Source organism: Microcaecilia unicolor, chromosome 4 (genome assembly GCF_901765095.1).
Source record: "Microcaecilia unicolor chromosome 4, aMicUni1.1, whole genome shotgun sequence".
Lineage (NCBI taxonomy): Eukaryota > Metazoa > Chordata > Amphibia > Gymnophiona > Siphonopidae > Microcaecilia > Microcaecilia unicolor.
The window spans coordinates 40,322,001-40,442,612 of NC_044034.1; the positions used below are offsets into that span (position 1 = coordinate 40,322,001).

Here is a 120,612-nt window from a genome sequence, read left to right on the forward strand (position 1 = left end):
AGGCAGTCTATTGGGGATGCTGCCATTTGTCCTTAATTATACTTCCTCATAGTGTTAGAATCACCTTAAAACTCACAATCCCGCCCAGGGAAAAGTGACACAGGAAGGCATGGTCCAGGAAGTATAAAGACTCAAGACACAGCTAGGTTAAGAAGGCCCAGAGGGGAAACAATGGCACCCAACTGCATATGTCTCCATCACATATCTTTGAACTGCAACTGTGACAGTCAAGTAGGTCAAGTTCAACGTGGGACCTTGCAGACCTGTATCTTTGACCCGGCCAGATGCAGTCCAGCCTATGTTATTTGCTAAAGACTGTACTAGTAACTCTGGGGATTCAGACTAGAGTCAAGCAGTGTGTGCTGTTTTGCTGAGAGACAGTAGTGCACACCGTGGCCCTACAGGAGCAGCCCACGGGAGGACAGTCTCACATCTAAGGTCTAGTTTTTTGTTTACTTTCTCCCCTACCTGTGAATTGAACAGGACCCCCTACCTGACACCTTTAATAAATATTATTTCTGTTCACCATAATCTGCTGTATGGCTCCATTTTATCCAGGCTCTGTGCCTGACCTCATTCACGCTACCACAATGACCTTGCATTTCTCGAGTCAAACTATACAGATGAAATGAGTAACATATAGGGCTGTCACAAAGTGTCAAGGTAGAGAATAAGTCAGCTCTCCGAGTAGTCAAGCATAGAGATTAAAGCACCAGACTGTGAACAGATCTTTTAAGTGGTGTGATCAGAGCTTTTTTTGAGGGGGTACTTGGGGGTACTGAGTACTGGCATTTTTTCCATTGATTGCTAAAATTGACCTATGGACCTCAGGTTTTAATGAATGAGCTCAGGCTCTACACAACAATTCTGCCTTGTCATAGATTCTGTGACTGGTGTCAGGGGGCCTGGCCGTTGTGGGGTGGATCCCTCAGTGATCTCCCCACCCCTGAAGGGTGACCTAGTACTGGCACCTTTTTTGCTAGAAAAAAACACACTGGGTGTGAAACACATGGAACTCTCTCCTGATGCTTCTGTCCACACCAAAATAATAGTGCAACAAAGGCTTTCACCCCTTGATACAGTTAGAATTATTCTGGATGTGGGACCTTCCTACTTTGTCTTGTGCACTTGATGGTTTAACCCTAGTCTCCAGAGCCCATGGTATGCAGTGAACCCAGGGGTGTGCCGGTAAATTTTTAACAACAGGCTCTTTCTCCGGACATAGCTAGCTCTGCAGTTGGAAGGGCCAGGGGTGGCCGGGGGGGGGGGGGGGGGGGGAGCAACACTTGCCTCTCTCTCCTCCCTCCCTTAGTGCGGGCACGCTAGGCATACCTTTGCTGGCAGCCAATAAATGGACTGCCACCAATCCCAACGTCTTGCTCTGAGCAGCATGCTGAAACTTCTCACACATGCTGGAGAATGGAGAAGTCCCAGCCTGCTGCCCAGAGCTGGAAACAAGGAGCGGGGAGCAACAGTAGTCTATTTACTTGGCTGGCAGAGCTCAGCATCCCCACCAGCAAAGTAAAAGATAATTCAGCAGGGGTCCCAAGCCCACATTTTGGGAGCCAGTTGTTAAAGTAGCCATGGAGGGCCCTACTTTAACAACCGGCTCCCAAAATTCTTAAAAACTTAACAACCGGCTCTTGCGAGCCTGTGAGAGCCTGCTCCAGCACACCACTGAGTGAACCCCTCATTCTGTAACAGGTCACCTATAAGTAAGTGTAAATGAGAAGGAAAAAAGAGACTCGCAGAGCTCCTAGATTTTAAATTATCTTTTGGAGCTTAAACGGATGCGATGCTATCCTCTGTTCATCATTGGCCCCCAAAAAACCTTCTCTATGTGGTGTGATGATCAGTGATCGATTATGAAAAATCACTCTCATGTGTACTAGCCTTGAATTCTGTGTGCATCTACAGAGTCTATAGCTATTCACATCTGCAGGATCCTATTTTCTTATAGATGTGACCTGCAAGGCATTGCCAACCATACAGTTGAAAGAACACTTATCTTTCACACTGGGGAAGTTCAGATCGTTTCTCTCTGCCGCTCCAAGCCAGCGGTGGCCAGTGTTTTGTAAAACTGCTTCAGGGTCTTGGTAGCGCAAATATATTCGAAACGTTCTGTCTCAGCTCGCCTGAGCTCTGATTATTGGATATCCAGACCTAATTTAGGGCCCTGTTTCCTAGGCTGCGTTATAGGCGCATTAGCGTCTTTAACGCGTGTTAACCATGTACGCGAGTTAACTGTGCATACGCCTACAATATCTCTATAGTCACCTACATGGGTAGCGTGCACGCTAATTGTAGGCACATTAAAAATGCTAACGCATCTTAGTAAACAATGGGGCCATTAGTCTGTCATTGTCAATGGCTTAAAGAACACCGACTGCTACAGGCTGAATATTACCCTCTATGTCTTTAACCTTTAACCTCAATCCAGATATCCATTGAGCAACACCTCCAGTCAACAGTGATGCAGATCCATATGTACATGCATCTGATGGGATTGGCAGTGTTAGCACAGTTTTGTTTTGTTTTTTCCTTTTGTTCTACTAGGGTCTTTTATGCACTATTTGGTTGCTTCTTTGGGGAGCAACATTTTTCATTAGCCTTGCATTAGAAATCTGTTGGTTGAGCATTAGCTCATGGTTCTACTGCAAGGTTACTGTATCAGCCCCTGTGTCAGTGTAGGAGCATCGCAAGCCACAACTGCGTCCTGTGTGTGACATGCCCCCAAGTGCTGCTGTTGCACTCCTTCCCTGCCCACTTTCATGATGTCAACAATGGAAGCCAATGGATGAAGCATGATTTTGGTGCCCCGGGCTTTCCTTCTGCCCTATTTGACCATACCAGATACACATACATGGGCGTAGATTGGGGGGGGGGCGAGGGGGGGCATTGCCCCCAAATGACTTAGTCACGTAGTCTTCTTACCCGAAGTCGCAGTGGCGAACTGGCGGGCGGCGGGGCGCCAGTAGTAAAAGCAGCAAGCAGGCAGGCTCGACTCCGTCCTTCGCTTCCCTGCCCTCTCTGTGTCCCACCTTCCTATGATGTCATTTCCTTTCGGTCGGGCAGGACGCTGAGAAGGCAGGGAAGCGAAGGACGCAGTCGAGGCGAGCCTGCCTGCTTTCTGCGACTAGAGAAAGAAGGAAGCCGTTTGGAAAATCTCTGTTTTCACTCCCCCGCGCATCCGTCGCCATTCACTCAAAACAAAGCAAGCAAGCCTGTGAGCTGCTGCCTGCATCCACGTTGTCGTTCTTTATTGTTGGTCCATCTTTAACAAGTCTAGCACTGTTTTTGTTGGGTAGGCAGTGCCTTACAAGGTGGTAGTGTTTTTAGTGCACATTAAACGCTAGAGATGCCCACAGAAATATATGGGTTTCTCTAGCATTTAGCACATGTTTATTTTTAGTGCATGCTATAAAAGATAGCACACCTTTTTAAAAAGCCCACATAGCTAGCTATGGCCCTGTGCCAGAGCAAAAGTTGTTTATAAAGGGCCAATGTTTTTCACACCAGAGATTGTGTCTGCTCTTTTGACACCTGATATGGCATAATCTTATAATTGGAATCTCATCTATAGCTTGCATATCATCTCTGCTGGTCTCATCCAGGGGCGTAGCCAGACTTCAACAGTAGAGGGGTCCAGAGCCGAGGTGATTGGGCACATTTTAGCCCCCCCAGTGCTGCTGCCCCCTCCCCCATTGCCGACAACTCCCCCCTGCCTGCCCGCCATTGCCGACACCTCCAACAACTTTGACCCCCCCCCCCCGCCGATGACCCTCTCGACCCCCCACCCACCGTCGCTGTCGCCTACCTTTGCTGGCGGGGGACCCCAACCCCCACCAGCCAAAGTCTTCTTCCTTCGTTTGGTTTCTGACTGAGTCTGACGTCCTGTACGTACAACGTGCAGGACGTCAGACTCACAGAAACAGAACGAAACCCTGCAGATCGCAAGGCTTCGTTCTGTTTCTGTGAGTCTGACGTCCTGCACGTTATATGTGCAGGATGTCAGACTCAGTCAGAAACCAAACAAAGGAAGAAGACTTCGGCTAGCGCCTGGCGGGGGTTGGGGTCCCCCGCCAGCAAAGGTAGCAGGCGGCAGGTTGGCGGCGGGAGGGGGGGTTGAGAGGGTCACCGACAGGGGGGTCCAGGGCCAAATCTATGGGGGCCCAGGCCCCCGTGGCCCCATAGCAGCTACACCCCTGGTCTCATCGAATTCTCATTTTTCTTACTTTTACAGTTTTACTTTCTCTCTCATTCCCATACTTCAAATACTCATAATTGCACTTTTTTACATAACAGAATTTATTCTAACTGTAGTGAAAGAATTTTAGATTTCTGTTTCTTCAAAGCTTGCAGAGGTTTGGAGCATAGATTAAATGAAGCAGCCTGGTTACTAAAGCATAGATAAGCATGTTTGAGCTGACATCTGTTGGAGCTGCTCATTGCAGTTTCTTCCAGATGCTGGTGGCTTCAGGAGTATGACTCTGCATATCCTAAAATGGCTAATGAGCCTAAATTCATATTATAATGAAGTTGATGTTTTACATGTGTTAGAGCAGAGGCCAACCTAATACTTGTGTATAAGAGGCTTATTTGATCTTCTTAAAATAAGCCGGGCCTCAGCTTTTCTTTTTATAGGCAACATGCAATTATCTGAATTCACTCATGTTGATGCATAATTTTCCCAACAAAAGTTTGTCTAAGTCCCCCTGAATCTGGATGAATCAGGCACTGTTTAGTAAAAGAAAGAAAGCCCATGCAATGCACCATGAACCACAATCCCTGAGAGCACAAGACATGTTATAAAGCCACACCAAGCGATGTTTCAGCCGTACAGTGTGTGAAATCCAGAGAAATATTACTTTACCCTGGCTCTCAGCCTGCCATTTGTTTTATGGTTTATTATTTCCATGGGTCGTCAGAGCTGACAAGAGACAATAACATGTTCTGTATGCCGCAAATTTGTTTAGTGGCAATTTAACCCTTGTATATTTAAAATAAATACAATAGAAATAATATGTTCCTTTTCTTTATAGCATCCAGAGGCAAACACTGTAATCCTAAGGAGCTTAGACGAGATTGGGTGGCAAAGCCGGTGGCGGGAGACAGAGATGGTGCTGGGCAGACTTATACGGTCTGTGCCAGAGCCGGTGGTGGGAGGCGGGACTGGTGGTTTGGAGGCGGGGATAGTGCTGGGCAGACTTATACGGTCTGTGCCCGGAAAAGGACAGGTACAAATCAAGGTAAGGTATACACAAAAAGTGAGTTTATCTTGTTGGGCAGACTGGATGGACCGTGCAGGTCTTTTTCTGCTGTCATCTACTATGTTACTATATATCATTGACCCTACCGTTATTATTGCAGCAAAATGTATTTGACAGTGGCTTTGAAGAAAAAAATGTACTACATGAAAGTAGAGAGGCAGGATCACTCATAGGTCAAATAACACATCAGCAGGGTGTGCCTTTAACATTCATGCATAGCGAATTATATGAGGTCGGTATGGGCTCCCTCCCGCATAGTCATGCGGTAAGAGTTCTCTTACCAATAGCCATGTGTGCTGGGGGCTTTTTTACCTGCTGTGATAAAAAGATCCCTGGCGCATGGGGAAAATGGCCCCCACCACTAGACCAGGACCCTTTTTCCCACAGCTTGGAAAAGGACCCCTATCTGAGCTGAGTCCAGTGTGGAGCAAGTTACTTTGTAAAAATAATATATTAAAGTTACTTTCCTGCTTATTTTTGAAGGAGAAGGCCGGCCATCTTCCAACACAAATCAGGAGATGGCCGGCCTTAGGAGAAGGCCAGCCAAATCGGTATAATCGAAAGCCGATTTTGCCCGGCTTCAACTGCTTTCTGTCGCAGGGCCGGCCAAAGTTCAAGGGGGCGTGTCAGCAGTGTACTGGAGGCGGGACAGGGGCGTGGTTAACAAATGGCTGGCCTCGGCCGATAATGGAAAAAAGAAGGCCGGCCCTGACGAGCGTTTGGCCGACTTTACTTGGTCCCTTTTTGTTCACGACCAAGCCTTGGAAAGGTGCTCGAACTGACCAGATGACCACCGGAGGGAATCAGGTATCACCTCCCCTTACTCCCCCAGTGGTCACCAACCCCCTTCCACCCCCAAAAAATATATAAATCCATTTTTTTGCCAGCCTCTATGCCAGCCTCAAATGTCATACCCAGCTCCATCACAGCAGTATGCAGGTCCCTAGAGCAGTTTTTAGTGGGTGCAGTGCACTTTAGGCAGGCAGACCCAGGCCCATCCCCCCTACCTGTTACACTTGTGGTTGTAAATGTGAGCCCTCCAAACCCCCCCCCCCCCCCCAAAAAAAAAAACCCACTGTACCCACATGTAGGTGCCCCCCTTCACCCCTTAGGGCTATGGTAGTGTTGTACAGTTGTGGGGAGTGTGTTTTGGGGGGATTTGGGGGGCTCAGCACCCAAGGTAAGGGAGCTATGCAGCTGGGAGCAATTTGTGATGTCCACTGCAGTGCCCCTTAGGGTGCCCGGGTGGTGTCCTGGCATGTGAGGGGGACCAGTGCACTACAAATGCTGGCTCCTCCCGTGACCAAATGGCTTGGATTTGGCTGGGTTTGAGATGGCCGCCATTAGTTTCCATTATCGGTGAAAACCAATGGCGGTCATCTCTAATGCCGGCAATCTCTAAGGGCGGCCCAAATGTTGAGATTTGGCTGGCCCCGACCGTATTATCGAAACGAAAGATGGCCGGCCATCTTGTTTTGATAATACAGTCGGGTATGCCACTTGGGGCCGTCATTGCAGATGGCCACCCTTATAGATGGCCGGCCCCGTTCGATTATGCCCCTCCATGTTACTGCAAGGAAAAAGTAATATATCACAGTTACTAGATACTTGTTTAATGAAAGTAATGTTACTTTTAGTTACTTTTTAATTCTTGGATATAAGCAGTTGATTCAATATTACATAAATTTAATCCTAACGATTGGAAATCCATCCATTATCAGAGAAAGCATCTAAACAGAAAATATTAAAGTCCTCAAATATAGGGATCCAATACAAATAAGGGGGGAAAACGTGAAAATAGTTGGCTGAATGCCTGCATATCTTCTAGGACAAAGTTCGTGATGAGGTCATCAATATGAGTCTGCAAAATTTGAACATGATTTTATTTCTTTGCTAGCATTGACACTACTTCATAACTCTCAGGTTTGTGGCTTAACTTGCACTCAACTGAACCTATTGTTATATTTTTTGCTTAGTAAATCAAAAACGTTGACATAAACAGAAATGCTTAAACGTTGAACACCTAGTCATCTTTATCACCTAATGCTGCACACTTGAACAATTTCATTCGAAACTGGAAGCAGCCCAAAAAGGAGCCTCTTCACACAAAGAAAATCAGATGGGTGTCATTAAAAAGTAACTATATAACGTAACTAAGCATTATCCACCTGATTCTATATATATATCGTGCCTAGAGTTACACTCACAAATCAGCACACGTAGCCAATTTGAACGCATAAGTTAATTGAGTAATGAGCCAATCAGCGCCGATAATTGGATGTTAACAAGCAATTATCGGCACTAATTTACATGCACTACTCGCTAAAATATATTCTATAACCCCGCGCATAGACACCATGGCCATTTTTTTCCCCTATGCAGGAGTGCTGTGTGATATGTACTTGTGAGTGTTGCAGACTTTTGTTTATTAGGGGATAGTATTATAATTTTGCACTTCATCTCGTCTTTCTCTCAAGTGAACCTCTTCCCTGAAGAAGGAAATCGAAACCTGACCATGTTGGCGGTGGCTCTCCCCTGGTGAAAATCGCTGCCAGTTTAGTGCTACTTATTCTCAATTCCATTATTGGCTTTAGAAGTATGAAGGCTAAAGATATAATTAAGATGCAAAGCAAATTTCTAAAAAAATAAAAACAAAAAATATATACAAAAAAGTAATAACAAAATATACTAAGTGGATCTATGACAATTTGCGCCACACCATTATCATAAATGGATTCAATTCCCATATGGTGTGTGAGGCAGGATACTCTGATGATCACCTTTAGAAAAAAACCTATATGTATGTGAATTAACACTGTAATGTAGCTTTGGATATGACAAGCATTGTTTATGGATAAGAGCACTTTACTGATGAGTGTTTGGGACACTAGATTTGATTTTAAAGTTAAGCATGGGCATTTACATAAGGTTTTCATTGGCATAATTGCCTGAGCTTAAATTCTAGGCATATTCTGTAAACCGGGCCTAAATTTGGGAGCAGTTTATAGAATACACCTAAGTGTCTTTTCAATTAACACCAATTTTTTCAGCACCAAATATAGAATCTAGTCCTATATTGCTCATTATTGAAAAATGTAATATATTACAGTTATTTCATTACATTTCCACAAAAGTAATTGTAACAGTTACTCATTGCTTTTAAATGTAATATATTGCCAGTAATATGTTACTTAAATTATTATTACCCAACACTTGATAGGTCCCAATTCTGCCACACTGCCTTGTGTTTGGTGCACACTTTTCCTGGTCCCCAGCTAAATGCCGCTGCATGCATACATCCAGAAATTCTTTGCTATCAATATTGTGCTGTTATAAATTCAGATGACACTGTCCTATTTTGGTTCATGTGCTCTGCCATAGACCCAGAGTAGTCCGGCATATCCTCCCATGTGAGCTTAGTTAGAGAATAGGCACTCCATGACTTCCTGAAAGTTGTTCAACAATGGGTCCTGACCTATATCTGATAATTTCAAGTTGAAGTTTCAAGATGGGTCTTATCCATCCTGAAAAGCCGAAGTGTGTTGAGTGTGGCCTACTCATGCTACACCTTGAGTCCCCACCCATGCCTTGGGACCATATATTGATCTGATGGTTAACTTTCTGTAAAACCCTGTTTCGTAACTTGGATCCCTCCCAGAGCATCTTGGGAACAATGACAGACCAAATCAGCTGGGAATGTGGTAAACCAGTTGTCAACTCAGCCAAGTCCTTCTTAGCATTTATGATCAATTGCTTACAGGATATATGCCCTAGGTTGTCCCCAATATTATTGCTTCCAGGTGCAGTTTGTAGGTCAGATGCTCTTGGATGAGTGGGATTAGCTGGTGCCAGCACATTCCTCCCTTCCCCATCATTGGAGTCACACTTGCTTTGCTGCCATGCTGAGATGGGGACCTTGGAGGTATTGTGCTGCCCTTCTGCATGTCCAACAGATGAAGGAGTATCCCATGACCCAGGATGTCCTTTGCCATCAGGGCAAGCCTACAGAGACATGAGTGGATTATGCAATCAGCTAATATCCTTGAAAATGCTGCTGACTGCCATCTCCCTCAGTTTTGAATAATTCTAGTAGTCATTCTGGTCTGTTCTGCAGCTGTTGCAGTACCATATGGAAGAAGTATGTCCTGAAGTAGAAAGGGTTAAGGTATGACACAGTGAGGGTTCACTTGAAGAATATGGCAAATTGATATCTTGTTAGGGGAATCAAATCTTAGGTTGTGCAAATTGGCCATGAACCGTCTGAAAGTGTGGACTGCATGTAGGATTATGATTTGGCTGTTTCCCATCTGGATGGTTTTTGAACGTCTGATCAATTCTAGCTAATGGTGCCTTGATAGTGACAGTACATTGGCCAATTTCAAACCACCAGAGGTTGCATCTTTCTTGGACTGACAGACAAACACTCCCACCCTCAGAAGAAGAAGCTCTGAATGATATGGAGGGGCATAATCGAACGAAAACGTCTATGTCCATGGGCGTTTATCTCCAAGAACGGGTCCATGAAGGGGCGGACCGAACCGTATTTTTGCAAAAAATAGACGTCCATGTTTTATTCGACAATTTGTGAGCTGGGCGTTTTTGTTTTTCAGCGATAATGGAAAATGAAAGCGCCCAGCTCAAAAACGAATAAATCCAAGGCATTTGTTCGTGGGAGGGGCCAGGATTCGTAGTGCACTGGTCCCCCTCACATGCCAGGACACCAACCCGGGCACCCTAGGGGGCACTTTTACAAAAACAAAGAAAAAGGTAAAAGAGCTCCCAGGTGCATAGCACCCTTCCCTTGTGTGTTGAGCCCCCCAAATCCCCCTCAAAACCCACTGCCCACAAGTCTACACCATTATTATAGCCCTAAGGGGTGAAGGGGGGCACCTACATGTGGGTACAGTGGGTTTGGGGGGGTTGGACGACTAATAAGCATTAAGCAGCACAATTGTAACAGGTAGGGGGGGATGGGCCTGGGTCCACCTGCCTGAAGTCCACTGCACCCCCTAACAGCTGCTCCAGGGACCTGCATACTGCTGCCAGGGAGGTGGGTATGACATTTGATGGTGAAAATAAAAAGTTGTGAAACATCATTTTTTGTGGTGGGAGGGGGTTAGTGACCACTGGGGGAGTCAGGGGAGGTCATCCCCGATTCCCTCCGATGGTCATCTGGTCATTTAGAGCACTTTTTTGGGACCTGTTCATGTGAAAAAAGGGTCCAACAAAAGTGTCCTAAATGTTCGCTAAAAACGCCTTTATTTTTTCGATTATCGCCCTAACGCGTACATCTCTCCTCGGCCGATAACCACACCCCAGTTCCACCTTTGCCACACCTCTGACATGCCCCCATCAACTTTGTCTGCATCCGCGACGGAGTGCAGTTGAAAAAGTCCAAAATCGGCTTTCGATTATACCGATTTATTCGTTTTTGTGAGATAAACGTCTATCTCCCGATTTGGGTCGAAATCTAGGCGTTTTTCTCTTTCGATTATAAGGTGGACAGTCTTTGTCATGGTTCTGCATTGACAACTAATAAATAAACTGAGTACCCTTGATATGGGTCCTAAACTGGCTGACTGGATTAAGAACTAGTTGAGTGGAAGGTGACAGAGGGTAGTGGTAATAAATGTGGCTCATTCTGAGGAAAGGGATGTTACCAGTGGTATGCCTCAAGGTTTGGTTCTTCGGCTGGTTCTTTTTAACATTTTTGTAAGTGATATTACTGAAGGGCTGTCTGGTAAGGTTTGCCTCTTTGTGGATGATACCAAAATCTGCAATATGGTTTGGATAACATGAAGAGGGACCTAGGGAAACTTGAAGAGTCTTCCAGAATTTGGCAGCTAAAATTTAATGCTAAAAAATGTGGGTCATGCATGTGAGCTGCAAAAACCCAAGGGAACAGTATAGTTTAGGGGGTGAAGAAATTTTCTGCATTAAAGAGGAGAAGGACTTCTCCTCTTTATACTTCAGGACTTCAGTTTGATCATATGTGATGATTTTAAGGTGGCCAAACAAGTAAACAAGGTGATGGTGAAAGCTAGAAGGATGTATGGGTGCATAGGGAGAGGAATGGCCAGCAGGAAAAAGGAGATGATAATTTCTGGTGAGACTTCATTTAGAGTATTGTATTGCGTGCAATTCTGGGGATCACACCTTCGAAAAGATACGAATAGGATGGAGTCAGTTAGGGTGGCTTCTAAAATGGTCAGTGGTATATGTCATAAAATGTATAGGGACAGACTGAAAGATCTCAATATATATACTTTGGAAGAAAGGCAGGAGAGAGGAAGGAGATGTGATAGAGACGTTCAAATGCCTCCATGGTATAAATGCACAGGAAATGAAAAAAAGCTTTGGAATGAAAGGGCATAGGATGAAGGTGAAAGGGGACAGACTTAGAAGTAATCTGAGGATATACTTCATCACAAAAAGGTGGTGAATTAATGGAATGGCCTCCCAGTGGAATGGGTGGAGACGAAAACTGTATCTGATTTCAAGAAAGCTTGGGTCAAGTACATTGGATCTCTAAGGGAGAGAAAAGTAAAGTAAATGGCATGGATGTGCAGACTGGATAGGCTATAATGGTCTTTATCTGTCTCATTTGTCTGTTTCTATGTTTTCAATATTTGTTGTCATATTTTTATTCAGTGATGCATACACTTGATAAAGACTCCTTTATCTCATCAGACTGCACGAGGTTGGCCTGAATGGCACAGCTTCTCTTCTTTTGAATTAACCCCCTTACTTTCCTATTAAACTTTGTAGTTCAAATCTCCCTATTCTCCTTATTCTGCCCTGTCAGTCTCTATTTCAACCTCTCTAGCTGGATTGTAATATGCTCAGATAACTTTGTTTGATGGAGAGGATAGTAAATTTCTAATAAACTTGGAAGCTTGCATATGTAAGCTAAAGAATCCCATATTGTAACTGTGCCAGGGTTGGGTTTGTCACCAGCTTTCACCTATCATGTGCTCTGGGTTTGCTACAGACCCAGCCTTTCAGGAGTGTCCTGACCATGAAACAGTTGGTAGGTTTACTCCACAACCCAATACAGCAAAGAAAGTGAAGCCAACCATGTGACGAGTCACAGCGGCACAGGATAACCTTTGATACCACACTCTAATCATGCATTATGCAAGCCAAGTCTCTGGGATCAGACCTGGCTGCCAGCCCTTTGCCATTAGGAATTGGGTCACCTCATAGTATGCCAACTATGTCTCCCAGATTGCTGAAATGAGCCCTCACCAGATGAGGTCACTCATGGCAGGGTTCCAAGCTGCCATAACTCATCAGGAATTGTGTCAGCTTCTTCCAGCCTCAGGGCCAGCTGTAAAAATTGAACCACTTAAAGCTTGAAAGGGCATTGGCAACACTGTTCTGGAGTCTGGGTACTTAGGTTGTGATATTAAGCTGTAAACAGCCCAATGCAAAAAGTCTTAGCAGCTCTGCAACCTTGGGATCATTTACAGGCAGGGTATTTACTACTGCCAGCACTGTTTCATTATCTGATAAGTAGAGGAGTGTGGTAGCCATGTTAGTCCACTCTTAAGGTTATCAATAGAAATCAAACAAAATAAAACATGGGAAAAAAAATAAGATGATACCTTTTTTATTGGACATAACTTAATACATTTCTTGATTAGCTTTCGAAGGTTGCCCTTCTTCATCAGATCGGAAATAAGCAAATGTGCTAGCTGACAGTGTATATAAGTGAAAACATTCAAGCATTACTATGACAGTCTGACGAAGAAGGGCAACCTTCGAAAGCTAATCAAGAAATGTATTAAGTTATGTCCAATAAAAAAGGTATCATCTTATTTTCTTTTCCATGTTTTATTTTGTTTGATTGTCTGATAAGAAAGCCACCCTTATGTTCTCCAATTTAAGACCTCAAATGTAGAGTGCCACTTAGGAGCAGCATACCATACACTTTGGAAGTAGGTACCAAAGCCAAAGGCCCATTGACGCCTGAGTAAATAAATCTAAATCCTTATTGGGAACTGAATTGTACTTCCACAAGGAGGTTCCATTGAACTCATGGAGAAATATTTTGCCATATTTCTAAATGGTATTTGATGTCCCTAGTTACCCTAATGTGGTAATGCTTACTGGTTGGTTATACTCACAATTGCCACTGACAAGCAGCACAGGAAATTCTTACTTTATAAGTATAACCCTGCATGTGAAACTCAGGGAACCAGTCAATGATGTAAACTAGTACAATGTTAATTTTTTTAGCTGACGTGGCTACTAAAATCCTTAGTTTTTAATTTGTTAGATTAACCTGTAGCAGTCTGGTCAACATAAGATTAGTATCAATCTCAATGCATAGGAATGATATGGTTTCTGAGTGTCATATAGAGAACTTTTGTGCATGAAAGAGGAGATGGACTTGGGTGTGATCTTCTGTGATGATCTTAAGGTGGCCAAACAGGTAGAAAACACGATGGTGACAGCTAGAAGGATGCTTGGATACATATGGAGAGGAATGGCTAGTAGGAAAAAAGAGGTGATGATGCCCCTGTACAGAGCTGCCGAGAGACACAGTCGGGCCCAGGGCAGGACCCCTGCCACCTCGCTGCCCCCCTGGTCTGCTCCCCACCCCACCTGGGCCACCACTGCCACCCCCACCTTGGCCACCGCCACTACCCCCCCCCCCCCACCTGGGTCACTGCTGCCATCCCCCCTGGGCCACCAAACCAAGCCCCCCATATTTTTGAGCTGATGCCCCCACCCGCCTTCTTATCTTCCTGAAATGGGCTGTGTCGGCAATGCCACGTGCCAGGCACTAGTACAGCTTTGTAAACAGGGAATATATTTCCTAATCTTTTTGAAGATCGTGTGTTTGGCAAAGGACATCTTGTATAGGACCCTGGCATAGGATTCTGAAGCCCATACAGAAGCCCTCCCCCAAGTACATTGATGTCCTAGAACATAGAATCGCAAGAACAAGAAGGGGTCCTAATAAAGCTGTGCTTTGGAGCATCTTATTCTGGTATTTGGACTGATCTCTTGGAGTTGGAGATGGGGGCAAGGACTCTAAGGCAATGTGTGTGTGGATCTGGACTGTAGCTGCTGTTTGTTATGAATGTGCCCTGCACATTGGTTGAAAGAGTGGATCACTATGCGCTTAGAACAAATATACTTGTATCTGTAATTCTTGAATGAAATGAAGCAAATTGGTGATTCCCTTGGCTAAATCCATGCTGGCTCTGTCCCATTAAACCACGTTTGTCTATGTGTTCTGTAATTTTTTTCTTTATAATAGTTTCCATTATTTTGCCTAGCACTGAAGTCAGGCTTACCAGACTGTAATGTCCTGGATCACCACAGAACCCTTTAAAAAAAATTGATGTTATATTGGCCACCCTCCAATCTTCAGGTACTATGGACAAATTTAATTACAGGTTATAGATCACTAACGGCAGAAGATACGGCTAACACAGGTGTTTTTCTACCTACATCGCGGCTGTCTTTTCTGACAGGCACGCTTGGTTACAAAGATTTTTCCTATCAAATTTTGGAGGCATTGGATATATAAAACCACTTACAAAATTCACAATCAAACTCTGACCCCTGAGGCAGGCATTTTTTAACGCCGAAACACAGCCCGTGTCGGGTCATTCATCAATAAAATACTCCTGTTGTCTCATTCTTGGAGGCTCAGTGTTGCTTTTTTTGTTTGTATACTTTTTATGTATGCTGTTCACCCTCTCTGTTTGGTTTCTACTCTTAAATTTGCCAAGTTCTTTTATTTCCTCCACATTGATGCCCTTGAAAACCATTTCTGGTACTGGTAGATCTTTTACATCTTCTTCCATAAAGACCGAAGCAAAGAATTCATTCAGTCTCTCTATGCATAGGCGCCCCGTATAAGAGGCTTGGGGAGGCTAAGCCTCCCCAGCCCAATCTTGATCATGTGGGCTACTGCGGCCTCGTGGAAGGCGCTGGGCCTGGCATTGCTGGTGCCGGGGCTGGAGAGCGTCACTTGGCTCCTGCTGTTCGTACTGTGGGGGCGGCAAGAGCGGCGCTTGGCATCCGAAGTGCTCTTCTTCCCGGCGCCACCCACGTGCACCGAAGCGCTGCTGCGGCCAAGCCGGCCCCTGCGCTGCACCTGCGGCCTGCCGCACGCCGAGAGCTCGCTGAGCCGCCTCATGCTGCGCCTGTTGTCAGCCCGCCGCAGCCTCGAGCTCTGCATCTTCTCCTTCTCCAACCCACAGCTGGTGCGGACCGTGCTGCTGCTGCACCGGCGGGGCGTGCGGGTCCGCCTCATCGCCGACTCTGATTGCATGGCGGTGAAAGGCTCGCAGGTCAGAGTGTTGCGGAAAGCAGGTATCGCAGTGCGGCATGACCAGCACACGGGGTACATGCATCACAAATTTGCAGTGGTTGACAAAACTGTTCTCATCACGGGCTCTCTTAATTGGACAACACAGGCTATCCAGACCAACAAGGAGAACATCCTGATCTTGGAAGATGTTACAGTGGGCCAGCATGATCAGACAAAGGTAGAAAAGATCATTTTATTTTCATTATAGTGTTTGGAATATGTCCACTTTGAGAATCAGGTGCTCAACATTCAAAGTTTATATTTATTTACTGATTTATGGCATTTTATCCCACATTAAACATGAATTAGGGTATTTTGTGGCTCTACATGATAATTGTAATATTATGATCCCTTGTTTCATATTGTTGACAGTCTGCATTTTCCGTATGGGTGGTATATCGGTGTATTAGGTCTACCCAGTGTAATATTTATGGTACAGTAAGGTTCTGAGTGTGTTTTTGCACAAAGTTGTGCATAGTGTTTTGCAGTTGAGCGATTGTGGTTAGTATATGCTTTGAGCAACCACTTTATTCTTTGACATATGATACATATCTAATATCTAATAAAAGGTATTAATTGTGACTTTTATTTTTATTTATTTTTTTCTGTGTGTTTTTAGAGAATTATGGATTTAAGCTCCACCCCTGGTGCCACCCCTAACCCCGCCCCCTTTAGCCTCCCCAAACAGTTGGGCCACCGACCGCCTTTGTCTCTATGGCCAAAGTAGGAACACCAGGCACTTACAAAATTGTCCAGTGAGGCTTCTATAGTTACACGTCATGCAGACAAAGGTGGTGCAAAGTTGTTTTGAATACAACGGATTATTTCCATGAGGTACATAGACAACTTGCAGATGAATCCACGTATTGAAAATTGGAGGACAATCCCACATATGATCTGTTGTTACAAGTTCAAAAACTGACTACAGAAGCTAAGAAAATGGGTTTTCTTACAGAAGGTGAAAGTTTTTAGTGCATCTTACTCCCAAGATTGATTCTCCTGTACGTCCAATTGTTTCATCGAGGGATTTTCTATTAGAAAGAATCTGCAAATACATAGATAGTTTTCTCCGTCGTTTGGTAGTACAAATTTTGTCTTATTTAAAAGATACAGTACTACGCATTTTTTTGCTGTGTAGACTCAAATCACTAATTGTGAAGATGTTACCATTATAGCTACTATGGATGTTCAATCTTTGTACACATCTATTCCTCAAAACGAAGCTATAGACAGTATAACAGAGGTCTTACATGATCGTCCAAGTCCCTGGAAAGTTCTTATAGAGTTTCTGGTTGCATTAATGAATATTGCCATAAATAATAATCATTTTATTTTTGATGACCGCACTGCATTGCATCCTTTCATACAGTCACCTTGACCCCACACCCAAGAAATCCAGATTCGATAAACAGTGAAAATATTGGTAAAAATAGGTGTTACCATGACAAATATAGTGCACAAATGCATTGTCTGTTATATGAAGTATGCCTTGACACTGTTCTGTCGTGTGCAAGTGCCATCAGCCCCTTACCACCACTTAGCAAAAGGGGCCCTAAAAGACTTATATACTGTATATCTATTGAAGGTTACACTGTTTTATTTTCTTGTCACTTTACTTTTTTGCATTTGATATATATTTAGAGACTCAGGCTCCATGCCTGGCCATGCCCACTGTAGCCTCCCCAAACAGCTGAGCCACCAACTGCCTAGGTATTTATACATAGTTTTACCCACAAGCTTTATTACCCTATGTGAATTAATCCTCTCAAAATGTGTGAAAATGCCCTCATCGACCTGTCTGCTTATCCCTATTTGCTTGTAGGAAGCTGAAGGACCCATCCCCTCTTCTGTAAACTGTGACAAAGTTCAATCAGCCGATGGGCTGGGAGCCCTAGGGATATCATGGAATCTTTGGAGTGTGAGGTGAGTGAATCAGGGACCAGGGGTCCATTGGGCTACCAAGTACATATTTTAGGTCAGAGGGTCTGCTGGCTTAAGAATCACCAGGGGGGCATTTTGAGGGTTAGGAGTGCTAGGAGGGGAAGATTGGGGAGTCAGGTCTACACTAATATCAACTGCAAGTCATGCACAAGATTTCTAGTTGACACTAAGACAGATCAATGCATGTGTGCATCTGGCACACTCCACCTTTTAGTGCATATCTTTTGCATTGGGCTTATGTAGATACTATTGGGTTACTGCACTGGGGGGCTAAATTTTGCATTAGGATAGCATAGGATAGGAAGATATGCACGAAATGATAGCACGTGGTTCTAACGCAAGCTTACCATTATCTTAACACAAACATGTTTCAAGAGATAAGCCGGAGGTCTGTTTTAACAGCTTTTCAAGCCAATTAGCTCCTTAATAAGTGAATGAAACGAGGGGACCTTTGACCCAGCCTGCCTTCCATGAAGGGCGGAAGACGAGAGAGAGAAGGCTTAGAAAACTTAAGCACTGTGAAGACTGGCATCAGATCCCATGCATTCCATGAGCTAGCTCTCTCTCTCTCTCTCCTCCTTCCTTGGCTTTCCTCCCCTTGATCGTTAAGGAAAGTAAAGAAAACAAGATGTGGAGCTCCCTTCAGAGTGAAGAACCCGAAGCAACCATGGCTAGTAAGAGCTTCAGTTCACGCAGACTGTTTGCTGTGGTCTTGGTGGCAGCCACGTTTCTTCTTCTGGGATTCATCATAGGTATGCACTGTTTTGAATGCATTTTTTTTTTTTTGCTTCCTGTCTTTATACGCTCTCAGACCCCCTAACTTTGCTGCAGTTTTTATTTTCTTTTGCCTGAAGTGTAACTCGTTCAAAAACTGTCACAATTCTCATTCTGTATCCTATATACTATATAAATAGGGGCATATCACAGCTAATTGCATTATATTTTTAGAGCTCAGCTTTCTTTGGAGAAGCAAGAGAGCTGTAACAGTAATTTGAGAGACAAATTAATATTTCAAGCATTCTAAGTGATGTGACATAATGCTTAAGCCTTCTCTTGAATGGGGTTCTGGGCATTTCATAGCAGTAAACAACTGTCTCCTACAAGCTCTGGACACCCTTTTAGTTCCTGCCAAGATCAGCTTTCTGTAATTAGAGCACACACCCTGACAGAAAGTTTCAAACTGCTCTTTTCCTGTGTGCTACTGCTACGCATGTTCTTTGGCTTGTATGTATGCAGTATGAAACCTTCCAGCAAATTGCAACATTCAGCTCACTTGTCTGTGGGCAAGTAACCAAATAGCAGGGCAATTCAAAATGTGCAAGCCCTGCTCTAGCTTTTTAGCTTTTGCATACAATCAGAACAGGTAACAGCAGTGGCGTACCAAGGGGGTGGGGGCGGTCCGCCCCAGGTGTCGGCGAGTGGGGGGGGGTGCTCCGTCGTTTCCTGCCACGACCCTGCGTTTTTTAAATCCATTCAGCGAGCGACGCAGGCAGCGCCTCGTGTCTGCCCTGCTGTGTGCTGTCAAAAAAGAAAATCGCTTCGCCGGCGTCGGGCCTTCTCTCGCTATGTCCCGCCCTCGAGGAAATAGGAAGTTACCTCAAAAGTGGGTGGGACATAGCGAGAGAAGGCCCGACGCCGGCGAAGCGATTTTCTTTTTTGACAGCACACAGCAGGGCAGACACGAGGCGCTGCCTGCGTCGCTGCACGGATTTTTAAAAAAAACGCAGGATGGTGGCAGGAGAAGAGGGCTCTGTCGCTCTCCACGGGGGGGGGGGGGCTCAGAGGGGAGAAGGGAATTGGGGAGGGGTGAGGGGAGCTCAGAGGGGTTCGCAGAAGGGAGAAGGAAACTGGGGAGGGGTGGGGGAGCTCAGAGGGGTTCGCAGAGGGTTGAAGGGAACTGGGGAGGGGTGGGGGGAAATCTTTTATTGGACTAATTTTAATACATTTTGACTTAACTTTCAGAGAACAAAAACCCCCTTCCTCAGGTCAGGATAAGATACTGTAACAGCACTATACTGTACTGACCTGAGGAAGGAGATTTTGGCCTCTGGAAGCTAAATGTATTAGTCCAGTAAAATTGTATTATTTTATTTTCTGTATTTGTTTTATTTCTATTTGTTAATTTGTAAAGTGGTGATTGGTATTTGTTAGTTTTTTCAAATTTACATCTGCTGTCTTTATATTTAGCACAGTACTAGGGGACATTTTCTGTTTCTGTGGTGTTGCATTGTATGCAGAGTCTGGCATCGGGGGTTCAGTTTAATTTTTGTCTAAATAGAAAGTTTATGATTACTTATTCTATAGTGGATTAGGGTGTATCTGTGTTTGTGAAAAAGACATGGCTTTCGGTTGGCATTGACTGTGCAGGATCGACGATCTGTACTAATCTGGCTGTTTTCGTTTTACAATAGGTGAATTGATGTTCTAGTGCTCACTGTAGTGTTTAAGATGCTTTCCTTTTCCTTGTGTGACTCGTAGAATTGACTGCTTATGGTATGGTAGAATTGCTCTATAGGTCCTGAGTGTTTTGTATTCTCGGTATGCCTAGTACTGGATTTGGGGTGGGGGGTGTTAAAAAATGACCAGCCCCGGGTGTCAACTACCCTAGGTACGCCACTGGGTAACAGGTTTAGTAGCTGAATTCCCCAGTAACAAGTTAAACTTGCAGTACTGTAATCTTTCTTGTTTGTTGAATCAGAGCAGCAGAAGTGTGTTAACGTTAACTTTTTATATCTGGTTTTTTAAGTGCGAAAACAAAAAGGAGCAATCTGGCACATAGGAGCCTCACATTTCAGCTCTCGAAACCGCCATGCAATAAAAAATCAATAATCTTCTCAATCAGATCATTGTAATTTACACTTTATCTATATTCTTAAGTGTCAGTGGCAAAAACAACCAGATTAAGAAGTCTTATGCAATTAAATTGTACAAGAAATGAAAGAGCATTAAAATCTACCCAGGAAACACATTGTTCTCCGGTCATGTGGATTTGGGGAGGAAAACTTTTATCTACAGCATTGTCTTCAGTTGCCCACAAATAATTTATTCTTCTTCTATACCAATTCCAAAAAGTACAACTAAATTATTGTTACAAGATACGGATCACACTGATTTTGTAACTGTAACTTCTGAACAAGTCATTTGCCATTTCTAGCTTAAATAATACACATTACCCATTGGACTCTTGTTCGATCTCAGTCTTTAAAACAATGACTGAGATAGCATCAATAATAACTTAGGGTCGCTTTTACTAAGCTACTGCAAAAAAATGGGCTTCCTGCACACTAAGCCAAGGCAGTAAAATAACCTTAAAGAAATATAATGGCTCTCCAACCGTCTACTGGCTCAAAAATAATAAACCCCTCAAACAGTAGACGTGGAGGGGCATAATTGAAAGGGACGCCCAAGTTTTGTTGAGGATGTCCTCCCAAAACGTCCTGATGGAGGGGCGGGGAAACCCGTATTATCGATACAAGATGGACGTCCATCTTTCGTTTCGATAATACGGTCGGGGACGCCCAAATCTTGAAATTTAGGTCGTCCTCAAAGATGGTCATCCCTAGACCTGGTCGTTTCTGATTTTCGGTGATAATGGAAACCAAGGCGCCCATCTCAGAAACGACCAAATGCAAGCCCTTTGGTCATGGGAGGAGCCAGCATTTCTAGTGCACTGGTCCCCCTGATATGCCAGGACACCCTAGGGGGCACTGCAGTGGACTTCATAAAATGATCCCAGGAACATAGCTCCCTTATCTTGTGTGCTGAGCCCCCCCCCACCAAATCCCCCTAAAACCTACTACCCACAACTGTACACCACTACCATAGCCCTTACAGATGAAGGGGGCAGGACCGTGCAGGTCTTTTTCTGCCATCATCTACTATATTACTATGTTATGTTACTATGTTATGTTACCTAGATCCGGGTACAGTGGGTTTGTGGTAGGTTTTGGAGGGCTTGCTGTTTCCTCCACAAACGTAACAGGTAGGGAGGGGCATGGGCCTGGGTCCGCCTGCCTGAAGTGCACTGCACGCTCTAAAACTGCTCCAGGTACCTGCATACTGCTGTGATGGACCTGAGTATGACATCTGAGGCTGGCATAGAGGCTGGCAAAAAATATTTTAGAAGATGTTTTTGAGGGTGGGAGGGGGTTAGTGACCATTGGGGGAGAAAGCGGAAGTCATCCCCAATTCTCTCCGGTGATCATCTGGTCATTTCGGGCACCTTTTTGTTGCTTGATCATAAGAAAAACAGGACTAGGTAAAGTCATCCAAATGCTCATCAGGGACGCCCTTTTTTTTCCATTATGGGTTGAGGACGTCCATGTGTTAGGCACGCCCAAGTCCTGCCATCGCTACGCCTCCGATATGCCCCCTTGAGCTTTGGCTGTCCCTGCGACAGAAAGCAGTTGTGGATGTCCAAAATCAGCTCTCGATTATACCGATTTGGACGACCCTGGGAGAAGGACGCCCATCTTCCGATTTGTGTCGAAAGATGGGCGTCCTTCTCTTTCGAAAATGAGTCTGATTGTGTTCACTCTGAAACTATTCAAAAGGGGGGAAAAGTCTCATTTGTCACTGGAACATGATATTGATTGGGAGGCGAGGATAGGGGAGGGCAGACTTATACGGTCTGTACCAGAGCCGCTGATGGGAGGCGGGACTGGTGGTTGGGAGGCGGGAAATACTGCTGGGCAGACTTATATGGTCTGTGCCCTGAAAGGGACAGGTACAAATTCAAGGTAAGGTATACACATATGAGTTTGTCTTGGGCAGACTGGATGGACCATGCAGGTCTTTTTCTGTCGTCATCTACTATGTTACTATGTTACAAATGAATAGGTGGATTCCCTTCCCTGGACACCCGAGTTCGGGTTTGGGGAAATGAAAACGATGACTATGTCTTATAAATACAGAGGCATGAACTCTTGATAATAGGTTTCCATGCATTATCTTCCTTATCCCTCTGACGTCTAGAATATCCAGAGTTTCCTGTAGACTTGCATCAGTTGCATCAGTGACGTAGCCACAGATGGGCCTCGGTGGATCGGGGCCCACCTACTTTGGACTCAGGCCCACCCAAAATTGTGATACTCTTGCTGTGGCTGGTGGGGATCCCCAAACCTTGCCAGCTGAAATTTACTCTCTTTGGGAAGACCTTGCTCTTCCAAATGCCAGCCAGCAGCACTTGCCTTGAGCTGAGGCTGAGACTGACCCTTCTGCAAATGCCCAGTTTTCGCACACGCAGAAGCACTGAGCATGCACGGCCTGCCGTCAACAGCAGCATTAGTTTGAGGCAAATGCTGCTGGCTGCCGTTTGGAAGAGTGCATGCTGCTTGAGGAGGAGGAGGAGGAGGAAATCTTTAGGGTTTGTGAGCAGGGAGGAGTGGAAAGAGGAGCAGAGGGGGACTCACAATGTTTCAGCCTTAACAGCCTTGATGCAGAAAAGGCTTTCAATAAAGTTCACTGTTTGCTGTTCTCTCTCAGGTTGGGATTCGGGGATGGTTTTTGGATGTGATCGCTACTTTATATGCTAATCCACAAGTCCCAACTTATAGTTAATGGGACCCGCACCTGTCATTTTCCATAGGGCAGGGAACATGACAGGGTTGCCCACTGAACCCACTGTTATTTGTATTGTACTTAGAACCCTTGCTGGGGAGAATTAGTTCTGATCGTGCCATTCCTGGAGTGCGGGCCTCGGCTCACGAACTCAAGACCCATTTCTATTGTTAATTGACCCTCAGGCTTCCTTGGAGTGGCTCTTGTCCTTAATAGGGGACTTTGAGTGAGTTTCCGGTTTCACCCTGAATCTCACTAAATCTAGGGCTCTTCCAGTGCTACCTGAGGTGCAAACTGACTGGAGGGGAGCCTTTCCTTTCACTTGGAAAGATAGAGGAGTGTGGTAGCCGTGTTAGTCCACTCTTAAGGTTATCAATAGAAATCAAACAAAATAAAACATGGAAAAGAAAATAAGATGATACCTTTTTTATTGGACATAACTTAATACATTTCTTGATTAGCTTTCACCCATCCTGTTAGAATATCAATGATATGCTTTGATGTCCCCATGCATACCTCCGACCCACCCCCATCCTCCCACCCTGTCAGACTATCATAGCAATGCTTGAATGTTTTCACTTATATACACTGTCAGCTAGTACATTTGCTTATTTCCAATCTGACGAAGAAGGGCAACCTTCGAAAGCCAATCAAGAAATGTATTAAGTTATGTCCAATAAAAAAGGTATCATCTTATTTTCTTTTCCATGTTTTATTTTGTTTGATTTCTATAGATTCTACATGGAATGTTGCTATTCCACTAGCAACATTCCATGTAGAAGTCAGCCCTTGTAGATCACCAATGTGGCCGCGCAGGCTTCTGCTTCTGTGAGTCTGTACGTGCAGGACGTCAGACTCACAGAAACAGAAGCCTGCGCAGCCTTCTACATGGAATGTTGCTAGTGGAATAGCAACATTCCATGTAGAATCTCCAATAGTAGCAACATTCCACGTAGAATCTCCAATGGTATCTATTTTACTGTCATAGTAATGCTTGAATGTTTTCACTTATATACACTGTCAGCTAGCACATTTGCTTATTTCCGATCTGAGGAAGAAGGGCGACCTTCGAAAGCTAATCAAGAAATGTATTAAGTTATGTCCAATAAAAAAGGTATCATCTTATTTTCTTTTCCATGTTTTATTTTGTTTGATTTCTATTGATAACTTGGAAAGATAAAATGCTGAAAAACTTGGGAGTGTATTTGCCTTTAGACCTTAATACATTATATCACCACAACATCCAGCGCTTATTAGACAACACTTCTCGTCGATTATACTAGTGGAAAGTCTACCCCTTATCATTGTGGGACCCATATCACTTTTGTTTAATATGATGTTTGCTCCCAGGTCGCTCTGTTTGTTTCAGCTATTGCCTTTATATCTGCCTTTGTGATGAGAAATTACTTAATTGGTATGTGCAGAGCTTCCTCTGGATAGAAACCTCATGTCTCCTTGGCGGTGCTGCATAGGTCAAGAGAACATGGAGGCATGGGGTTGTTGAGCATAGGCTATTTATCTATAGCCAATGGTATGCATCATATGAACGATTGATATCGTGGTACAGCTCATTTTTCGGTCACTAGCTTGGAGACTGAATTGCTACCACAGATACATTTCAGTCTTCTTCTGCATGCTACTCGCCCCTTGCCTTCAGGAGTCTTTAAACACCATCATATCTTTGCCACAGGTAGAAAGATCTGGCTTTGGCTCTGTAAGCACCATGATTTTTCTTCCAATGTTACTCCTTATTTATCCATATGTTCTAATCCTTCATTTCTTCCAGGTCAGGGTTCTACTGTGTTTGAGTCCTGGGTCGTTAAAGGGTTGAAATATGTGTTGCAGGCAGTGACTGAGGAAGGGGAAATGAAATCCTTTCACATTCTACAGCAGGAATATGGTTTATTACCATCGGATTACTACGGATATTTACAGCTTCATCATTATGTTTCTTCATTGACCTGCACAGATGTAATGGAGGGTGTGCAGGAGACTTTGGCGGAGGCCTTCACCTTAGGCTCCCAATTGCATGTCCTCTTGATCTTTCATCATTGCTTTTTTAAGGACACAATACCAGACCTCAACCATGCACACCTAGCAAGGGTTTGGTCACAGGATTTATTATGCACGGTTGAGCCGCAAAGTCTACTACAGTCTTATGTGGTGAGGCTGAACAAGCAGTTTATGAATGTTCTTCATCGAGAAACTCTGTATAAATTTGTTTTGCACATGTACATCTCCCCCGCCGTGGTGGGAAAGAAAGCCAGCAGATCAATGTCACAACAAAAAGATTTTATTGACGATACCGTGTATGAACAAATCATACACGGTATCTTCAATAAAATCTTTTTGTTGTGACATTGATCTGCTGGCTTTCTTTCCCATATTGGATTTTGCAGATCGTTTGCCTTGTTGTTTTTTGGGACCATCTCCCCCGCCATACATGTCGAGCAGGATATACAAGTAGTAGTCAGTATCCTAATTGTACCTTTAGTATGGTATCCTTGGGGCATATGGTTTGGGTATGCCTGGAAATCTACTGGTTTGGGCAGCATATACTAGATAGTCTCCACTGTTGGTGGTCATATACTGTTACAATGGACCTTTTAACTTTGTTTGGGCAATTTGTCCTGAGTGATCCTGTCCCATCAGGCTTTTATCTTTTTCTACGTCAGGCCATTCTGTTTGGCATCAAAGCCATCCTGCTTTCTTGGCTCCCCTCAAACCCTCTGTCTTCTTAGCACTGGAGGACCTATCTTATTGAACAGATGTGACTTGAGAGCAGTGGCGTAGCCAAGGATGGGCCCGGGTGGGCCCAGGCCCACCCACTTTGGGTTCAGGCCCACCCAGTAGCAGCACACCTATGATGTGGCTGGCAGGGATTCCCAAGCTCCACCAGCTGAAAACTCCCAACAACTGTCCCTGCTGCATACCTTGTAAATAGCAGATCTTCGCCTGCAGCAAGCAGCAGCTGATACATACTGCTCGAACCGGCCCCACAACCTTCCCTCTGACGTGTTCCCATCTATGCGGAAACAGGAAGTTGCATCAGTGAGAAGGCTATGGGGCGCGTATTAGTTGCTGCTCGCTGCCAGTGGAAAAATATTATTTAAGAGGTATGCAGGAGAGGGGGGCTGTTTGAGAGACCATATGGCATGCAGGTGAAAATCACCTGTTGGATGGAGCAGGGTTCTTCTGCCCACCCATCTTGGGCCCAGGCCCACCCAAAATTGTGTGTCTGGCTATGCCCCTGCTTGAGAGGGTACCAGTGACCAATTTTCTGAGCTCTCAGGGTCAAGATTTTCAAACCTCTTGGGAGTCCTTTTGGTTATCTCTGTCTCATCAGGCTTGTAGTCGCCTTCTAAACTTTTAGCCTTATTTCTTGTATGAGAGTCATTTTGCAGTTGTGGTATTTCACCCTCAGGGGAGGAGAGGGTTGGGAATTGTGGGATGATGTCTTCCTCCTTACTTTAATATATTCCATTGTATTTTCTTGATCGTCTTGTATGTGGTTCAATGTTTAATATAATAAATATTTATACATAAAGTGACAGCACTCTAACTGCAAACCAAAAATTGTCATAAAACGTCCCCTCATCAGTCTTGACATTTTAGAAGATGATGGATGATCTAGTGCATAGTTCTCTTTGTCAAGAACTTTGTTGAGGTTTCTGAAAAAGGATTTGTATCCGCAATGGAACTCTGTAGAATCTGGATCATACAATTGGAACCATTTTTCAGAGGTGCTTATTCTTTATGCATAAGAGAAGATGGTCGTTTATTGTAAGAAAACAGTTTCTACCTTGTTTGACTTGACACTTTATGACAAATTTTGGTTTGCAGTTAGAATGCTTTCACTTTAATGTTTTTCACTTGTTTAAATTGGCCACAAAAAAATTGTGGTTTACTCGAGGATGTATTTGGGCTTTTGCATGATAGCTCATTAGGGCTCATTTATTCAAGTCTACATAGCCCTACATAGCCCTTATAGCCAAGGGTGTGTGAGCCACCACCACGGCAACATTTATTGAGTTATCGCTTTCACATATAAAATTTTTTCATGTGGTTTATGCACTGTCTGCTTACTTAGTCGTCAGAAGCAGAAGACGTTTGACACTTATATATTTTCTAACTTATACATGTGGAGGAGTGGCCTAGCGGTTAGAGTGGTGGACTTTGGTCCTGGGGAACTGGGTTCGATTCCCACTGCAGGCACGGGCAGCTCCTTGTGACTCTGGGCAAGTCACTTAACCCTCCATTGCCCCATGTACAAATAAGTACCTGTATATAATATGTAAGCCGCATTGAACCTGCTATGAGTGGGAAAGCGTGGGGTACAAATGTAACAACAACATGGAATGTTGCTACTATTGGAGATTCTGTTGCTACTATTTGAGATTCTACATGGAATGTTAATGTTGCTATTCCACCAGCAACATTCCATGTAGAAGCCTGCCCGTGCAGGCTTCCGTTTCTGTGAGTCTGACGTCCTGCACATACGTGCAGGACGTCAGACTCACAGAAACAGAAGCCTGCGCGGCTGCAAGGGCAGGCTTCTACATAGAATGTTAAGGAGTGGCCTAGTGGTTAGAGTGGTGGACTTTGGTCCTGGGGAACTGGGTTCAATTGCCACTGCAGGCACAGGCAGCTCCTTGTGACTCTGGGCAAGTCACTTAACCCTCCACTGCCCCAGGTACAAATAAGTACCTAAGCCACATTGAGCCTGCCATGAGTGGGAAAGTGTGGGGTACAAATAAAAAAAATAAAAAAAAAGCGGCAACAATTGTACCTGTAAGTCTCAGCACTTCCAAAAGTTTTAGATTTTACAAAACTGGATGTACAGAAACAGCTAATTAAGGATTCAATCAAAAATACATTTACATTTTAAATACTAGCAAGCACAATTTTCCCTTCAAGCTCTAATAGAGCTGTACTGAATAGCATATTTTACTATTCGGGCGAATACAGGGAATGAAAAATATTATTTGGCTGAATACTAATAATTGGTATTGAGCTTTAAACTTAACAAATAATAAAAGAAAAAATGTGAAAGCAGAGATCAAATGTTTATTTCGGTAGGATGTAGAGCCCCAGATGATTCATATTTGAATTGAAACCACTTTTTGGCCGAATACAAATAATGTATTCAGGGCCGAATCAAATTGAATACGAATATTCGGTACAGCCGTAATCTCTGGTGCACACTCCAGGTCTAAGCGAGCTGCTGGCTAATAATTATATCTGCCTCAGAGCAGATGTAAACACTGATATCTAGGTTTATTACAGGTATTTGTGTGCTGCCATTACAAAATTTAAAATACATGCATACTTCTAGCCCACCCAAACTGTGCCTGGAACATGCCCTCTTCAAAACTGCGTATGCTACTGATGAAATATGCAAAACAAGGATTTTTTGAAAATTCATTTTATATGCTAAAGACTTTACATATGTAAATGTCACTATTTACATGTGTCAATGCCCCATAATTTATTTTTTGTTACATTTGTACCCTGTGCTTTCCCACTCATGGCAGGCTCAATGTGGCTTACATATACAGGTACTTATTTGTACCTGGGGCAATGGAGGGTTAAGTGACTTGCCCAGAGTCAGAAGGAGCTGCCTGTGCCTGCAGTGGGAATCGAACCCAGTTCCCCAGGACCAAAGTCCACCACTCTAACCACTAGGCCACTCCTTAACATTCTATGTAGAAGCCTGCCCTTGCAGCCGTGCAGGCTTCTGTTTCTGTGAGTCTGACGTCCTGCACATACGTGCAGGACGTCAGACTCACAGAAACAGAAGCCTGCGCGGCTGCAAGGGCAGGCTTCTACATGGAATGTTGCTGGTGGAATAGCAACATTAACATTCCATGTAGAATCTCAAATAGTAGCAACAGAATCTCCAATAGTAGCAACATTCCATCTAGAATCTCCAATAGTAGCAACATTCCATGTTGTTGTTACATTTGTACCCCACGCTTTTCCACTCATGGCAGGCTCAATGTGGCTTACATGGGGCAATGGAGGGTTAAGTGACTTGCCCAGAGTCACAAGGAGCTGCCTGTGCCTGCAGTGGGAATCGAACCCAGTTCTCCAGGACCAAAGTCCACCACTCTAACCACTAGGCCACTCCTTAACATTCTTTGTAGAAGCCTGCCCTTGCAGCCGTGCAGGCTTCTGTTTCTGTGAGTCTGACGTCCTGCACATACGTGCAGGACGTCAGACTCACAGAAACAGAAGCCTGCGCGGCTGCAAGGGCAGGCTTCTACATGGAATGTTGCTGGTGGAATAGCAACATTAACATTCCATGTAGAATCTCAAATAGTAGCAACAGAATCTCCAATAGTAGCAACATTCCATGTTGTTGTTATATTTGTACCCCACGCTTTTCCACTCATGGCAGGCTCAATGTGGCTTACATGGGGCAATGGAGGGTTAAGTGACTTGCCCAGAGTCACAAGGAGCTGCCTGTGCCTGCAGTGGGAATCGAACCCAGTTCCCCAGGACCAAAGTCCACCACTCTAACCACTAGGCCACTCCTTAATATTCTATGTAGAAGCCTGCCCTTGCAGCCGTGCAGGCTTCTGTTTCTGTGAGTCTGACGTCCCGTGCAGGACGTCAGACTCACAGAAACAGAAGCCTGCGCGGCTGCAAGGGCAGGCTTCTACATGGAATGTTGCTGGTGGAATAGCAACATTAACATTCCATGTAGAATCTCAAATAGTAGCAACAGAATCTCCAATAGTAGCAACATTCCATGTTGTTGTTACATTTGTACCCCACGCTTTTCCACTCATGGCAGGCTCAATGTGGCTTACATGGGGCAATGGAGGGTTAAGTGACTTGCCCAGAGTCACAAGGAGCTGCCTGTGCCTGAAGTGGGAATTGAACTCAGTTCCCCAGTTCCAGCGTCCACCACCCTAACCACTAGGCCACTCCTCCACATAATCCTTCTAAAACGACATTCTTGACTAGCTTTCAGGAGCTGCATTCAATCAAATCAGAATCAATTGTGCCAGTGGTGCCATTTATTTATTTATAGAATTTTAGATATAGCTGTTTCTTGTACCACTAACATTTAGAGTGGTTAACAATAAGTAGGAACTATTATTGTTCATCACGTTGCTTGGGTGCAGTCTAAGTCGAGCACAGTTGTGATACAGGAAGTGAATACAGCATGGAAGTGTGTACATTAAAACAAGTATGTTTCTATCAAACTTGAATACAGGATGAATTAACAGTTGCTTGTAGGTTAATGCTGCTGGGTTGAACCCCCTCTTCCTCCTCCCTTCTCTACCCTCCCCCTTTCTCTGTCTTATCTCTGTATGGCTTTGTGCTGGCTCCAGCTATATGTGTGTTGACTACTTTCCTATCAGAACATTGTAGTTCCTTTCTTTTGCCTGTTATCTTATTGTTCCAGATTGTAAACCGCCTAGGGTCTACTTGTTAGTTACTGTAAATAAAATAAAAATAAATAACATTTTATGAGAACCTGGGATGTAATAAAGTCTGTAAGCAGTAACCCGGTGCCTTTTCCTAAGCCATTACTCAAAAACCTGGATTGTTTCTATGGACTTGATTCTGGGATTTTTTTTTCCAAATATGTAAATTCTGTAGAATATTCATGAAACCATTTTGTGAAAATAAAATGTTAGGGTCTGATACTCATCAGCACTTATTTGTATAGGAACAGCTCCTCCCCAGATGTGCCACTCATTGGGGCCAGACACTAATTTTCAGTGCCATTATCCAGACCAGACCACTGAAAATCTTCATTGATCACTTTGGCACTATCTGGATAATGCCAGGGTGGTCTGGGGGCAAAACCAAGGCAGATCTAAAAGTTATCCAAGTACTTCCAATATTCAATGCCATTACCAAGAAAACTGAACAAGTTAGGACAGCAAACTATCTGGATAACTTCTGTTGGATGCTTCATATCCCAGTGTTCAGTGCTGATATCCAGGTATGGCCTGACGCTGAAAACTCAGAGAGCCCTCACAAATGCTAGTAAGAAGCATCAATGCACCACACCAAAAAAGGAAAATTTCCCACAAAACAAAAGGTTGCCAAAGTAGTGGGGAAGGGACGTAGGTCAACCAATAAAAACAAGTGTAGTGTGCATTACAATAATCCAGTCTTGATGTTATCATAGTATGCACAACTGAAACAAGGCTTGCTTTCTCAATACAAGGAGACAGGCAGCGTAGTTGTCACAAGTGATAGATGCTGCTCTTGAAGGTTGCTTGGATTTGGGGGATCAGAGTAAGTGTTGAATCGAGCTGTATGTTCCCACTTGTCTTAGGGACCCATAGAAGCTCAGTTTTACTTGGGTTCAAGCAAAGTTTGTTTACTTTCTAAAAAGTACCTGGGGAGATCAGGAAATATAGCTCCTCACCAGTTATCAAATATAAGTGTTTTTAAGGGCTTCAGTAAAGAGCTATCTCTTTCCCGGGCTGAAACTGGGGAAAAATCCAGTACAATCCAAATGAAATTGAGCTTCTGGGTCAATCAGAGTCCAGTCAACAGGTTTTAAACGTATAGTGCTGAAAGTACTGTAGATCACTTCTTTACAGTGTTGCCAGGTACTCGGCCCCGAAATCCGCCCAAAAAGTTCACACCCCCACTTCCGCCGTCATCAACCCTGCCCCCGCCGTCATCGACTCCGCCTCCGCCGTCATCGACCCCGCCGTCATTGGCCCCACCTCCTCCGTTGCTGGCCCCGCCTCCTCCGTCACTGGCCCCACCCAAAACGTCACTAGCCCTGCCCAAAACGTCACTAGCCCCGCCCAAACTGGCCTGAAAAACCACCCAAAAACCCCAAAAACCAGCCCAAAAATCCGTGGCCCGTGGCGGGCAAAAATTTCCTGCCGCGGGTTGCGGAAAACCGCCCAATTGGGCGGTAAAACCACCCAATTGGCAACCTTGCTTCTTTACTGAGTGAAACTAAAAGAGGGAGCATTCACTTTTCTATAACAGCTTTAACATAAAACATGCACCGCCTGCTGGCCACTAGAAGAAATGCACTTCAGGAAATAAGGCAGTTTTACAGGCTTAACCCCCCCCCCCCCCCCAATGTTCTGTCATATTATTAAATAACAAACTACACATAGACTCGACATCAGTAGCGTAGCCAGACAGCCAATTTTGGGTGGGCCTGAGCCCAAATTGGATGGGCACAACATTTTTTTCTGCCCCTGTCCTACTCCCACATGTCACCCTCTCTCCTACTTCTATGTCCAACATTTTTTTCTCTCTCTCTCTCTCTTCTTCTGCATCTCTCCCTCCCATCCCATGTCCAACTTTCTCCCTCACTCCTTACCCCACTGTGCAGCAACTCTCGAAGAACGTCTGCCTGAAATTCTTCTCCCCGTTGCTGGTGTGCTATCACAGTATAGGTCCGCATCTTAAAAGCAGTTCTTGCAGTGTGACACTTTTGTGACTTCCTGACATAAATGAGCTCAATTTCCTTTCCTATCCTGCGCCTCCAGTTTGCTATTTCTAGAAGTCTCAGCTCATTGAAATCCTCAGAATGACAGGTTTGGATCTGTGCCGCAGGTATCAGATCGCTTTTCAATTTTCTGGAACATTTACAGTGCCCTGATTTTATTTGACTTATTTTGAAGGGAGAAGCAAGGTGATTTCAGGCATCTTTACGCTTATTAAACTGGAAGAAGCAATGTGGATGCTGTGTTAGTCCAGCTGCACGCACGGAAGTGAAGGATAACAACAAAAACGTATTAGATAGTGAAACCTTCAAATTAATACATTTCTTGACTGGCATTTGGGAGCCACTGGCTATTCAGAATGATTCCAAGCAAACAAAGAGGTCTACCTGTTACACTTGTGGTCTTTTCCCGGTCTCTGCAGCATTCTTTTTTTCGCCCGTCGCCGGCAGCGCTACGATTCACAGAGGCCGCTCCGCTCCCCCCTGCAGCGTCCATCCGGCCCTCTCTGCTGCACTTCCTGTTTTCGTAGGGCCGAATGGACGCTGCAGGGGGGAACGGAGCGGCCTCTGTGAATCGTAGCGCTGCTGGCGACGGGCGAAAAAAAAGAATGCTGCAGGGACCGAGGCAGCAGCGGGGAGAAGAATTTCAGGCAGGCAACACTCCCAGCAGCGATGTTGTTGGGTTGGGGCGGGCCTAGAGCAAAAGTGGGTGGGCCTGGGCCCGTCCAGGCCCACCCGTACCTACGCCCCTGCATCGACATGGAAGCATCATCTGGCATAAGAGTAACTCATGAGTCCCTACTTACTTGGGTGAAGGAGAAGAGATAGAAAAGGATAGATGATTAGAAAAAGTTAGAAATGAATGTCCCACGAAGCTAAGGTTCCACAGTCCCTTTCCTCCACCACTGATCCACCCAGGAAACAAAACCATATTTGACTTCAGATAATCTTGTCAAGCTAAAGACAACTGCTTTGCCCTGAACCTTGTGGCATGTTTATACTTACGTGTGTGACTGACATATTTCTTGCACTCTGCAGGCTGGTTTTCAAGACCCACAGTAGTGGTGACACAATATAATTCGTATCCAAATGCAAGGAAGGCATTTTGGGCTGAAATGAAAGCTGAAAATATCAAAGAGTTTCTCTAGTAAGTACTTGACCAAAAGTATAATACAGTACAGTCTTGATTATCCGACCTTGGCTAATCCGACCATCTAGCATATCCGACAGACCCCCCCCCCCCCCCCCCCCCCCCCCCCCGGTGTAGTCATCGCATCTCTTTCGTTTTCCAGCATAGTGCAGAGGAAAGTGTCACACCTGAGACAATTTGTTTGTGACCTGGGACCCTGCTTCCTGCTTTTTCAGCCTTTGTTTATGCATTGTTTGAGGGGTTACCATTGTTTTCCGTTTTATCTGACTTTTCACTTATCCGACAATGGGTTGGTCCTGTTTATGTCAGATAATCGAGACTTTACTGTATCTGAATATAATAGAGGCCCTTTTACTGTGTTAAAATTTGCAGTTAGTACAGCTTGATGAGAGATTTTACCGTGTGGTAGCCGCAAATTTTATGCGGCTACTTTTGGGAGTATTCCCACTACTTTTATTGCAGGTTATGTGCTAATGTTCCCATTTGTGTAAGGCACCTACTGAGAGTTAATACAGGACCCCTTAACATAAGAACATAAGCATTGCCATACTGGGAAACACTGAAGGTCCATCAAGCCCATTATCCTGTTTCCAACAGTGGCCAATCCGGGTGACAAGTACCTGGCAAGATCCCAAAAGAGTATTTAGGAATACAGTAAGTAATCCCATGTTAACTTGGGGAAAATCAACTGCTTATTTCTGGGATAAGCAGCATAAAATATATTGTTCTTTTTGGGGGGATCTTGCCAGGTATTTGTGACCTGGATTGGCCACTGTTGGAAACAGGATGCTGGGCTTGATGGACCTTTGGTCTGTCCCAGTATGGCAATACTTATGTACTTATGCTACTATTTGAGAATCTGAATGGAATCTTGCTAATCTTTGGGGTTCTACATGGAATGTTGCTACTAGTTGAGAATCTGAATGGAATGTTGCTACTCTTTGGGGTTCTACATGGAATGCTGCTATTGTTTAGGTTTCTGCCAGGTACTTGTGACCTGGATTGGCCACTGTTGGAAACAGGATGCTGGGCTTGATGGACCTTTGGTCTGTCCCAGTATGGCAATACTTATGTACTTATGTAACTCTGTGCTAGCCACTTAAGGGCATAGTATAGGTTACCGTTAAGATACATTATTTTACCATTAACTTGTGCTATTTTATCATAGGTCCCATTTTATTTGATGAGATCTAGTTACTAATAACTGGGATTAACAGTAAAGTAATATGTCTTAACGGTAGACCATGTTAATAACATTCCCCCATGTTTGTCTAAGGCATTGGTTCTCAACCCAGTCCTAGGAGTACACCTAGCCAGTCAGGATATCCGCAATGAATATACATGAGAGAGATTTCTATGCACTGCCTCCTTGGTATTGGGTTGAGAAGCATTAGCCCCTACCTGATGGTGTACTGGATTCGTGGACAGGAGTAATCCCCAGTTGCTCCTGCTCTCGTCGGTATCATCACTCAAAATGCTGCCCCTAGTGGAAGTCTCATGTTACTCCTTAGAGGTAGTACCAAAAGACTACTGCTAAGGTGTGCCATTTTGAGTGATGGTGACAGCAAGGGCAGGAGTAACTGAGGATTACTCCTGCCCTAGAATCCACTAGATCACCAGGTAAGGACTGATAGGCCCCAGGAGTTTGGGAGGTGTCTTTTTTTTGGGGGGGAGGATGGGGGTCTCATTAGAAAGAGGGGGCTTTGATTGGGGGTGAGGGTTTCATTGAGGGAGGGGGGCTTTGATCAGGTTTTGTAAGTCTCATCAGGAAAAGAGAGGTTTGATTGTGGGTGGCGGTCTCATGGTGGGGTTCTGCTTGGGGGGGGCCTTGTGCTATTCAGGGGGCTTTGATCAGGTATGAGTTCTGTTGCTAATAAGGGGGTTGGGCTTTGATTGAGTACAGGTGCTGGTTCTATTCAGGCGGGGGCCATGATTGAGAGCAGGGCCGTGCCTAGGGTCTCTGGCGCCCCCCTGCAAACTATCAGTTGGCGCCCCCCCCCCGGTGAAAATGATCACGCCCCCCCCCCCCCGGTGAAAATGATCGCTCACCACTTGCTACAGTGACAGGAATTGTCAGCAATATTCTTAGAAACAAATTGCTATACATTGCAAAATAAGATAGCAGATGTAAATTCTCAAAGTAGACATATTCCAAACGCTAAAATGAAAATAAAATGATTTTTTTTTACCTTTGTTGTCTGGTGACTTTCTTTTTCCAATCATGCTGGCCAGTATCTGAGTCTGCTGCTATCTGTCCTCTTAACTCAATTTCCAGGGCTTCCTTTCCATTTATTTCTTTACTTTTCTCCTTTCTTCTTCATTTCTTGCTCTATATCCATTTCCAGCAATTTCTCCTCTCTCCCTGGGTCCTGCCCTCCCATCCATGTCCATTCTTGTCCCTCTCTGCCCTTCCCTCCTCCATCCATAGCCAGCAATCCTCCTCTCTCCCCTGCCCTCCCCTACATGTCCAGTCCAGTGATTTCTCTTCTCTCCCGTCCCGTCTACCCCCCCTCTCCTCATCCTTCCATCCGTTTTCCCTCTTTATCTCCCCATCCTTCTGTCTTCCTCTTCCCTCTTTCTCTCCATGTCCTTCCATTCGTCTACCCCCTCTCCCGATCCTGCCATCCAACATCTACCCCCTCTCTCCCAATCCTTCCATCCAGTGTCTCTCTCTCTCTCTCTATCCCCTTTTCCATCCAGTGTCTCTCTCTCTACCCTTTGCCATTCATCATGCCCCCCTCTCTCTCCCCATCCTTCAATGTTTCTCCTCCTGTTAGTTTCTCTCTCCCTACTCTTCCTTCCAGTGTCTTCCCTCTTTCACCCCCCCTCCCATTTTCTCCTCATTTTAAGCAGCTTCTCCCTTTCTCCAGGACTCCAGCCCTTCTCCATGTCCCCTCCTTCTCTCCCCATCTTCCCACTCTCTCCATTATACCTGCCTAGTGCCTCTCGCTCCCCCTTCCACCTGGCATTAATTTGTTGGCCACTGCTGCTGCTTCTCCTCTTCAGCAGCAGCGCCCCGAGTCCAGACAAAAAAAACAAAGGTAACACACGTTACACGCACCCAAAGTGCAGGAATCAGCTGGGAGGACCGACACCACACGCAGCTTCAACCGCTTTGGAGCCCCCAGGAGCAACAGTTGGCTGCTGGAACAAGCGCGGGGCTGTACCGTAGCAGCTTTCAGCATGGGCTATCGGCACTGCAGCCGCTCCTCTCTGTCCCCGGAGCAGAGCAGGAAGTCGATGTCAACTTCCTTCCTGCTCCTCCAGGGGAAGAGAGAGGAGCGGCTGCAGCGCAGACAGCCCATGCTTGAAGGCTGCCACGGCCCCGCTTCTTTTTTTTTTTTGTTTTATCGCGCGACTCGCGCTGAAGAGGAGACTTTAATTCCCACTTTGCCGGCCCAGACTCGGGAGTGCGGGAGACTCCGGACTTGGCAGGTCTGGATGAGCGGGCCTCGAGGGAAAGTGGCTACGTTTGGGGGGGGGGGGAGGCAATGCAGCATGGGCGGGAAAGGTCACTAAGCCTCCCCAAGCCTCTTATACGGGGCGCCTATGAGCGTCAGTGAAAGCGGAGCGCTGCCGACATCTACCTTCCCTTCGCGCTCTTGGTTCCTCAGTGTCCGCCTTCTTTCTGACGTCAGAAGAAGGCGGGACACAGAGAACCAATGAGTGCAAGGGAAGGGAGACGTCAGCAGCGCTTTCACTGACGCTGCTGCGACCAGGTAAAAGATTTAAAGGCCTCGCGGGGCGAGAGTAAGCACCGCGGCGGCGCCCTCCAGAGGTGGGCGCCCCCCTGCGGCGCTTACCCCGCTGACCGCATCGGCACGGCCCTGATTGAGAGGGGGTATGGATGCTGACCAGGGTGGTGGAGAACAGCACTGCAGCCTCTTTAAGATATGACTTGGAAGTCATCTAATATATTTTACATAATAATGAGTTGCTTTGTATGTATTTGCTTGTTGTGCATCTCATTACTATATAGCCCATGGTGACTTAGTTTTTACTACATTACAGTAGAGGAGTGTGGTAGCCGTGTTAGTCCACTCTTAAGGTTATCAATAGAAATCAAACAAAATAAAACATGGAAAAGAAAATAAGATGATACCTTTTTTATTGGACATAACTTAATACATTTCTTGATTAGCTTTCGAAGGTTGCTATAATACTACATTACAGTAAATTAAGTTGCATTTGTGCCCTTTAACATGCGTTGAGGCAAATAACGTGACTTTGAACCTTAACACAGCTTGATAACTCCCCCCCCCCCATTAGTAATAACTGGGGTTAACAAAATAATAACATCTTAATGGTAATCTGTGTTGATAACTTCCTCACCTAGGGGTGTAGTTATCAACGTGGGCTACCATTAAAATGTGTTATTTTTACCGATAGCGTTTAGTATTTTAGCACAGGTCCAATTTTATGCAATGTGACCTCTTTACTAATAGCTGGGGCTAACAATTCTTAAACTTAAGGAGAACCCAAGTTAATAACTCCCCCCTCCCCCTTAAATAGATGTTTATTCTGCTTGTAACTGGCTCATAAACATCCACTTTTCCATGCATTTTAGAATAGACTGTATGTCGGCGGATCCTATTCTAAAATACTAACAGAACTTATGATGCCCCAAACTGAATGTCTCAATTCTGATTTGTACGTCTTTTAAGTGCTGCTTATAGTTAAGGCAGTTAGCTTAGCAGAGTTTAAGAAAGGTTTGGATGGCTTCCTGAAGGAAAAGGCCATAGAATGTTATTAAATGGGCGTAGGGAAAAATCCACTATTCCTGGGACAAGCAGTACAAAATGCCTTGCTCCATGGATCTTGTCAGGAGATTGTGACCTGGATTGGCCACTGTCGGAGACAGGGTGTTGGGCTAGATGGACCTTTGGTCTGTCCCAGTGTGGCGATGCTTATGTCTTATGGTTATCCTGAAAACCTCATCTGTTTGGAAGTAATGAGCATCAGAACTGAGAAATACTTATATAGAGCAAGGGTTCATGCTAGGAAGATGCTAGAGTATAGACTCAGTGGTGGAAGCATGAAACAGGATCCCAATGAAAGAGATGAAAATGGCATTGTAATTCAGAAAGCCATGAAACAGACATAATGGTCCGTGAGAAAGTGAGAGCAGAATTCAAGCAGGGTTAATAATAATGCAATAGGTAGTGTTAATAGGCAAACTAGATGAGCCTGGCATGCTTAATCCATCTTCACTTTTCAATGCCTCTCTAGAGAAGTGTCTAATAATAAATTAGAATAATATGGAAGTCTTAGCAAAGTTTTAAAATTCTATTTAACTACAAGTACAATTATATCATTTAAAGATGAGCATGGAAAACTGGGAAGATACTTTTAAGTTTGTCTGAGTTTACAAAGGCAGACAAATGAATTTTGATTGTTCAGTCTTGTTTTAAATTAATTGTGAGTTTGTGCTCTTTCTTTCAAGTAATTTCACACGACTGCCTCATCTAGCGGGAACGGAACAGAATCTTCTCCTCGCAAAGCAAATCCAAGCTCAGTGGAAGGAATTTGGACTGGATTCAGCTGAATTGGTTCATTACGATGTCCTTTTGTCTTATCCTAATGAAAGTGACCCCAACTACATCTCAATCATGGATGAGCATGGGACTGAGGTAAATCATTTTCAGTCAGTGCCTCAAATGGGGAGAATTCATTTCTACATCTGTTATAAATATGTCTGCTTGTTGCTATAAACAGTAACTACTTTCAGTTTTTACTTCTTTTCTTTATTAGAAATACTAGTAAAAGAGGCCCGTTTCTGAGCAAATGAAACGGGCACTAGCAAGGTTTTCGTCGCCAACACCCCCCCCCCCTCCCTGGCTAACCGCTTCGTTGTTCTGCCATTGCCCCGCCCTCAACATCATGACGTTTGACGCGAGGGCGGGGCCCGGAGTGATTTCGCAACCCCCCGCCTCCCTCCCTGTGAACCCCTTCATTGTTCTGCCATTGCTCCGCCCTCGAGGGCGGGGCCCGGAGCGATTTTGGTGGCTTCACCACCACGAACCTTCGAACCTTTTTGAAGGAAGTCAGGGCTTGGCTTCACTGACGTCACTGTCTTCAGAACGTTGAGGGTGAGTTTTATATATATAGATTATTGCAACCACATTTTTTATATACAAAATCTGTTTCCCTTTGCCCTATATCCCAAAAATTTAAAACTCAAACACACTCATACACTTGCATACCAGTCACATTCAACCCAAACATAATAGTCCCACTTCTATATGGAGACCTCAAAAGGTGATATTGACTTTTAATGTCTCATTCACTCCATATAGATTTTACAATCTATATGGAGTGGAGGAGTGGCCTAGTGGTTAGAGCACCAGTCTTGAGCTCCGGTGGTGGCCAGTTCAAATCCCAGTACTGCTCCTTGTGACCTTGGGAAAGTCACTTAACCCTCTATTGCCTCAGGTACAAGCTTAGATTGTGAGCCCACCTGGGACAGAGAAATATCCAGTGTACCTGACTGTAACTTACCTTGAGCTTCTACTGAAAAAGGGGTGAGCAAAATCCAAATTAGTAATAATAGTATTCAACACCATAAGGCTGTTGGTAAGATGGATGCTATTACCGTCAATTGCTGTTAATATTTACACCATAATCTTGTAAATATACCCAGTCTATAAATCCTTCATTATCAACATAATGGCTTCACTGGGTTTTCTTCACATCTCCAGATAGAAGTAGGAATATTATGTTTGGGTTGAATGTGACTGGTATGCAAGCGTATGAGTGTGTTTGAGTTTTACATTTTTGGGCTATAGGGCAAAGGGAAACAAATTTTGAATTAAAAATTTTGGTTGTAATAATATTTCTAATAAAGAAAAGAAGGTAAAACTGAAAGTAGTTATTGTTTATAACAATTAGTATTGTGTGTAACTAGATTAAAAAAGTTTTGGTACTCATTAGGAGTTATAAATCTGCCTGAGATCTATGTGCGTACATAGAACCTATAGCACCTACCTTTATATGACATACCTGTAGGTATTCCCAGCAGTGAAGAATAGCTGGATTGGGACAGATTTTGCACATGCATGTACTTTTACAAAATGTGCACATATGTGTACAGTTCCCCCTAATTCTATAAAGTTGTGTGCACAATTTTACACATAGGAACAGATTCTATATAAGGTGACAAAAATATTGTCGTTGAAAAAGACTTGCTTAGCGCTATTCTGTAAACCTCGGAAATACTTGATGTGGAGGGGCATTTTCAATATCACATCTAAGTCTGACTTTGGATGCATTGCTCTAAATATCCTAAATTCGAATAGGAAATATGGCCATTTTCAAAACAGTAAAATGCCTATCTTTTTTTTTTTTTCCCAAAAATGGTCACATGCTAGATGTTTTTGTACTCTGTGCATTTATATTTATTTATTGCATTTGTATCCCACATTTTCCCACCTCTTTGCAGGCTCAATGTGGCTCACATTATATAGTGGAGGTACATAAGAAAATAGATATTTAGTATTTCAGGATCTTGGGTACATAATCATGATAGAGCATGATAGTAATATAGCAAGTAACTATCATAGGGCTGTTCTGGATATATGTGTAGGAGTTCACATTTGTTGATCTTTGTGGTATACCTTGTTAAAGAGATGAGTCTTCAGTAGTTTGTCGTCCATTTTTGAAAAAAAAAAAAAAAAACTAAACAAAAATCTACAAGTGGAAAACACACAAAATCAAACCATTGGGATGTAGGGGGAGCCAGCATTCTTAGTAGACGGGCCACACAGACATCTCAGGAGAGCAGTGGGGCATCCTATGAGGCTTCAGTAGTCTTCATATAAAAAATCCCAGGTGCACATTTCACCGTTACCCCCTTATATTATATACACTTCCTACACTTACCAAAAACCTACTGTCCCCAACTGTGCACCACTAGAATAGCCCTTGTGGCTAACGGGGTCACCTATATGTGGGTACAGTTGTATTTTTGGTGAGTGTGGGAGAGCTCACACTTTCCACCACAAGTATCAAAGACAGAGTGGGATATGGGGCCTGGGGCATCCTCTCTAGAGTGCACTGCACCGACCACTAGGTTACTCCAGGGACCTGCTTGCAGCTCTAATAGGACTGGCCATAGCATCTAAGGCTGTCATAGAGGTGGGTATGTACTGGGGAGTAAGGAGAGTGGGTATGTACTGGGGAGTAAGGAGGGGGGGTCATGCCTGAATCCCTTTAATGGTCATCGGGTCTTTTAGGGCAGTGTTTCCCCAAGTTTGGTCCTGGAGTACCCCTTGCCAGTCAGGTTTTCAGGATATCCACAATGAATATGCATGAAGAAAATTTGCATATAATGGAGGCAGTATGTGCAAATCTGGTTCATGCATATTCATTGTGGATGTCCTGGAAACCTGACTGGCATGGGGTACTCCAGGAATGGACTTGGGAAACACTGTTTTAGGGCACCTTTTTGTGCCTTATTCATTCTAAAAACAGGTTTAGATCAAAATGTTGAAATTGTAGCCCTGGACGTTTTTGCTTTGTTCCATTATGGCTGCAACATATCCATAGGAATATGTTAGGAATGCCTAATCCCGCCCCCAACATGCCCGTTTGTGATTTGGACACACTGCAGATGAATTGCATAGATAGACATCTGCAAAATAGGTTTTGAAACTAGCGATTTGGATCTTTTGAGAGTACATCCAAATGCTGCTTTATGATACTTTTTGAACATTTTTCTGTTTTGAAAATGAGCCCCTAAACCAACACTATGAGATTGCTGCTTAACCAGCAACTTCCAGAAAGCCTCATTTACAAAGCTGGTTTCCATGGACACAGAAATGAGGAAAATAATAGGGCCAAAAATGGAAACAACTAATACTCAACACATTTCCATTTATATTCTTTCATTTGCGCTATTTTAATTTTAATTTCTTTTCCAAGATTTTCAAAACATCTTTATCTGAGCCTATCCCAGAAGGATATGAAAATATCACTGATGTGGTGCCCCCATTTAATGCCTATTCAATACAAGGAATACCAGAGGTAAGGAGTTATCAGGCCTGATGCCATGGTGGCACTGGAGACTGCTACCCACTTCCCAGTTTCCCTATTGTGCATCTTATAGGATCAAAACAGTGATTGTTTATGACGTGAGTATTTTAAGTTTTTTCTGTTATGGGCAAATGTAAACTCAAGAGTAAAGTTCCCATGTCTTTTACTCTTAAACTTGTTGGCCCTATGGATAAACATGCCATTGCAGTATTTGTACTGGATGTTATTTAGGGAGGTTGGGCAGTTTCTGTGGCTGAAGAGGCTTCTCTCAGCTCCAGAAGCAGGTCTCCACCTCTAGCCCTTGGAATTTTGGACGATTTGGGCAAGCCCGTCAGAGATGTCCATTGTGGATCAAGTGGGTGCATCTGGTTTGTTTCCCCTCTCGCTTTATCTGTACCTGTTCTTGTTCTCAAAACAGTGGTTATGCCACCGCTTAAGAATTTATCCTGCTCCTCTGACTTGGTTTTAGAGATTATGTTAATGGATATTTGGAGAGTTGTCTGATTCATCATATTGTCATTCAGCAGTGCAGATATTCTGGTGAATCAGAACTTAAAATTTTAGAATGTAGATAAGAACGTTGTTACCCTGCTCACAAAAGTGGAAGGTTTGGGGAATGTTCTGCCCCCATTGCATGGGGCAGCTTGTGCTGTCTACTTGTGACAGGTTACATGTCTGTATATTTATTAAGCTATGTATATGAACTAGATCCCTGCATTTCGGCAGTCCTCTGTGATTAGTCCTTATGAATACCGGTGTTCTGCTCTCAATGCCTCAGAGCATGCTAAGAGGAATATAATTCCCCCTCCCTCTGATTGCTATCTTAAGCAAACTTGAGAGAGATGGTAGCTGTACCTAGATCATAGATCTAATGTGTAGAGGGCTTGAATACTCCTTGTTGAGGCAGTAAACCGTTGCTTGTTTTTTTTTTCCTCTCAGGTTAATAATTGATATTGATTTTTTTTTTACCTGTACAGCTGTACAGTTACTAGTGATGCTGCTGCTGTGATTTATCTTAGTCCTGTGCTTCAGTATTCAAATGACCAGGCACTGAGATTTCTACTTCTCAGGGAGAGAGGCTAATTACAGATATAGTGGAGGAGTGGCCTAGTGGTTAGAGCACTGGTCTTGCAATCCAGAGGTGGCTGGTTTAAATCCCACTGCTGCTCCTTGTGATCTTGGGCAAGTCACTTAACCCTCCATTGCCTCAGGTACAAGCTTTGATTGTGAGCCCTCCTGGGACAGAGAAATATCCAGAGTACCTGAATGTAACTCACCTTGAGCTACTACTGGAAAAGGTGTGAGCAAAATCCAAATAAATTCTGAATGCACAGAATCCCTAATCCAATGGAATTGTAAGTGATTTGTTTTACCTTGTCATCAACTAGATTAAATATAGGATTAAGGATTGGGGTAAATTCTTGATAATTAGCCGCTCCAGGTTTAAGTCTCAGAATAGACTCAGTACATTTTTGCTTCTGTGAATCAGTCACACTGACTGTGGCCAGAGTTTCGCTATTTCAGCTGTCTCAAGAGTGAACAGACAATCAGCATATTATGGCACAAACAATCTGTCTGTTCACGCCTTGAGACAGAGACACACAGAGACAGCTCAAATAACAAAACTCTGACTGATTCACAGAAGCAAAAGTGCACCTTCTCTTTTTTAATTCTTCATACATTTTCTGATTTTTTTTTGTCAAATTTATTGGGTGGATCCAGTTGAAATTGAACTCAAGTGGAGTTTTATGCCTGTGAAGATAATTGACCCTGGTAAAGTCCTTTTTATCCTGAAAGATTTTCAATACAGGTGGAGGCGAGGGGGTTGATGCTTTTTCCCTCTCATATTTATTGTACTCCATGAGGGTTAATATAGTCTAAAAAGTACTTTTGCAGATTATATAGGAGAGGATTTGGTGGGACTTGTTATATATGCACTCTTTCATCCTCTTTATTGTTTGAACAGTTAAGTGTGTGCCATATGTGGAAATCTGTGAGCAGCCCCGACTTTGCTACCTTGGCAACAGACATTTTATTAATTCCAGAATATCCAAGCTATGTCAGAGCTTGTAAAAAAAAAAAGAAGAAGTTTATTCTTGTCAGTGTGATTGTAGATGATGGCACAGCTCAGCTCAAAAACGTGGAGGGGCATAATCGAACAGGGCGCCCAAGTTTTCCTGAGGACGTCCTCGTAGGACGTCCCACGAGGACGTCCCCGCGAAGGGGTGGGGAAACCCATATTATCAAAACAAGATGGGCGGCCATCTTTCATTTCGATAATACGGTCGGGGATGCCAAATCTCAACATTTAGGTCAACCTTAGAGATGGTCGTCCCCAATTTTCGGCGATAATGGAAACCGAGGACGCCCACCTCAGAAACGACCAAATCCAAGCCATTTGGTCGTGGGAGGAGCCAGCATTCGTAGTGCAATGGTCCCCCTCACATGCCAAGACACCAACCAGACACCCTAGGGGACACTGCAGTGGACTTCAGTAAAAGCTCCCAGGTGCATAGCTCCCTTACCTTGTGTGCTGAGCCCCCCCCAAAAAAAACCCACTCCCCACAACTGTACACCACTACTATAGCCCTTAGGGATGAAGGAGGGCACCTAGATGTGGGTACAGTGGGTTTGTGGTGGGCTTTGGAGGGCTCACATTTATCACCACAAGTATAACAGGTAGGGGATGGTGGGCCTGGGTCTGCCTGCCTGAAGTGCACTGCACCCACTAAACCTGCTCCAGGGACCTGCATACTGCAGTCATGGAGCTGGGTATGATATTTAAGGCTGGCATAGAGGCTGGAAAAAATATATACCGTATTTTTCGGACTATAAGACGCACTTTTTCCCCCCCAAATTTGGGAGGAAAATGGGGGGTGCGTCTTATAGTCCAAAGGTAGCGAGTTCCCTCCCTCCCGCCCTCCCCCCCCTCCCCCCGAGTTCGGGATCGCCCTCCCCCCGGCCCTGTCACCACTTCTCCCCTACTCACGTCACGTGATGTTCCCTGGTGGTCTAGTGACGTCGGGGCAGGAAAGAGCCCCCTCTTTCCTGCCCAGCGCGCTGCTCTCCGTCCTCCTGTATGCTGCCTGACGGTCTCGACGAGATTCAAAATGGCCGTCGAGACTTCAATTCTCGGCTGCCATTTTGAATCTCACCGAGACCGTCAGGCAGCATACAGGAGGACGGAGAGCAGCGTGCTGGGCAGGAAAGAGGGGGCTCTTTCCTGCCCGAACGTCACTAGACCACCAGGGAACATCGCATGACGTGAGTAGGGGAGAAGTGGTGACAGGGCCGGGGGGAGGGCGATCCCGAACTCGGACAAGACGCACCGGAGCACCTAGGTTTTAGAGGAGGGAAAAAGGAACATTTTTTTTTTCCTATTTCCCTCCTCTAAAACCTAGGTGCGTCTTATGGTCCGGTGCGTCTTATAGTCCGAAAAATACGGTATATTTTTTAGGGTGGGAGGGGGTTAGTGACCACTGGGGGAGTAAGGGGAGGTCATCCCCGATTCCTTCAGGTGGTCATCTGGTCATTTAGAGCACATTTTTTGTTGCTTGGTCATAAAAAAAAAGGACCAAGTAAAGTCAGCCAAGTGTTCGTCAGGGACGCCCTTCTTTTTTCCATTTTCGGCCGAGGATGCCCATGTGTTAAGCACGCCCCAGTCTCGCCTTCGCTGTGCTTCCGACACGCCCCCGTGAACTTTGGTCGTCCCCGTGACGGAAAGCAGTTGAGGACGCCCAAAATCGGCTTTCAATTATGCAGATTTGGGCGACCCTGGGAGAAGGATGCCCATCTCCCAATTTGTGTCGAAAGATGGATGCCCTTCTCTTTCGAAAATAAGCCTGATAATGACCCAACACAGGAAAAGAGCCCCTAGAAAAAAGTCTAAATAATGCAAACGGGAATAGGGGATGACACATTGACTTCCAGTAGATGGGTAAATGAGAGCACACATTTTTATTCAGAAAGCATCACAGGAGGGACCCGACATGGGAAATGTTTCAGCAACCATCTGCCTCAGGGGTCACAAACACATACAGGCATATTCTCAAAGCACTTACAGAGCCACACTTTCAGTTCTTCTCTGTCCAGAAATGAGGACTTCCAGAGCAGGACAAATCTTCACTGGTAAGTTATTTGCTGGGAAATTGCTTTTAAACTTGGGAAAGGTAGATTTAGAGTTAAATAGATTATCTCAGTGTCTTTATGTTTAAGTTACTCTACTTATTTAGCAAAGGCAGTTTAAGGAGTTTAGGGTTTTCTTTGTTTGTTTAGCATTTAAAGTCTCTATTAGAGTTTCATAGGCTAGCAGTTAAGGGACTATTCTAGAGTTTACCAAAGCATCAATGTAGAGCAGGGCTGATAGTCACAGAAAACCCCAGTATGGAGTTTTGATTTTAGGTTTTTGCAGCACAGCTTAGCCAGTTCAAATAAGCAATACAGAGTTGTTAGTTACTGGAAACCCCGTTTAGAGATTTAACTTTAGTTTTGTAGCATAACTTAGTTTCCATAGTATGAAACCCCTTTCCCTATAGTTTTAAAACCTTAAAAGTTGAACTTTCTGCCACAGCCTACGGCATTAACAGATAGCCTCTAGAAGGCACAGCAGGGCCTCGCTTAGTCTTCAATCCAACCTACCCTCCCCTAACTCCCGACCACCCCTAGCACAACTCTTCATTTATAATCAGTTATTCTAATTAGGATAACAAGGGAGAAATCCTCTTACAGAGTTCTAATTACATTTCATTACTTTCTAAGATGAAAACACTAAATTAATCACACAGTATACCATATAAGCTGTATTAGACCAATATCCTTAGTACCTTAGCAAGTTTTAAATTATTGAAAAACTAAAAAAATACTAAGATGGAGGCAACAGTTCAGCAGTGAGAGGGGTGTTATCCAGTCTTTTGCATTGAGTGTCTCATGTATGATTATCTCTCAGTTGGTGAGAGGTTATTTGTATGTGCCTGATGCATCCTCTGTTTCTAAAATGGCTGCCACAGAGATGTTTATGTTCTTGTGCTAAAGGTATCAAAAGGGGAACTGGTTCCTTCCAATAACTATACATATCTCTCTATATAAAAGGGAACACCAACGTTCTATGAAGCCTCCAGCCGGAAGTGTGAAGGGGGGCGAGATATCCGGTTTCCCTATGAGTGTCTGCCCCGCCCTCTCTGTAACACAGTCAGTGAAGGAAAACAGCAGAGCACGAAATCAAATCGCTGGCTCTGTAACAGTGAAGGACTCAGAGGGGGGAGGGGAGAGAGGCCAGAGGGCAGGGACACACACACTCCCACATGCACACAGAAGAAAACATTGGTAGCCCCCGTTTCATTTGCATCAGAAACGGAGCTTTTTAGAGCACGAAATCAAATCGCTGGCTCTGTAACAGTGAAGGACTCAGAGGGGGGAGGGGAGAGAGGCCAGAGGGCAGGGACACACACACTCCCACATGCACACAGAAGAAAACATTGCTAGCCCCCCCCCGTTTCATTTGCATCAGAAACGGGGCTTTTTTACTAGTAAATACAGAACACAGTCATTCAAGTGTAAGCATAACACAGTCCTTTCCATAAAGGAGGAAAAACGCCTCAAGAGAAAATCCCTACCATTTGTGTAACTGGGATAAGGATTACAATTTCATCATCCTAGGCAGCCGAAAAAACCTCCTTATTTTTTATATATATATATGTTTTTGAAAAAATATTTTCCTACCAAAACAAAAAATTGCCTTACTAATAGCTTTACCAAATGAACTCTAAACATTACTTAGCTCGGCAGGCTGAAAACTTTCTCCTTCTGGACCGTGATTAGGCTGTGGTCAACGGGTCCCGTTTCACACTCCGCTGCTTCAGGACCACAGCTTTAACAACCAGACTATTCAACGGTCTTATTTCCTAAAAACACAGAAAGGAAAAAGCTTAAATTTCTAACCTTTGCTTAAACAATTCATTCTTCTACATTCTGTCTATGCTTACAGACCGTTCATAATGCTGACGGCTGCATGAAGGGCAGATATTTCTAAACATGGCGGCCATATATAAAAGTTGTGACGTCACACGCTGTCTTCAGGGTCCAATCATAAAGTTTCACCTGAACAAAACACGCCCTCGATAAAAAATGGGCGTCAATATTTCAAAAAATCTACACTTCTCATATCAATACAAATGTCAGAAAAATATCAGAAAAAATGCACCCATTCAATCTTTCCATTTAGTCCCTCAGGAGCCATCGATCTTAACCGGAAAATCCACTGCTGTTCTTTCCTTAACAGCCACAAACGAACTTCTTCCCCTTGTAGATGCCAGTCAGCTTGCTGTAAAATCAAACATTTAAGTGAATTAAAGCTGTGAGAAAATTCAGTACAATGTATGGCCAATGGGGATGTGGTTTTTTTAGTTGAAATAACGCTTTTGTGTTCAGTGAGCCTGACACATAATTGTCGAGTGGTATGGCCAACGTAGATCTTGCCACAGGGACATTCAATACAATAAACTACACATTTAGATTTGCATGTGGTATTCGTAAACAAAACGAATTTCTGCCCTGTGGTAAAGCTGACAAATTCCTTCGTTTCAATCATGATAGGACACATCTGGAAGTTACCACACCTACTATGTCCATTATAAACGATGTCTTCTTGGGGGTTTGATCCTGTTTGACACAACATCTCCTTTAAATTTTTACCCCTACTATAAGCCAATCTTACTACAGAATTTGCAAATTGGGGTAAAGTTTGAACGATATTCCAATGTCTCCTTATGATGTTGGACACACTGTTTGCTTGTGTAGTGTGTTTTAACACATATGTGTATACCATTCCATCTTGGTTATCATCACGATTCCTAGGTTGTAATAACAACTGTCTATCGAGGTATTTCGCCCTTTTATATGCGGATTTAACAACTTTTTTAGGATACCCTCTCTCGAACAGGCAGTCTTGTAAATTTCATATTTCAGAAGACCTTTTTACCTTCTACAATTCTAACTGTTAACTGAGGTACGGTAACCTTTCAGGCAAATGATGCCCAAGATATTTAGGTGTTACATTGGATTCTGACCTTTCTTTTTGAAAGCATGTGCCTCTGTGGTTAAAACTTGTTTTCTTTTTTAAATCTGAGACAAATCAGGTCAGTTCATTATCTGTTTGATCCAGCTGCATTGTGCATTCCTATTCACGCATTTGTAATCACGTATATTGGTTATTATAATGCACTTCTTTGAAGGGGGTCAGTCAGCGAGATCAAGCAGCTGTAGCTCATACATAATACTGCTGTCAAACTGCTTTATAATGCCAAAAGATTTGATCACTTGACCCCACTGTTGCAATTTGAACATTGGCTCCCAGTGGAACAATGAATTGTTTATAAGAACCTGCTATTAATTCATAAGATCCTCCACTCAGGCTTCCCTTTATTTTTGAAATGCCCTCCCTCTATCATTATCTATAGAGGATACCTTGGCCAGGTTTAAGGCCATGTTGAAGACATATCTATTTCGTTTCGCTTTTCATGTATGATCTGGCTTCATATGTGAGAGTGGCCTGCTTTAGCACTGGTGTCTTATGGAACATAGGGGCCCTTTTACTAAGGCCCGTAGGCACCTACGTGCATCCAACATGCACCCAATTGGAACTACTGCCAGGCTACCGCGTGCCCTGGGCGGTAATTCCATTTTTGACGCACGCCTAAAACACACAGTAGAAAATATTTTCTACCACGTGGCGCTTACCCGGTGGTAGTCAGCAGTTTACACGTCCTGGCTGCTTACTGCCCAGTTAGCGCGTGAGACCTTACCACTAAGTCAATGGGTGGCGGTAAGGTCTTAGGCCAAAAATGGACGCACCCTGGTTTTAATTTTGCCGCACGTCCATTTTCGGCCACAAAAAAAGCACTTTTTTTTCTAGGTGCACTGAAAAATAGACCTGCGTGCATCCAAAACACGCGCCTACACCAGTGCAGGCCACTCTTGAGTGTGCCTTAGTAAAAGGGCCTCATAGTAGATTTGTGTTATTTTGTGTTGTTTACCTTTTACCATTACTCTTTGGATTGTAGCTCTATTTTTATTATATTTTGTCAGGCCTGCTGCAAAATAGTGAGTCTCTGTGCCAAACAATGTTTGGCGGCCGAACAACCCTGGCCTTACCTGCAGTAGAACATGAAGAGCAGGGCACTGGAACCACCACCGGACGATAGTAAGCAAAAGCAGAAGTCAGGTATTGGCAGAATCTCAAGGCAAGTAGCAGGCAAAAGCGATAGTCAGGTTCAAACAAAGTCTCAGGGCAGGTGGCAAGCAAGAGCAGTAGTCGGGTCCAGGCAAAGTCTCTAGGCAGGCGGCAAGCAAAAGCAGTAGTCAGGTCCAGGCAAAGGTCAGATCAGATCAAGCAGCAAATAGTAACAGGGCAAGTCACACAGACATACCAACAGATCTACAGAAGTAGAAGCCGAAGCACTGGAGTGGAGAATAGACACTCCTGAAGTAGCCCCCTTCATCAAGAACAAGAGGAATCAGCTGGCAAGGGGATCTCCTGGTTGGCTCGCTAACTAGAGGAGGTGGAGTCTGGCTGCAGGAGGCCAATCCGGCATCAGGAGGTGGAGCGAGCGTTCCCGGGCCCCGGGCCCGAAAGTGGAGAGCCAGCCCACACTCAGAGCGCCGGCCATCTTGGCAGCACCGGCGCACCACACTGCGGGAGCGGGGGTGAGCCAGAGAGGAGCGTGGCAGCAGCGGCGGACACAGGAGGAGTCGGAGCGTCAGTGCTGCCAGCATGGCCGACGCTCCCCCTCGTGACGGCGGAGGCAAGGAGCGAGTGCAGCGAGGAGCCAGCAAGGCGCGACATATTTGATCTGTGTAATCCACTTTGATGGTCTGACCCTAAGTGGACAATCAAATAAACAAAACCTTGAAACTTATATGCCTACATGCCGTTTTACCCTCTTTTGATGTCTAACTGCAATTGTAGTGTGGAAGCAACGCATTGAATTGTCGCTTACCTTTTGGCACACTGTACATAATTAGGGAGTTTGTCTTTAATCTCTGTGTTGTAGGAATTTTTTAAGAACATATTACCCAGTCCTAACATCAACAGAAGAATAAGAGCAAAATAAAGCTTTCAACTGGCACTGGGGGGAATGCGGAGAATGTGTGGAGGGGAAAACAGAGGAGTCGCAGTAATATGTGAGAGAGTTTGTCAGAGGTCATCCTATGTGTATGTAAACAGTCTAGTGTTTTAAAAGGGTCGACCTACAGAGATAGCACTAATAAACTCCCCGAGAGAAAAATGATTGCCATTAATGTCAGCAGACTCGGGAGTTGGACATCACAAAATAAATCAATTTTTCCTATGACGAGAGTGCTTTTTTTGGATGTTTCTCCTGTACCAGAGAACCTTTGAATTTACCTTCTGCATAAATCAGGTCTCGTTCATTAAGGGTTGTTATTTGACAAAAGCTTTGAGAATCTAGTTTTTTTCAAAATCATAGAGGTATTAGAATAAGAACAGAGGGAACAGCTTTCAAAGGGCTCCTAGGTGGATAATCTTTGCCACAATCTGTAGGGATAGAGTGAGGATAAATCCAGGCGTCAAGCTGAGAGGGGTGAAGGGAGTAAGTGAGTGAATGAGAAGTGGGGCCCTTCCCCCCAGGGCAAAGTAAAGTGTGAGTGCTGACCAAAACATGAACACATTTCCTTTCTGGGGAAAAGGGCACAGGGTGAGTACAGGGCTGGGAGTGAACGTGTAAGGATCCCATACATTGTTTACCCCCATGGTGTAGGCTAAGAAAAAATCCCCAAAAAGCCACAGAGAGTTCCCCTTTGAAAATCTGTTGGTAAGGTCTGTGTTACTTGAAATCTTTAAAACTGAGCAGAAAAATTAAATTTATTGTTCGATATTCAGAGGAAGTTAACCAGTTGAGCGCCACTCTTACCCAATTAACTTCCACTGACTGGGTTCTGTACAAATAGTATTGGAGAGAGCTGATGATCTGCCATGGCAATGGCACAACAACCTGGGAGCAGAGCCTGGGCAGACCGGATGTTATTGATATTCAGTGCCAGCTATCTGGGCAAGTTGAATCAGACAAAATGCTGTCCTAAGTTGCCCGGATAACTATCCATATACTGGCTATGAATTTTGGTGGTGCCTGGATAACTACCAAGGAGCTGCTAGAGCCAAGACTCCTCTTGTGGGTCTCGCTACTTAAGGGGTCCTTTTACTAAGGCATGCCAAAAAATGGCCTGCACGTGTATTTTGGACATGCGCAGGTCCTTTTTTCAGCGCGCCTAATAAAAAGGCCCTTTTTTGTGGCCGAAAATGGACGTGTGGCAAAATTAAAACCAGTGCACATCCATTTTCGGCATGAGACCTTAACCGCCACCCATTGACTTAGTGGTAAGGTCACACGCGGTAATCATCAGCACGCATACACTGCCGATTACCACCGGATAAGCACCATGTGGTAAAAACTTTCTACCACGTGTTTTGTAAGCGTGCCAAAAATGGAATTACCTCCCGGGGCATGTGGTAGCGGGGCGGTAGTTCCAATTTGACTTCTCACCTTAGTAAAAGGGCCCCTAAATCAGGAAAAACTCTTATTTTAGAGCCTAAGAAAACATGTCAATTTTTCTGCAGTAATATGTAAAATTCAATTTCTAGCACCCTCAAGTGCATTTTTTTTGTATATGTTTTGTAATTTCTGGTTCAGTGACTTTCCTATTTTTTGAGCCTAAGGGTGACAAAGCTAGCACTCGGGGCCCCACAGAGAAGCAGCTAATCCCCGAACTACGGTTCCCAGAAGCGCTTGCAAGCAGGAGAGAGGAGGGTAGCCCCAAAAGGGTGGAATGGATTTCCATCCCCAGCAGGGGGAGCAGTGGCTCAGTGCTAGGGGAGCCAGTTACTCCCTTCCCCACTAGTAGGAGAAGGGGAGGTGAAGCTCAGTCCCTTAGCTGCATCGCCAGTATATAATTCCCTCCAGCTATGAGAGGGGGGAGATTTCTGGGTGGCTCCCAGCCACCAGGAGGGAGAGGAAACTGATTGAGAGAGAAGCTGCCATGGAGTAGGTGGAGGATGGAAAGGGCCTGCCATTGAAGCTTTACTGGGGGGGGGGGGGGGGGGGAAGAGTAAGCTGCCATGGAGTGGGAGAATGTAATTGTAGCCCTGTCCAGCATATGAAGGCAGTGTGAGAGGCCACAGGGGTGTGGTGCTGTGAGGTAGGAGGAAAGCTGCCAGCCCTGTTTGGTACAGGGTCCTCCTGGGTGCTGTGAAAAGGGCAGGGGCATTAAGTAGTGGTTTCCTTTGAAGAGACTGTTTGTGAAAGGGTTGAATTATTGGGATGTATAGAACCAGGGCTTTTTTTGAGGGGGTACTCGGGGGTACTGAGTACCGGCACCTTTTCCAGTGTCTGCTAAAATTGACCCATGGACCACAAGTTTTAATGAAAGAGCTCAAGCTCAACACACAAATTCTGCCTTGTCATAGATTCTGTGATTGGTTGCAGGGGGCCTGGCTATTGTGGGGTGAGTCCCTCAGTGATCACCCCACCCCTGAAGGGTGGCCTGGCATTTGAGTACCAGCACCTTTTTTGCTAGAAAAATTGCACTGTATAGAACAGCAGGCTGAACTGTGACTGAGCCCTTCTGATGGAGAGGGGAAGGTAGTGCAAAAGAAGTGGGCCTGAACTGTTAAGGAACTGAATATTGGCTGGAGTTTGGAACCGGGCCTGAAACCTGTTTGTGAACTGCATTTCAATTGTGAGAGAGGAACTGAATTGAGAATAAAGCACTTTGGTCTTAAGTCCGTATGGCAGTCTGGTTCTTTGCTGGAGACCTGTGAGCCTAACAGGGCTGCCGGGGCCCCAACTCAGAGTGGAGGAGGAGACCCCTTTACATAAGCAACTGCTTGATTTATTTGCTTTCCAGGGAAAGTGCCTGGAGTGATAATGTCAAAGCTAATTAGGAATGTTATCTGTCTGGCTGGTTACTTTGAACTCTCTTGAATGCTGCTGTTAGTTGTGTTCATTAATCTTGGATCTGTAATTATGGACTATTATTTATTTTGACTGAAATAACACTTTTGCCTATGTTATTGTTTTGTGCATGTGTTGTAATGCATATAATTAGAAATTTCATAAATAAATAATTTAAATAAAACACCCTTCTAGTGGCTATTCCTCACCAGGGCCGCCGAGAGCCAGAGCCGGGCCCGGGACAAGGCCGCCCCCGGGCCCCCCCCCCACCCGAGGTCGCTGGGCCCCCCTCCACCTGCTACCGGGCCCTGAACTAACCTTAAACGCCTCCTTCCTTTCCTTTCACCACCTTCGCGGCAAGCAGCAGCAGGGCAGACCTCTCCTTCCTTCCGTGCTCCGCCCTCGCGGACGTTACATCAGGCGAGGGCGGGACACGGAAGGAAGGAGTGGCCTGCCCTGCTGCTGCTTGCCGCGAAGGTGGTGAAAAGAAAGGAAGGAGGCGTTTAAGGATAGTTAGTTCGGGAGCGACGGCGCGGTGGCGCCGGGCCCCCTCCGGAGGCCCAGGCCCGGGGACGTTTGTCCCCCCTATCCCCCCCTCTCGGCGGCCCTGTTCCTCACCTGTATCTGGGTATGGCCTGGCACTGAATATCTAGTTTTAAAATCAACCTGCGGCAGCTAGCATTTAATAAAATACCAACCAATGTGGACTGAATATTGACTGATTAGTTTTAAGTATTTATGTATTTATTTACTTTACTACTATTTTATTTATGGTTTAAACAGGCAGGAGTGGTTCATGCCCATTTAAACCATGCTGAGTTGGCCAGTCACTGATATTCAACAGCAGTTAACCAAGTAGGAAGGGAGGGCTGACAGTGCTATGATGTTGGCTGTGGTGGCAAGTGCACTGTTTGACAGCGTGACCTGTATTACCCAGTTCTGAGCACTGTTTACACTAATTAGTTTTAATTGAATTTAGCTGCAATTTGAGTTCTTACTGTGTGTGGCTCACCTTATTTAATGTGTGCTGTATAGTTAATATGTGATTAGCGCAAGTGAAATATTTGTAGGTTTCTATTTTTTTGGACATTCTAGAAAGTGCCAGGGTGGTCTGGTTGCAGAGTCGGAGTAGTCCTGGAAGTTATAATGGCACCAGCTATATTTATTGCCAGTGCCCACATTCCTAATCGGGCAGATAGGGCCGCATACAATGCAGTCCTATATTTGCCCGGTTGGGTATGTACCGTAGGTACCGGCACTGATATCAACCACACCCACATGACTTATGGGTTCAGCAAAAGCCCAGATGTTTAACACTGTTGCCCTGACGTGACCCTGCGCTAAATATTTGGCTCTAACTTAGCTAGCAGCAGTCAGCGCTTAAAGAAATGCTGATTACCGTGGGCTAAAATTGACCCAATTAATGTTTTCTTTATTATTTATAGTTGAAAGGTTGCTTGAAGAAGATAACTGGCGGTCAAGTGAGTGTAACAAAAAACATGGATCATGTAATTTAAGTGTAGCCCCTCTAGCTACCCCGACCATATAACCACTCACTTTCCACACAGGTCTCCTTCTTTGACAAGAGTTTTCTGCTGAGCCTCCCGGTGTCTGGGTAACTCGCTTAAATCAATAATCACAATAGATATTGCTACCCTCAAAAGAAACGATCTGCCATCCCTTTGAGTCTAGGGGCCAGATGCACTAAACTTAACGAGCAAGTAGTAAACCCTGGCATGCACTAAAGACTTTTTTCTGACGACGGTAGCAGCTAACGAAAACGGAATGCAGGTGAGCAAATTGTGTAGAAACCCTATTGTAATGAGATGCACTAACCTTTTCCGATTGCCTTAACACTGGAAAATCTAACGAGAGGTCTGTACCTCTCATTGGGGCTGCACAGTATAAAACTTGGCCCAAAGTAACAAAAAAAAATTAAAAAACATCATTCCCCCCGTCCCCCCCCCCCCGCAGTCTTTAACCCTGCTGCTGAACCCTGAAGAAGAAGAGGTTTCCCTGCTCATCACCCCCCTCCCCCCGCTATAATAAAAACGCCTTTTTTGCAGTGCTTCACTCAGCTGAGAGACCTGGAAGTCTCTGAGCCAATCACAATACGTTTAGCTCGGCTAAACGCGTTGTGATTGGCTCAGGGACTTCCAGGTCTCAGCTGAATGAAGACATTTTTATTTTTGCAGGGAGGAATGATGGCCAAAATGGACGCCTATCCAAAAAAAAAGTCCATTTTGGCCGTCATTCCCCCCTGCAATAATAAAAACGTCTTTTTTGGCAGTGCTTCACTCAGCTGAGACCTGGAAGTCCCTGAGCCAATCACAACGCGTTTAGTTGAGCTAAACGTGCTATGATTGGCTCAGAGACTTCCAGGTCTCTCAGCTGAGTGAAGCACTGCCAGAAAAGACGTTTTTATTATTGCGGGGGGGAATGACGGCCAAAATGGACATTTTTGGGGGGATTGGCGTCCTGAACTGCACTGTCCTCTGGATCGAGCCACATCGGAGGGGGTGAGCAGCGCGGCGTCTTCGGGCGGCACAGAGAGGCGTATTTGGCATGTGCAGAGCAGCCAGCATAACGCTTTGCTGCTCTGCGCATGCTTGACCGGCCAATTTGCCGACTGTTTAACGATGGAATAGAGAATGCAAGTAAGCTCCAATGAGCAGCTCATTTGCATTCCCTTTCCTTAATGCATGCCCGTTCCTTACCGATTCGCTAAGGGAATTGGTAAGGGAAGGGCTCTAGCGATTGTTTAATGCATCTGGCCCCAGGTTTTAGTAAAAAACTTTTGCTGTGAACTGTTTGAGTGCAGTAAAAGTTTTTTGTTCATCTTCTATCTTGTCTCCTTCGCTGTGACTTTTTGCTCTGCCATCCCTTTACCATTCCAATCAGCTGTGCCCAAACATTGATTGATGGAATGTGTCCTCCTGCAGTGCTTTCACAGAGGTAATATAGCTCCCTGTCAAGTGAATGAGCAAGCAAGCAGAGGCAGCTGAGTTAACAAGGACAAGTGACAGATACTTCATCATGCAGCCTTCAGTGGTGCTCTTTGCACAGAGTCAGATTCCTGAGTCCTGTGGGGCTAATCTCAACGTTTGGGCTGTATGGGTTCCTATGGACTTTGTGGCAAATACTGCAAGACTGGCCCCATTCAGCTCAGGAAGCTGACACTATGTGAGATGCTGGCCATTGTGCTTCATCTTCTAGCTCTGAGGAGGAGACAAGGACATGAAGACCAGCCATAATCAAGAAATGGTTGGGGAGGAGAGGGAGGCAGGGAAATAGCCTGCAATTTATTGGTTTTTCTAAGACTATAAAGTATTCCAGACTATGGTTATTGATAAGAGTCAAGACTGACTCTCTGTGGATAAACTATTGTTAACAGAGTATGCATAGAGCTGATTTCGTAAGGGGTGAGTCCTGTCTTTTGGATGCTTCGATATTTCATCAGCTTTGATACTGTCCATCATGGACTTTTGATTCAGAGGCCGGAATCTTTGGGAATTCATGGACAGGTTCTAAATTGGTTTTCTTCCTTTCTTAGTGATAGGTTCTTTCAGATTGAGGTAGAGCAGGAAGTTTCTTCTTGGTTTAAGATAGTTTCAGGGGTTCCTGAATGGTCTGCATTGTCCCCGGTGCTTTTTAATATCTATATGCTTTCCCTTTGTAAACTGTTGGCAGGAATAGGATTATCTTATAAGATCTATGCTGACGACGTTCAATTTTGTATTCCAATTTCCGGGTCTTTTGAGAAACCTCTGGATTTTTTTGCAACTATGTTTGCAAGCTATTAATTCTTGAATGCGTGCTAATAGATTGAAATTGAATGTCTCAGAAACAAAGGTGCTGGTTCTTTCTCAGTCCTCCTTATTGAAGTTTCCTTGCTGAATTCAAATTAGGTGAGGATACTATTCAAATTCACCTTGAGATTAGGTATTTGGGGGGGTTATAGTAGATTCAACCTTGTCATTTCAATCACAGATAAAAAAATGTTGGTGAAAAAGATCTTTTTCAAGCTGAAAATGGTACTCAGATTGAAGGATTTGTTTTCTAATGTAAATTTTAGGACAGTGGTACAGTCACTTGTGACTCCTTTGTTTGACTATTGTAACTTTTTTTTTTGGGGGGGGGGGGTCTGCTTGTTATATTTGTTGAAACCTTTGCAGATGGCCCAAAATGCATCAGCTCACCTTATTTCAGGAGCATCCAGATTTGATCATATTTCTCCGATTGTACAAAAACTCAGGCCTCTTTTATCAAACTGCGCCAGCGATCCCCGGTGCAGTAATGCCGACAAAGCTCATTCACTTTGAATGGGCTTTGTTGGCATTGCCATGCGGAAACCGCTAGTGCCGCTTGATAAAAGAGACCCTTCATAGGTTACCAGTAAAATGGAGAGTACGGTTCAAAGTTTTGAGTTTGATCTGTACAGCTGTAAAGTCCCTGTTCCTCTAGCCACTGTTTTAAGAATTTATTGTCCATCACGTCCTCTTAGATCTGCTGAAAAAATGTTATTAAATGCTCCTTCTTATAAAGAGATTAGGTTGGGTGACATTAAGTCACAAATGTTTTAAGTTGAAGGAGCCATCTTGTGGAAAAATCTACCTGTGGAATTATGAAAGACTGAGAATTATCTTCAACTTAAAAAACTGCTCAATTCTTATTTTGTTTTCTCAGACTTATTGTTAATGATATATTTATTTTAATTTGTATACTGTTTTGTTTATTTTATTGGACTTGAGATTTTATTGTGATTGTTTTTGTATTGAAAGTATTGTTTTTTGACTGGAGATTTATATTACGAATATTTTATTGTAAACCGCCTAAAAATTAAAATAGTGTGGTCTATAAACTGTTTTATAAATACAGTAAAAATAAATAGGCATGTAGGGAAGATGATTGAAAGTCAAGAGCCATTATAGGATGGATACTCAATTTTGCTGACAAAGATCAGATCATGGCGTGGTACACGCGGAAGTGAGAGCTGCTATATGAGGGATCAAAGATTCTTGTCTTACCAGCTTTTTGGCACAAGTGATGGCCAGATGGTGCACCCTGTCTCCATAGCACACCAAACTCTATCACAGAAGACTAAAATTTGCTTTACAGTTCCCAGCAAGAGAGCATCTCATCTGCAAGTATAAGACAGTAACATTTGAGAATCCAAACAAGCTGAAATATTTTCTGGACAAATTGCCAGAGAGCAATGTCACCAGATAAGAGAGGGTACGCTGCAAGGAGCACTAGGAGAATGTGTGTGGCAGTTTATTAAGGGAGTCGTTTGTTTACGCTTTCAAACAATAATAGAACTAGGGGACAGAAGATGAAATTAGAATGTGGTAGGTTTAAAACAAATTGGAGAAAGTTTTTCTTTACTCAGCGCATAGTTAGACTCTGGAACTCATTGCCGGAGAAGGTAGTGACGGCAGCTGGCCTTGCTGAGTTTAAGGGGGTCTGGACAGATTCCTGAAGGAAAAGCCCATTGATTGTTATTAAATTTTGGGATTTTGCCAGGTTCTTGGGGCCTGGATTGGCCGGTGTCGGAGACGGAGTGCTGGGCTTGATGGACCTTTGGTCTTTTCCCAGCGTGGCAGTGCTTATTTACTTATGCTTATATACTTATGTACAGAAGAGCAACGTAATTCCTCTGCTCTCGGCTGATCTTTCATCCTTATGGAACTATGTGTACAGTCTTAATTGAATTTGTAGAGTCTTTAGGCCCTGAAGGGAGAGCAGAGTGAGGTCACTGGGAGATAAAAATGGTAGCAATCATGTGGGGAGGCTTGATAGCTAGAATAAGCCTGTGGGAAAATGAGTGACAATAGGTAACATCTGAAAGATGGGAAAATTTGGAGAATTTGGATCAAAAATGCCATATTTCTACAGACATCTTGACTCTGCTAGAAACTTGTCATGTGGACACTATGATTTAGGGATGTTGGAACAGCTAAACAAAGAATAATGTAGATTGAAGCTGGTATACGTGGAGGGGCATTTTCAAACCTGGCCAGCCTTGTCTAAGGGCGCCCATTTCCGAGGACGGCGCCGCGAAGGGGTGGGGCTGACCATATTTTCAAAATGAGATGGGCGGCCATCTTTTGTTTCGATAATACGGTTGGGGCCGGCCAAATGCCTTGGATTTGGCCAGGTTTGAGATGGGCACCCCCGGTTTTCGGCCATAATGCAAACTGAGTGCGGCCATCTCAAACCCATCCAAATTCAAGGCATTTGGTCATGGGAGGGGCCAGGATTCATAGTGCACTGGTCCCCCTCACATGCCAGGACACCAACCGGGCACCCTAGGGGGCACTGCAGTGGACTTCACAAATTGCTCCAAGGTACATAGCTCCCTTACCTTGGGTACAGAGCCCCCCCCAACCCCCCCCCCAAAAAAAAAACTATTCCCCACAACTATCTACCACTACCATAGCCCTAAGGGGTGAAGGGGGCCACCTACATGTGGGTACAGTGGGTTTCGGGTGGGTTTTGAAGGGCTCCCATTTTCCACCACAAGTGTCAGGTAGGGGGGATGGGCCTGGGTCCCCCTGCCTGAAGTCTACTGCAGCCACTAAAACTGCTCCAGGGACCTACATACTGCTGCGATGGACTGGAGTATGACATTTGAGGCTGGCATAGAGGCTGGCAAAAAAAGTTTTTTTAAGTTTTTTTGAGGATGGGAGGGGGTTAGTGACCACTGGGGGAGTCAGGGGAGGTCATCCCCAATTCCCTCCGGTGGTCATCTGGGCAGTTCGGGCACTTTTTTTGGACTTGGACCTAAAAAAAAAAAAGGGACCAAGTAAAGTCAGCCAAATGCTCATCAGAACCGGCCTTTTTTTTCATTATCGGCCGAGGGCGGCCATGTGTTAAGCATGCCCCTGTCCTGCCTTCGCTATGCCTCTGACACCCCCCCTTTCATTTTAGCCGCCCCTGCGACGGACTGCAGTTAGGCTGGCGAAAATCGGTTTTCTATTTTGCCGGCCTTGAGAGATGGGCGGTCATCTCCCGATTTGTGTCGGAAGATGGCCGCCCTTCTCTTTCAAAAATAAGCTGGATAGTTAGTGGGCAAGGGACTCAAACTGGCAAGAATGGAGTGTGTAGCACAGTTTGGGTGACCCATGAATTAAATGGGTTGCTCATGAGAAAAACTATCAGTTCGATCATGGAGAATCTGATCACGCTAATGATCAAGCGTTACAAATAAGGATTAATGTGTTTGGCTAGACTTTAGATCTGTGTGGAATAATATGCAGAAAGCAGAATTGGTTTTGAGCCCTGGACCAGGAAGACCAAAAAAAGAGTGAACTAAACAAATGAGAGGACTTGCAGATAAATCTGACCAACATATGGGGCATTTTTGACCAGTGACTCTTGGATGAACTACGTCCCATATTACACTGAGATCTGAATTCAGAAGTTTTTAAAACAATGTTTTTGTTTTGTTTTGTGAAATACCTTTTTATCTCATTTCAGCAGAATGAACCATGTGTACATATATACTGCCAGATTCTATATAGTGCAGCTTGAGTAGCACACGCAATTCAGTTCATATTCTGTATTACACATGCAACTATCTTAACAAGCCGATAATTGCCAATTAATAAGCAATTATTAACACTAATTGGCTTTAATTAGAATTTACATGCACAACTTGCTAAGCTTATTCTATAAAGCAATGCATGTAAGTTCAAATGCGTGCTGCCAAAAAAGGAGTTTCGGCCGTGAGAGTGGAATGGGTGGATCACGGACGTTTCTACAAATGATACATACTGTTATAAAATACACCTTCTCCAAGCCTAAGTTAGTCGCTGGCATTTACACCAAGTTTTATTTGACATAAATTCCTGTGACTAGATTTAGTCACATGGACAGGCCCTAGATGTATTTATAGAATACTTTAGGTATAGTTTATAGAATACGCCTAGATGTTTCTTTTTTCGGCGCCGATTTTTAAGGCACCATATATAGCATCTAGCCCATAGTGGGTACAAAGTTAGTACTGAGTTTCAGATCTTGCTGCTTGTTTTGATGATTATACTGTTTGTATTGATGATCATTATTTTAACAATCTATGGTTATGTAGACTGTGAAGCCCTGGAAAACAAATGGTTTTGATGTAAATCTTAATATGTAGGTTGGTGTGGCCCATCCTAGGGCTGGTGGGCAAAGAAAAGAACAAGTGGGTGGGGGAAGTATGAAAGCACAGGAAAGAAGAAGGGGTGGGAAGGAAGGGGGATGGAGAGAAGGGTGAGCATAGAGTGCGAGTGTGTGTGTGTATGGAGGGCATATAGAATCTGCCTCTCAGCTACAGCTGGCCGGTGATCTCTACTGCTTCTACTAATGTGCGACGAAAATGATAAAGGTGATGGGACGACTTCCCTATGAAGAAAGGCTAGAACATCTAGGGCTCTTCAGCTTGGAGAAAAGACGGCTGAGGGGAGATATGATAGAGGTCTATAAAATAATTAGTGGAGTGGAACGGGTAGAAGTGAAGCATCTGTTTACGCTTTCCAAAAATACTAGGACTAGGGGGCATGCGATGAAGCTACAAAGTAGTAAATTTAAAACAAATCAGAGAAAACTTTTCTTCACTCGACGTGTAGTTAAACTCTGGAATTTGTTGGTAAAGTCGGTTAGCTTAGCAGAGTTTTAAAAAGGTTTGGAAAGCTTCCTAAAGGAAAAGTCCATAGACCATTATTAAATTGGACTTGGGGAAAATCCACTATTTCTGGGATAAGCAGCATAAAATGTTTTGTACTTTTTTGGGATCTTGCCAGGTATTTGTGACCTGGATTGGCCACTGTTGGAAACAGGATGCTGGGCTTGATGGACCTTTTGTCTGTCCCAGTATGACAATACTAATGTACTTAGGTAACCTTTGAATTGGAAAGCTCTTGCAGTTTCTAGAACCCAGGGCCGATGCTTCTTTCTTGCAACAGTAGGATAAGACACCCCTGCGTGAGGCACTATAAAACCCTAGTCCAGGGGAGTGGCCATGCCATTGGCTGTATTCCCTGGCCACTGCACTATTACGCAAGGAAAGTTTATAACTAAAAGCCAGTGCACTGGAAATGGAAACACTGAAAGAAACAGGAACAGAACAATTAAGTTGCTGCACTGATTCTTAGGTGGATCTGGATGGGAAGCAATGAAAACCATCTATATGGGAAAAGCATCACAACTGTGAACCCCTGAAGTGAACTCCATAGAGAAGAGACTAGCTACCAGGACTGTGTACCTTCAGGTTCAAGGAACCCAGCTCCCTGTGTTACCATCGACCTCAACTCAGCCCTTTGTGGAAAGGGAAACATCTGCGAAGAACTTTCTGCATAGAACCTCATTTCCAAGTAGAAGCTTTACCATCTCTATTCATATTACTACTATTGGAGAGACTCAAAGTTTGGATAATATTTATACAAATAACTATTCACTGATATTCAAAGCAATTTAACCAGGCAAGAGAGACTCCTGCCAGTTAATTGACTTCTAACCACTTAAGTTGTGATATTCAGTGGCAATTAACTGGATAGTGCCACTGAATTCACCACAGACCACTCCAGTTAGTGCTGGGACAGTCCATGGGCGGAGCTTAGGCAGAACCTGGGAGGAGCTGAGACTTGACTGGTTTGCGGCCATATTCAGACTGCTAACTGGTTAAGTAAGTAGCTAAAGATAGAACAGCAAAAAGGCTGTCCTAACTTGGGGCACTGGTCTAAACATTGGCCATTGCCCGGTTAACTTATGGCTTCAGTCTTCCTGGTGCCCCCTCCCTTTCACTCCTGAAGTGCAAAAGGGCCAACCAAGCCCCTGCTGCCAAACCCGCCCCCACCCTTTCCTCCCCTGTAGGCTCCCCCCTGGCCTACTTCATAGATGTCTATTGGTCTAGTGGGGTCCAAAGAGCAGGAGTGTTGCCCACTTTCTCCTGCCCATCATGGCTGCCATGACCTCTAGCAGAAGCCTTGCAGTACTAGCTAGATGCACCCATGGACTATGATATGGTGGTTTCAAAAAGTGCTGATGTGCGAGTTGATGTTTTTGATAGTTGGTAAACACCAATTATATAATACTGATTGGGAGATAGCAGTTACTTAAGAGTTAAGTGCTAGCTACTACAATATATGATATTGGATAGTAATATACCGTATTTTTCGGACTATAAGACGCACCGGACCATAAGACGCACCTAGGTTTTAGAGGAGGGAAATAGGAAACATTTTTTTTTTCTTTTTCCCAACTCTAAAACCTAGGTGCTCCGGTGCGTCTTGTCCGAATCCTTCGGACTATAAGACGCATCCCCCATTTTCCTCCCAAATTTGGGAGGAAAAAGTGTGACTTATAGTCCGAAAAATACGGTATATGTAAGCAGACTGTGGGTTGTACATCAGTAAAGAAAGCTGAGGAAAAAAAAATTCCACACAGAACTAATGGGCCTTATTTTTCAGGTATGTACATACTAAAAATTAGGTGTGGACAGAACACTCAATTATAGTATTTGTGGGAAGGGGATGGTACAAACAAAACCCAACACCACACTGTGTTGCACAACATTGAAACAGATTGTAACAGACTGCAATCAGAAAGGTAAAAGAGACCTCAGTGCTCGCAGCTTTCAAAGCCCTTTCTTGGCTTACTGCCAGCAGTCATTTTCTTTCATTGATCTTCTTAACAAACCTCTCTCGTTATTCAGTGTGTGCTGATCTCTTCCATTCAAGTTACAAACTTTATTTTAACATTAATAAGGGAGACTCCATTTCACACAGTATAACTGGCTTCCTCGGGGATTTAAATATCCCTGTGATTCGTGCTCATGTTTTAACAAGTTCAGATCTGCAAAACAAAAAATAATTTTGGTCAATCCCAATCCTAATCCATCTGTTCAATAATTTTATGGCTATGGATTACTTACATGCAGATTTCTTCATACATAATCTCAAAAATGGCTCTCCTGACATCAGATGCCAAAGCATTATATAAACCAGATGACTCACTTACGTCATTTCTGATTATTTATTCATGTTGCAACCAAAAAGCGCAAGGATTTTTAAAGAAGATTATTGAAGAAAATTACCGCTGCCAGTAGGCCAAGAAATGACTTTAAAAGCCACATGCACTGAGGTCTCTTTGTCCTCTCTGATTCCAGTCGGTTGCAGTCTGTCAATGTCGTGCAACATGGTGTGGTGTTGGGTTGTGTATCGCACGTATTTTTAGCACATAGGGGGAGATTCTATATATGGTGCCTAAAACAAAATCTACGCTGAAATCAGTGCCGACTAAGCATACGCAGCCGGCTTCTCCTACATAAGCGTACAACTATGGAATGGGCTCCCAAAAGCTGTGAAATCAATCTACGACCACTTGAACTTCAGGAAATCACTAAAAACCAACCTCTTCAAAAAGGCTTACCCCAACGACCCCACGTAACCCTCTTCACCTACCAACACAGCATGACTATGATCGAACAGGACAACACGCAATCTTCATCCATTCCGACATTCCACTTATACCTCATACGATCACTGTACAACTTTGTATTTGTTATCCACCGACTGGGCAAACGTCTTTGACGGTACTATGTAAGCCACGTTGAGCCTGCAAATAGGTGGGAAAATGTGGGGTATAAATGCAACAAATAAATAAATAAATACTCTATAATCAGCGCCAATTATAGAATAATCTTAGTTGATATTTCAATGCCTAAAACTATGCGCATCGATTTACACCAACGCAAATATGGCGTAAATCCTGGTGATTAGATTTATGAAGACTGGGCCCTATTCTATAACTACACATGTAAATTTTGGAATGCCCATGAAACGGCCATTTCTCCGCACATAACCATGCCCCTTTTTGCCTGCACACGTTAGAAGATCAGTGCACTTTGTTACAGAATATGCTCAGCGAGTTGTGCATGTAAATTATTTACGGCGAAGCCCCGGTCTATATGTCAGACCTCATAGACTTGCCAACTAGAAACACAAAAAGTTCAGCACGCACATTCTTGAATCTCCACTACCCCAGCTGCAAAGGACTTTAATATAAATCCACATATTCATCCAGCTTCTCCTACATAAGCGTGCAACTGTGGAACGCACTACCAAAGGCAATAAAAACGATGCACGACCTAGCAATCTTCCAAAAACTACTGCAAACCAACCTGTTCAAAAAGGTATACCATAATGATCCACCCTAAATACTAGACTGTTTAGTCTCTAAATGAACTAGACAAAACCGAAATCACCGCACCAGACTGATGACTTATGTGATACTAATGAAAGTTACGCAACGTGCACTACCATTTTATTTCACACACTGGAAACAAACTTTATTTATTTAACTGTTTAACTTATTCAATAATTTGCTTTATCATTAGGAACTTCAATGTATTACCACTGTGTATTCTACTTTACCATTTATACACCTTATTGCAATATCACTTGTATTTCTCTAGCCGGAAATGGCGATCGCATCACGGCATAATGTAAGCCACATTGAGCCTGCAAATTGGTGGGAAAATGTGGGATACAAATGCAACAAATTAAATAAATAAATTCAAATCAGTGCCAATTAGTGCTCATTATTGCTTATTAAGCGCTGTTAGCACTCATTAGCTTGTTAATATTACGCGTATTGTTATAGAATCTGTACCAATTTTGGCGCGGATCTCTAGGTGTGCTATATAGAATCTAGAGGATAGTGTTTCACTGCTGTGATGGAATTGTTTGGATGGCACAAACACAGCACAGGGAAAGCTAAAATGCCTAAGTACGTTGACCTCAAAATGAGAGAAAATCACTAGTACATCTGGCTCTTTGTGTCCTACATACTGATTCAAGAACGCATTACCTAATATCATATTATTTAACGTGTTTATTTTGGTTGATGGTCTCACTTATTCTTTTGATGAGAATACTCATTGCTAAGCATATTAAAGTTTAATTTAAATAACCGATGGAAAATTGCTTGTTAACAACCGTTATATATTAAATAAAGCAATTAACCCTCTCAATTTATGTGATGCTGGATTGTTGAGGAGGAAAAGACTTCAGATGCTCAACCTTCTTTGTTAATTATTAAATTAACTTTGCATGGTTGATGCCTACAATATCCATTATTTAAGGAAATACCCCAGGTTTTTTAAAATGGCTATTGGGCCGGCTCCTCATCAGTCGAAAACCTCCTGAAAACTCTTAGTCTGGTGAATATGAGGATGAGGAGCCGGCCAATATCCATTTTTTAAAAACCAGGGTATTTCCTTTAATAATGGCTATTGTAGGCATCAACCACGCAAAGTTAATTTAATAATTAACAAAGAAGGTTGAGCATATGAAGTCTTTTCTTCCTCAACAATCCAGCATCATATAAATTGAGAGGGTTAATTGCTTTATTTAATATATAACGGTTGTAAATATATTAAAGAAAATGTTAATGCTTTTCAACTGATGTTCAAAGGGTTTTGAGCTACTGGAGGGTTAGAGTCTTGCTTAAATTCTGCATCTTGTCTCCATTAGGGGGAGATAGTATACGTCAATTATGCAAGGACAGAAGACTTTTCACAGTTAGAGCAAGAGCTGCAAGTCAACTGTACTGGGAAAATTGTCATTGCCAGATATGGTAAAATCTTCAGAGGAAACAAGGTAATGTAACACCCTTGCCAAGTACTGAGTTCTGTTTCCATTGACCTTGCCCTATACATGTCAAAGAATTTGACAGCACTCTAATTTGGACCATGATTTAAGCAGAGCACCTAGAAGTCTGTTTATGGAAGAAATATTAGTAAAGTTCCACTCTCTCCCTTAATGTGTCCAAGAAGCTAAATCAAATATGATGACTCTTGAGATGGTACAAGCTTAGAGCCAGCTACGTTGTCCCATCAAGCCACTATTATCCTATTTAGGGGTCCTTTTACTAAGGTGTGCTGAAAAATGGACTGCTCTAGTGCAGGCGCGTGTTGTGGGTGTGCGCAGATCAATTTTTCAGCGCGCCTGTAAAAAATGCCTTTTTAAGATTTTTGCCGAAAATGGATGTGCAGCAAAATTAAAATTGCCACGCGTCCATTTTGAGTCTGAGACCTTACCGCCAGCCATTGACTTAGCAGTAAGGTGTCTCTCGCGTTAACCGTGTGGTAATTGCCTAAGCGCGTCAAGTTGGAGTTACCGCTCGATTTTCGCAGTGCGCCAGAAAATAAAATATATTTTCTGGTGCACGTAGTGGACTTGCGTCAAAAATGAAATTACTACATGGGCCATGCAGTAGCCAGGTGGTAACTCCAAATTGACGCTCGTTGGGCACGCGTAGGTGCCTACCAGGCTTAGTAAAAGGGCCCCTTAATCATTTAATTTAATCAGTTCCTGGCAAAACTACTGAGTACAGAACAACTCTTATGTTTGCATGGGTCTAGCACAGGAGTTCTCAACCCAATCCTCGGGCACACCTAGCCAGTCAGGTTTTTGGGATATCCACAATGAATATGCATGAGATAAATTTGCATGCACTACCTCCATTCTATGCAGATCTATCTCATGCACAGACCACTGCTGAACTATCCTGTTAGTGCTGGAGTGGTCCAAGGGCAGAGTCACGGCAGAGCCAGGAATTAACTGTTAGTGGTGATTTTCAGATATTTATTTATTTATTTATTTGCTGCACTTGTATCCCACATTTTCCCACCTATTTGCAGGCTCAATGTGGCTTACAAAATGTTATAGCAACATGTACACATTATAGGATAAGAATTTCAAAATATAGATACAGATGGGTACATAGAATATCAAAGCAATCATATTAACGTAATAATAATTTTACAATTGTTACAGATAAGAGTGCGTAAGTAAATCATATTGGATTGGAAGTGGATTGAAAGATCAACATAACATAATGATATCAGGACAAGATATAATATTCAGTCGTGAGGATGTAATTAGGATGAACAGATAGGAGGGTTCCTTAATAGCTGTCAGGGTATTGTCAGGGTAAGTGCCCAGGTAAAGTTAGAACAGGAAAAAGGATGTCCTAACCTTATCCAGCCAATTATCCAGGCACTGGTCTGAATATTGGCTAGCACCTAGAGAGCTTCCATTTGCATAAGTTGTTGGCTATCTTAAAATAAGGAGGCTGCAATACTTTTGGATTGGATTGGATTGGATTTAACAATTTGATGTACCGCTAAATACATCAGTGCCTAAGCAGTTTACAATAACCTAAACAATAATAGAAAAATCAGAATACATCAAATAATAATACATTCTTGAATTCATTGAGAAAACTCTGCAAAATTATCAGTAACCAGAATTTAAAAGTATAATGCCCTGTGTATAGTTCTTCATGTAAAATATTGCTGAAACAATAGAGTCTTCAAAAATTTATGAAAAGAATAAGAAGAAGACATTTCCTGAAGATCAGCCATAACAATGACGCAATATAAGAAAATTCATACTTTCTTGTTGAAGACAACATTAGAACGTCAAGACCAGGACATTGAAGCAGTCCTTTTTGTGAAGTACGTAACGCCCTCGATGGGGAATACTTAGATATCTTTCTAGAAAGATAAGTTGGATGATTCAAATACAAGACTTTAAATACAAAACACAATATCTTAAATTCAACGCACTTTGACACAGGCGACCAATGCAATTCATGTAAAATAGGAATCAGGGGCGTAGCCAGACCTTTCATTTTGGGTGGGCCCAGAGTTTGGATGGGTGGGCCTTCTAAAATCCCTCCTTCCTTTGTCCTGCATCTTTCTCCCCTCCTCTCCCTCCAGATCCAGCATTCCTCCCTCCCTGAGGCCAAACATCTCCCACCTCTCTGAAACTATGCCCATACCTCAGTACTTTCAAAAGCAGCTATGTACAGCCACTGCCTGGCCAGCCCCGCAGGCTTTCCTCTGCCGCATCCTGCCAGGGAGGAAACGGGAAGTGATGTCAGTGAGGGCAGGGCATGGCAAAGGGAAGCTGCTGAGGAAGGTGCTGATGTAGAACAGGGAAAGGGTATGTTGTGGAGCTGCAGGTGGGAGGCAAATGCCAGATCTGGGGGTGATGGAGAGGGAGAGAGAGGAGTGAGGCAACCACTGCTGAACTATTTTGAAGGCCACACTGGGTGGGCCTGTGCCCACCCAGGCCCACCCATAGCTACGCCACTGATAGGAATAATGTGCTCAATTTTTTTAGCCCCCGTAATGAGCTGCACAGCTGTATTTTGTACAAGTTGTAATCTCTGTAAACTCACCTTGCTGGAGCCAATTAATAATGAATTGCAATAACCTAACCTACTAGTGATAAAGGCATGCACTAATTTTAACACATTATGTTTAGTCAAGATGGACTTCCAAGTTCAAAAAAGAATAGTGAAAGTGTTCAGGGGACTTCATCTGTCTGGAATTCAAAGAAGCTCCAATTTGCTTTTACTGTGAATTGAATATGCAATAGCTGGCAAAATCTCAAAATGCTGCTTGGATCTACAACTTACCAGCTTGGCTCTTGATCATATCGTTTTCTAATATACTTCTCCTCATGATCAGTATAGGGTAAAGATCAGCCACAGTTTTTTGTAGCCATTCAACTTCTTAATAGCCAAAGAAAGGAGTGGTTTAAAAACTTCTGTCTCCTGCAGGCTTAATATCGGCCCCCTATGTTCACACAGATCTAGTTGTGTAACAAGTAAACCAAAATCTTGCTTATTCTAAGATTTTCTATGCTTCCTTACACCCCTTCCTCCTTCCCTACACCCCTTCCCGTGCACTCCGCTCCATGGATAAATCCTTCTTATCTGTTCCCTTCTCCACTACTGCCAACTCCAGACTTCGCGCCTTCTGTCTCACTGCACCCTACGCCTGGAATAAACTTCCTGAGCCCCTACGTCTTGCCCCATCCTTGGCCACCTTTAAATCTAGACTGAAAGCCCACCTCTTTAACATTGCTTTTGACTCGTAACCACTTGTAACCACTCGCCTCCACCTACCCTCCTCTCCTTCCTGTACACATTAATTGATTTGATTTGCTTAGCTTACTTTATTTTTTGTCTATTAGATTGTAAGCTCTTTGAGCAGGGACTGTCTTTCTTCTATGTTTCTGCAGTGCTGCGTACGCCTTGTAGCGCTATAGAAATGCTAAATAGTAGTAATAGTAGTAGTAGTAGTAGTATGCTAGAGGGTTCAATATTTGTGTTGTGGTAACAGAGGAAACCTTCCAATGGGACTCCAAGCAATAAGAAAACTTTCTTGCTAAAGTTTTGCATCTTAATTTCATTCTCTTACCTTTCTGGAATTTGCTTTTGCCAACACCGATTGCAGTGCTAGAAATCCTAGGATGATGAAGTTAAAGAAATTTAGGGGCCGCATAAGCGTCTCCGCACGCCCAATGCGCACCAAAATGGAGTTACCGCCCGACTACCACATGGCTCTTGTGGTAATTTTATTTTGGTGCCCGTTCGATACGCGCAACTGAAAAATATTTTTTATTTTCAGGCGCGTGTAACGGACGCGTGCCAAGTGGCATTTGATGTGCGTAGGTCATTACCGCCCGGATTCTTTACCCCTAGGTCAATGGCTGGCGATAAGGTCTCAGACCCAAAATGGACGCGCGGCAATTTTGATTTGCCGCAAGTCCATTTTTGGCAAAAAAAAAAGACAGGCCTTTTTTACAGGCATGCTAAAAAATGGATCGGCGCGCACCCAAGACCCGCGCCTACACTACCGCAAGCCACTTTTAGCGCACCTTAGTAGTAAAAGGACCCCTTAGAGAGTAATGACTGCTGGAAGCTTAATTATGTTACAGATATCCTACACAGTTCTTCTTAAATCAGTATTATTATTTATTGCATTTGTATCCCACATTTTCCCACCTCTTTGCAGGCTCAATGTGGCTTACAATACATCATGAATAATGGAAATACATGATAAGATAGATATTTAGTATTACAGACAGATCTTGGGTGACATGATTATAATAATCATGTCATTAGAGAATGCCCGATCCACTTTAGTTTTCAGGACATTCACAGAGAACGTGCTTGGGAAATATTTGCAGTTCTAGTTTTGCTTATACCACCTCTACTGCTATCCCATGTATCCACCACACTTCCTGTGGAGAAATGCGTCCTTGTCTTATTCTTGTTTTTACCAGAGGCGTAGCCAGACAACAGATTTTGGGTGGGCCTAGGCAAGAAGTGGGTGGGCACAAAGAGGCATATTTTCAAAGCACTTAGCCTTCCAAAGTTCCATAGAAACCTATGGAACTTTGGAAGGCTAAGTGCTTTGAAAATATGCCTCAAAGTATTCCCTTCACCCCCCCCCCCCCCCCCATCAAAACAAAATTATCTCAGCTGGTGAAAAAACGCTCCTTTCCATCTTGGCAGTCTGTAGCAGGCATGCGCCGAAAGCTGAGCATGCGCAGGTGCCGGTATTGTGGACAGTAGCGTTTTCGTTACCATCTGGGGGAAGTCTTCAGCTGGCGGAGCTTGGGATCCCCCACTGGCTACCGCTAAACGTGTGCTAATATTGGGTGGGCCTGAGCCCTAAGTGGGTGGGCCCCAGCCCACCCAGGCCCACCTGCGGCTACGCTACTGGTTTTTACTACTTTCAGATTCATATTATCATATTCCAGTAGTTCTTTTGCTCCCAGTTCCACATCTTACATACTAGGTGTACCTCATCTACACCTTTTCATGAGTGGGGTTGTTTATCTTCCAAGTTGAATGAAAACATGTAGTTAATATTGAGGATCCGAATCAAACTTCAGCCTTCTTAAAAAGAAAACTTGTATTTGCAGGTTAAGAATGCACAGTTGGCAGGTGCCAAGGGACTCATCCTTTACTCAGACCCAGCTGATTACTCTGCCCCTGGGGTAGATCCTTATCCTGCTGGCTGGAACCTTCCTGGAGATGGAGTTCAGCGTGGTAATGTGTTAAACCTGAATGGTGCAGGAGATCCTTTGACTCCAGGCTATCCTGCAAAAGGTGAGCTGTAATGATCAAGAAAAGGTTCTCAAATTGATCTCCTTTAAGGGGGTAACATAGTAACATGTGGAGGGGCATTTTCAGTATGACATCTAAGTCCGACTTTGGACATTTTGCACAAAATAGGAAAGAAGGTCATTCTCAAAAAAGAAAAACATCACTCTTTTTTTTTTTTACAAAATACTGTTTCGAGCAAGGTTTTGTGCTTTGGGCGTTTTGTTTTTCGGTCCATTTTCGAAAAAAAAAAAAAAATGAATAAGTGTAAAATGTAGAAAATCAAGCCATTGATATGTAGGAGGACCCAGCATTTTTAGCAGATTGGTCCTCCAGATATCACAGAGCAATGGGGCACCCTAGAGGGCACTTCTATGCATTTCATAAAAATGCTCCCAGATACACATCTCACCTTTGCTCCCTTATCTTGTCCCTCTGAGCCCACCCAAAATCCACTTTCTCCCACTGTCCCCCACTACAATAGCCCTTATGGGTGAAGGGAGCACCTATATGTGGGTACAGTAGGGTGTGGGTTTTGGTGACTTTCGGAGGGGTCACAGTTTCCACCATAAGTGTGACAGGTAGAGGGAGGTAGGGATCTGGGTCCTCCACCCTTCACTGAACTGACCATTACACTACTCCAGGGACCTGTATGCTGCTCTAATAGACCTGGTTATAACATCTGAAGCTGTCATAGAGGCTGGTAATCCATATTTTTATTCACATTTTTGGGAGGTGGGAGGAGGTCAGTGACCACTGGGGGGTATTGGGGGGGGGTCATCTGATTCCCTCCAGTGGTCATCTAGGGCACCTTTTGTGCCTTATTCGTTATAAAAACAGGTCTAGCTCAAAACTTCTTAGTTTCAGTTTTGTTTTGTTCCATTATGGCTGAAAAATGTCAGTGCCTAGGAACACCCAAAAATGTCAGTGCCTTAGGAACGCCCAAATCCTGCCCTTAACATACCCCTGACACGACCCTTTGAGATTTGGATGCACTGCAGGCTAACAGCATAGAAAAACGTCTGAAAATAGGTTTTGAAAATACTGATTTGGACATTTTGGTGAGAAAATACCCAGTGTACCTGAATGTAACTCACCTTGAACTACTGCTGAAAAGGTGTGAGCAAAATCCAAATAAATAAATGTTTGCACTAACTGTAGGCAGTTAGACGTGTAAATTCTGGTATTGTGCAGCAAAAAGGAAAACCTTTATAAAAATCATAACAGTTGAATCTATCAATGGGCTAAGTTAAGGGGGTGTAGAAGCCTGAAAAAGAGGGGCCCAAAAAAAGAGAGTAGCTCCAGGGTTTGTGTTTCTGTAGCCAGACTAATCTTTCCATTCCATCAATTCTCCAAAATGAATCTAACCAAAAACGTCTTTCCATTTCTGTGCCAATGCCATGCAAACTTTGGCTATAAGTAGCAACTGTCTGATGAGATCTAAATGCTTGTGAAAAGCTAAATGTTGTGGATGCATTCTAAGAAGGATGAAAGCTGGGTCTAGTGGAATTTCAATCTGAAGTAAATTGGCAATGTAAGTAGGTGCCATTTTCCAAAAAGATTCAACATGTGGACACATCCACCACATATGCGTCATATCTCCCTGGATGGGGCATCCCCTCCAGCATAAAAGAGAGGACTTCACCTGCCACTTATGCATGCAATGTGGAGTGAAATAAGTAGAGTAGAGAACTCTCAGTTGAGTATTAGTAAGTGTCAGTAAGATAGATGAGTGGAAAAAATAAGACCATACCGGAGTCTAGAAGTTCTCAATAGACAGTTTTTCTACAAGCGTTACCTATAGGTCCATGTAGCAAAAACATCAGGGTTGAAGAGTCAGAAAGGTGCTTTTAAAAAAACACAATATAAAGTTTTAAGGGAGGGACGTTCAAAAGAACCTCTTCAAAGATTGATAACGGATGAGAAATGCATTCAATAGGAGCATTAAGGTTTTGTGAATTGTACTTCCCTTCCTGACTCTAGCTCTCTTATTTAGAGCATATCTCTTCTATTTGTTCTTTTCTGTCTCTGTTACTATTGCTATCTAGATAGAAAGATAGATAAGTACATAAGTATTGCCATACTGGGAAAGACCAAAGGTCCATCGAGCCCAGCATCCTGTTTCCAACGGTGGCCAATCCAGGTCACAAATACCTGGCAAGATCCCAAAAATGTACAAAATATTTTATACTGCTTATCCCTAGATAGATAGATACCGCTTTTTTTTCTACAGTTTTTGCAACCACATCTAAAGCAATTTACCTGGGGCAACGGAGGGTTAAGTGACTTTACCCAGAGTCACAAGGAGCTGCAGCGGGAATCGATCCCAGTTCCCCAAGTCCGCTGCACTAACTGCTAGGCCACTCCTCTAGGGGGAGGGAGAGGAGGGGAAACCCGTGCACTGCCCGCCTGCCGCCGAGAGACTCTCTCCGTCTCGCCGGCGAACATTTAAGCAGCGCACGGAGCCCGCCCGCTGAGGTCCCGCCCACTTCCGGTCTTCCCGCCAATGACGCTGCAGGTCTTCCTACTGCGTCACCTAAGAGAGCGGGGAAGCTGGAAGCGGGCACGATTCAAGCCGGGAGCTAACACGAGGCAGCCGCCATGTTAGGTTCGGCTGCTCCTTAATTACATCGCCGGCCTCCTTTAACATGGGCAGGCTGCACTCGCTCACGCCCCCTCCCTCATCTTAACCCGTCATGCCCACAGACCAAGCGTGAAACAGGATTTTCTTTGGGAATAAATGGCCACAGCTTTATTGTAAACACATCAAAGCACATTAACAATCCCTAGGAAGCACCCGAGCCCTGGACCTGGAATTGCCAATGATCCCGCTCTCCGCCATGCCTTCCAGCTAGAGAGCCTGCTTCTCAATAGATAGATAGATATACGGAATTTCTTGTTGGTTGTATATCTTGCAGCCTTCCTGAAAATGCTAGTACAATTTATAATCTCCTTTATTTGATGTATTTGATTTTAAAAAGTAAGTTAATAAATAACATATAAATATATGTATGTCTCTCATTAATTATAAAACTTAATACATTTCGTGTTTTTTCCTGTTCCCTTTTCTTTCAATCATCAACATGAAAAATATGAATTTTTCCTTAACTGTCTCAGTGAAGGAAATACTTTTGCTTCAGCAGAAACTTGCATGTCACCGTGTGTTCATAGCGTTTTTTTTATTAAAGAATCTGATAACCCCTGATGAAGGCTATTGTCAAAACTTGGCCAAGTCGTGTCATTCTCCAATAAAACATTAAGGACCTCTTTTTCAAAGCCGAACTACTGATTCCCGGTGCGGCAAATGAGAGGAAGCCCATTCAATTGGTTGTTCCTCCTTCCCAGACCACCTTTGCTGTTTTTGTGTCTCTTGCACGGAAGGTGTTCATCATTCCTTTCTTTATCATTACCACTGTTCCTATTCATCTGGGTTTCTGCAGAAACCCTTCCTCTATTCCTTTCATTTATTTAGTTTGACATTTATACCCCACATTATCCGAAACATACTCAAGTTCAATGTGGATTACAATAAGTAAAACAACAGGCATGGTTTACAATACCATAAATAAAATACGGTAAAAGACAGAGTAGCATAAATAAGATAACAAATTAACAGCTTTCTCTAACCAACTGTCCGTGGACATCAACATCTGGATTTTTACCTCTTCCAGCTAAGTTAGAGAACAACTGTTCATTTTATGTAGTTCTCCAAAGGAGGGATTAAGGAAGGTTGCCCCCTTAACCTCCCAGATGTTTTTGTCCCCATCTCCCAAAACTGATACAGGCAAATGTTATTGGGCACTGTGACAGCTTAGTGAAACATAGACATGTACCATAGGTTTCTAAAATGGTGAACATATACACATGTGTGTTCTGAAATGCAAACATGCAGAAAGAAAGCAGAAACAAAAGGGGTTCGCAGTTTCCACAAAAATTCAACAAAAGAAGGAAGTGGAAAACACAACTTCAAGAGATCAATCCGAGACAAGGGGTGAGATGCTCCAGGGAAGCTTTATTAGGACCCTACACAGTCCGTGTTTCGGCTTTTATTCAGAGACGACATTTCATGTGCTCCATTGTCAATCAGTATATATTTTGTGCATCCACTGATCGACCCCTGATGAAGGCTTTTTTAAAAGCTGAAACACGGACCGTGTAGGGTCCTAATAAAGCTTCCCTGGAGCATCTCACCCCTTGTCTCGGATTGTTCTCTTGAAGTTGTGTTTTCCACTTCCTTCTTTTGCTGAAATGCAAACATACATGTGTATGTGCCAGCAAATACACATACCCCTTTGATATTTTAGACATTGATGCTTGTAAAATGAATGTTCCTGCCTCACGCAACCAGCGCATACGCACACATTTTGGGGGGTATTTTAGAAGAACGTCTATGTCGGCGGATCCTGTTCGGCAATACTAGCAGAACTCGACACGTCCCAGCCTGGACATCTCAATTCTGATCTGTTTGCCTTTTGAAAATCCACCTCGTTATTAACATATGAATAATTGTGTGAAAGATGCTTTCTTCTTCCAGCTCCTTGTGGTTGTTATTGTACCTAATATTTGTGGTGAGAGGAGTGCGAACTAGTAGATCTGCCAGACCTACAATCTTGTGATATTGTTTCTGTGTGCGTATTCAACCAAAATCTAGTGCTTAATTCACTGCTGTCTGCAAGATTGCATTGTAGAATCAGTTGTGTAATATATTATTTTTATTTTATTAATATATTGTTATGTTGCCCTCATGGGACTGCTAAAGTGTTCATACTTTGTAGGTAATGCGTTTCATACATTGTGAACATTATTTTGATTTTGTAGTCTTTAAAAGTGGTTACTAAATGTAAATAAATGAAATAAATACCTTGGTTCAAGTAAAAAAAACAACAACTAATGTTCTTTGTAGCGCTATCAACTAAACGATGAATAAACAAAGATGCTAAAATTTAAGAGATCTTCAGAGGTTAATTCAAACTGTTTCAGATTCTCAAATCCCCCTCCCCTAAAAGTGAGTGTTTGTCTTATTTTCAGAGTACACCTTCAGATATAGCGCAGCAGAAGGCGTAGGGCTTCCAAAAATCCCAGTTCACCCTATTTGTTACCATGATGCTGAGAAACTCCTACGGTAAGCACAAGATGTGCTGATGGAAGCCAGACCTGTAATTAACTGCTTTCTGAAATGTAATGAGTATTGTTATGACAGTGCTATAAAAAAAGCTGGTAAAATTATCATTTATAGTCCTTAACAGAGATCACAAATTCCCAGTATTTAATCCCTGGCTAATGCAATAGGTGAACAGAATACAAATGTAATTTTCTCTGTGATTAAAAAAAAAAAAGACCCATAGTTGGAGAGTGCCCTGTGGCGTGGACCAGGGACACCTTATCATGGCCGAGCCATGGCACCTATAATTAAGAGTGAGGATGGGTAGAGGTAGGAAGGGGACACAGGGTAAGTAAGGACGTAGAGGACAGAAAGAGCTAAGTATAGGTCCACTGAAAAAAAGGGGTAGATATTAGAGCCTAAATTGGAAGGTAGAGATAGTTTGGAGAGAAGTTGATTGGAGCAGAGGCATAGGGGCATGCTAGGGAATAGCGGTAACGGAGGGAGGCTTGACATGAGACATTTTGAGTGGGAGCCTGGGTGTGAGTAGCGTGTCACCTGCCAACCCCTCTGGGTTTAATACTAGTTGGAGGGGTTTTATCTTTGATGGTATAAGAGGTGGTTTGGGCAGTTGTTGCAGTGGGTGCATTACCAAACTGTAATTTGCAGAAATGATTGGGGTAGTCTGTGAAGAAGAAAATGGGATGGGGTTGACGGAATGATTCATGTGTGGCATCATCATGGAACAAGGGTGGGGGGAACAAAGGCTGGGTCTTGCAGTACCGCGGATTCTGCCATGGAAGGAAAAATGCTATTATTCAAAGTTTATTGTTAGTTCATTACTGACTAACTACAAGTGTTGAGTTATGCTATGTATTTAATGCAGAGAATTGGAAGGGTTGAATTATAATCTGTGGTTGTTTTCTTAATAAGTAATAAAGCTGCGACCAGTGTTGTCAATAAAGGTCTTGGTTGGTTTCCTGGGGTTGCTTTTGGAACAGTGAGGTGCAAATGTGCAAGTACCTAGTTTAAGTACCTCTAATCTCTCCTGTGTTAGCTTTTTGTGTATCTTTTTTTCAGCAAAATTATTATTGTGTATCTTATGTTCACTGTTAATAATTGCAAGTATGGAGTCCCCTATGTTGTTATATAATATTGGAGGAAAAGACTTCAGTTGCTCGGCTTTTTTTGTGTATTCTTACACTTTATCTGCCGGGCGAGCTTCCTCATTAGTCAATAATTTGATCCCTGTGATGGTGCAATAATTATTGGTAGCAGTTATTTTATCTCTGCTATTCTGCTCTGCTACTTTTTGTAATTATGTGAAAGAACTCTATGAAAAACGGGCACTTTTACTCTGTGGTTCGCTCTGCAGAGAGCCTCCGTTTCTCAATAGCTTCATCAGGAGACGAACCACTAGCCAATTAGAAGTAGCCCTAAAAGACAGGGGAAAATTTGGTTATATGAGGACTCATCAGCATTTCATGATTCTAAACTGCATATTTTTATTTTATTTTATTTTTATTAGATTTTAATTATACAACAAATTCAAAAGGTAACACAACAGAATAAAATGCACAACACACAATAAAGCTGAGTCCAAATCATGTTAGTCCACAGTTGAAAGAATCACTAAACTGCATATTTTTGACAGCGTGTAGAAGCTCACAGCCTACCCGTTTTGTCCGAAGTTCGTTCGTTTGTGACAGGGGAGGAATCTAAAAAGGCGGCTGACTTTTAAAACGATGCCCCTACATGCTCCCAATAGGGGCTGAGAATCAGATGATTGATAATTAACATACTTAATAAGAGTCAACCAACTTACTTGTTTGGAATCAAAAAGAATGGATTGTTATTACTTATAGAAAAATTTTCCTTTCGATTTTGTTATTTAGACCTTTTGGAATAGTGGACTGTAATTTGTATAGCCATCGTTGTTCTGTTTGGATTCGTTTCTGGTCTCGGTCTCCTCCATGCGATGACTGCTGAACCTGGACTAATGAGGAAGCTTGCCCGGAAGATAAAGTGTAACAATACACAAAAAAAGCAGAGCAACTGAAGTCTTTTCCTCAATATTATATAACAGCATAGGGGACTTCATACTTGCAATTATTAACATTGGAAGAGTGTTCACCAACAAGTACCATTGTTCTTTAGAAGTATCCTTTTTTTCAGCAAAACTTCAGAGAACTTATTCTTTCCCTAATATTTCTTCTTGCTCTTTCCAGTATAGAATCCAATCAGTTTCCTCTTTCTGGGATAATATATCCCAGTAATCTGTAGATTTGACAACATATGGTATGATTTTATGGTTTTCATATTTGAAGAGTCTTGAATTTTTTTAAACAGGAACATGGGAGGACCCGCACCACCAAACACTTGGAAAGGAAATCTTAATGTGTCTTATAACATTGGACCTGGGTTTACAGCAAACTATTCTGCACAGTAAGTTAGTTGTATGTGTCAATGTCTAAAACTGCTTCTTTTGTTAGATGGAATGAAGAGAGAGAGGGCAGATAGTGGTTGGAAGGGGCAGAGGGAGAGAGAGGGCAGATGGTGGACGGAAGGGAGAGAGAGGGCAAACGGTGGATGGAGAGGACAGGAGAGAGAGGGCAGACACTGGATGGCAGGAAGAGAGAGAAGGCAGGTGCTGGATGGAAGGGAGAGAGTGAAGAGAAGATGAGGAAAGCAGAAACCAGAGACAACAAACTGTAAATAAAATTTCTTTTTCTTTTTTTTTGCTTTAGGATAAAGTAGTATTGTAGCTGTGTTAATAAATGTTTATATGGCAATAATATCTTTTTATTGGACTAATTTTAAAACATTTTGACAACTTTTTGGAGAACAAAACCCCCTCCTCAGGTCAGGATAGGATACTGTAACGACAGTATACTGTAATGACCTGAGGAAGGAGGTTTTGGCTTCGGAAAGCTAAATGTATTAGTCCAATAAAACGGTATTATTTTATTTTCTATATTTGTTTTATTTCTGTTTGTTAATTTGTAAAGTGGTGAAATTTACATCTGCTGTCTTTATATTTTGCAGAGTAGTAGGGGACATTTTCTGTTTCTGTGGTGCATTGCAGAATCTGGCTTCTTGGGGGTTCAGTTTAATTTTTGTCTAAATAGAAAGTTTATGGTTACTTATTCTATAGTGGATTAGGGTGTATCCGTGTCTTTGAAAAAAACATGGATTTCAATTGGCATTGACTGTGCAGGATCGATGATCTTCATTTTACAATAGGTGAATTGATATTCTAGTGCTCACTGCAGTGTTTAAGATGCTTCCTTTTCCTAGGTACACCCTTGTGTGACTCAAAGAAATTACTGCTTATGGTATGGTAGAATTGCTCTATAGGTCCTGAGTGTTTTGTATTCTTGGTATACCTAGTACTGGATTTTGGAGGGGGGGGGGGTGTTAAAAAATGACCGGCCCTGGGTGTCAAATACCCTAGCTACGCCACTGTCTGTAGCAGGGCCCATTTTATTTCTATGGGCCCTGCTGCAGATAATGCGAGCTAAGCATTAGTAAAAGACTCCCTTTGTGCGCATTTTCCCTTTGATTCTATATATGGTGCCTGAAATTCCGCATGGAAATCACATCGTATTTTATAAGAATGTGCATAACTTAATTGGTTAACTAGGTAATCAGTGCTGTTGGATGTTAACAAGCAATTATCAGCACTAATTGGCATTAATTGAGGTATACGCACACAACTTGCTAAGTGTATTCTATAACATGGTGCACCTAAATTCTAAGTTGTATAATTGAAAAGAGGGAATGGCCATGGACAGGGCGTGGGTGTTTCTATAAACCATGCACATCATTATAGACTACACCCCCTCTGCATCTAATTTAGGCTTCAGGATTTACACCAAGTAAAATGGGGCCTAAATGGATGCAACCAAACTTTGTCAAGTGGAGAGCCACTCCCATATTCTATATGCCGCACAGAAGTTTAAGCCTAGTCTATAAAATTTAGGTGAACTTTAGAGAATATGCCTAGGTGTAATTTTTTCCCACATGGATTTTTCAAGCATCATATATAGAATGTAGCCCCTTCATACCTAACTTTGCGTGTGATTATTTACGCCTGCCAAAGGCTGGAGTAAATGCTCACGCCCAACTAATGGCAGGTACAGAAATGCAGCTATTCTATAACAACGCACCTAAATTCTGGGAATGTCCCTTATCCGACCATGCCCTTCCCATGGCTGCACCCCCATTGGAGTTGTGTGCTATGAAATTTAGGTGCATATGTTATAGAATAGTGTGCAGGGCAGATCCACACATAACTCCTAATTAATGCCAATTAAATGCTTGTTAGTGCCAATTTAGCCAATTAATTTGTTTGTGGATCTGTAATCCATGCCCAAAATTGAGGGACCCTTTTACTAAGTGGCAGTAAGTCCAACGCGGGCTTACTGCTCGCTAAACTGGATGTACCGCCAGGCTGTCGTAGCAGCCCGGCAGTACTTCCCACCCCTAGCGTGTCATCATATCCGGCGCTTCAAAAATATATTTATTTTTGTAGCACCGGAGTGTACCTGGGGTAATCGGGCAGTGCCACGTACTTCTCGGGTACCATTGGGTTAGCATGGGAGCCCTTACCGTCACCTCAAAGGGTGGCGGTAAGGGCTCCCCCCTGAAATGACCGCTTGGCAAGTGCTTTACTTGCCGTATGGCCATTTGCTGCAGGAAAGAGAGACTTCCCTTTTACTTGCTGCAGTAAAAGGGGGCCTCGACATGCGTGAAAAACATGCGCTGATGCCAGCGCAGGCCCCCTTTTGCCACAGCTTAATAAAAGGGGCCCTATGTGCCTAACTGTGGGTGACCTATTGAGAATCTGGGTGATAGCGGCTTCCTTGAAAGAGGTTAAATGTTTTTGAAGATCCAGCCCACCTATTTTAAGCCTATTTTATGAAGGCCCATCAACATATCCCTCACACTTTCATTTATTAAGCATACAAAATCATTTTAGCACATACGGATCATCATCATAGAAGCTCATACTCAACTGTTTTACGCGTCTCAATTTTTATTTATTAATAACAAACAAAAAGCAGAAGTGTCCCCTTAACAACAAACCATAAACAACAAACAAGAAGGAGGTAGTCATATGTATTTCGAAAACAGTAGGTTTATTAAAAATGGACTCGACGCAGTCCTGTGTTTTGGCGCCCGAAGCACCTGCTTCAGGAGTCAAACAGATATGGGCTAAAAAAAATCCAAAGGTACAGCATCTAAAAATGCAGGCAAACAGGAAAACAATCTGAAAGTGTGCCAATATAAAATCAGGGGTTGGGGATTTGGCATTGAGGGATGGGATTGTGCTCAAGGGGTCGGTGTCTGATCAGAGAGGTTGTGTTTGGGGAGGGGCTAGGATTGTGCATGGGGGGAAGTCCGAGTCTGATCGTAGGGTCAGGATTGTGCTTAGAGAAAGAGTTGAGTTCTGATTGAGGGATCAGGACTGTGCTCTTGAGGAGTGTCATAGTCTGATCAGGGGGGTCAGGATTGTGCTCTTGAGGAACGTCATAGTCTGATCGGGGGGGTCAGGATTGTGCTCTGAGGTGTCAGCATCTGATTGGAGGGTTTGGGTTGAGCTTTGGAAACGGGATTGGGGTCTGTTTCGAGGAATACTGAGTGAAGAATCACTATCCAGCTCATTTTCGATAGAGAAGGGCGCCCATCTTCTGACACAAATCGGGAGATGGGCGTCCTTCTCTCAGGGCCGGCCAAATCAGCATAAACGAAAGCCGATTTTGACCGCCCTCAACTGCTTTCTGTCACGGGGACGGCCAAAGTTCAAGGGGGCATGTCATCAGTGTACCAAAGGCGGGACAGGGGCAGGGTTAAGAGATGGCCGTCCTCGGCCGATAATGGACAAAAGAAGGCTGTCCTTGACGAGCATTTGGCCGAATTTACTTGGTCCATTTTTGTTCACGACCAAGCCTCAAAAAGGTGCCCAAACTGACCAGATGACCACCGGAGGGAATCGGGGATCACCTCCCCTTACTCCCCCAGTGGTCACCAACCCCCTCCCACCCCCCAAAAAAATTTTTTTTAAAATTTTTTCCAGCCTCTATGCCAGCCTCAAATGTCATACCCAGCTCCATCACAGCAATATGCAGGTCCCTGGAGCAATTTTTAGTGGGTACTGCAGTGCACTTCAGGCAGGCGGACTCAGGCCCATCCCCCCCCCCCCCACCTGTTACACTTGTAGTGGTAGATATGAGCCCTCCAAAACCCATCCGAAACCCACTGTACCCACATCTAGGTGCCCCCCTTCACCCATATGGGCTATGGTAGTGGGTGTACAGTTATGGGGAGTGGGTTTTGGGGGGGCTCAGCACAAACGGTAAGGGAGCTATGTACCTGGGAGCAATTTCTGAAGTCCACTGCAGTGCCCCCTAGGGTGCCCAGTTGGTGTCATGGCATGTGAGAGGGGACCAGTGCACTAGAAACCTTGTGTATAGACCCCTGATGTAGGCTTTATGCCGAAACACAGTGCTGTGTTGGGTCCTGAAGAGTAAAGCTGGAGTGGAGGAGTAGCCTAGTGGTTAGTGCAGTGGACCTTGATCCTGGGGAACTGAGTTCAATTCCCACTGCAGCTCCTTGTGACCTGAATACATGTAAATTGCTTTGAATGTAAGGGAAATGGGACTTGATATACCACCTTTCTGTGGTATTTTGCAACTACATTCAAAGCGGTTTACATATATACAGGTACTTTATTTTGTACCTGGGGCAATGGAGGGTTAAGTGACTTGCCCACAGTGGGAATTGAACCCAGTTCCCCAGGATCAAAGTCTGCTGCACTAACCACTAGGCTACTCCTCCAAAATCCTCAGAAAGTTGCGAAAACCTCAGAAAGGCAGTATATCAAGTCCCATTTCCCTTTCCTTTCCCTTTATTTACTGTATTTCTCATCCTGCTGTTTTTTCACGGGAGAGCCCTGCTGGTCACACTACTCCTTTTGCTGGTAAAAATGTTTTTGAAAAATCTTTTTTTTACAAGCTAACCTTTATTGTTTTAGGAAAGTCAAAATGCACATCCGTACCATCAATAAAGTAACAAGAATTTACAATGTGATTGGCACCATAAAAGGAGCAATAGAACCAGGTAATGCTGTATGTCTAGTAAAATCAGAGGTTGTAACTAATAAAAATAATTATTTATTTAGATTTTGCTCACACCTTTTTCAGTAGTAGCTCAAGGTGAGTTACATTCAGGTACACTGGATATTTCTCTGTCTCAGGAGGACTCACAATCTAAGTTTGTACCTGAGGCAATGGAGGGTTAAGTGACTTGCCCAAGGTCACAAGCAGCAGCAGTATTATAGCTACGTCATGCAAGGTTCCACGTTAGGAGTTACGGACCAAGAAAGGGATCTGGGAGTCGTCATCGATAATACACTGAAACCTTCTGCTCAGTGTGCTGCTGCAGCTCGGAAAGCGAATAGAATGTTGGGTATTATTAGGAAAGATATGGAAAACAGGTGTGAGGATGTTATAATGCCATTATATCGCTCCATGGTGCGACCGTACCTTGAGTATTGTGTTCAATTCTGGTCGCCGCATCTCAAGAAAGATATAGTGGAATTGGAAAAGGTGCAGCGAAGGGCGACTAAAATGATAGCGGGGATGGGACGACTTCCCTATGAAGAAAGACTAAGGAGGCTAGGGCTTTTCAGCTTGGAGAAGAGACGGCTGAGGGGAGACATGATAGAGGTATATAAAATAATGAGTGGAGTGGAACAGGTGGATGTGAAGCGTCTGTTCACGCTTTCCAAAAATACTAGGACTAGGGGGCATGCGATGAAACTACAGTGTAATAAATTTAAAACAAATCGGAGAAAGTTTTCTTCACCCAACGCGTAATTAAACTCTGGAATTCATTGCCAGAGAACGTGGTGAAGGCGGTTAGCTTGGCAGAGTTTAAAAAGGGTTTAGACGGTTTCCTAAAGGACAAGTCCATAAACCGCTACTAAATGGACTTGGGAAAAATCCACAATTCCAGGAATAACATGTACAGAATGTTTGGGAAGCTTGCCAGGTGCCCTTGGCCTGGATTGGCTGCTGTTGTGGACAGGATGCTGGGCTTGATGGACCCTTGGTCTTTTCCCAGTATGGCATTACTTATGTACCTATATAGGATTTGAACTGGCCACCTCTAGATTGCAAGACCAGTGCGCTAACCACTAGGCCACTCCTCCATGCCAATAGTAATTGAAAAGATAAAAGAGAGATTGGTTAGCAATGTTTTAGAGTATTCACCTTTGGAAAACTATAGTTTCATTGAAGTATGCAATATGTATATTTAATTAATGCCCATACCAGGCATCCCACCTAATCTGGGAGGCAAGGCTTTTCTACCAAATACTTCTGGGATATTCTCCTTCCCTTCCTTTGGTCTTTGTTTTCCCTGGACCTGAAGTGAGCTCCATGACAGGTGCCCTACGCAAACCTTTAGCTTTGTCCCTGCCTATATACCCCCACCCTAATTAACTATCACATACCTAGCTCCTACCTCCCTATCACCAGGGCTGGATTCAAACTATATTGGACCCTGGGCAAACATGCATTTGTGCCTGCCCCCCTATTATGGAACCCTATTTTTTAAAGCAGAGTTGTTAGTTCAAGAAAAAATACCTTTTAAAATTGAACTGCATGTCGTTGACTTGCATCCTAACCTATGTACCGCTTTTGCGGTTTCAAAATTCCTAGAACAATAAAAAGTTTGTTTTACACTATTTGACACCCTTAAGAATTGCACTATGATGGGTTGTTTCAGTAGCACAATATATATACTGTATCTAATTGCACACTGCAAAAAAAGGGACACCGTTGGCATGAAACAATTTTTGAGATACTACAATTGATAATGCTGTTATGGAGTAGCCTAGTGGTTAGTGCAGTGGACTTTGATCCAGGGGAACTCAGTTCAATTCCCCCTGCAGCTGCTTGTGACTCTGGGCAAGTCACTTAACCCTCCATTGCCCCTGGTACAAAATAAGTACCTGAATACATGTAAATTGCTTTGAATGTAAGGGAAATGGGACTTGATATACCACCTTTCTGTGGTATTTTGCAACTACATTCAAAGCGGTTTACATATATACAGGTACTTTATTTTGTACCTGAATATATGTAAACTGCTTTGAATGTAGTTGCAAAATACCACAGAAAGGTGGTATATCAAGTCCCATTTCCATTACAAGAATGATATCTGTTTTTCTTTTTTATTCTTGCATGTCTGATTTCCCAGACAGATACGTTATCCTGGGAGGTCATCGTGATTCATGGGTGTTTGGTGGCATCGATCCGCAAAGTGGGGCAGCTGTTGTCCATGAGATTGTCAGGAGTGCCGGGAAGCTAATGAAGGAAGGTAACGACTCTAAAGGGAACCCCAAATCATTGTTGGCCCCTTTTACTAAGCAGCAGTTGGCTAATGCACAGGTAGCATGTGCCAAATCGGCACTGGGGTAGCGCAGGCACCTGGCGGTAATGCTGAATTTGGTGCTTGCTGTTTCCCCACTGTAGAGAATAATTTTCTACCACAGGGGGTGTTCCTGGTGGTAATCGGCACCACATGAGCCCTCACCGCCGAGTAAACAGGTGGCGGTAAGGGCTCAGGAGGTAAATAGCCGTGCGCTACTTTTAATTTTAGCGCATGGCCATTTACTGTCCCCATTTTAAAAAGGCCTATTGGCACGCCGCGGTAAAAAGTGGTCCAGCGTGTGCCAATTTCACATGCCCATACTAGTGCAGGCTACTTTTTACCACAGCTTAGTAAAAGGGTCCCTGTATAAACAAAGATCCAGATATACTAATAGGTTTTCACCATTCGCTTGTTTCCATTAAATACAAAGGGCCAGGGGCGTAGCCAGACCTCGGCGGGAGGGGGGGCCAGAGCCCGAGGTGGGGGGGCACTGTTTAGCTGCCTCCCCCCACCACCACATCAGGTTCCTTGTTTGCTGGCGAGGTTCCCCAATCCCCGCCAGCCAAAGAGTCTTCTTCAGCGCCGGTCGACTCCGGCACTTTCGTGGTGTGATCATCTGTTTCTGACGCCTTACGTCCTGCACCGTGCATGTAGCCCCGTGCAGGGCGTAATCTGAGGGGGCCCATGCCCCCGTGGCCCCACGTAGCTACGCCCCTGCAAAGGGCAGTAAAAAGTGGCTTTAATGTACCCTTGCTTGGGTTTTTCCTTTGTGCTAAGACCATTTTTTACTGCAGCCATTAAATGGCCGATTTTCTATTTTTTTGTGTTGCCATTAGCGTGTGGCCATTAAATAAAATTACTATGTGAGCACTTACTGCCACCTAATTTATAGGAGGTAAGGTATCACATGGTTAATCCTGCACTATTCACTTATGGGCCAATGATCAGAAGCAAACGCAGGCGCCAGAAGCTGTTAACGCCATACTAGCACCTGCGTTTGCTGCCGCCCCATGATCAGAGTCCCCGAGCGCATGCAAAACAGGGCTATTAGCGCAAGTAGCCTGCAAATGCATGCTAAATGTATTCCTCCCCAATGATCAACTTGCAGCGTGCCAATCATTGGCACTCTGTCTGCGGGAAACCCTATGCCAGCTCAGAGCTGGCGTTAGGGTTTGCAGACCATTGGGGAGGAATGGTGAGACCTGTCCAGCATGCATTTGCATGCTAGCAGGTCCCCCAATTCCTCCCCCCAATGCAGCAGCCCCCACCCCCGCAGAACCCCAACCCGAATCCCCCCCCCCAGCGACATTGATTAACGCATGAATGGTCCTCCCTGACATGCCCCTTCCAAAACATAGAAACATTTTAGCTTGTGGAATAGTGCGTACTATCACTTACTGCAGGATGCCTGATCGTATTCTGCAGGACGCCATTTTAATCTGTGTTAGGCAGTTTAGTAAAAGGGCTTCAGAATGTGAAGACCCCATTAGGGTCTGGGCTATATCAGGCCTGATTTTCTAAAGGATTTTTTCAATATTTTGTCTATGGAGAGAATGCTGAGTATGCATTACGTATGTGCATTTGTTTGAAAATGAAATGAAAAACACAACAAAAGTCTTTTGTCATTTCATTATGCTGATCCCGCAAATCCAAGTAACCTTCAAGAGCTACTTCTATTACTTGTGACAGCTACACTGCCTCTCTCCTTACGTTGAAAAGTCAAGTCTTGTCACGGTTGTACATACCATAATAACATCAAGATTGGATTACTATAATGCAATTTGCACTGGTCTGACTACAAAGGGTCTGCCCCAGCTCCAACTGATTCAAAATGCTGCAGCAAGACTAACAGAAGGTTTTAAGCGACAATGTGACCACATCACACCATTTTTGCAAAAACGTCACTGGCTACCAGTGCAATACAGGGCTAAATTTACAACTCTGACTTTCAAGGCACTCAAAGGAAGTGTCCCAGAGTACTTGAAGAACAGGATCTCCCTCTACACACCTCCATGGTCACAAAGGTCCTCCCAAGGAGTATCCCTAACCACACCTTCTCCAAAAGAAATCACACAATGTGATACCCGCCAGCGAACCTTCTCTGGAGTAGCTCCCACACTCTGGAATGTTCTATCCGAAAGGCTTTGCTTAACACAAGACTATCTCTACTTCAGGAATCAGGTGAAAGCTTGGTTCTTCACCCAGGCGTCTAGTAGAAGAAGTAACTAACTTGCTAGTTTAGAAGGACATGTTTGTCCACTCCTACCCTAGCTAAGATAATATTCAAGCACCTTTCTGACCTTGTGTGCAACTTTCTTTAAATTAGTCCCTTATTTTCTAACTCCTTTTACTCTATCTTATCTATCTATATGTTCCATCTTTGCTTACACCCTATGCTGTCTAATAAAATGTTTTCTTGTGTATTGTGTTGATATTGTAATGTAGCATACTGTATCATACTTTGTTTTGTCATTTGAATATTTTTACTGCTGTAATTGTCTATTGCTTATATTTGACTTATTCTTGCTGTACACCACCTTGAGTGAATTCCTTCAAAAAGGTGATGAATAAATCCTAATGAATAAATAAATTTTCAAACAAATGAAATTTTGATGAAATATTAGTGTTTAAAATAAAGCCAATTCAGGTATAACTTAGCTGTAAAAATGTTCTATTTAGTGTTTGATTCCCACCTACACTACAGCCATGGCTGCCAAGAGGGAGGGCAGGGGGGACAAAATTCCCCGGGCCCGGGCCTCCAAGGGGAGCCCGGTGCCATAGTCCCACCCGCCCTCCGTTGTCTACCGTCTTCCACTGGGCCGGGCCCCCTGCATTGAAATCACAGCGCCTCTCACCCCTCCCATCCCCTCTGTGTTCTGCAATTCTGACCTCCCCTTCATGTGCAGCGATTCTCCTCTGCCCTGCCGTCACCTCCAGGTCCCACGATTCTGACCTCCCCTCCATGTCCAGTGATTCTCCTCTGCCCTGCCCTCCCCTCCCCTCGATGTCCCGCGATTCTGTCCTCCCCTCCATGTCCAGCGATTGTCCTGTGCCCTACCCTCCCATCCATGTCCCACAACTCTCCCCTCTGTGTCCCGCGATTTTCCCCTCGCCTCCCATTCCCTTCATGTCCATCGATTCTCCTCTGCCTTGCCATCCCCTCCCCTCGATGTCCCTCGATTCTGTCCTCCCCTCCATGTCCTGCAATTGTCCTGTGCCCTGCCCTCCCATCTGTGTCCCGCGATTCTCCTCTGCCCTTCCCTCCCCTCCCATCCAGCGTTCCCTGCAGGCAGGTTGGGCTTGAGTCCCCTCCCCTCCATCGTTCCGTTGCCTTCACTTGCTTGCATTCATAACATCCTGTCGTCAGCTCGCCTCCAGTGTTCCTTTCCCTCTCACTGTTCCGCCCTCCTCTGATGCCATTTCGTCTTTACGTGAGGGCAGGACAGTGAGAGGGAAGGGAACGCTGGAGGCTTGCTGATGTCAGGATGTTACGAACCCAGCCAGCCAGCCATAGAACGTTGAGGTACAAATTATATAGTAAATTCCATCTACCCATCTAAATTTGTAAAAGGTAAACTGGTTAGGTATTTCAGCTTTTGAATATCTCGTCACCTCTCTAACAAGAATAACAATTTTTAGCACCTGTCAAAGGTCAGCTATTAGGAAACAAATATGTTTCTGTTTTAAAATGCTATACTCCCTTGAAAACTATTGAGCATGGCCAAAAGCACTTTTCTCTTGAGGACTTGGAGTCAACCATGCAGAAATATTGCTTTCTTGGTTTTCATGATCTTTTCATCAAAGTATGTGTTTATCACATGCTTTAATATCTTTCTGCAGTAAAATAGATTTAATACTTATGGATCTGTCTTTGTGCTGTTATTGATGGCTGTAGGATGGAGACCCAGAAGGACTATGATATTTGCAAGCTGGGATGCTGAAGAATTTGGGCTCTTGGGTTCTACTGAGTGGGCTGAAGTAAGTCAATAATGCAAGTATCTTTACTACCTTCACTCCCACTAGGTCCTGCTTCAGAAAATCATATTTATTTCATTTTTTTAAAAATTTGTGTCTATATTTCAGTGTATATTTTCCTGAGCTATGTCATACCTACAGCAGAGATTAATTTTATTCAGCTAATGAAGAATTTTGGAATGTCTCATTAGTTTTAAATGCCTTCAGACGGTTACAACCAAAATACGTTTCTGAAGATATGAAAAGGAAATGGGTAGGAATGGGTTGCTTTTGGTGCCATCACACTCATTCCATTACAATACTCAGTGTCTCCAAGTGGCTTAGGTTTGCTGATGAAACTCAAAAAGGAACAGGCAAAAATAATGATAAAACACAAAACAAAACCTGGTGGTTCGTGGTGGTTGTTGGGGGCAGGAGCACAGGCTCCTTGTGACTGTCCATTGCAGCTGCTGAAGGAAAATGTCTGCCACAGCCTCTTGTGGATGCTCCCGGTACTGGGTAGTACTATGTAGTACGTCAACTGCCGCTAGAGGTCGCGTACCCTTCTCCACCACCGCCAACTCCAGGCTCCGCTCATTCTGCCTCGCCTCACCCTATGCTTGGAACAACCTTCCTGAACCCTTACGCCAAGCCCCCTCCCTGCCCGTCTTCAAGTCTTTGCTTAAAGCCCACCTCTTCAATGCTGCCTTCGGCACCTAACCCTTACCGTTCAGTGAATCCAGACTGCCCCAATTTGACTGCCCCTATCGGACCGACCGTTCACTTGTCTATTAGATTGTAAGCTCTTTGAGCAGGGACTGTCTCTCTTTGTTAAATTGTACAGCGCTGCGTAACCCTAGTAGCGCTCTAGAAATGTTAAGTAGTAGTAGTAGTAAGCCATTTTCCTTCAGTGGCCTAAAGAGGCAAGAGCGAGAGGCCTGCGCTCCTGCCCCCAATGACCACCACAGACCACCAGGCCCGGGGGGTTGGAGGGCCTACCTGGATAGCTGGGAGGATAGGGGGCCCTCCAGGAGGGGTTCTTGCCATGGGCAGGGGAAGGGAAAAGGACCATTGTCAGGGTGGCAGGAGGGGGCACAGGGGCTTTTTTTTTTTACAAAAAGCAAAAGTTATGCGGGCCCCGGCCTGATATTCAGCTGGGGCTGCATAACTCTTATGCAGCTCCAGCTGAATATCAGCCAAGCCCGCATAAGTTCCGGCAGCCTGCCCGCCCCAAATTATCCCCCAATATTCAGTGCTGGTGCCCAAACAGAGCCCGGCACTGAATATTGGGGAATAATTTAGCTGGCGATGATGTGTTTAAAAACACTCTGATCGCCACTGGCTGAATATCAGAAGTTAGCCTTTATTGTGTAACTCTCACTATCTGGAATTTACTTAGAGGTCCTTTCAATAACCTTCACTAAAAAGTGGCCTTTGTGCATCCTTGCATGGGTTTTTCCCACATGCTTAGGCCACTCTTACTGAACAGTAAAAATGGCCTTTTTCCATTTTCTCTATTAATGGCCATGCAGTAATGTTGCCATTAGCATGCGGCCATTAAAAAATATCCATTTTGTAGGCAATAAGGGCTCATGCGCTATACCTGGACTAAGCTGCATTAAGGGGTCCTTTTACTAAGGTGCACTAGTGTTTTTAGCGCACGCTAAAAATAAGCATGCACTAAACACTAGAGATGCCCATATATTCCTATGGGCATCTAGTGCACTCTAATGATTACTGTGTGCTAAAAATGCTACCTCGCCTTTGTAAAATGACCCCTAACTGATTAGCACGGAAATGCCCACTCTCCGCCCCCCCCAGACACGCCCCCTCAAAAATGCAAAATATTTTTTTAGCACGCAGTTAACACACACACATTTGGTACCAGGGGCATAGCCAGACCTCACGGTGGGAGGGGGGCAGAGCCCGAGGTTGGGGGCACATTTTGAGTGCCACCCCGCCACCCCCCCTCGCCTCCCCACCGCCTCACCTCGCCTCCTCGCCCACCCACCCACCGCCTCACCTCACTCCCTCACAAACAAATACCTTTGCTGGCGGGGGTCCCCAACCCCTGGTAGCCGAAGCCTTCTTCAGCTTCGGTCTCCGGTGCAGCCGCGTTCGCTACCTGCCCCCTGCTCTTTTTTCTTCTTGCTCTTCCTGTGCACGCTGATGCTCAGCGTCAGCATGCACAGGAGGAACAAGAAGAAAGAAGAGCAGGGGGCAGGCAGAGAACGTGGCTGTGCCAGAGACCGGCGCTGAAGAAGGCTTCAGCTGGTGGGGGTTGGGGACCCCCGCCAGCCAAATCTGGGGCCCGGATGACATTTGCGGGGGCCCAGGCCCCCGTGGCACCCCGTAGCTACGCCCCTGTTTGGTTCTTATCAAAGGACACCTGAGCGTGTCCCACAGTGTGCCATTTCAAGGTGTTAATGTGTGGATAGAAAAGTTAGACAAATTGATTATTAATAATAATCTTACTCCCCTGTTTACTAAGCTGTACTAGTGACTGCCATGTGGCAATGCCAACAGAGCCCATTCAAAGTGAACACCGCAGCCCCTTTGCGCAGCTTAGTTAACATGGGGGGGGGGGGGTAGACTAAACCCTAACAAATCCGAATGTGCCTGGTTCTCTTGAAGAGCTGAAGTTCTAGAAACTAAAACGGGTGTTCCTTTTTTAGGTGAATACATTTGTATAAAATGTAGGCGTCTATTTGGAGTTTAACTTAAAATCTGACAAACAAGTTTATTAGTGTTGAGCCTGTGATTTTTGGTAATTGTGAGTGTGGGGTGTGAAGATGTTGTTCTCCTATGATTTTGTTGGTTTCCTATTGTATTCTATTTCTGTTATGTTTTAGGTTTTTACTGTATTTGTGTTTTGTTTTATTTTATTTTACCATACTTAGAATGAACTTACATTAAGGTGTGTAATCAAGTGGAATAAATGAAATGAGATGAAAATATAATTGTGGCAATTCATATACAAACTGCAAAGGCATAAAGAGAGATCTCAACAAGAAAGTAGCTAATATGAGTAATACAATATGGGTAATAAAAGGAAGATTTACAGATGTTATAGCCATGATAAACGCTAAAATTATGGACCTAAAATGGATGTCCGAGTGACAGGATAGAAGAATGGAGGTCATGATAGGCTTCAACTATTTTGTATCATTTTAAGAGAGTTGGTACTCAAGGAAAAGAAAGTTACTTTCTCACTATTATGGTATACAGTTAGGCTTTCTTTTTGGCTGTATGGAACTTTGATGCCGTCCTTGGACATTTTCCAAGCATGGTTATTGTAGTAATTTATAACTGCATTATACCCATGATTACATAAGTACATAAGCACCGCCACTCTGGGAAAAGACCAAAGGTCCATCAAGCCCAGCACTCTGTCTCCGACAGCGGCCAATCCAGGCCCGAAGAACCTGGCAAAACCCCAAAATTTAATAATGATCAAAAAGAATGATGGTGTCCTCATGGGAATATAAAGAAGATATCATTTTGAATGCTCTAATTTGAACCTTCATTATTTCCTTTCACTGGCTATCATGCTTTATTTTAGGAGAATGTCAAAATACTCCAGGCACGCGGGGTGGCTTATATCAATGCAGACTCTTCTGTAGAAGGTAAATGTCTCATTTTTTATAATTTTTAAATATGGTTCAGCAGTTTCCAATGAGGGTCTCCATATCTACAGTAATATTGATACCAGGTATTTAAACAAGCCAGTTTATTCCACTTTCAGTACTTACAACAGTGGGCTTCTACTCCTTTTTCAGAGCTGATTTTGTACATCATTATGAATAAAACATAAAACAAAATCCTAAACTACTACTACTACTACTATTTAGCATTTCTATAGCGCTACAAGGCATATACTAAAAAACATAAATATGTTTCCTCAAACTATGAGAAAAGACAGCAAACTTCTGAGGAGGGAAAATAAGGCTATCTAGGATTTAACATCTTTCCTTTAGCTATCTCCCCAAGGTTTATGATAGTAGATCTCTCCCCTCTTTCTATGTCTCTTCCCCTATTAGCCTCCAGAACTGGACACAGCATTCCACATTCAGGTGCTTTGTGTTGATTGAAAATGGGGCTGAAATTCTAACATTCTTCTTGGTCAACAGTGTTACTCTTTTTTCCTCCCAAGTGCATTTAAAGGTTGCTTTTGGAGGGGAGGAGGCATGACAGTCCTCTGGCCTTCCTTCTACCCCCTGTGATTAATATATGATGTACTGGGGGTATTGCTTGGCTCTTGGCACCTCTCTTTGCATCTCACTTCTTTTGAGTCCAGGTGGCAGGGGGTCCTTGGCTATGTTGGTCACCTATGGAATTACTTCTAGGGGGTTCCTTCAGAATGGTGGCAAGCCCAAAGGGGGCCTTGAACTGGGGGGGGGGGCTTCCACTGGGGGGATATTTATATGGAGTCTGCTTTGGGAGGGGTTATAACAGATGTGGGGTGTCTTTTCGAATGGGGATGTGTGACTGGGAGGGCACTCAGAGGGCATCTTCCATTCTCTATGGAAGCCCCTTTAAGATACAACTTGGGAGCATCCGGCCACAGTTTTGTGGCCCAATGCTCCTGGGTCGGTAGAATAGCACTGTTTGCAAGGTGACTCACAAGCTGTATTATTCCTTTACCATGGGAGTCAGTAGCCTGTGGTACTGGGCTATCATCAATTTTACTTTTACTGTACCTTTATTACTAACCCCCTTTTTATTTCATTTTAGATTTTATTAAACGTTTTTATGATTATGATTATAGTTTAAGTAATTCGTATGAATTGTTTAATTGACTGTCTGGTTTGCTGTGCTTTCCTATCATAAATGGATTTCAGAGTATGTTTTATAGTATTTTAATGTTATGTTATATTATATTGTAAACCGTTCGTTCTGACTTACTAGTAAATGAATAAACGATATTGAGTTGTACCATAAGATCATTACAATAGTTATCTTTTTTTTTTTAATTTAAATTTCAATGAATTATCCAATTTCAAAAAAGTTCCTACAGGTTAAAATTAATACTAAATTTTACTTATGTTTTCTTGGAATCAAGCCTGGAAAGTGATTGGAGTTTTAAAGTCCTCACAGTGGTTTGTTTCCATTGTAAATTTTCAGCTAGAAACTTTCACAGTATAGATAAAATTAAAGTGAGGACAATGGGAAGCAAATGAATGACTGACTGATTTTTGTTAGGAAAGATTTTTGTCTTTTATATTGTGGTCTGTGTTGATTTTCTAAATGTTGAAGTCTATTTCTTTCAGGAAACTATACCCTCAGAGTTGACTGTACACCACTGATGTATTCACTGGTATATAACCTGACCAAAGAGGTAAATATTTTGTAAATTATTTTTATCTAGTAGTAGTTCTGATGCTTTAACAGTGCTAAATAAGTGTCTGCATTGACATCACCGATCAGTCAGTCCAATCATCGCACAATAATCTTGCATCCCTGCTACTTACCTCACCATTTTAATCATGGTTGTTGTATGAATTTACAATCTATTTATAGTATCTTGCTTTTGTAAACAAGGAGCTATGTCCTCTTGACAGTATGATTATATTCCCTACAAAATCAACAACAAAAGGAGACATTCTGGTCAGTATTCCACCTGTGGTGGGCAGAATTAGCCCTGGATAGTCAATGCTGAGCCATATCTGGGCACTGGTATTGAATGTCAGGGGATAATTCAGTATGTGCCACTGGAGCTTATATGTGTCCTGGCTGATATTCATCTATGACACATATAAGACACTAAGTGGGGCATAATCGAACTGGGCCCATCTTTAAGGGCGCCCAACTCTAAGGACGTTCCGGCGAAGAGGCGGGGCATCCCGTATTATCGAAACAAGATGGGCGTCCATCTTTCATTTCGATAATACAGTCGAGGACGTCCAAATCTCAACATTTAGGTCGACCTAAATGTTGAGATCGCCGACCTTAGAGATGGGCGACCTCAGTTTTCACCGATAATGGAAACCGAGGACGCCCATCTCAAAAACGACCAAATCCAAGTCCTTTGGTCATGGGAGGAGCCAGCATTCGTAGTGCATTGGTCCCCCCTCACATGCCAGGGCTCCCAGGTGCATAGCTCACCTTGTGTGCTGAGCCCCCCCAAAACCCACTCCCCACAACTGTACACCACTACCATAGCCCTTAGGGATGAAGGGGGGCATCTAGATGTGGGCACAGTGGGTTTGTGGTGGGTTTTGGAGGGCTCACATTTACCACCACAAGTGTAACAGGTAGGGGGGGATGGGCCTGGGTCCGCCTACCTGAAGTACACTGCACCCACTACAACTGCTCCAGGTACCTGTACACTGCTGCGATGGACCTGAGTATGGCATTTGAGGCTGGCATAGAGGCTGGCAAAAAAAGTTTTTAAAGTTGTTTTTTTGACGGTGGGAGGGGGTTAGTGACCTCTGGGGGAGTCAGGGGAGGTGATCCGCAATTCCCTCCAGTGGTCACCTGGTTAGTTCGGGTACCTTTTTGAGGCTTGGTCGTGAAAACAAATGGACCAATTAAAATCGGCCAAGTGTTCTTCAGGGACGCCCTTCTTTTTTCCATTATCGGCCAAGGACGCCCATCTCTTAACCACACCCCCGTCCTGCCTTTGGTACACTGCCGACACGCCCCCTTGAACTTTGGTCATCCCTGCGACAGAAAGCAGTTGAGGGCGCCCAAAATCGACTTTCGATTATGCCGATTTGGGCAGCCTTAGGAGAAGGACGCCCATCTCCCGATTTGTGTCGGAAGATGGGCGCCCTTCTCCTTCAAAAATAAGCAGATAAGTGAGAGATTCTATATATGGTGCCTAAAAAATCAGCACTGAAATCAGTGCCGACTAACCGTATTCTATTTAGGCACCGATTATAGAATACACTTAGTTGATACTTCAGTACCTAAATCTAAATGTGGCATACATCACAGCACGTAGATTTAGGCACACTGGGCCATATTCTATAACTAGGCATGTAAATTTCAGAGTGCCGACGAAATGCCCATTTCCCTGCCCCTTTTTGCTTGCGCACATTAGAGGTTTAGCGCACATTGCTACAGAATACACTTAGCGAGTTGTGTGCCTAAATTCTAATCAATGCCAATTAATGCTCATTATTGCTTGTTAAGTGCTGTTATCAGTGCTCATTAGCTTGTTAAGCTACGCACATTGGTATAGAATCTGTGCTGATTTCAGCATGATCTCTAGACACGCTATATCTGGGGGTAAGCGAGTTCCAGCTGAATATCGGCTGGGACCCACCCAAGAGTATTGGCCAAGTTTCAACCCTCCCTCCATCCCTTCCACCCCTCCAAAACATCAACATACTTGCATCCCCCCCCCCCCCCCACACACACACACAGGATACCCCTGTGCCTAACTGCTCAGTCCCTGGTGGTCTAGCAGACTGTGGACAGGAGTGATGTCCACTCACTCCTCACCGTCATAGTTGCCCTTTCAAAATAGCTGCTGCAGTCTCTTAACAGCAGCTCATGATACTATTGAACTAACACAAGACTGCTACTAGCGATCGAGGCAGCCAACTTGTAGGGACAGCCATGACAGGCAGGAGTGAGTGGGCATCACAGCTACTTGTTCTCCACTAGACTACCAGAGATAGGTAGGCCCAGGGTATCCTGGGGGGGGGGGGGGGGATTAGCAGGGCCACCGAGAGGGGGGGCAGGGGGGAATTCAGGGGGGCCCGGTGCCGCAGTCCGCTCCACCTGCCCCCCTCCGTCCACCACCGGGCTGGGCCCCCCTGAATTCAAATCATAGCGCCTCACCTTGACCTCGCTCGCTCCGTGTGAAAGAAGCACAGCAGCGGCAGTCTGCAGGTCGCGTCCCTTGAGGCCTTCCCTCCCTGTGTCCCACCCTCGTCTGACGTAACTTGCGCGAGGGCGGGACACAGGGAGGAAAGGCCCAAAGGGAAGCAATCTGCAGACTGATGCTGCTGTGCTTCTTTCACACGGAGTGAGGTCGAGGTGAGGCGCTATGATTTGAATTCAGGGGGGCCCGGCCTGGTGGTGGACGGAGGGGGGCGGGTGGAGGGGGGCGGCGACAATGACGACAACCTCAGGGGGGTGGCGGCGGGAGGGGGGGAGCGGGGCCCCAGGGGTGGCCTTGCCCCGGGCCCAGCCCAGTCTCTCGGCGGCCCTGGGGTTTAGTTCAACACCCTGAAGTTATGCAGGTGCCAGCCGATATTCAGTTCCGGCACCCGCATACCTAGGTGTGCATAGTTAGGATTGCTTTTTGTGAGGTCCTGTATGCCTGCTTATTCATACACGCACCAGCACTGAATATTGTTGGCACCCACATATCTGCTGGTTGCTCCCCAACTCTCTCATAATACCTTTGTGCGGCCCAGTTCCAAAATGGCCGGTTAAGTGCCATTGAATATCAGTTGTTAGCCAACTCCAAATGATTTAAGTGGACAGGAGCCTCTGTCACCCAATTAAATCGCTTTGAAGATTGACCCAATTGTGTTTAATTGCTTGAACAGATGGGTATGAATTATTCCATGCCTCTGCCCCTGTTACTGCCTGATCTATTAAGGTTTTATTATTTTTAAATTGAACAAAATCTAAGACACATCTGAGTGATGGATGCCTTAATGGAGTCACTTGAATTGCTGAATCAAGGGCAGCATGACCAAAGTAGATAATGTCTGAAACTAATTTCAAACTGAGGCGCCCTTTCACTAAGGCTCATAGGAGCCTATGTGCGTACAATGTGCATCAAATTAGAACTACCACCCAGGCGGTAATTCTAATTTTGATGCACGTGCAAAACACGCGGTAGAAAATCATTTCTATTTTCTACCACGTGGCACTAACCGGGAGGTAATCGGCAGTGTACATGCACTGACAATTACCGCCTGGTTAACAAGTGAGACCTTACCGCTAAGTCAATGGGTGGTGATAAGGTCTCGGGCCCAAAATGGACACGCGCCAATTTTTATTTTCTGCGCATCCATTTTTGGCCCCCCCCCAAAAAAAGGCCTTTTTTGCAGGCATGCTGAAAAATGGACCTGTGCGTGTCCAATACAGGCGCCTACACCAGAGCAGGCCATTTTTCGGCATTCCTTAGTAAAAGGGCCCCTGAATATTTTATTACATAATAAGAATGAAAGATATTTCCTTTTCAATGTTCATGTAGATACCTAGTCCTGATGAGAATTTTGAAGGAAAATCTCTGTATGAAAGTTGGCACCAAAAAAGCAACTGGACAGAATATAGAGACGCTCCCAGGTAAAGCATAACTGACTGACGGCATGAGCCATACACTGAATAATAATAGTATACATACAAGGTTAAGACTAATGATGGGTTGTAGTCAAGTAATAAGGGGTTTTGTCAGGGAACGGGCTGCAGTAAGGCAGACTTCTATTTGTAATGCTCAAGTTTTTGCTGACAAGTTACTCTCCCCAGACTCTTGGGATTCTAGACTGTTCAAAATCTACCTAAGCTGCCACTTACTTCCAGTGCTGATAGTAGAAGAATGCATGAAAACAATTTTTGTTTGCTTTAAAACTTTTTTTTGTTTGTTTGGATTTTTATGGATGATTTTTGGACTTTTCCTGTTTTGTTACAGCAATTAGTTAATGTAAAACTTGACTCATGGGTAAAAAAAGATGTTTAAAGAAGCGAAACAGGAGAATCCTCTACGGTGGAAAAGCACAACAGGAAAAAGTAGAGGCTGACAAAGGACAAACTGTTGGATTTACCTCTCCGTTGGTGGTTCGTCCTTTGTCAGCCTCTACTTTTTCCTATTGTAAAAAAGATTTTTAACATGCATAAATCAACAGGGGTGTGTACTGCCAAAACGTTGTTAATCTTCACTTTAAACAGATTGTTTTTGTGTGTGTGATTTTCATGCTTTTCTTTGTGTTTCTCTACACGTTCATTTTTCGGATGTGTGCAAATCAGTTGTACTTGTGTTATATCATAAGTATATACATTACAAGTGGTTTGCACACAAACATTTTGTAGTCATCGAAACAAACATAATGCATGCTGACAAATTCATATCCCTATAAATCAAATCTATGTGCATTAATTAATTAAGGGCTCCTTTTACCAAGCTGCAGCAAATGGGGGCCTGCGCTGGCATCAATGCATGTTTTTCACATGCGCCAAGGCCTCCTTTTACCGCAGTGGGTAAAAGGGAAGTCTCTCCTGCAGGAAATGGCCATGCGGTAAGTAAAGCACTTGCCTCATGGCCATTTCAGGGGAGAGCCCTTACCGCCACCCATTTGAGGTGCATGAGTTGATTTGTATTTGAGTCCTTTGCAGCTTGGGTAGTGGAGGTTTAGATATGTTCGTGTTGATCCGGTTGTATTTCTGATTGGTAGGTCGATGAGGTCTGTCATGTATCCCGGGGCCTCACCGTAGATAATTTTATGACTACCACAAGAAGATCAAAGGCAGTATTTTGAACCCAGAGTCAATGAGGCAGGAGCATCCAAGTACTTTCCCTGGCCTCCACTAGACACCAGGGAGTCCGGAGGGGTGGGAGTGCAATGGCTGGTGTCAGGAGGGAGGGCTTAGCAGGTGGGAGTAACTTGATCCTGCCACCAGCTTCTTTACCAGAGAGCAGGCCTGACTTGAGAACTACTATCTGTTCTACTGCAGCCAGGAACCCGCAGCTATCTGTTTGCATCAACATTACTTGAACTGCTTGGATCACAGTTTAGTAAAATTGATGCTCTCATTGGACATGCTGGCTAATACCCGTGTATTTGATAACATCTTTCTAGATATTTTACAGAAGGATCTGGGCTTGGCAGAGTCTTTTGCAAAATATAGGGGAAACTGAGGACATCCCGACTCGGATGTCTTAATTTGCCTCTAAATGATCTATTTAAAATGAGCGTTCACCTGTAATATAATGAGAACAAATGGAAAAATGCAGAGATTATCCTGTATTTTAACACTAAGAAGGTGTTTTTACAACTGCCCACATTCAAGACCAATGCAAAAGTTTTGGGTGCCCTAGACAAATCCTCAGTCTTGTGCAATCCCCCAACCTATTACACAACTACCCACTGGTCTGGCACAGCGTCCTCCCTCTAACCCTGAGCCCTGCAGTTATCTTCTCTTTTCCCCATCTCCAACAGTTCTTTCTTTTGTTATTATCACCTAGCAGTCCTCTCTCTCTCTCCCCACTCCAGCCCCAGCAGCCTCTTCTCTTCCACTCCTTCAGAACCACTAGTTTCCTCTTCTCTCCATCCCAGTATGACCTATTTCTAAACCCCAATTTAGTCCTTCTTTCTCTCTCTGCTCCAGCTCCAACACCAGTGGTTTTTTTTTAAACATATTTATAAATGATCTGGAAATGGGAACGGTGAGTGAGGAAATCAAATTTGCAGATGACACAAAACTATTCAAAGCTGTGAAATTGCATGCAGACTGTGTGAAATTGGAGGAGGACCTCAGGAGGCTGGATGATTGGGCATCCAAATGACAGATGAAATTTGTCCACATTATAGGAAGAATAACTCAAGTTATAGCTACATGATGCTAAGTTCCACATTAGCAGCAACCACTGAGAAAAGGAGTCATCGTGGACAATTTGTTAAAATCTCCTCAGTGTGCAGCAGTAGCCAAAAAAGAAAACAGAATATAATGATTTATTAGGAAAGGAATAGAGAATAAACTTTAAACATTATAACGCTTCTGTATTGCTCCATGGTGAGACCCCCACCTTGAATATTACATGGAATTCTGGTCACTGCATCTCAAAAACAACATAATGGAATTCGAAAAGATACCGAGAAGGAGGACCAAAATGATAAAGGGCATGGAATGACTCTCTTATGAGGTAAAGCTAAAGAGGTTAGGGCTCTTCAGCTTGGAGATGGCTGAGGGGAGATATGATAGAGATCTATAAACACCTGGATGGAGTGGAATGGGTAAACACAAATTGATTGTTCATTCTTTCAAAAAGTACAAAGACTAGGGAACACTTCATGAAGTTACGTGGAGAGGCATGATCGAAAGGGACGCCCAAGTTTTGCTGAAGACGTCCTCACAAAATGTTCCGGCGAAGGGGCGGGGAAACCCGTATTATCGAAACAAGATGGACGTCCATCTTTTGTTTTGATAATACGGTCAGGGACGCCCAAATCTTGACATTTAGGTCGTCCTTAGAGATGGTCGTCCCTAGACTTGGGCGTTTCTGCTTTTCAGCAATAATGGAAACCAAGGACGCCCATCTCAGAAACGACCAAATGCAAGCCCTTTGGTCATGGGAGGAGCCAGCATTTGTAGTGCACTGGTCCCCCTGACATGCCAGGACACCAACCGGGCACCCTACGGGGCACTGCAGTGGACTTCATAAATTGCTCCCAGGTACATAGCTCCCTTACCTTGTATGCTGAGCCCCCCAAAACTCACTACCCTCAACTGTACACCACTACCATAGCCCTTATGGGTGAAGGGGGCACCTAGATGTGGGTACAGTGGGTTTCTGGTGGGTTTTGGAGGGCTCAAATTTACCACCACAAGTGTAACAGGTAGTGGGGAATGGGCCTGGGTCCGTGTGCCTGAAGTGCACTGCACCCACTAAAACTGTTCCAGGTACCTGCTTACTGCTGCGATGGACCTGAGTATGACATTTGAGGCTGGCACGACATATTTTTAAAGATGTTTTTTGAGGGTGGGAGGGGGTTAGTGACCACTGGGGGAGTAAGGGTAGGTGATCCCTGATTCTCTCCGGTGGCCATCTGGTCAGTTTGGGCACCTTTTTGTTGCTTGGTCATGAGAAAAACAGGACCAAGTAAAGTCATCCAAGTGCTCGTCAGGGACGCCCTTTTTTCCATTATGGGTCGAGGATGCCCATGTGTTAGGCACGCCCAAGTCCCGCCTTCGCTACGCCTCCAACACATACCCGTGAACTTTGGTCATCCCTGTGACGGAAAGCAGTTGGGGATGCCCAAAATCGACTTTCGATTATGCTGATTTGGGCGACCCTGTGAGAAGGACGCCCATCTTCCGATTTGTGTCGAAAGATGGGCGTCCTTCTCTTTCGAAAATGAGCCTGGTAGTAGCATATGTAAAAAAAATAGGAGAAAATATTTTTTCAGTCAGTGTATAGTTAAGCTCTGGAACTTATTTCCAGATCATGTGCTTAAAGCAATTATTGTAGCTGGGTTTAAAAAAGGTTTGAATAACTTCTTGGAGGAAAGTCATAACCTCATGCTCGTCTTCACAGTCCTCCAGGGTCTATCCCCTACTTACATGACCACATTGATCAACCTCCCACTCAAAAATGCCTTGACGAACACTCGAAACTACTTTTTACTCTGCTACCCAAACTGAAAAGGTGTAACTTACAAACGATCCATTACACAAGATTCTCCTACCTCGCTACCCAATCATGGAACGCCCTGCCCTGAAACCTAAGAAAATTAAGTAACTATATTACATTTTGCAAAATACTGAAATCCTACCTATTCAAAAAAATGTTTACCTTCACAAGACAAAAACTGAGCACACAACCCAACCACTAGACAGGACCAGGCACCAACCAAACCAAAAAATGACATTCCTAGCATTTCCATTATCTTGCTCACTCTTAGCACTATGAATCGGAAGTCTATCACAAATGGATACTCCTTCACAACATCCTTAACTCCGCTGACCAATTATAGCTCATAGCCTCCCTATTACGCAAAGACAGTAACACTAACATAGCAATCCCTTGCTACACAACTAATCTGGTAATATACCTGAAGACTATAGACTTATTCTGAATCTTTAATATAGCTGGCCCATCATAATGAGCCCGGCTGTAGTTCTCGTTCTGCCACGCGCTGTTTCCAGTTCTAGAAAATAGCACTGGTGGGCAGGGAGTAGGCATGCCCAGCAGTAATCAGACAATGTGTTGCCCGATAACTACCAGGTTATCACTGGAGCCTTTATTGACTCCTAAATAGGAGGTGGTAAGAGCTCCAACAGTAAATGGCCGTGCACCAAATTTTGAAGTAGTGTACGGCCATTTACTGCCTGTATTGGGAAAATGCCTTTTTACCTGCTGCAGTAAAAGGTGGCCTTGGCGCATGGCAATTCCACACACTGAGGCCACCGTTGGCCACCTTTTACCACCGCTTGGCAAAAGGGCCCCTAAATCTCATTGCCTGGCTTGTGTGCCTTTGTATGCACAACAGCGCAGGCGATATGACAAATATTACAACTTCTCTGTTATTTGTATATGAAAATAATTTCCTAAAAATAACCCAGGTTTCAGTACTGTAGCTGGGAATAAATTTTTGAGTGGGCCAACGGTTAACATGGAGGGGTAGCACTCGGTTTCAAGCATCCCATTTTCTCTGCCTCTCCTTGCTTTCCCTTTCTCCTTCCCAGGAGCATCCCAAGTGGCAAATGTGCCCCTGTGCAACACACCCCCAAGTGCTCCCATCATGCTCCCACCTTGTCCACTTCAGTAATATCAGCAAGTGAAGCCAATGGATGGGGCACAATTTTGCTGCCCCTGGCTTCCCTTGCTCTCTGTTTGGCCATACCTGCCTCACATATCTAGCTACAGCCCTGCTTCTTCCCTCACTCATGCCTTGTTCTTCATCAAAATTAAAATTTAAACTACCTTAGGTGGTGGGGATCCCCAAGCACTGTTAGCTGAATAAATCTGGAGACTACCCTGAGTCAGCAGTGCAGTGAAGAAGCCAACAGGCACTTCAAGGCACTGTTACCGACAACATCAGCACATTGAGCCAGATTTTATATATGGCACCTGAAATATCCACACAGTAAAAAAAATACACCTAGGCATGTTCTTTAAAGTATGCCTACATTTTATAGAATGGGCGTAAATTTCCATGAGGTATATGGACTATGCCGAGCGCCTTTACACTCAACCAAATTTGGTCACATCCATTTAGGCCACGTTTTGCTTGGCGTAAATACCAGTGTATAGATTTAGGCACAGAGGGCCATATTCTATAACAGTGCATGTAAATTTTGGAACACCCACGAAACACCCATTTCCCCGCCCATAACCACACCCCTTTATGGCTGCATGCGTTAGAATTTAAGTGCTGTGCATTACAGAATATACTTCGCGTGTTGTGCACATAAATTCTAATTATTTTCAACTAGTAAAAAAGCCCCGTTTCTGATGCAAATGAAACGGGGGCTAGCAAGGTTTTCTTCTGTGTGCATGTGGGAGTGTGCTGTCTGTCCCCTCTGCTCTCTGTCCCCTCCCCCCTCGGAGTCGAGTCCTTCAGTGTTGTTTCCTGCTGTGCTGTGTTTGTGTTACAGAGATAGTGAGGGCTTCTGCCCTCTCTCCCCTCCCCCCTTGGAGTCCTTCACTGTTACAGAGAGAGTGATTTGATTTCGTGCTTTGCTGTGTTTTCCTTCACTGTTTGTGTTACAGAGAGAGTGAAGGCGGGGCAGACACTCATGGGGAAACCGGATCTCTCTCCCTCTTCACACTTCCGGCTGGAGGCTTCATTTAGAACATTGGTGGTGCCTTTTATATATAGGAATTAGTGCTCATTATTGCTCATTAAGTGCTGTTATCCATGCTAATTAGCTTGTTAAGCCAAGTAAGTTACATACATTGTTATAGAATAGGCTTGGATTTCGGCAATAGGTGAATCCAGGGGATTGTGTATTGGAAGGCTAGCACTCCCCAATACTGATATAGCTAGGTTGGGATCAGGAAGTGTTCCCATGAGATCTGAACGTGGTTTCGGTGCTGGTAACAACGTTCAAATTGCTGCCCCGCTGTCTGCTGGTTTCTTCACTGCACAGCTGACTCAGACAAGCTCCAGATTTCTTCAACTGGTGGGGCTGCACTAATAGTGCTCCTGGCTTCTTGGAGGGCCTCAGCCAAATTTAAGTTGTAGGTTTTTTTGTAGGAGGACTTTATTCCCATGTTCTGATAATCTAGTGAATGCTGCTCTGTTATTGGAATTCCTTTATTTATTTATTTTTATTTTGCCAAAAGGATAAACAAATTGGGGTCTGGAAATGACTTTGAAGTCTTTTTTCAGCGACTTGGAATTTCTTCTGGTAGAGCCCGTTATACAAAAAATTGGGTAAGTCTGGTGTCCTGTACTATAACAAAGGATATTTATCCTGTTCTCTCCAAGTAATTCAGGTGAACCCCTGTTATCTTGGGATAATTATCCCAAGCTAATTACCTAGGGCAGATCCCTTGGGCGTGTTGTGTCATACAGTCCCTCCAGAAAGCATATCCTGTGGGGGGATCAGAAGCCAATCAAGTTTTAGGCATACCCATCCCTTTTGGACACACAGGTAGCCATTAGCCATAGGGTTCAGTGTCAATACACCAGGGAATGCAGTGGGGGAAAGGGACATGACAACTCTCCTTCATATATATTTTAAGAAGACTAATCCTAGACAATACTACTTCAGATTAAAAGGCCAGCTCCAGTCCTCAAGACCTACATATGGGTCTGGCTTTTCCGGATACCCACCATGAATATGAATGAGATGGATATGCAGACACAACTTCTCCTATATACAAATTTATTTAAGCATATGCATGGTCACTATCCTGAAAACCTATATACCCCCTCTATCCTATAATTTAGTGTAATTTAGGGGACCTTTTACTAAAGTGTGGTAAAATCAGGTCTTAGAACATGTTAACATGGGGCTTTCCCATGCGTTAATTTTCAGGTAATGGGCCCATTAGCCAGTGGTATCTGCAAAAAATTAACGCGGGAACACTTACCACCTCCTATTTAGGACACGGTAAATGCTCCCGTGTTAACTCTGCATTATCCAGTTAGCGCGTACTAATTATAACATGCTAGCTGGTCAACACAAGACCCACTCTCAGCCCATCACAAGCCCCTTTCCAAAAATATTTTTGAAAAATTGGCAATGCGTCGTTTAACACGCGCAAACAGACAAAATACCACAAAATGCGTTGATGTGTTTTGTTTCTGCAGTAGTCTGTTTGCGCGTGCTAACCACGTGTTAAGGACTTAACACCCTTTAATAAAAGAGCCCCTTAATTTATTAAATTTAATGTGCTGCTGACATCGATGGTATCAAGGCCACTCACAATTTCATTGTTTTCGATTGCACTTTTTTTTTTCTAGAAAGAAGACAGATATAGTGGCTACCCCGTTTATCACAGTGTTTATGAAACCTTTGAAATAGTGGAGAAATTCTATGACCCCACCTTTAGGAATCACCTCACAGTTGCGCAGGTACGAGGCGGACTAGTTTTTGAACTGGCCGATTCCATAGTCCTTCCCTTCCATTGCCAAGATTATGCTGAGGCTTTGATGTACTACGCTGACACCATTCATAAGCTGGCACAGAAGCACCAACCCCAACTTGAAATGTTTAATGTATCCTTCGGTAAGTAATCATTTCAACTTATCTCATTGTGAATATTTAAACTTCAGAGAGTTGGTATTGCCTTTTCAGTTCATTCTGCAGTAGGTAGTCCAAAAAAAAAAAAAGGCTTGGGTATGAACCCCAGATGATGTAAGGGAACCATTTTGGAGAGGAACAACTCTTTAGTATTTTCAGCTGTTTGGTTAACTCTGTCTAATTATTGCTTGACCATGGCTTTCCTTAGCTGAACAGTTTACAAAGAGAATTTGCAAAAGATTTTCCTTCTATGCATAAAATAGGAACATTTCAATATTCATGGCAGGACTCCTAGATCCCAGCTCTTCTTTACATTCATGCAGTAACTTTATGCTAAGAGCATTCTTAAAAATATGGACATAAATTCAAGTCCAGACTTCATCACTGGGAATTCCTCTGCTCAGTCCAGGTAAAGTAGCGCATGTATAGACTATATGCATGTAACTTTATGTACATTGGAGGGAAATCAATAAAAGGAGCTAAAAATGAGGTGCCCAGAATCAGCAATGTAACCAGGAATTTTTCACAAGGGGTGCATCTCCCGCCCCCCCCCCCCCCCCCCCACACACACACACACACACCCCTCTCCTGTCTATACCTTCAAATCAGCTCCACTCCAGTCTTGCCCGGGCAGCAGCAGCAGCGGCCTACATCGGGACTTTCTCTCACTCTGAACTGTCCCGCCCTTCACAAAATAGGAAGTCACATCAGAAGGGGCGGGACAGAGTGAGAGAAAGTCCTGGTGCAGGCAGAGGCAGCCTATGAGTGCCGCCGTAGCTGCCTGGGTGAAAAATGAAGCAGAAGTGATTTGAAGGGGTGTGTGTGGGGGCAGGGGATTACAGAGCTTTGTCGGGAAGGGAAGTGAGAGATGTCAGACAGTTTATCTGCATTCTCCCTCCTGCCCTCTGCAGTGGAGGGCAGGAGGGAGAATGCAGATAAACTGTCTGACAGGGAGTGTGTACGCAAAATACGCATCTTGAATAGATACGCCATTGCCCAAAATCTATGTGCTAAGATTGTATTCTATAACAGCATCTTAAGTGAATGCCACTGACTCACCCACATGCATGCCACCTTTGCAGTTACACACTAACGCACTGAGGTGCTAACTTATAAAATAACGCCCAAGTGCAGTTAAGGGAGAATTCATCAAAGTGCAGTAAAAGTTTGTCTTTTACCGCACCTTTATTCTCTGCAGGATTTAGCAACCTACGGAATCTTGGTACCACAGGTTGCTGAATGCTGGGGCAAACAGCATTATTCCTGTGACCCAGGAGCATTGGGCCACAATTTCAAGGCCTGATACTCCTAGGCCTGCAGATCAGGGTTCCACCCCAGCTCAAGCCACTCCAAACCTCAATACTCCCCCCCCCCCCCCCAGTCTTAAGCCCATCCCTCATCTTCAATACCCCCCCTCCTGGCTTCAAGAGCCCCCTCTACACCCACCCCCAACAGATGCTACCTTTAAAATCATTGGTGGTCCAGGGAGGTCTTCAGGGAAGAGCGAGGCCCAGTTGCTCCTGCCCAGTTCAACACCCTCAGTAATATGGTGCCCATAAGGAAGGATGACCCCTAATGATAAGCATGTGAGACTGGCACTAGTGTCACCATTTTACTGAAGGCAGGAGTCTTGGAGCCAAAGTGTCTTGAAGCCAGGGGGCTTAAGAACATGGGGTCTTGAAACTTGGGGGGGGGGGGCTTAAGACCAGGGTGGGTCTTGAACCCTAGGAGGGAACAAGACTGGGGGTCTTGATGTAACATGGGGTTAGGGATACTTGTGCTGGCGAACATTCCGCCGGTCAGCAATGCAGCTTGGAAGTTTGAGAAGGGTTTGGAACCCCAAGCTAAAGCCAGTTTCCTAGTTGACCAAGTGACTGGGCAGTTAGCAGAGTTGGTTAGGCAGCTGGAGTGAGTGGGTGTGCTGAGCAGGGTGTGAGAGAGATAAGGAGAGATTTGAGGTAAAGGAAGATTTGAAGAGAGGGGTTGAGTGATAAAGAATGTACTGTTGTGAGTATGATAGTGTATGGATTGATGAGATGAATTTTATTTAAAGTTTAGCTGACTTTGAAGTTCTGGTATAGGAGGAGAAGGATAGATAGGCAAAAAGGTTTGGAATAATAAGGGGAGGTATTATCTAAGGCAATGCCATAGGAAGGGTGTTAATCTTAGGGGTTTAAACTTTTTTTTTTTTAATGAAAAAGAACCTGTAGGCTGAAAGAGCTTACATAGTGGGAAATAGGGTGGAATGTGAGGGTTTGGTGCAGAGAACGGAATGCTGTGAGGATGTGCAGTGAGTGAGAGTAAGCCAGCCACTCTGTACAGTATAGGGACAGTAATTAACAAGCATAGGCCTGGAAGAGGAGGGGATTTCATTTAATTTTATTTGATATAGTTTCTGGCCACAGTCTTTGTTAAAAATGTCATCCAGAATAGGGTTTCTGCTGCAACAATAGGCAGTCAGGGTTTTGCCCACCATTACTTTAATTAAGAGTGAGGTTTAGAGAGAAGAATTACAGAGGATCAACGGCATTCGACTGACGTCAAGGGCCCCACCACAAGAAAGTGAATCGTTCATCTTGGAAAGAGGAAAAGAATTCACCGCAGCTAAGTGACTGTGTAGGACACGGGGACACTTGGGATTTGGAGAGATAATAGGGAATAAAGGAAAAAGAAAATACTTACCTTTCTGCTCCTGGATAGCAGGTGGAGTTGAGGTTAAACCTGAAAGAAAAAAAGAACAACACAAAGAATCAAATTCTTGGGGTTAATAATTGAAGACGAAGTACAAACATGTTATGCTGGGTTGAATAAAATGGAGAAGTGAGGTATCATACTTATCTGAAAGTGATACTGTTGAAGGGATGAGATTCCTGTAAAAGGAAAGGGATAGAAGTTATTCCCAAAGTGCATTTCTAAAAGGAAACATATTCATTAATAGTGAATTCTGTTACATGAAAATTACCATTGTTTTGCATCTTACCAACATAAAGTGTTTCAAATAAAGCCTGTTACTATGTTAAAGAAGAACTGAAGTGTTGTGTTGATCAAGGTAAATTTGGGAAAGAATTCCAAAATTAGTTTATTTTTTCCTCTCCCATTCTTTGAGAGTGGGAGACGTGGTTAGTGTCTCTGCATCACTCCCGGTGTTTTGCTGGGTAATTTCAGAACCTGGCCCGACTACAACCATCCGGTTCTGGGAGATGCACAGATTTCATCAGGAACACCGGGGGTGCATGTTAGATTGAGGCTGGGAGGGCACCTTGCTCTGCATATTTATTGGGGATACCCTGAACATCAACCCTGGTCTATTGTGCATGCATGTCATTGCTTCTGCAGTGTAAAACACATGGCACTACATCTTGCCGTTCATAGTAAATCATCTTAATCTCTGCAGATTCTCTTTTTTCTGCTGTGAAGAATTTTTCTCAAGCTGCTCTGACATTTAACCAGAAAGTGAAGAACATAGACATGAACAAGTAAGTTCTCCTCTTAATGAAATATTGCTGGGTTTTTTTTTTAATCAAATTGGTATTGGAGCAAAAGTATAACATTTACAATTATTGATGTATTCTGATTCACTCAGGTTAGACACAAGAATTTTCTTTCATTGCACCTGGATGTAATACAGTAGCAGTCTGTTATTACATAAAGAAAGGCATTTTAGAAAGGATGCATAAGCCTGATTAGAGACAGCCAGGTCAGGAAGTCTACAATCAGGCAAGTATTTTAGAAATGATCTGCCAAATGAGATCCTTTTCTAAAAGAAATGCCTGCATGGAGGTCCCTGCAGTGGCATGTTCAGCGGGAGCAGAGGGGACGGGTCTGACTGCTCAGAGGGAGGAGAGTTCTGGTGTGTGGTGGTGGTGGTGAGTGGTAGCAGTGAAGGGGCAGTGCTGGGATTGTGGGACCCCAGACCCCAGAAGTTACCCCCTAATGCATGCATTTAATTGTGCCTGAGAGCAGTTCTAAATTCTGATGTCTGGGTTTTCTTCTACAGACATGCATTCCGTATGTGAAATAGGGACTGCACATCTGGATTTACACCAGCTGTAGGGCATGATATATATGCATTCTTGTTCTTTTGCACTAGGAATTTATAAAGAAAGTAAACGCCAACTTTTCTGTTTAGCATACATGTAAAATAGCTGTCATAACCAGTGTCTCTATTGGGCCCGTGTTATAGAATTAACTTCAAATTGTCTTGGCACATTTACCTGAAGTAAACTCTACAGTATGGAAATCCTGCCACCCTCATTCATTGTCAACTACATATACCCAGAAGTTTAAAGTACTTTCATGAATTCTTAGTCTACATATTCTGATCATCTGAAAGCTAATAACGTCTCAATTCAACAGCATCATGTTAGAATAAATCAGGGATCCTCTGAAATAACCACTTTCAAGTGAGCGGTGTTTTAACTCACTAGTGCTTGCATCATCATCATCGATCTCCCTAATTATGTCTTCAATTTTTTCACAAATCTCTCTAATAATTTTTTACGTGAAATATTCATAACATATGTGAAGGGGCATAATCGAACGGGGACGACCATCCCTAAGGGTGCCCATCTCTAAGGACGTCCTGGCGAAGGGGTGGGGAAACTGCTATTATCGAAACAAGATGGGCGTCCATCTTTCGTTTCGATAATACGGTCGGGGATGCCCAAATCTCAACATTTAGGTCGACCTTAGAGATGGTCGACCTAAATGTTGAGATGGTCAACCTTAGAGATGGTCGTCCCCGGTTTTCGGCGATAATGGAAACCGAGGACGCCCATCTCAAAAACAACCAAATCCAAGGCATTTGGTCATGGGAGGAGCCAGCATTCGTAGTGCACTGGTCCCCCTGACGTGCCAGGACACCAACTGGGCACCCTAGGGGGCACTGCAGTGGACTTCACAAATTGCTTCCAGGTGCATAGCTCCCTTACCTTGTGTGCTGAGCCCTCAAAACCCACTCCCCACAACTGTACAACACTACCATAGCCCTAAGGAGTGAAGGGGGCACCTATATGTGGCTACAGTGGGTTCAGGTGGGTTTTGAAGGGCTCACATTTACCAGCACAAGTGTAACAGGTAGGGGGGGATGGGCCTGGGTCCGCCTGCCTGAAGTGCACTGCACCCACTAAAACTGCTCCAGGGACCTGCATACTGCTGTCATGGAGCTGGGTATGACATTTGAGGCTGGCAAAAACATTTTTTTAATTTTTGTTTTTTGAGGGTGGGAGGGGGTTGGTGACCATTGGGGGAGTAAGAGGAGGTGATCCCCGATTTCCTCCGGTGGTCATCTGGTCAGTTTGAGCACCTTTTTGAGGCTTGGTCGTGAAAACAAATGGACCAAGTCGACCAAATGCTCGTCAGGGACGCCCTTCTTTTTTTCATTATCAGCCGAGGACACCCATCTCTTAAGCACGCCCCAGTCCCACCTTCGCTACGCCTTGACACACCCCTGTGAACTTTGGTCATCCCCTCGATGGGCTGCAGTTGAGGATGCCCAAAATCGGCTTTCGATTATGCCGATTTGGGCGACCCTGAGAGAAGGACGCCCATCTCCCGATTTGTTTCGGAAGATGGGCGCCCTTCTCTTTCGAAAATGCCCCTGATAGTGTACAAGATCTGTTTCAAGTTGAATCACTTAATTCTTCAATTCAACATTTCTCAAACCAACCGCCAATGTAGCCAATGTTTTGTAATCTGTGTCTAGGTGTTGGTCCATTCTTAACTCCAAACTTTTTTCTTTTCCAGAAAGTTTGGAGTTAAGAACAGACTAGTACCCTGACGTAGATTAAGAAACATTGGCTATGTTGGCAGCTGGTCCGAGGAATGTTGAATTGAAGAATGTTTTTCTAAATGATTCAGCTTGAAACAAGTCTAGCAAACTATATATGAGTATTTCACATTTAAAAAATTATTAGAAAGATTTGTGAAAAAAAAAATGAAAACGAAATTGGTTGATTGTGTATTTGTAACCCTGCAGTATCAAATCTGGACCTTTTTAATTAACCCTCGTTCATTAATCATCAATCAGTAAATTTGCAGGATGTTTTAGCATTCACATGTACTGTTATAAATTGTTCCATGTTTTATTTTAATATGTTCGCTTTGTTTTTTAGCGCTGTCTCAATTAGATCCCTCAATGATCAGCTGCTGTTTTTGGAAAGGGCATTTATCGATCCTCTAGGTTTACCTGGGACACCATTTTATAGGTAAGAAAATCTTAACTTAACCTTCCTTGTTCAGTGACTGCCGTTAGCCATCATCTATCTATGTGAAAATGAAGTTTCACTAACACACACAGACAAACAACCACCGCCTCCCCCCCCCCCCCCTCAGAACCCACAAAAAAACACTCACACACACATACACTGATGTGGAACATGGATAGATACACACTCAATCTATCTCTCTCTCTCTATCATCCCTGCAACAGTAACCACCCACAAAGCCGCACACCACTTCATCCAACTTTGACAGCACGGGACATCCCCCAAACCCGTCCCCCACAAAAAAAACCCCAACAGCACCACACTAATACGAGCCAGAAACAGCACGGCCGAACCACCCACTCCACAACAAACGCTGACCCCCATCCAAGCACCCTGCCACACCCTCTCAGATCAACTTCCCCCCTCCTTTCACACATACACACACACACACACACACACAAGCAGGGAAGAGAAGGGAATCACTGGGTGGCTGGAGGGGGAGCAGGGGACAGAGGAGACTCACTGGGTGGCGAGGGGGGGGCAGGAGAGAGAAGAGCATCGCTGGGTGCATACGGGGGGGCAAGGAAAAAGGATAATCACTGGGTGGCTGGAGGGGGAGCAGGGGAGAGAGGAGAATTGCTGGGTGGCTGGAGGGGGGGGGGGGGGGCAGGGGACAGAGCAGACACATTTGCACCCAGCAGTCTCACTCTCTCTCTGTCACACACACACACTCGCACATTCACTCTCTCTCTCTCTCTCACACACACTCTCTCAAACATACACACTCCGACAAAAACCTTGCTAGCGCCCGTTTCATTTGTGTCAGAAACGGGCATTTTTTTACTAGTAGAATAATATTTTTTAAATCCCTTGATTAGTGAAGGCATTTGAATAGTCGTTGATGGCAGATAAGGCTCAATTGAAGCATCCAGTCTGCCCAACTGTACAGGACAGTTTAGCAGCATTGTATAGTAAACCTTTAGCTATTTGTTGCATATGCAACACCCGTATTTGCAAGAGGAGTGTAAACCTGGATGGAACATGGGCAGGTTCAAACGTACATGCATCACTTATAGAAAACTGTAAGTTACACTTAGGGCTAGACACTATAAATGGTGTCGAAAAAACCCACTTAAGTGGTAGTTTATAAGCCATGTTTAAAGTTCAGCATAGTTTATAGAATAACGCTGTATGTATTGTACTTATACTGATGGTCCTGAAGACCCTTATGAGAATAGGGTCCCCCTATCCAGGGAAGACTATATGAGATTGAATAGAGGTAATGAATATAACAATTAAAATAATCTTGCTTGACTGAATAGAATGGTATGTCTGCTTATGCGGCGGTTGCTTGGACAGAAGCTAGAAATTACTGATCAATAGCTGATGCTAGCAAAAAGATAAGAACAAGGAGCTAAATTGTTTGTTCATGTAAGCTTTGACCACTAACCCTTAATTATAGCCTGGTTATGATGGAAATTGCATGTCAGCTAATTAGCCAAAAGTAACGAAAAACTTAGAGACAGAGGATTGCGTGGGGGATCAAGAAATAGATGAATACTTGTAGTAGAAATTTCCAGAGTTATTGCTGGCTGAGTTTACAACTAATAGCAGTTAGAGGTGAAGATCAACTGGACAACGCTACTATTCTGAATAAGACTGAAATTTACCTAACTTGTTAATAAGGTAATTTTTCTGTGACTAATGCTGTGTCAATTGATTACTAACCAATAAAAGGACAAAGGCAGAAGGAAAGTTTGAGCCAGTCCTGAGAAATCTCTACTGCTGTTAAGTAGGGTCCAGGACGCTCCACATTGGCCTTTGCATTTCATTTATACTTGTTTGATTCTCTTGACCTCTCCCAGGGAAGGAAGACAAGAACTGGTAGGTACCCCACATTGAGTAGGGGTCTCCCAGAGGTGGTCAATACATGGAAGTAACAAAATTGTTCTTTCTACACATATGTAAGTTTGAAGTCAGAGTGTACCATACAGCAATCATAACTTAGGCTTGCCCACTCTTCTCTCATTCATTCAATCAAACAACGAACTGGCAAAAAACACAATAACCTTGTTTGTAGCAAAATAACCGGATGCAGCTTTATTAATTTTCACATTCATTCTTGAATACCCACAGACACATTTCTCAAACATGGAATTAATGCCTCGATATACAGTTAGTATTGACCTAACTGGTTGTCATTAACTCCAACCACAAGGTTCACAGTAACACAAAACTTTGTCTTTGTCCCTGAGGGCTCATGAAGGTACTGCATATTAACCCAATCTCACCCCATTAACCCTTTCAGTTTTGAAGCAAACAATACAAAAACCTCAAAGAGCCAACATGGAATGGCTACCAAAATTTCTGGTACAACAAAAACACCCCAACCCCTTCCCCTCCAAATCATGTAACCACTGCTCACCAGACAACCCCAGTACCAACAGGAATGGAGGATGGGTTGTGAGCTCCAAAAGACCCCATCTCCCACTGCTCTCCCTCTCCACCTACTGAAATCACCCTTCCCTCCTTACTGTCTCTGCAATGATTGGTGCTCTGCCCACAAAACAGAGCCCAGTTAGAACTTTTGGTTATTTGCCACATCCTAATAATACCTGTTAATAGCTATGTGCATTTACACATCCTATAACATTTAGTGCACACAAAATTAATTTAACACATGAAATATGAGTAAATTCTTGTAAAGTTGATTTGTACACCTTAAAGAGTTCTAACTTTTATTTAAAAAGTTTTAACACAAACAGTGTGAAACAAACTGGGAACAAGAATCCTAAAATACGAAAAAAAATAGTTGCAAGCGCACAACTATGGAATGGGCTCCCAAAAGCTGTGAAAACAATCCACGACCACTTGAACTTCAGGAAATCACTAAAAACCAACCTCTTCAAAAAGGCCTACCCCAACAACCCCACGTAACCCTCTTCACCTACCAACACAGCATGACTATGATTGAACAAGACAACGCGCAATCTTCATCCATTCCGACCCTCCACTTATACCTCATACGATCACTATACAACTTTGCCCAGTCGGTGGATAACAAATACAAACGCCTTTGACGGTACTATGTAAGCCACATTGAGCCTGCAAATAGGTGGGAAAATGTGGGGTACAAATGCAATAAATAAATATCCGTACCTATTAATATCAAACCTTTACCTCTTCCTAGCAAAATAAAAGTAGTTCTCTCTTGAACAGCTGTTATTTGTTGTATAATGATGATATCAGTACGAATATGTGTGCAATTCTGAATCTTGGCATTTTTAATTCACAGGCACATCATCTTTGCTCCCAGTAGTCATAACAAGTATGCAGGAGAATCTTTCCCTGGAATCTACGATGCCATGTTTAATGTTAGAAACAAAGCAGACCAAAAGGCAGCCTGGGAGGAAGTGAAGCGTCAGATCTCCATCGCAACCTTCACCGTGCTGGCAGCAGCAGGGACTCTAGCGTGATATCAACAGCATTAAACTATAGTTGATATTGGGCAGATTATCTTCAAGATCATTTTAGTGAACTAATTTAAAGTCATTATGAATAGCAGCATCCTCAGAATCCTGTTTTCTGGATAGAAGAGCAGAAAGAAGGACCTTGTTGTTTTGATTTTTCAGTGCTACATATGAATACATGACACATAATATTACAAATACCTCATCAGCAATCAAAGAGAGAATGGATATTACCCATTACTCATCCAACACATTCTGGCATTTTAACATCGGATTCACTACCATGTCCTGATAGGGTTTAGAACCACTGTTTCGTAAGGAACATGACTATCCATCAGCTAGCAATCCGTGGAACAGATAGGAAGGAGTAGAGTCGATACTGATACCCACTGCAAGCAGTGGTGTAAGATACAAATATCTAAAACTGAATTCTAGGAAAAATCTGTTACATTTTTCCTTATGTCTGTAATATTAAAAGGGAAATGCTGAAACCCAAAACTCTGGACTGCTTATTTTATAACCTATGAACCTAGTCAACTGACAATCGTTGCAGATGAACCTCCAAAAGAACAGAGCCTAGATCCATGAAGACACTCATGTCCTTCTGAGACTTTTCCAAAGCTGGGATCTCAGTGCTCAGTCCCACGCCCAGTTCCAAAAGGCAGAGTCAGTAGCAAGATAAGAAGAAACAAGTGCTTTTATCTAATAAATTAGCTGGCACCCTGCCTTCTTTCTTGGGGAGAAAGAAAGGAGGAAAGCATCTATGTATTCATTTGCAAGGAATGTTTTCCTGTTTGGTACTAATATTCTTATCTAACGCTCCAGTGAGCATATTTTGTGCAACTTTTGAACAAGGTGCATCTATGCAAAGTCTACAGGCACTCATTACTCACAGACTTTACATCATTTTACCAAGTGAAAATATTCCATTTGAAAATTCAGTCAGGAAATGTAGGTCCTCAAATCTGCATCGGTTATTGATATGGGTCCATTCTTCTTGACAACATACACCTATACTTACGGAAATCCAGAAGTATGCACTTAACTACACTGTTCACCCCAACTTTGCTCCTGGGAATACCTCCCCGATACACACATGTATCATCCTTCATTCTGGTCAAATTTAAAAGCCCCATTTCAACACATAAAACCCTGGTCAGTGTTTTTCATCATAAAGTGTATGGGGATAGACTTAAAGATCTCCATATGTATACTTTGGAAGAAAGGCAGGAGAGAGGAGATATGATAGACACATTTAAATACCTAAGCGGCATAAATGCACAGAAAGCGAGTCTCTTTCAATTGAAAGGGAGCTCTGGAATGAGGGGTTATTTCAAGCTATTTATATTTGGAGCAATCTTCCCAATTTTCTAAAGATTGGCACAAAACTATTTGATTTTTTGAAAGCGATTGAAGACA

At 43.8% G+C, this 120,612-nt stretch overlaps 1 protein-coding gene and 1 pseudogene across 1 annotated transcript; both read left to right on the forward strand.

Moving 5' to 3' along the window:
- Nucleotides 1-15,190: 15,190 nt before the first annotated feature.
- LOC115468226 lies at nt 15,191-16,597 on the forward strand (annotated as a pseudogene).
- A 1,452-nt stretch (nt 16,598-18,049) lies between these two features.
- On the forward strand, nt 18,050-119,911 carry FOLH1B (folate hydrolase 1B). The gene is made up of 19 exons (XM_030200163.1): nt 18,050-18,296; nt 33,587-33,695; nt 39,142-39,328; nt 42,618-42,719; nt 68,206-68,331; nt 73,462-73,648; nt 78,671-78,764; nt 81,093-81,188; nt 85,780-85,865; nt 88,011-88,130; nt 92,080-92,162; nt 95,701-95,764; nt 97,409-97,476; nt 101,302-101,393; nt 108,112-108,202; nt 109,238-109,502; nt 112,912-112,993; nt 115,631-115,723; nt 119,019-119,911. The coding sequence occupies exons 1-19, from the start codon at nt 18,173-18,175 to the stop codon at nt 119,197-119,199; spliced, it is 2,250 nt and encodes a 749-aa protein (XP_030056023.1). The 5' UTR covers nt 18,050-18,172; the 3' UTR covers nt 119,200-119,911.
- Nucleotides 119,912-120,612: the final 701 nt, after the last annotated feature.

Excerpts from the sequence above, each read along its gene's own strand:
- FOLH1B (XM_030200163.1), top strand. The coding sequence starts at position 18,173 with ATGTGGAGCTCCCTTCAGAGTGAAGAACCCGAAGCAACCATGGCTAGT. Across the intron at positions 33,696-39,141 it reads AATATCAAAGAGTTTCTCTA|TAATTTCACACGACTGCCTC; the intron begins GTAAGTACTTGA and ends CTTTCTTTCAAG. Across the intron at positions 68,332-73,461 it reads AAATCTTCAGAGGAAACAAG|GTTAAGAATGCACAGTTGGC; the intron begins GTAATGTAACAC and ends TTGTATTTGCAG.